The sequence below is a fragment of the Meles meles genome, chromosome 15, assembly GCF_922984935.1.
Source record: "Meles meles chromosome 15, mMelMel3.1 paternal haplotype, whole genome shotgun sequence".
Lineage (NCBI taxonomy): Eukaryota > Metazoa > Chordata > Mammalia > Carnivora > Mustelidae > Meles > Meles meles.
In genome coordinates, this window is record NC_060080.1 from 72,787,416 (window position 1) to 72,931,594 (window position 144,179).

Genomic DNA, 144,179 nt, shown 5'->3' on the forward strand with positions numbered 1-144,179 from the left:
GCCATGTACAGAAGTAGAAAGTTGGCAAGGTATTCATCTCTAACATAGACCAGGTAAGAGGAAAATCAGAACCACATGGAGCTAAATCTCAAAAACCTTCAAGGACACTGGGCCATGCTGCTGGCATGGCTGTCTGACACTATTCTTTACAATTAGTGATATCAAATGACGTCTGCCTTCAGTGCTGTTCAACTCAGTCTGCCACTGAGACTGGCTTTTCTTATCCGATTCCAATCAACATTAACTTTCTAATTTCAGCCATCACTGCCTACTATGTAGGATACTTTGTTTCTGCTTGTCTTAACCCTGCACTGGCTCCCATTCTTCACCTACTCTCCATCACTCAACTCGCAAAGACCCTAAAACTACCCACAAATTTCTGAGAACTCTAAGAGTTGGTCTTTGTTTTCCTAGCCTCTGGAAACTCACTAATAGAACTCTGATTCTGGATTTTGTTTCTATCCATAGAGTTCCTGAATTTTCTTGATTTCCTGGTATGGATTCTCCTGTGCAACCTGAGAGTCACTGTGTTGAGATACCCTAATCAGTCAATCTTGGATAGACTACAGCTATCATTAAGTTTGAGTATCTACAGAGATATAAACTGCCCACTTGAGGGAATACAGTGCCTTTAGAAAGATTGCTAAAAGTAGATAAGGAGCTCTGCCTACAAACAATAAAAACAGTAAAGAAATAGCTGATTGTTATCCCTTTATGGGGAGCCAAGAACCATGGACCAGAGAATACAACTGTAAGATTTTTGTGAAATTTCTAGAACCTTTGTAACTTTCCTGGTAATGCTATTTTTGCTATTACCATCTGTTTCCCCATAGTGATTAGCACTAACCTTCTTAAAATAAAAATGGTCTGTGTGCTTATCTTCAGGACATTAAGAAAGAAGAAAGCAGAAATACATCTTCTCATTCTGCAAGCAGGCTTGCAAGGATCAAGAATCAAAGAAGTGGAGGGGCATTAGCAATTTCCAGAGAGAAAAGAGGGTTGAGTTCTTGAAGCCAACAGAAAAGGAAGGGGGAAAAAAGTAATATCAAGTAGGGAACTCAGGACTAGATAGGAAAAAAGTTCTTTGTGTGATTTCCTCAAAATTTACAGGGAAAGGCAAAGAATCTATTTTAATAAAATTATCTCCAAAAAAGAAAGTTTTGAGGTCTTGTATCACCTGAGTTAGTAAAAAGGTCTAGTGATCAAAAGAGGTGAGAAAGAAAACATTAGCAAATCATCTATTTGATAAAAGATTTGTATCTAGAACAATTCTCAAATTTCAATAATGGGGGAAAAAATTCAACCAATCCTTCATCAAAAAGAAGATACGTAGTAAATAAACACATTAAAAAAAGTACTCAAGTCACCTAGGAAAGGTAAGTCAAAACAATGAAATACACCTATCAGAATGTCTTAAAAGACTGACTACCCAATGTTGATAAGGGTATGGAGAAAGTGGAATTCTCAAACACTACTGATGGTAATGTAAAATGACATGACTCCTTTGGAAAACAACTTGGTAGTTTAAGTGTGTACCTATGCTGCGTTTCAGATCTCTTCTGCTCCTGGGAGTTTATCCAAGTGAAATAAAAAGATGTTCATAAAAATACTTATATGCAAATGTTCATAGAAACTTTATTTGTAATAGGTAAAAACTGGAAACTAACCAAATATCCATTGACAGGTGAATGGTAAACAAACGTGGTATATCCATATAATGGAATACTGCTTAGGAACAAAAGGAATAAATTTTCATATATAAAAAAACGTGGATGGGTTTCTTAAAGTAATTATTATAAGGAATACCAAAAGGGTATACTTTATGGGTCATACTTTATGATGCCATGGTTCAATTTTCGTAAAAACTCAAAAAGGCACACTAATCACTAGTGACAGAAAGCAGATCGGTTTCCTGGGGAAGGTGGCAGGGCAGAGATTGTAAAGAAGAGCAGAGAACTATGGGTATGATGGATATATTCATTATCTAGCTTTTGATGATGGTTTCATCATTATTTGTCATAAGTTATATCCTACACTTTAAATATATAGTTTATTTATAGTTTACTTATAGAACTCTAAGTACAACTATAACTCAATAAAGTTATTAAAAAGTATCAGATGGGTTGCTTAGACTGAGAGAGACTATTAAAAATCCCCAGAAGCTTAACAGGCAGTCTTCTGGCTGCATGTTATTTTTGCCAAGTTATAGTGTTCAAATACTACTGTCCCTCTAACAAGTGGTTAGGATTTTAAGGAAAATAATTATGTCTAGTCTAAAACTTTAACCACAGGAGGAACTCAAAAAACCTTGCTATGTCCTCTTGGAATTCACTCCAACACAACAGAACTGGAAACAAATTCTACCGTCATTAAAACTCAGATATTCATAACCCCAAGCCACAAGTGACCCAACATTAGAGCCAACAGCCATATGGTGGCTCAGAACAAAACCCTTGGGGCCACACTGCCTAAATTCAAAATCTAGCACTGCCATTTTATAGCTACATAACTTGGGCAAATGACTTTGTGCTCAGTTTCCTTGTCTGCAAAATGGGAAGAATATTAGGTATATATTTATATATTAGGTATATAAGAAGATATATATGATGATATATCCCATGATATATATACATATATATGTGTGTGTGTGTGTGTGTGTGTGTGTGTATAATGGGAAGAATATTAGGATATATATATGTTATATATAGGCAGAATATGTATATATATAAGGAAGAATATTAGGATATAAATATATATACATATATATATATATATATGATTGTTTTTATTGAAATGAGTTTTATTTGCAGAGGGCTTAGGCCTGTACTAGCATACAGTAAACAGCACATAAGCTTTTGTTAAGCAAATAAAATAATGTAGAGAGATCTATTCTAAACAAAATGTGTAATGATGGGGTTAATAAAAACGAATTCTATGCAGGAAGGATGACTAGGGTGGTAAGGCTAAAAATACATGGGGCTTATCTGAAAGTCCCTATAGTAAGAATTAGACATTTACTTACCTCTTCCCCACTCTCACTCTTGTTGGGAGATGACTTGGTTTATTTTCTAGAAAAATTAAACCAGAGAGGCTCTGGAGGCAAAGATACTAGGTTTCAATTGGGCAAGGATGAGGAGATGGTAGAGTAAGAGGATCCTGAGCTCACCTTATCCTACAGACACACCAGAGCAATAACTATATCCATTGTTCTGAAAATGCCATGAAGATTGGCAGGATAGATCTTCTATGGCTAGCTGTAAGGAGAAGGCCACATGGGAAAAAAGAGGGGTAGCAACACAGTTGGAAACCCAACCCTCAGCACAACCAACTACAAACAAGAGGGACATCACAAGCATGGAGGAGCAAAGGGATCAGAACCCATACCAAAAAAAAAAAAATAAATAAAAAAAAAACCAACCCCATACCAAGCAACCCTGGCCTTGGGGATCTGCACTGGTAAAACAAGTCCCCATAGTGTCTGGATTTGTAAAACAGTGGTTTTAATTCTGGGAGCTTTAAAAATCAGCAGGTCTTGGGGTGTGTGGCTGGCTCAGTCAGTTAAGCACCTGCCTTTGGCTCAGGTCATGATCCCAGGACCCTGAGACTGAGCCCCACATCAGGCTCCCTACTCAGTGAGGAGCCTGCTCTCCCTCTCCATGCTGTTCTGTCTGCTCATGCTCTCTCTCTGTCAAATAAAATCTTTCAGAAAAATTAGTAGCAGGGTGCCTGAGTGGCTCAGTTGGTTAACCAAGAGACAGCCTTTGGCTCAGGTCATGATCCTGGAATCCCAGGATCAAGTTCTGTATTGGGATTCCTGATCAGCAGGCAGTCTGCTTCTCCCTCCAAACCTCCCGCCTCTCATGGTCTCTCTCTCTCAAATAAATAAAATCTTTAAATTAAAAAAAAAAATCAGTAGGGCTTAACTCCATGAGAACAGAAAGAAGACAGGAAAACAAATCCCTACACTTAAAGAGTCAACAGGCTAAATAACTCAACCTGAGACACAGCTTGGACACAGCAGTTTGAAAAGCACCTATGATATACTTGGACATTCCTTGACTAATTTTATGACATATGCCAGAGGGGCAGGGATCTGAAGATTCTCCAGGAATAAGAATGCTAATAAGCACTATTTTTCTTGCCTTGTCCCAGCAATGATAGCCAGATGCTTGATGGAGCCTGTTCTAACACTTTCCATTCACACTGCTATGACCACATGCTGCCTCACTCAACCCACCTGGCTTAGCAGTCACCCCTTCAAAGCAGCTTTTGTCCTACCATACCTGGCAGGCAGCCCTGTGGGGACTGGTGTCTTTCTGAAGTGACTCTTCCCATAGAGAGAGGGGGGTGATAACGGCACATACCAGTGTACCCACAGGTCCTGTAATGAGGCCTCTTAGGTAGCTGAACAGTGAGCAAATCCTGCCCTTCCATATGCCTGCAGTTGTCACAGAGGCTAATGACAGACAGCAGGCTGAGTGCTGGCCGCAACCACCAGCATGTCCATGGTGACTACAGCCAGGCCTCTCAACAACACCAGGAGCAAACCCTGCTCAGTGCAACTGCAGAACATGTACCAGGTCATTAAGCTAGCTCAGTCACCATAGGAGGATGCACACGGCCTTCACGAGGGATGTCTCTGGAGCACCTCAATCTAGTGAGGGTTGCCTTCCAGGGCACCACAGGATATCTTCCACATAGAGCCACTACTTTTAAGACCAGAAGCCAGAGATGACATAATACATAGAAAGAAACAGAATTAGACAAAATGAGGAGACAGAAGAATATGTCCAAAATGAAAGAACAAGACAAAATCTCAGAGAGTTCAAATTAATGGTCATAAAGATACTCACTGGTCTTGAGAAAAAAGTAGATGATTCAGTGAGAATTTCAACGAGGATAAAGAAAAAAAAAATCAGAGTAGAAGAATTCAGTAACTGAAATATAAAATGCACTACAGGAAATCAGCAGATTAGAGGATGTATAAGATCAATCTGTAAGATGAAGTAATATGAAAGCAATCAAGCTGAAGAACAACAAGAGTAATAAAATGATAACAGGTTAAGGGAGTCTGTGACATCATCATGCCTAATAACATTCATATTATGGGGAATCCTAGTAAAAGGGGCAGAAAAGTTATTTGAAGAAATGAGAGCAGAAAACTTCTCTAATGCAGGGAAGGAAATATACTTACAGGTCCAGGAAGTACAGAGAACCCCAAACTAAATGAAGACAATAATACTTAGACACGTAGAATTTTACTGGCAAAAATTAATGATAGAGAACCTTAAAAGCAACCAGAGAAAGGCAGAGAGAGGGAAACCCCATAAGGCCATCTGCTGTTTTTGTGTGTGTGTGTGTGTGTGTTTTGTTTTGTTTTTTTTTTTGTAGAAAATTTGTAGGCCACAGGGAGTGTCATGATATATTTAAAGAATGCTCTACCCAGCAAGGTGACCATTTAGAATGCAAGGGAAGTTAAAGAGTTTCTCAAACAAAAGTTAAAGGAGTTTATTACTACAAACGAACTTTATAAGAAATGTTAAAAGAACTTCTTTTACTGGAAAGGAAAGGCCACAAGAAGAAAATAATAAAAAGAAAAATTTCACTGGTAAAAGCAGACATGTAGTAAAGGTAGTAGATTAATCACTTAAAAGCCAGTATGGAGAGTAAAGCATACAAGTAGTAAAATCTATTGTATCTATGAAAGTAGTCAAAGGATACACAAAAGCTGAAAAATATGGTATATACATAAAATGTGGAGGAGGAAGTAAAATTTAGTGCTTTTACAATGTGTTCAGGCTCAGGTGAGTATCAACTACATATAAATTGCTATACACATAAGATTATGAACATGGTAATAACAAATGAAAAACCTATAATACATAAAAAATAAAGAGAAAGGAATCCAAGCACAACACTAAAGAAAACCATCAAACCACAAGGGCACCTAGCAAGAGAAAAAGAAAGGAACAGAAAAGAACACGAAAACAACCAGAAAATAGTAAATGGTCTAAATGCTCTAATCAAAAGATACTGGGACTTAATGGATAAAAAAACAATACCCATTTATATGCTGCCTATAGAGAGTCACTTAGCAATTGCACTACTGGGTATTTACCCTAAAGATACAAACATAGTGATCCGAAGGGGCACGTGTACCCGAATGTTTATAGCAGCAATGTCTACAATAGCCAGACTATGGAAAGAACCTAGATGTCCATCAACAGATGAATGGATAAAGAAGATGTGGTGTATATACACAATGGAATACTATGCAGCCATCAAAAGAAATGAAATCTTGCCATTTGCGACGACGTGGATGGAACTAGAGCGTATCATGCTTAGTGAAATAAGTCAATCGGAGAAAGACAACTATCATATGATCTCCCTGATATGAGGACATGGAGAAGCAACATGGGGGGGTAGGGGGATAGGAGAAGAATAAATGAAACAAGATGGGATTGGGAGGGAGACAAACCATAAATGACTCTTAATCTCACAAAACAAACTGGGGGTTGGGGGGAGGTGGGATTGGGAGAGGGGGAGCGGGCTATGGACATTGGGGAGGGGAGGCGAACCATAAGAGACTATGGACTCTGAAAAACAACCTGAGGGTTTTGAAGGGTCAGGGGTGGGAGGTTGGGGGAACAGGTGGTGGGTAATGGGGAGGGCACGTTTTGCATGGAGCACTGGGTGTTGTGCAAAAAGAATGAATACTGTTACGCTGAAAAAATAAAATGGAAAAAAAAAAGAACTAAAGACACATACAGAGTAAAAGTGAAAGGATGACAAAAGATATTCCATGCAAATGAAAGAAAAACAAAACAAAATCCAGGTCAGTAATACTTATATCAGACAAAATAGACTTAAAAAAAAAAAAAGACTGTAGCATGAAGCAGCAGAAATAGAAATCAGGAAAACGATCTCATTTGTAGTTGCACCAAAAATAGTAAGAGACCTGGGAATAAACCTAATCAAAGGAGTTAAAGAACTGTACTCAAGCTATGAAATGAAAGAAATTGGAGAAAACACAAAGAAACCGAAAGACATTCCATGCTTACAGATTGGAAGAACAAATATTATTCAAATCTCTATATTACCCAGGAAATCTACACATTAAATATAATGCAATCTCAATGAAAATACCAACATCATTTCTTACAGAGCTAGAACAAACAATCCGAAAGTTTGTGTGAAATGACAAAAGATAGACCCTGTATAATCAAAGCCATCTCAAGATAGAAGAAAAAAGCTAGAGGTACTGCCCTCCCAGATTTCAAAAAATATTACAAATCTACACTAATCAAAACAGTATAGTTCTGGCACAAAAACAGACACATAGATCAATGGCACAGGAAGAAAGCCCAGAAATGAGCCCATACTTATATGATCAATTAATCTATGAAAATGGAGGCAAGAACATACAATGGGAGAAAGACAGTCTCTTCAATATGTGATGTTGGGAAAATTAGACAACTACATGCAAAAGAATGAAACCACACACAAAAATAAACTCAAAATGAATTAAAGACTTAAAGAGGTAATCTGAAACCATAAAACTCCTAGGAAGAAAACAGGGGTGATCATCTCTTGGACATTGGCCTTAGCAGCATATGTATAGATATGTCTCCTCAGGCAAGGGAAACCAAAGCAAAAGTAACTGTTGGGACTACATTTTAAAAAAGCAAAAAATAAAAAGGTTTGCACAGCAGAGGAAACCATCAACAAAACAAAAAGTCAACCTATTGAGTGGGAGAAAATATTTGCAAGTGACATATCCAATAAGGGGTTAGTATCCAAAATATGTGAAAAACCCAACTGACTACCAAAAACCCCCCAAAACACAAAAAGCAAATTATTTGATTAAAAAAATGGGCAGACCTCCTGAATACACATTTGTTCCAAAGAAGATATACAGATAGCCAGAGACAAATGAAAAGATACTCAATGTCAATCATCAGGGAAATGCGAATCAAAACCAAAATGAGGTATCACCTCACACCTGTCCGAATGGCTAAAATCAACAACCCAAAAAACAGGTGTTGGGCAAAGATGTGGAGAAAAAGAAACCTTCTTGTACTATCGGTGGGAAAGTAAACTGTTGCAACCACTGTAGAAAACTGGATAAAGTTTCCTCAAAACATTAAAAATAGAGATACCCTATGATCCAGCAATTGTACTCCTAGGTATTTAACCAAAGAAAATAAAAGCACTAATTCAAAAAGATATATGGACTCCTATGCTTAATGAGGCATTATTTACAATAACTAAGATGTGGAAGCAACCCAAATATCCATCAACAGATGAATGGATAAAGACAACGTGGGGTGTATATATATATGTATATATATACACACAATAGACTATTACTCAACTATTTAAAGACCGAGATCTTGCTGTTTGCAAAAACATGGTTTGGCCTAGAGGATATTGCACTAAGTAAAATAAGTCCGATAGAGAAAGACAAATACTATATAGTTTCACCTATCTGTGGAATCTAAAACCAAGAAAACCAGAAACAGTCTCAAATACAGAGAATAAACTGCCGATTGCCAGAGGGAAGGGTAAAATGAATGAAAGGGACTCAGAGGGGCGAAGTTCCAGTTATAAAATAATTAAGTCATGCACGTGAAAAGTACTGCATAGGGAATATAGTCAATATTGTAAGAACATTGTATGGTGACAGATGGTGACTACACTTGCAGTGGTGAACACTGAGTAAGGTATAAAATTGTTCGTTGCATCACTATCTTATACACCTGAAGCTAATACAACTTTTCTTCAATAATAAAAATAAAAGTAAAGACAATGTAAGAATTTTCAAAGTAAACATGGGAACCCATTCAAGAAGCTACAGCAGCTTTTTTTTTTTTCAGATTGATAGATTGATTGATTGATTTTAGAGAAAGAGAGAGCGTGTGCATGAGTGAGAGAGGGGCAGAGTTAGAGGATCTTCAAGGAGACTCCCTGCAGAGCATAGAGCCTTTTTTGGGGGGTGGGGGCCTCAAGCTCCTGACCTATGAGATCATGACCTGAGCTAAAACCAAGTGGACTTAAGCCATCCAGGCATTCCTTGATAAGGTACTGCAGGTTTAGATACTCTTGTTATCGCCGTTCACCCACCTCCACACTTTTTTAGTCTTGGTTTCACTTTGGGTATTTTCTATTAGGTGACACACTGAATTAAAAAGGTTTTAAAAAATGGGCAAGAATGAGCCACTGGATTTCAACACAGGGACAGAGTGAAAGCTGCTCACTAAAAATATGACTGTAGGCCTTTCCCCACTACTCCAGAATACCTACCATACAACCAAGCATACATTACCTAGGCCAGAGAGAAGGGAATCATTCTCCAGAGAAAATGAACCATGTGAAAGATAAAATATTGGAGCATATCTAATGATAAATAAACGAGAGGCCATTAAGCTTTCTAACAAAGGATGTCCACCAGAGACAAGTCCACCATGGACACAGAACTTGCGAACTGATTTCTGGTGTCCCTACCTAAAAGAGTAATGGATAGATGAAACTTACCAGAGACCAATGCAAACAGATAAAGAAAATACAGAGGATACAGAAAACATGAAAATGCCACATTCATGTATCAAGAACAGGATACTATACACAGAAATAATCAAGGGGGGGATGCCTTTTGAATTTAAAGGCATAAGTACTATGTTATATGGGGTACCCCAAAACCAAGCTTGAGATGGGGAATCTGTTCAAATGAGACTGAGGGGAAGCTTTCAGGAGAGAGGAGAAAAGCAGGACAGGGAAGGGCACAAAAGCTACCTAAGACCCTGGTCTCAGTTGGATACTTCAGTCTGGTCCCACTATGGAAAAACCTAGAGTACACATTGCATCACCAAACCAATCCCACTTTGAAGTGAGGGTCCAGCCTCTTTACCCTCATGTCACTCAGTTAGTCTGAGGTCTGAGCCTGGAGAGGTTTGTGCATAGGCTTCAGAAGAGGCAGCTGCTACCCGGCCAGGACAAGTCTCTAGAGAACGGGTGCTGCGACTTACTAGCCTGCACCCCCAGCAACTACAGGATAACCACACTGGCTGTTTAGGAACATACTGCCCTAATGCACCCTCATTATTCATTTTCATTAGGCAGTGTAATCTGATCATTTCCTAATAACTTAGTATCACTCGTACTTTCTTTTTGTTCAAACATTGCAAATAACAAGGTTTTGAAATGATCTAAGGTTTTTTTTTCTGGCTATTCTGACTTTTAGCTTTTGAAAAATTTAAACAAATAACAGCAAGACTTACTTGCAATGAACTTTCAACAAATATATGCCAACTCTTAGGCTAACACCTGGCATCAGCCTCCTTTCACTTCTATTTTTGTAGTTTGTATTACATAACTGCGGAAGTTTCATTTAAATCTTCTTCTGCTTTCATTATATTAATAGAAGTTCTAGAAAAAATGGTGAGTGAAGAATTATCAAAGAAATTATACTAGAAAATTTTCCAAAGTGAAAGGCCTATAACTCCAGTTTAAAAGTACCCACTGAGTGCCCCATGAAATGAATGAAAAAAGGACCCACAGAAATCTTGGAACACCAGGGTTGAAGAAAAGATTCTAAAGGTTTTGAGACAGAAATTCAGGGCTATTTTTATAGTCCTTTTGATACTATCTGACTTCTTAAAACTACAAGTCATAAAGCTGTAACACAGTATCCATAATCTCAAGAAATCTTACATTCCACAAAACTGATCACTAAAAATAAGTGTTCATGGAGAAAAACATGATTGAGGAAGACTAATGAAACTGGTTAATCAAAGCACAAAAAACACCAATATAAATCCTAACAAAAATACACACATATTTTCAAAGTCAATGATAGGGTATAGGACAGCAGGGTGTGAAATGAGCAAAATGTCCAATGAAAAGCCAGAATCCAAGGTGTCTATCTGAGAAGTCATGGGCCATGCCAAACCACGGCAGAGGTAATGTGATGTTTCATCTTTCAATCTTTTCATTATGCAACATTTAAGCTCACAAAATTTTAGTGAAAAGAGATTCCTATAGATCTAGTCCAATTCACTAGTCTGGAAAGTACATCATGTCATGAAATGTAGAAATAGGTCCAATGAGTGACACACCCACTTAGAAGATCCAGTCCCTGTCATTTTCATACATCTAAAGTAATTCTTTTAAATGATTATGCTGAGCACAGAAATAACAAAAGAATAGAAGCCCAGGGGGGGCGCCTGGGTGGCTCAGGGGATTAAGCCGCTGCCTTAGGCTCAGGTCATGATCTCAGGGTCCTGGGATCAAGCCCCGCATCAGACTCTGCTCAGCGGGGAGCCTGCTTCCTCCTCTCTCTCTGCCTGCTTCTCTGCCTAGTTCTGATCTCTGCCTTTCAAATAAATAAATAAAATCTTTAAAAAAAAAAAAGAATAGAAGCCCAGGTTTGCTATAAACTAGCTATGTTCTCATTCTCTAGACAGCTGACCTCAACCCACGATAACTCCCCTCCCCTTCAAGGGAACATTTTTTATTGTTCCAACTAGTGAGGGGTGTCAGCAGGTAGGGGGGAAGGTGATACTGGAACCTAGTGGGAAAAGGTCAGGGATCCTACAGTGCAGCGCATATCCTCACAGACAAAGAATTACCCACCCAAAGCATCAGTACTGCAAGGATTGAGAAATCTTGCCCCCAGGATAACAAAACTTTGGTCCTATTTCCATAACCAGACCCCTAACCCAGGATGAGGGCTAAGAATTGCAGGGGAGCTCTTAATCAAAATTGAAGATATCTCTAAGTGGAATGCGATGCCTGCTGAACAGCAAGCATTCTTTCCCTGGAAATTTCCAAACAGAGGTCAAATGATGTTGTTCCAGGGCTGTTGGGAGGGGATCTCCACCTTGGAAAATATAAGAAGTAAAGTACTTAGTGTTCCTTGCAACATGGAACTCTCATCAAAGAAAGATGCGATGGGAAGCCCTGAAAGGCGAGTTGAAGTGAGTCATGTGCAAGAAAGTTCTAATACAACTCTCAGATCCATTAGCCACAGATTATTAGAAAACATTGCTCTAAGGGAAAACAATATATGCCCACAGGATGATGAGATATGTTTTATTCCTTTCCTTGGGACAGCATGATTACTGCCCCATCTTACATCAACTATGCGGTCTTCACTCTCCAGGATAAAGTATTTTTCCCACTCAGGGCCTTTAATTAAAGAAGTATAGAAAATAAAGAAATTGGATAAAAGGAATAAAACAAAAAGGAGAGGGGACTACAAATTCTAAAGTTCTTTTGATTAAGACTGTACTTGGTAATGATAGCCCCCTCTTTATATATAGTATATATAATATATTTAAATAGAAAGGGGCAGAGAGACATCTATGGTTCAGACAAGGGTTTCAACCTTACCAATGGCTTTGATTTTTTTACTTTTCCTTGTCTGCGAAAGACCTCTTTAGAAGGAAGCAAGGCCAAGACTGGGGACAGCAAGCATTTACAATTTTAAGCTGAGCAAATCTATGTTTTAGGGGCATTTTTATCTTAGTTTAAGAATGCAAATTGTCTTGTGTTAACTCATGTTTATTTCATTATGGATTTTTTTTTTCATATTTTGTTACCTTCCAATGTTCTGTCTTGGATAGCTGTGTAAGCTTTTAATATTGAATATTGCAGGGGCGTGTGTGTGTGTGTGTGTGTGTGTGCACGCACACACGTGCATGTGTGTGTTGCCTGACAGTGTTTGTTAAGAAATAATTTCATTGGAACCATTTCCCTAAGTGAACTTAGCTTTGCTAACAGATACCACCTGCTAGGTTCGGTGACAGCTTTTCCTGATACTTAATGACAATTTCTTTTAATTTAACATTTTTAATGAAAAATAATGTAGGAGTTAAAATTGAGGCAAGAGTACATTGGTACCATAACTGGCATCAAAACTACCAATTAAATATTTCATGAATTAAAGTTTTATGTGTTTTTAATTGTACTTTCAGTAAGTGAAGAGTACAGCTTGTCTATTAACTATACACTAAATTATTTAACCATTGGAATTAGTACTGAGTTTCATAGATTTTAATTACCCAGAGAAAGAGCAGAGAGGTGACAAAGGAGGGGCACAGAGAAGGTGTGATCAAGAAGATCCCATGTGCTTCTCAGGGTGAGAATACATCTAACCAATGGTAGCTCTTGTGTAATTATAAAGTAATTAAAGTTGCGATTAGCTCCAACCACAGCATAGACATTAACAAGCCTGATGGAAAAATAACTCAAGTTTCCAGTTCATGGGCTGGTATACAGAAAAAAATATCCAGCTGTCTACCAATTCAAAATACTTCCTCAGCAATGGCTCACATTGGACAGAAAACAAGAAAGTAGGTTGCCTAGTTCTCATATTGCTCAATAAAAAAATCCCTCTTTGGAATGCATCCTAAACCTGATGGTAATTTGCAAAGTAAAGACAAAATATGAGAAGAGACTGTTAACCAGCTGGCTCCCTCCCAAGACCTGAGAAGCACAAAGTACATTTGTCATCACTCCTCTGTCCAACCTGCCACCCACCTACAGAGCATCTCCTATACTAAGGCACTGTGCCAGGTACTGGCTCTGCATGGATGTGAGGAAGAGGTCAGCTGGGTTTGGTAACGATGGAGGCCAAGGTGCAATAAGTTTTACCCTAAGCAGATCCTCTTCTCACATTCCACTTCGCTCAAAGGGCATCTCAGGGCTCAGGAATTTCTATGGAAGAAAAACTAAAAGCGAATTTGGTTCCTGTAAGCTGTATCTAAGTAACCTTTATTTTTAAATCCTAGGTGTTATTTTTGATGTGATATTCATTTCACTGTGCTTGGAAAAGAGACCTTGTAATTCTTTAGACAAGCCTGGCAGCTGCAGCTTTATTATGAAACTACAGTGAAGCCCATATCCACTGTCATTAAAGCATACTGTGAAATGATTCAGTGGCAGGTCTTGAACGAGATGGGGAAAACACTGGCAGAAAGGGGATGATGGTGATTTGGGATTTGGTGATCCCCAAACTGTTAAACTAGATAACAAGAGTACTCTAATCCCCTTGATAAACTCAATTCTCTGGGTCTCCTGCTGGCTACATTCACTTTATCAGTTGGGAACATTCCTTAATGACATTTGTACAGCATAATATTCTGTGGACACCACACTGTGCCTACGGGATTGTCCACACCTCATGGGAATAGACAGAGCTTTCTGAAATTAGGAAACATGTCCACTGGGCCTGGTGCTGAAGAGGGGCACACATATATCAATAGAGGCCCATTCTGCCACAGAATTTCTCATTTTCTTATCTGCCTCTCAGGGCTAGGGGAATAGATTAGAGAGCAAGCAAGAAATCTGGAGTGGCTCCTCAAAGAAAAATCAGATCTTAATGAGGCTGAGGGGCTCCTGGTTCAAAGAAGTGACCTCAGTAGAATTAAGAGCCCAAATCCCGTTTCCCAGCCCTTTTATTGCAGTGAGTTTCCGTCACGACTTACTGTTACACCACTGGATCCTTCCCACCCTGATGTTTGATGCTTCTTTCAATGATCTGACCTCCTGCTCTGGCTTTTCTTCTTGGTTAGCCTTCTCAAAGAAGTGCGGTCTCACGTTTCATTTACAACTCATTTTCCTATATAATGCTACATATTCCTATCTGCATTTTAAAAAGTCACCAATCCATTATCTCCTTCCCACATGGTTTCGTTCCTTTCTTCCTTATGCTTCCACAGGATTGCAACAAAAGATATTAATCATTTGGAGGGTGTCCAGTATTGTGTTTCACACTATTTAGGGTCACTCTTTGGAAGTTTCCTCCTTCCTCTCCTACCCCTAGCATATATTACTGTGGCTCTTCTCTCTAAGTCAGGACTCAGGCAACTGTGCACACTAAATATGGGCCACCACCTCTTTTTATACATAAAGTTTTACTAGGACATAGCAAAGCTCATTTGTTTATGCTTTGCATTTGGCTGCTTTTATGCAGTGACTGAGTGTTTGCATAGAGATGGCATGACCCTTAGAAAAAGAATGTGGGCCTCTTTTCTAGAAAAAGGGCTTTTTTAGTGTTTATTTCCTTTCTTCTCTTGCCTATTCTTTTTACTTACACAATGATCCTAAGGTTAGAAAACTCAACCAGAAATGATACCAAACTAGAGATGCCAATTGATTTCACTTAACTTTACAGAAGGACGTCCTCCATTCTAAGATTATTAAGAATTCCTATTCTTTCTTAAATATAACAGCATATTGCTTCTACCTTTACCACATCCTAAAATTAAAATTTGTTTGTTTATTAAACTCAGCTCAAGTGGCCCTATTTCCATGAGGTCTTTCTGATTCCTTCTAATTGTTTAGACCATTTCCCCACTTCTGAGACACAATCTTCCCTCCATCTCCCTAGCTCACTTGTCTCTGCCTACTTTCTCCTGCCCTCCTCTTCCCTTAGCTTTCCTTCATCTTGTGATTTATGATTTAGCAATATCTTTTTTTTTATTGCTTGAGAATGCCTTGTAGGTTTCCTTTTACTCTAGGCAGCATTTTTTCAACAAGGCACACATAGTACATTACCTAAGGTGGATTCTAGAAAACTAAAATGTCTCCCTCTCCTTCTATGAGCAAATACCCTGTTCCAGTCTTTCTTAGTCTCCATGAGAATTTCTATTTTTATCATTGGTTCTGAAATAGCATCGCTAATCGATGCAAGATACAATCTTGAAGAGACAGTATAGAATGGGGAAATACATGGTATTTGAAAAAGTTCACAACATTTAAAAATTGTAAGCATTCAATTAATATCTGCATTCTCAGCCTGTCTAGGAAAGAAAACCTGGCACTACAGGAATTTCCACATGGCTTCAGTCAGCTGGAGCTCTCCACCAATGTCCCATTTAAAAGAGTCATATGCTTTCTGATTTCTAGTTCACCAAAGTTTCTGACGCCCCGGTTACCCTGCGCTGGGCCAGCTTCATCATTTGTGTTGCCTACTCATTCCTCTTAGGCATTTAATTTGTGATTTCTCCTCTAAACCCAATAGGAAAGGGACATGCAAATTTGGCTGGAAACTATATTCCAAATATGGTTATCACTAATTGCTTCATCTAACTGGAAGTAGAGGTAGTACAATGGGAGGAAATGGCAGATTCATGGAATAATATCCCAGAAATCTTAGAAGCAATACTAGAAAACTGCTGAAAGAGAGAAAGACAAAAACCCACCATGGAACTCTGACACTCTGTGTAGATAGCCACGACCAAGCTAGGCTCTAGGTTTGATAATAGCACTTTGGAATATATGGTAACATGGGTGTTATGGCCTAAACTGTGTTCTCCCAAAATTCACGTGCTGAAGCCCTAACCTTCCGTACTCCAGAAAGTGACCATATTCAGAGACAGGCCTTTAAAAAAAAAAGGTGATAAAGTTAAAATGAGGTGATTAGAATGGCCCTAATCAATCTGACTGATGTCTTATAGAAAGTGGAAATTGGGACACACAAAACTGGGGGCGTGTGTGTACAAAGGGATGACCATGTGAGTAGGCAACAGGAGTGAAGCCATCGAGAGAGGCCTCAGAAGAAACCAAACATGTTGACATCTTGCTCTGGAACTTCTAGCATCCAGAACTGTGAGAAAATAAATTTCTGTTGTTTAAGCCACCCAGTCTGTGGCATTTTGTTAGGGAGACCCTAGCAAACTAATATAGTGGAGCCCCTACAATAGTCTCCTCCTTAGCTTCTTATGAGATTTTTCTCTCACTCTCTTCTAACTGAAAAGTGGCATGTCCACGTGTCATTTCCCACTCTCATGAAGCTAGTCTCACAGCTGTTAATGCGTTCCCCACTGCTCATCTTCACCAAACCAACCTATTTGTATCTTTTTGCAAGGTGGTGATTGCCAAGATGCCACAGTTTACCTAATACGATCCATCTTTCAGAGACAAAGAATAGAGACTGAGGGACTATAAGAAGCATATATTTGTTTTTCCAAATTCAGCCTAGAAATACAGAGTAAAACAGTTGATCACTTCTCATTACTACCTTTGAGTTACCTTTTCTGTTGATGTTCCTAAAATAACACATATCCCTACCTTTGGAACACTCTGCTGTCCAGAAGATCGCCGATGATCCCTTTCTTGGCAATCAATAAATATCTCTATTTATTCCTGACTCAAAGAAAACTGGCCTGGAACTTTTCTCTCCATATTCACCCTTTCTTCTGCTCAAATGTGAAGGTGACTATGGCTTGTTGAAAAAGGGTCCCTTACAGCAGGTGAAAGAGGGCTTCCTGGATGAATTTTCTAGGTATGAACACTGCACAGTGGGGACAAATAGTCAACTTGGCCTTTCAACTTAATGAAATCGGAACACTACCTTTACAATTTTACACTTAAGCAGAGACCGTCACATACTTCTTTGCGTTGTTGGGAGATAACACAATGAGAGTACAAGCTCCCCAGAAACAGTGATTAGTTTTTTTCCTTTATGTGTATCTCTATGTTGCTGGAACTTGACATTTCACTGGACAATCATCTTTGGCAGTCGTGGGCTGTGCCCTAGTTGAAAAGAAATTCCTTTTAAGAATACCTCATCTAACCTTTGCAGTGATTAACACTATCCAACATGATAGTTAACTGCAGACAGTTCCTTGAAAGGAGATGTCTAATGGGGTTGGAGTTCATACAAAGAAGCTCCTTTTAGAGGGGGCATATCCAAGTGGATGCCAGAAGGGAGGGATCTGACTAGTTATCCAGGGGATAGTAGAAGAGAGACAATCAGGTTTAAGACGGAGAAATGCCACTGATAAGGAAAATGGGAGAGAATTCAGAAATACAACCATCCTGCTGAAGAAGGTGCCCTGTGTGTGAAAATCTAACCAGATATCTCAGATAGCTAGACACACAAACACACACACACACACACACACACACACATACAGGTTTTCTAGGCACTGGTATATTTGAGAATATCCTCAGATCTAATTGCTTTTTTTTTCTGACCAGACTCAGTACTATCATCTGCAGTTTTCTTGTTTAAAATAATGTATAAACATCTAAGCTTTACAAAACTTACAAAAAGATATATTATTCACTCTTTTTTTTTAAAGATTTTATTTATTTATTTGACAGACAGAGAACACAAGTAGGCAGAGAGGCAGACAGAGAGAGGGGGAAGCAGGCTCCCTTTCAAGCAGAGAGCCCAATGCGGGGCTCAATCTCAGAACCCTGGGATCATGACCTGAGCCGAAGGCAGAGGCTTTAACCCACTGAGCCACCCAGGTGCCCCTATTCACTCTTTTTTGAATAAATATTTGTTTCTTAAAGGATCTGCGATAAGTCTCCTTTTAAAAATACATTCAACTATTACAATTTCAGAAGTGTTTCCACGAGATTTCAAGTTTTTTCTGAAACCACAAATATGACAAATCCAAAGTGCATAAAATATGACACTTGAAATATGTATATATTTTATATAAGTCAACATACATGCACACACACATACACATGTATTTACACACATGCATAAATATATGCTAACCACTTCCCTTTAGATTTTAATTAAAGTGCCAACTCCAAAGATTAATGATTTCTGTGGATAGAGCTAGAGAGTATTATGCTAAGCAAAATAAGTCAGTCAAAGAAAGATAAATATCATATGATTTCACTCATATGTGGAATTTCAGAGACAAACAAACGAGTTAAGGGGAAAAGGAGAGAGAGAGAGAGGCAAATCAAGAAACAGGTTTTTAACCACAGAGAACTGATGGTTACCAGAGGGGAGGTCCATGGGGGGAATGGGTAAATTAGGTGATGGGGATTAAGGAGGGCACTTGCTGTGATGAGCTTGAATGTTGTATGGAAGTGTCAAATCACTAAATTTTACACCTGAAACTAATATTACACCGTATGTTAACTAACTGTAATTTAAATAAAAACTTAAAGAAAAAAGATTAGTGATTTCCATGAGTAGGTACTGAAACAAGCAGATAAAAGGGGCAGTGGCATTTTGAGAGCTGACAATGTGACTAGACTGCATGGTCCAGATTTTACTAGAATAAATCAATTTCATGCTCATTTTCACTTTTGACTCCATTTCTCCACTTGCTCCCAGATAGGTTTTGGGAAGAATGCTGATTTAGTCAGTGAGTTCAGTTACAAGGAACAGAGACCCATCTTCTCCAAAATCTTCCTTGAAATCCTATACACCACACTAAGAACTGGGGCACCTGGGTGGCTCAGTCGGTTGGGAGTCACAACTTTTGCTTCTTGCTCAAGTCATGATCTCTTGGGTCATGGAATCCATGTCAGGCTCACCACTCAGTGGGAGTCTGCTTGAGATTCTCTCCCACTGCCCCTAAATAAATAAATAAGTGCATAAAAAGAAAAAAAAGGCACTAAGAACCAAGAGTCTCATTAATAATTAAACATTTAATGAACTAGCTCCAAGTTTCAGTTTTCCTTTCTAGATCTCATCCTCACTGTGGGAAGCCAAGCCAAGGGAGTATGTTAAACCAGTGAGAACAGACTTCATCTGGGGAAAAAGACAAAGGGGAAGCATCCTTTGAAAAGCACTTTTCATTTTTAGATTTCAATTCTCCTTCCACTGCTAGCATTGTGACACAGAGTCTGGCTGCTTGCCAGGACCTTTTCTCATGTCTCTGATCCTCTCTCTCAGGGAAGATTAACCCTCTGATAAAACCAGCCACAACTTGGGAACCTTCATTTCCTGAACAGAGCCTCCTAGCCACACTAAATTCATCTGGGTAAAAGAAAACTAAGTGATTTGTAGCATTTTGTAGATTATGCCCCCCCAAAATGAATAACCCAGAATAAGGGGATTTATTTGGATGAAATGAGAAATGGCCTTAAACTGTCTTTCACTTTCACCAAATCCCAAACAAACCTGCCAAGTTTACAAACATTTATCCATTATTTTTTGTCAATCTTTCCTCTCATTTGGTGGAGGACTTTACCTCTACTTCCTCATCTGTGGTGATGTAAATGCATCAGCAGTTCCAAAAGAAACTGATTAGAGTTTTTTCTCACCATTTTGCTGATTAGGAAGCACAGATTGTGCACATGAATTTTCAATAAGCATCCAAACTTTATTGGCACCGAGTATTGATCTCTGAATTTAACCCACACGAATTATAATGAATCTCACATTTTGTACATTCAGGATCATGCAACATAATAGTCTGTACATTTATTACATGGAAATATCCTCATTCACCTTCCCCATATGTATGTATCCTAATGTTATCCTTTCTTACCAATCATTCAATTAAATCTTCTTCTTGCTCCCCTGCATGTATAGTACACATAATAAGATTTTGCCATCTTTCAAGACAAGTAAGCTTTTCCGACTCTTACCATTAAAAAAATTAAAACAGATAATAGATGTGTTAGCAGGCCTCATAGTCTTCCAATGAATACATACCAACCCTAAGCAAATATCTGGCACCAGCCTCCTCTCATTTATACTTTTTATAATCATGAGGTAGACAAAAGAGGAAATTTTGTGTAAATACTCTTAAACTCAGTAGAAACTACAACTATTCTGGACTGACTTTCATCAAATGTGAAGTGTTATGGTCAGTACCACCCTTATGTATTGGTGTAAATGACCCAAGATGTCCTGCATTACATCCAGTTCTAAAAATAAAGAAATAAATCATATTATAGTTATTATGTTGACTTCTTAAAATAGTCTTGAGACTCCTCCTAAATTCTTTTAAATTAACTTGAAACAATACTTTAAGACAATGGATACTGATAATATTATGAAAGGTATTATGATTCTCATGGCCTATGTACATTTCAATAGAAATATATGACCCAAGAACAGAGGATGAAATGAAATCAAGCTGTGTACGAAGCAGCAAATGTGCAAATAGAAAGCATGAAGAGCTGATCCTTGACTTGAAAGCTACTTGCTTTCTGAGATTTTTTCAGTATTGGTTCCTGTTTCAAGGGTCTCTGCTATGTAGTTCTATTTTTCTCTTTTATAAGGGCAAGAGTCACCGTGACATGTCACAATATCAGGCAGAGGGACACCTGGGTTGCTCAGTTGGTTAAACCACTGCCTTTAGCTCAGGTCATGATCCCAGGGTCCTGGATTGAGTCCCGAATCAGGCTCCTTGCTCATCAGAGAGCCTGCTTCTCTCTCTGTCTCTGCCTGCCTCTGTTTGTGCGCTCTCTCGCTCTCTTTCAGACAAATAAATAAATAAATAAAATCTTTTAAAAATATATCAGGCAGGGGCGCCTGGGTGGCTCAGTGGATTAAGCCACTGCCTTCGGCTCAGGTCATGATCTCAGGGTCCTGGGATCGAGCCCCGCATCGGGCTCTCTGCTCCGCAGGGAGCCTGCTTCCTCCTCTCTCTCTCTGCCTGCCTCTCTGCCTGCTTGTGATCTCTCTCTGTCAAATAAATAAATAAAATCTTTAAAAAAAAAAAAAATATATCAGGCAGAGTATCAGCTCATCATCAGAAAAAAAAATCACCTGACACTTTACTGAATTCCTGTACAAGTTCTAGCAGTTTTGGAGTGGAGTCTTTTGGGTTTTCCACATATAGTATCATATCATCTGCAAAGAGTGATAGTTTGACTTCTTCTTTACCAATTTGGATGCCTTTAATTTCTTTTTGTTGTCTGATTGCTGAGGCTAGGACTTCTAATACTATGTTGAATAGCAGTGGTGATAATGGACATCCCTGCCGTGTTCCTGACCTTAATGGAAAAGCTTTCAGTTTTTCTCCATTGAGAATGATATTTGCGGTGGGTTTTTCATAGATGGCTTTGATAATATTGAGGTATGTGCCCTCTATCCCTACACTTTGAAGAGTTTTGATCAGGAAGGGATGCTGTACTTTGTCAAATGCTTTTTCAGCATCTATTGAGAGTATCATATGGTTCTTGTTCTTTCTTTTATTAATGTGTTCTATCACATTGATTGATTTGCGGATGTTGAACCAACCCTGCAGCCCTGGAATAAATCCCACTTGATCGTGGTGAATAATCCTTTTAATGTACTGTTGAATCCTATTGGCTAGTATTTTGGCGAGAATTTTTGCATCTGTGTTCATCAAGGATATTGGTCTGTAGTTCTCTTTTTTGGTGGGATCCTTGTCTGGTTTTGGGATCAAGGTGATGCTGGCCTCATAGAATGAGTTTGGAAGTTTTCCTTCCATTTCTATTTTTTGGAACAATTTCAGGAGAATAGGAATGAGTTCTTCTTTAAATGTTTGGTAGAATTCCCCTGGGAAGCCGTCTGGCCCTGGGCTTTTGTTTGTTTGGAGATTTTTGATGACTGTTTCAATCTCCTTACTGGTTATGGGCCTGTTCAGGTTTTCTATTTCTTCCTGGTTCAGTTGTGGTAGTTTATATGTCTCTAGGAATGCATCCATTTCTTCCAGATTGGCCAATTTGTTGGCGTAGAGTTGCTCATAGTATGTTCTTATAATTGTCTGTATTTCTTTGGTGTTAGTTGTGATCTCTCCTCTTTCATTCATGATTTTATTGATTTGGGTCCTTTCTCTTTTCTTTTTGATGAGTCTGGCCAGGGGTGTATCAATCCTATTGATTCTTTCAAAGAACCAGCTCCTAGTTTCATTGATTTTTTCTATTGTTTTTTTGGTTTCTATTTCATTGATTTCTGCTCTGATCTTTATGATTTCTCTTCTCCTGCTGGGTTTAGGGTTTCTTTCTTGTTCTTTCTCCAGCTCCTTTACGCATAATCAGTTGCATTTCTGTACACCAACAACAAGACTGAAGAAAGAGAAATTAAGGAGTCAATCCCATTCACAATTGTACCCAAAACTATAAGATACCTAGGAATAAACCTAACCAAAGAGACTAAGAATCTATACACAGAAAATTATAAAGTATTCATGAAAGAAATTGAGGAAGACACAAAAAAATGGAAAAATGTTCCATGCTCCTGGATTGGAAGAATAAATATTGTGAAAATGTCCATGCTACCTAAAGCAATCTACACATTTAATGCAATCCCTATCAAAATACCATCCATTTTTTTCAAAGAAATGGAACAAATAATCCTAAAATTTATATGGAACCAGAAAAGACCTCGAATAGCCAAAGGAATATTGAAGAACAAAGCCAAAGTTGGTGGCATCACAATTCCGGACTTCAAGCTCTATTACAAAGCTGTCATCATCAAGACAGCATGGTACTGGCACAAAAACAGACACATAGATCAGTGGAACAGAATAGAGAGCCCAGAAATCGACCCTCAACTCTATGGTCAACTAATCTTCGACAAAGCAGGAAAGAATGTCCAATGGAAAAAAGACAGCCTCTTCAATAAATGGTGCTGGGAAAATTGGACAGCCACATGCAGAAAAATGAAATTGGACCACTTCCTTACACCACACACGAAAATAGACTCCAAATGGATGAAGGACCTCAATGTGAGAAAGGAATCCATCAAAATCCTTGAGGAGAACGCAGGCAGCAACCTCTTCGACCTCAGCCGCAGCAACATCTCCCTAGGAACAACGGCAAAGGCAAGGGAAGCAAGGGCAAAAATGAACTATTGGGATTTCATCAAGATCAAAAGCTTTTGCACAGCAAAGGAAACAGTTAACAAAACCAAAAGACAGCTGACAGAATGGGAGAAGATATTTGCAAACGACATATCAGATAAAGGGCTAGTATCCAAAATCTATAAGGAACTTAGCAAACTCAACACCCAAAGAACAAACAATCCAATCAAGAAATGGGCAGAGGACATGAACAGACATTTCTGCAAAGAAGACATCCAGATGGCCAACAGACACATGAAAAAGTGCTCCACGTCACTCGGCATCAGGGAAATACAAATCAAAACCACAATGAGATATCACCTCACACCAGTCAGAATGGCTAAAATGAACAAGTCAGGAAATGACAGATGCTGGAGAGGATGTGGAGAAAGGGGAACCCTCCTCCACTGTTGGTGGGAATGCAAGCTGGTCCAACCACTCTGGAAAACAGCATGGAGGTTCCTCAAAATGTTGAAAATAGAACTACCCTATGACCCAGCAATTGCACTACTGGGTATTTACCCTAAAGATACAAACATAGTGATCCGAAGGGGCCCATGTACCCGAATGTTTATAGCAGCAATGTCTACAATAGCCAGACTATGGAAAGAACCTAGATGTCCATCAACAGATGAATGGATCAAGAAGATGTGGTATATATACACAATGGAATACTATGCAGCCATCAAAAGAAATGAAATCTTGCCATTTGCGACGACGTGGATGGAACTAGAGCGTATCATGCTTAGTGAAATAAGTCAGTCGGAGAAAGACAACTATCATATGATCTCCCTGATATGAGGACATGGAGAAGCAACATGGGGGGGTAGGGGGATAGGAGAAGAATAAATGAAACAAGATGGGATTGGGAGGGAGACAAACCATAAATGACTCTTAATCTCACAAGACAAACTGGGGGTTGCTGGGGGGAGGTGGGATTGGGAGAGGGGGAGCGGGCTATGGACATTGGGGAGGGGAGGCGAACCATAAGAGACTATGGACTCTGAAAAACAACCTGAGGGTTTTGAAGGGTCAGGGGTGGGAGGTTGGGGGAACAGGTGGTGGGTGATGGGGAGGGCACGTTTTGCATGGAGCACTGGGTGTTGTGCAAAAAGAATGAATACTGTTACGCTGAAAAATAAATAAAAAGGGGGGAAAAAAAAAGAAAAAGAAAAAAAAATCACTAATACATGTGCTTTTGATATGAAGAACTTAATGATGAGACCACATCTATTCACTTTAATGTGACATTGTGCCATTCAACATGGGACGATGCTTACAGTTGGCTTCCAACTGTCTGTCCAAAGGCTAATTCATTGTATTTTTCCAGGTTATCTATCCCATGACATTCACTCCTCCAAGGGACCAAGTTGGACCCCTCTGAGCCTTAGAAAAGATAAAGCAGTGTTAAGAAGAATTTTACTTGACAAGGCTACAACATTAGAATATGTTGTTTCTAATGTTGTAATTTTCCCTTACTTTCCTCCCACTGTTCTGACACTAATTCTCACACTGAACAGGTTTCCAACTACTTCTTAGTAAGAGAGATTAACTTGAGGCAATGATTTCTGAACTTATCTGTTCATTGGGGATCACCTGAGGAGATTTTTTTTTAAAATGCAGATTCCTAAACTCAGAGATTCTGATATACTAGGACTCAAGTTTGGCAAGTTTTTATTCTTCCCTTCTTACTTTGAAACCTTGGTAATCTGAAAAGCTTTCAAGATCCAAAGAAAAGAATCCCTGATTGTGGACATTTTAGAGTTTGAGTTATGTGGTGGAAAATAGTTTTGTGTCATTTATCACTATGTATTCAATCTTATGCCTGATCCATGATCTGGCCAATGATATCTGAGTATTTAGGATTTTTCTGGTCCCCTTCTCTCTTGAGTGTATGTGTGTATGTGTGTGTATGTTTGTGTGAATCTTCTCTGTTGTGCTTCTTATATGTGGAAGGTGTTTGCATAGATGTTAAGGGCATCAGCTCTCATTTAAGACTTCCTACGTTCAAATACTGATTTTGCCACTTGCCATGTCTTTAACCCTCAGTAAAAATGGGTAACAGCAGTATCTACCCCCAAAGGATTGTTGAGAAGAGTCATTGATGTCATGGATTGACACAGTGTCTGATATATAAGAAGCAATCCATAAATGTAATTATGATTGTATTTTAAAGACTTATTGGAATCTTAAACTTCTGATTTTCCTTTTTGCAAATCTTTACCACCTCTGATTATTGAAATGTAGAAAAGGTGTTTCCCAAGTACCCCAACTTCTTTGAGTGCAGTGTTCACTTTCAATTTCAAACACGGAAATCTTTCTTAAGAAGACAAACTAACACTCTTCCTAGATGTCATTAGTACATTGCCAGGTCTTCTCTACCTCGTAGTAACTTTTGTGTGTACTAAGTGAGAATCCCATCTTAATGACTTCTGCTGTTAAGCTTGGCCCACTGCTCTAGTGAATTGTCCTCTCCTCCCAGGCTCTGGTTTCTCCTGGCTTCAATACCATTTAGTGGAGCCACCAACTTCTCTGATGACATCACTCTACTTCCCACTTCTTTCAGGCTAACAAATTATCACTGATTATGATACCTGCAAAACAATCATGATGATCCACCAAAACTATCAAATATTTTAGTAAATGATTCACATTTTGTCCTTTTCTAGCTTCTGCTGGAACAAAACCATCCAAGCTCTACTAGTGCTACTTAAAGTATGGTGACCAGGTTGTCAAAGTCCACAAACTATTAGTGATAGTGACCCATGAGCAGACAGGAAGCTTATACCAGAACATAAATAAGCTGTCACTAGGGATATAGTTTGGTTGACTCTGTTGTTGTTGCTGTTGTTAGAACACCCCTCTTGATGAAGGAAGCACTGTGATGATTCACATTTTGGCAAGCTGGTAACAGCTAATACACAGATCTGCTTCTCTGTGTAGCACCACGTTAGAACATGTGCTAGATCTTAGAGATGCAACACAGGAAAAGACAGAAGAGGTCTATTCTCTAATATAGCTCATGTCCTACCTGAGCTTGGAATTGAGAAAGAACCACTAAACAAGTTAACACATTAGTACAACTGCTAAGAAGAAAGTAAAATTAATGGGATGGAGAAAATCTAGAAGAAGGCTCTTATAGGATGTAACATTTGAACTGAGGATTGAGTGATATCAAGGAGCCAGCCATGCAAACATAGCGAGAAGGAAGAGCACTCCAGTTGGAAGAAAAATCTAATACAGAGGCTTCAAGTGGCAAGAACCTGGTGTGGCCCCAGACATAAAAGAACATCAGTGGCTGAATCTAAATAAACAAGGAAGAAAGCAATTCGAAGTAATGTCTGAACAGTAGACAGCAACTAAATCACACAAGGCTTTGAAAGTTGTGAGGTTTTACATTTTCATCTTGTTATAATGAGAAACCACTGAAAGCCTTAAGCAGAGGAGGCCATGATCTGACTTAGAGTTTCTGAAGGTAAGTTTTGTCTTCTGCCAAAGAATACCTCACATCCTAGTTACTATGCCTTTGGTCTTATTCTTTCTCTGATTTGATTCACCCTTCCATCCCTCTTCTTGTATGTGTCTTTCTTACTCTTCAGAACAAAGCCCAAGCCCATCTTTTCTCACTGGTGTTTCCTAATCACTCTAGACACCGCCCCCCCTTTTTTCCTGACTTCTGTAATACTTAACAATTTAAAACTTGCATACTTATATTTAACAAGAACACTTAATGCTAGTCTTCAGGTCAGACTATTCGCATGTGTTTGCTTACCTAAAACACCTACCTGAGTGTTTCATTGAGTGAGTGAGAAATGAATTCCTGGTTATTGTCCCTCCCTTTGCATTTGACACCATTGCCTGAGAAAACCAGTAGTATTCAGAGTAGAGATAAGAAGTGTAGAATAGAATATAAATAAGTGTTGCAGAGCGGGGTATGAGTATTCCTGACCGGAAAGCACATGAGCAAATGTGAGACCATTTAAAATGTACAGAAAAAAATGAAGAGTGCAATTCTTAGCACTTTACCACTCACTCCACTCATGGACAGGTTAGGTTCATTGGGGTTTTGACACTTACATTTCCCATAGTATGAGCCATGTGTTTCCAAAGCTGCTGTTTTTACACTTTTCTCCAAACCACTCCAATCTTCCCACTGTTCTTTCTTATATAAAAAGAACAAGAGTGCAATTATAAAATACTTCAGCCTCTTCTCTGATCCAAGTATCTTAATTTTTTATTCTGGATTATAATGTTCTAATTTTCTCCTCATCTGATCACTTGAATTGGTAACACAAAATACATTTGGGGCCACTGTATTTTGAATGCCTTCTCACATTTGTTATCTACGATTCTCTTTGCATTTCTAATGCCTTCCTTTATCTGTTCTACCATGTTCTTGTAATCTACCTACTGCTCAGCTCTTAATTAAAAAAAGTTACTCTTGTGAGGTTGAATGGCTGCTTTTGAAATCCAATCAGTAAGATTCTTTTCAGATTTCAGTACTTATCCTGATGAGTGCTTACTTAGTAGATGATTCAAGAATTGATGAGGTTAAAGAGCCCCTTTCGTTTCAGGGAAAACTGCTTGGGAGGGGAAAAAAGAGAAGATATTGATGTTGATATGGTCTTGTAAGTTTTTCTCCTTCATTTATTTTCATTAAAAAAGATAATTGCATGAAAACAAGATTGTTTTTTTCCTTGAGGGCACACCTGCTCTTTCTGACACATGACTTAAAGAGTTTCTTCTTCTCTGTGACATCTGTTATTTCCAGAAGAGCCTGGATAATGTTTTTTTTACAATTAATAAAAGGGGGGGGGCAAGATAGAGAACACTCTTCTAAGCTAAAAGGAACAATAATCCTAAAACCTGAGTTTTAAATTGTTATTCTTATGGTCAAAAATATTGCATTCATTTGCAAAAAGGATACTTTTTTTTTCCCATTTTATTTATTTTTTTAGCGTAACAGTATTCATTGTTTTTGCACAACACCAAAAAGGATACTTTTTAGGAAAATGGCTACTAAGTGGAGTGAAATCAGTTGATGCTACCACCAATGTAAATATAAAAATGGTATGATGGGGTGCCTGGGTGGCTCAGTCATTAGCCATCTGCCTTCAGCTCAGGTCATGATCCCAGGGTCCTGGGATGGAGCCTTGCATTGAGCTTCCTGCTGGGCAGGAAGCCTGCCTCTCCCTTTTCCACTCCCCCTGCTCGTGTTCCTTCTCTCACTGTATCGCTCTCTGTCAATAAATAAAATCTTTAAAAAAAAAAAAAAAGCCGGGGTATGATTAGGATTCAGGGAGTTCAGAGAGTTGATCGGCTCTCTGAACAAGACAAGATAAAGTTTTTGTCTTTATAAATATTTGAAGGTACCTGATTTTTCTTATGTCATTTTTCTTCCATATAAAGGGTAGGATATTAAAATACTCCAGTTGTTGGGGCGCCTGGGTAGCTCAGTCTGTTGAGCATCTGCCTTTAGCTCAGGTCATGATCCCAGGGTCCTGAGATTGAGCCTTGCATCAGGTTCTTTGCTCAGCAAAGAGCCTGTTTCTCCCTCTTCCCCTACTCATGTTCTCACTTAGTTTGGTAGTGATTATGAGGAAGGAGATTATTTGGACTAGGTCATTAGTTCAAAGTAACATTTCATACAATGGTCTACTATATCAAAAGATCCATGGTGTATATTTTTCAAAATACATAAATGATTTGATGCACTTTTGACAGTCCTTTAATATTTCGTACTGTTTAAGATGAATTTTACTTCCTATGGGAAATATAAGGTTATATGAATTCCTACTTTTCCCTACTAAAGTTTGTCTTATGATAGGTATGATGTAATTTGATGGTGGGAGAAAGGACTGCCATCTAAAAATTACCCTCTCTTCTTTGCCCCAAGAGCTCTCTTAATATCTCAGATTTCACTTTTAGAGATTAATTTCTTTTGGTCTTGAGGCTTTCCTGTGACAAGAGTTCTCTATTAAAATGCAAATGCCCCTGGGAGTGGAAACATCTTAAACCCATAATGAACAACCTGAGGCTCCAGTTGGCTCTAAGCTGTGCCCAAGATCTAATTCTGCCTTAAAAAGATTAAAAATGCTCTCTTGTTGCTATTTTCAAATACACCCAGATATTAACCTTTTAGTGGATAGAAAGAAGTATCATTTTTTCATTTACATTTTTCTAGTCAATAAAGTAAATTAAAGAAATTGCCAGGATATACATTTTAAGATTGGATCAAGATGAAGACTGGGTCAAAAAAAGTTTAACTACATAGTTATATCTGATTTTAAAAGTGTGAATTTGAGTTAACTTCTGATATGGAGTCTTCATGTCTTTACCAAGATTTTATTTCACCAAAAATAGGCTATATATATATAAAAAGGAGGTTACTGGCATTCAGTTCAATTTAACAATTAGTTCATTATGAAAAGTTGATACTCAGAATAACCATATGCTCTTAAATATGCCTGATTTGATAGGCATCTTATTCAAATTTGAATTTGAGTTTTTATATATGCTAAACAATTAGAACTACATTCAGTAAATTTAGTTCAACTAAAAAAAAAAAGAATGCGTTCATAACATATGGGAAAAAAACAAAAAAAAAAAAACAAAAAAACTAAGCTATTGTAAAAGTGTCCTGAAACACAAAAAGCAGATGGATTGAGTCTGATAGAACTCGGTAACCCAGAGCATGAAGTTTGAGCAGGTGAAAGTCATCCTGTAGATAAACAGAGAGAGAAATACCAAGCTAACCATAAGAGACTATGGACTCTGAAAAACAACCTGAGGGTTTTGAAGGGTCAGGGGTGGGAGGTTGGGGCAACCTGAGGGTTTTGAAGGGTCAGGGGTGGGAGGTTGGGGGAACAGGTGGTGGGTAATGGGGAGGGCACGTTTTGCATGGAGCACTGGGTGTTGTGCAAAAAGAATGAATACTGTTACACTGAAAAAATAAATAAAGGAAAAAAAAAGCAATAAAGGAGGAATTTTCTGTTGTTCGTAAAAAAAAAAAAAAAAAAAGAAATACCAAGCTAAAAGTAAATGCATACAACAAAACAAAATAAAACGAAATGGGTTCCTGGAGCAACCCAACAGAGCTCTTCATGAAAGAACTGTCAAGTAATTGTGCTAGTTGGTCTCTATGCAAATAAACACACACACACACACACACACACACACACACACACAGCTGCAGAAATTTTTTACCTTGGGCTAAAATCCAAAAAGTAAAGAAACTATGCTGAGCACCTGAGGAGGGCTCAAACTGGATCTGAGGGCTTATTCCAAGTTCCTCTGAGAGAGAGAAGACAGGGAAGAGAGAAGAAGAAAGAAGTAGTGAAAGGCAGCTCAACTGAGGATAGAAAAATAATAAAGTTCTCTGCTACCAGAATAAATCTCTCACTTGGCAGTGAAGAGATCAAAGTTAAGGAAACTCCGTGACGGTGCTCCTAAAACTACTATTTTTCTAAAAAAACTACTATTTTTCTAAGTAGTTGAAAGAAGAGGACTATACACCTAGAACCTACCTTGGCCCTTCCATTTAGGATAGAAGACTGAATGAAAAGAATGGAAGAACTATGGGGAAATCCCACAGCACCTGACTCCATTAAGCCAGTTAATGCATGAACATGAACAGATCACCAAAGACCACCACTCAAGTAGACCATCATGAAAAAATAAGGACTGAGTGAACACACAGAACGAATGGTCCTGGAGGAAATAGACTTAACAGATATTTGAGGAAGATCTAGAGACAATTCTATGAAGCCTCGGTGAGATTAGAAAAGGTAATACATGCAGAATATAAACTCAGCATTCTTTGATAAAAGGACAGAAAGCACAGAAGTCTTTGGAGAGAAAATATACATACATATTTGCAACTGAACCAACTCATTAGAATGATCACTGGTAAAGACAAAATGTGTAATCTAGAAGGAAATGTGGAGCCAAACACAGAAGATATGAAACATAAGAAAGAGAAATTCAGAAACCAGGAGAATGTAGTCAAGATTTATATAGTGTGTCTAATAGGAGTTCCAGATTGAGAGAACAGAGGCAATGATGATAAACTATGAAACCAACAATAGACCAAAATATTTTCAAACTGAAGTCAGGGATGCAATTTCAGTTTTAAAAGGGCCATTAGACCTTGAGTAAGATAAAGAAGACACACACACACACTCCCACGGCAAATCCTTTAAGGAAATCATGAGCAAAGGTTTTGCAGGAGTGAGAGTTTCAGGCAGACTTGAATGGCTATGATATAGGTAGGTAAAACGGAAGAGCAAAGTAGCTGAAGATGCATTTGGGGGTGGTGCAGAGAAAATCAGATGGAGAACTCAGATGCTAATATTCTTCTATTACCAAATTTTACATTTAAAAAATTCAGGAAATGAGAATTTATGCAAGTCAGTTAAAAGCCCCATATGTTTATAATGACTAGTCCTTGTTCACTTGAATTGGGAAAGAAATAATTTCTTTTTTTTTTTTTTCCTGACCTTATCACATACTTAGCACACTTCTATTTTTGGATGGACAAGGCAATTTTGAAAAATACATGAAAGGCCGCTTTGGGGATTGGAGTCCTAATGTTGGCCCAGTATATTCATCTTGTTTTGAATCATAGTATAATGAATAATTCTGGTGGTAATGACTGAACCTCCGTATTTATAGAAAACTGACATTTCTTAAACATGAAATTGTTCCTGTTTCTATGTAAATGAAGATCTGCATTTAGGTGCAGTGGCTTCTGTTCATTTTACTTGCTCTGTCTTATTTAAATCAAAAGATTGTATCACCAATTTTCACCCTGCACCACCCCCCACCCTCCAAACTGTCATGCATTCTCTGGAGGGTCTTTGCTCCTGCTCCAGCAATAGTTTCCTTCCCTTATGTCTCTCACTCAACATGCTTATTTTGTACTTACTGGATTACAAAATTATAAATATCTTATAATCAAGTAAAGTTGGAATATCAAACTAAAATAAAGTGGGATATATGTGTGTATTTTATCTTCCTCCTCTCCTACTCATACACAACACATGCATTTGGAATATTTCCCTTCTTGACATGGGTCTTGCCAGTGTTTTCTTTTTCTGGCAAGATACAAAATCTGACAGGGAAGAGGCCACCTCTCCTTTTAGGATAATTTCTGTCTGAATCAGCTTAGGCTAAACATAACAAAGTACCATACTCTGGGTGGCTTAAACAACAGAAATTTATTTTCTCACAGTTCTGGGGGCTGGAAAGTCCAAGGATCATGGTGTAGGCAGATTCAGTTTCTGGTGAGAGCTCTCTTCCTGGCTTGCAGGCTGAGAAAGAGAGCTCCTATCATATTCACATGACTCTATTCACATGGCTTTCCTTTGGTGCATGCATGTAGGGAGAGAGAGTTCTCTGCCCCACCCCCCCTTCTCATTTAACCTTAATTACCTTCTAAAAGTCACAGTGCGGGTTAGGGCTTCAACTGATACATTTTGGGGAGCTAACAATTCAGTCCATAGCTATTTCTACCTGTGGAACCCAGCATGATGCCTCACAACTACGGAGATTTTTTTTTAAAAATTGTTTTGAGCATTTTTATTTTATACAAGTGTATTGCAAAAGCAGATGTATGTGGAAGGGAGGCAGCAATTCAATCCAAATCCCTTCCTTTCTCTGAAGATTCTAAAAACTTCCCTCTGAACATTTTTTTTTTTTTTTTTTTAAAGATTTTATTTATTTATTTGACAGCAAAGATCACAAGTAGGCAGAGAGGCAGGCAGAGAGAGAGAGGAGGAAGCAGGCTGTCCGCAGAGCAGAGAGCCCGATGCGGGGCTCGATCCCAGAACCCTGGGATCATGACCTGAGCCGAAGGCAGAGGCTTTAACCCACTGAGCCACCCAGGCGCCCCCCTCTGAACATTTTTATTTTTACTATTTTGTTAGTGTTTTGACTATGTCCTCCCTTTTGTGACTTTATCTTCTGGATCATATATTACCCGTTTTCCTTCACTGAAAAGTTAATCAGCACTGCCTTATGACTACTGTACTGTAAACTGCTTTTTAATCTTTGATTCTTACTATTTTTTTTGTGCATTTCTTGGTTTTCAGTAGGGTTCTAAGCCATATATAGTCAACATGGAATCTTTATACTTTCCAGGCATAGTAATGATCGGCAGGAAAGTGTTTACTGTTTTCTTTCTTCCTTTCTTTCTTTCTGCTTGTTTTAATCTACATATACTTAATTAATGATCACACACTGTGATTGTTCTGCTGTGTGCTAATATAATCTCAGATCGTAACTGCTCAGTTAAAGAAATTTAAACAAGTTTCTTTATTGCAGAACTTCTCAGAACCTTTATAAAGCTAATGTACATTGTGATTCCCTAGAAAGGAACAAAAAAAGGTTCCAAGATGGCTTTAGATTTTAGTTTATGCCAGCTGGAAAAAACACTGATCCATTCCCATAAGTATTTTCTTTACAATAACAGAGTTCCATGTAAAGTCCTAGTCTTGGGGAGAACATATTTACAATTCAATATAGCAGAATGTACCACTTTCCAACAACACTAAGAGTGGTTTCAGAGTCACAGTAAGAAGCAAGGTATGGAGGGAGATATCACTCTTAGGATGGCTTCTGAGATGTGATTTGCTACTAACTAGCACTTTCAATTGAGTGTTTTAAGGCTGTCTGTTCTGAAAAGGCTTAAAGTACTAGTTTACCAAACTCACCAGTCATGTCTACCCAATGAACTGATACTGTCTGAAGAAATGGACTGAGAGGTGAACTATGTTTTTGGGAAGTCATCAAAAATATCTGAAAGGAAAGAGAAAAAGCCACCAATGTCTAGACTATCTTAAGGTCAGCATTATTCTATAAAAATGAGGTTCCCCCTGTGGTAGTAAATTTTAAGTGCTCAGAAGATCTTTTGGCTATACCTTGGTCTCTGGGAAGAAGAAAAGGTCTCTTGTTCCTATGAAAAATATTTAGGAAAGAATATGTCATTAAATCAAAGTCAAAACCTTGATTTAAGATGAAAGTTGGAAACAACAGAGTTGATCTGATTTCACTTCTCTGTTTATAGGTTCGTCTCACATACCAGCATATAGTTATAGTCCATAGGGTCTTCTCAAAAGAAAACATGAAGGCAGGTCACAGTGGATTTTCACTGATGGTTTACACTAAGGCATTACACCTTAGTAAAAACAACGACCTGTACTGGAAATAATACAAGCATTCTGATACAACTTGATTTCTTAATGCCTCTCACTTAACCCTGTAAATTTACATAAGGAACTGGCTGAATTTCAGCTTCTTCTTAAGTAAAATGGAGATCATTTGTGAGAATTAGAGTTATTTGTGAGAACTGGAGGCACTGTATGTGTTCAAGCTAGTTCTCAACCCCGCAACCAGTAGGTATTCAATAAACGGTAATAGTTATTACTGTAGTCAATACTAACACTGAGGTTACTATTTTTCCTGAAATTTCTATTTGATTATAACATCAGACAATTTAAGTAGATAGGGATTACCTAACTCTACTGGCTTCATTATGTATATTTAAATAATGTGAAGTGCTACAATGACAAACACAATTTCCTTTGGCAAAGATCTATCCATTTTGCTGAAATGACAAATAGCTTTCGCATACATGACGTCAGTGAAGCTTTCAACAAATTGCCCTCCTGTAATCACAAAGAGAACACCATCCCTAATGCTACAAGTATTTTTTTTTTGTAATTATTTGTAAGGGAAACAGTGTAATAGAAGTTCTTATGGTGCTTTCCATAAGTGCTAATTAAATTATATGGTGAATACATGTGCAATCGATTTAAATGCCTTAAATTCTTTTCAGCACTGTTATGAATAAATGTACATATGCTTACAGATCCTAATGTGGTACTTTATTCCATTATCTTGAGTGGTTTGCTTTCTATGTCTGTGATGAAAGACATACAAGGGAAAATGTGTGGCTGTCAAATGCCCAGTGCAATGAGAAATCAATTATTCCAGGAAGCATTGTAATAAGGTTACTAGCTTCCGGGAATATGAATATTATAGTCTCATCTGTCCCTATTTCTTCTGAAGATGGCATAGCTGCTTAGACAGAGAGGAGGAGGCAATGAGAAAGTGAGTTTGGGAAAGGTCTCAGGACACTGATGTCCCCAGAGACATCCATATACATAGTCTCCAATAGACATCCATATAAATAGTCTCAGGTGTACAGATCCCACTGGTCTCGACAATGTTTTGACTTTATTAGGACACGAAAAGGATGTTAGGTAGGTTTTTCTTAATGCTATTAAGAAAACTTTGTTCATCTCTTTCAAACTTTGGAAGGCTGGTGTTAAAATAGTCTTTCCTTTTTACAAAATGAGATTAAGAGTACATAGTAGTTTTCTGTTTGGTTTCATGTTACCACCCTTACTTGCTCAAATAAAGCACTGATGTCACTTTAGCAGTTACCAGGTTGGTCAAATGTTAAAAGTTCTCCTCGAAAAGAAAAGAGAGGCCTGCTAATTTACAGAACACGTGCTCCTGGCTCCTTTCCTTCACCGGCCATCCACTCTTCTAAATCCCTTGGAGGTAAAGCGTGAAAATGCACCAAAGCCTGACTCACCATTACTGTTACTAAATCATTTAAGAAATATTTATTTAATTTAACTTGCTATGTGCATGCTACGGAGGCTCCTTATGCCGAAGTAAGATGTCAATGTGGATGAGGTGACCTTGCTTCCCCAGTCCGACCACCAGGAGTCGGGAGTCATAGAATTCCAAGTCTCTGGACGTGACAGCATTGTAAGCAGAAGCAAGCTCCATTTTGTCAGATTATTTCCTGAGAAATTAACGATAGTGCTACTGGAGATAATTGACACGTGGGTAGGACTCTAAAGTTTAGAGTCCTCTATGCCTCTTTTCAAAAGAACAAACATCCAGCTTTTAAGTGCCTTGAATGCAGATTTTTCTACCCAAATTCTAGCACTCCTTCCTAGAGCCCAGGTAGGGTGGATCCTGCACTCGAATGACTCCTCTGCCCACAAGGTAAGTTTAAAGAGTCTGGTCCTCTTCCCTTTCCCCCTCAAGGGTGATATGCTTTGGAACCGTGAATCTAGTCCCAGCTCGAATCAGCCTTTGTGTCTGGTATTACCTGTGCTGCTCTGCCCTTTCCTATCAGCCACGGTGCCCTGGGCTCACCAGCTCCCCCAGATTTCTCCTTTGTGCCTGCGGTTTGATCTGTGACCCTGAGACGCACAGCCCTGGGGCTCCTTCCCCCTCTACTGTCCCATTATCACTAGAGGACAGCAGAGCAGTTACCTACCAAGCAGTTACCTACCGAGCACTTCGGGGAAGACAACTGGATCACAAAGCGCTTTAGGGAATGCATCTGTCAGGCCTTTGGAGTTACAGCAGCGCTGGCTAACTTCATCCAGGCTCATAGTCCAAGCTGCCCGGTCTGTTTCCTCCCCTGGCTCATGTCAGCTTGGTTCCCTCAAAACTAAGGATGGTACTGTGGGAGACACAGCAGCAACGAGATGATAAGACCCATGATGCCAAATTTCCCTTTCTGGTTCCCACATATTTGGACCATACACAGATCACTTCAAAGAGCAGTCCTGGGCATTCTGCAACTTCCTGAGATAAACATACAAAATAAAATACTGTCCTTGGATTTTATTCTTAAGAGAAGATTAATATCAGGCCAACTCTAGTGCACAGGACTTCAAGAGAGACAGGAAAGCTGAATGATTTGAAGTGTCATTTTTCACTGTTTTGTTTTGTGTTTTGTTTTTAAGGGCCAGGGCTCAGATGTTTCTGCAAGCATGTTTTTGCCTTTTTGCACAGTCCTAAGCAGCTCAAAACTGAATTAGAGCAGATTTTTGCAAACCATCAGGAAGAATATGTATTTACTAGTTTTAAGAGCTTCCTGAAAGATTTAAGAGGGCAGGAATATTTCAGTCACAATCCATTAACCCTATTTATCATCCACTGAAAATGTCTAAGTGTGAAACTGTTTTCAATCTCCACTAATGTGCCTAGAACTGATATGATGTATCGTACTTAATTTCCACACTGCATTATGTAGTTGCGTGTTGTATTTGTGCATTCAAAGTGACAGATCTCACAAATTCGGGATTTCATCCCTGCACAGCCAGCCAGCATGATGAGGCTTGAGCTTCCCATCCTTTGACAGAGCAGAAATCAGAGGTATGTGAATTGGTTCCTCTTCGCCCCCTGCTCCGTATACCATATAGCCTCCTTATCCCAGAAAATGTGACGTGGGGCTTAAAATATGTAATGAGTTTGATTTAGAAATAGAACTTCAGCTGCCAAGGATATTTTGGTGTGAGCTCTTAGTTCGACTCCTCTGGCTCTTTTCCCTGTTGACTTCACACAATGTTTATTGAACATCTATTATATGTGACTGGGTGGCAACGGGTACACAAAGAAACATTTATTGAAAGTTTACTAAGTTTTAGTCACTGTGCTAAATGGCTGGTGGGCACTGTTTCATTAACTACTCACAACAGCCCCGTGACTTAAGCCATGAGGGTATTATCATTATAAAAATCTCACATATAAGGGATCGAAGATGCCAAGAGTTTAAGGATCTTGACCAAGGACATACAGTTATTAAATGTAATGCAAACCCAGTCCTGTCTGACTGTGAAACCCAGCTCTTATTCTATAAAGCAGAGAAGCAAAGAAGTGCCAAAGACTCAAGGAATAACACCCATAAACACCTATCATGTAAATTAGCAACTTGTATGCCATTCCATATCAGAGTATATGAAAGCAGAAAAGCAGGTAAAACATTAAGGCCAATCCAGGAGAGAAATAGAAGGAGGTGAGTCCAGTGTCTGGGTTGCAAATAAGAAAAGTAGTTTGGGGGCCAAGAGGTCTGCAGGGGAAAACAGAGCAAAAATATGTGAGAAAGAATATAGTAGAAGCAGGAATGAAGCAAGGAACGGGGCAAAAGAAGGGGCCAGAATTCGGATGAGGCATGGAGCAACAGACGGTCAGAGCTTCCATCAAAATGGGACATCTGCAAGTCATGCATCCGAAGTTTGGCAACTTTCCTAGAAAGGCACATGCCAATTATCAGGGGTGAGTATGGACCAAGTGAGGGCATTTCTCAGGAGTACAGGTTAAGGAGTGCTAACTGCAGGTAATTGAAAAGTCCTGCCATTGCTGTTCCAATCTGGGCAGGAGATTAATAGAGAGGGTTGCACTGAACAACTTTGTGGGGCGTAAGACCAGAGAATGGGGCTCTTTTGCCAGTGCACGCTGTGTGGCCCTAACCACCCAGCAAAAATGAATGAGCCTTTTCTTACTCTGATTCACACCTAGCTTCAGGCAAAATCAGTCAGGCTCTCCTTTGTGATCTGAAAGCACTGGGTAAATATCTCTGCATGGCAATGTCTATGTTAAGGTAGTGTGTGTCTCACTCACCAGCTGCAAATACTCTGGGGGCATGTCCACTGAATTATTGCTATTTAAAACAATACTTATAAGTAAGTCTACCTTTAATAAACACACTCAGCAGTCTTCCCCTTAGTGACATTTTTCAAACTTTTCATGGCTATTTTGGCTTTGCTTTTGTTTCTGGTATTTCCCATGTAGTATTTCTTGGGGAGATGAAGAAGGAGGTGACCAGGGCAAGTGATAGGAGAGAAAGGAAGTGATACTAAGGAAGGGAGTGCGCACACAGTGCATCTTTGAAACACAAGAAGAGCCCACATCACCTGAAGATGGCTTCGCATCCATATGTGTGGATGGATTGTCTCCTCTATGTTGTGTTACCGACCAACTCAACTTGTTTACCTGCTTGGAGCCCTCCAGAAGCAGGACTACCCTCTTGGCTCTAGGAGGACAAGGAGCCATCCTTAGCTGGAACACTATTCTGTATCCTTGGACTTTCATCTCCGTAGCATAGAAGTATCCTGCTGCCCTGGTCATTCTTCCCAGAAAGTAATGGTAATGGAAGCCCCTCTTGCTGATGGCTTGGGGGAGAGCTTACCTTAGCAGCCCTGTTAAAAAAGGCAGGTTGGGAAGCAACCCAGTGTTCCTCCATGTGCCCCTGTGCTTTGTTTGTGTTTTCTTGTGTCTCTGTGCTTTACCGTGCATCCTGAAGCTGCCCTTTCATTCTGACTTCAATCGCATGAGAGAATGGATAACACAGTTCACTTCACTGGACTCACAGAGGCTCAGGTAGATTACTAGTTCCAATCTTGAAACTACTATATTTGCCAAAGTCAGCTGAGATTATGAACTTTGCTTTCAGAGAAAGTGGTCAGACCTAAACAGTCCATTCCCAGAGGGTGTTCTCTATGGGAAGAGTCCATGTGAATGTGCTGATTGTCTAGGTCTGGACTTGGTAAAGAAAAGCTTTGCTGTTCCTCTGAGTGACATGTGGAAGGAGAGGACCTAAATTAGAGGAGGACATTCTTCAGCTGGACTTCTCGCTCTATCTTCTCTCCACTTAGGAGAATCTTCATTTTGTGGTTGAGAGCTTGAGTTCTGGAATCATGCAAACATGAGCTTCAATGCCACTTCCTCCACGTTGTATAGTCTACTTCACCTTTTTTTTTTTTTTTTTGACAGTAACACTAGTTCCAACTTAGGTTGGATCAAACTTTTTTTTTTTAAAGATTTTATTTATTTATTTGACAGAGATCACAAGTGGGCAGAGAGGCAGGCAGAGAGAGAGGGGGAAGCAGGCTCCCCTCCAAGCAGAGAGCCCGATGTGGGGCTGGATCCCAGGATCCTGAGATCATGACCTGAGCTGAAGGCAGAGGCTTTAACCCACTGAGCCACCCAGGGGCCCCAGCTACTTCACTTTTTAAGACTCAAAAATTTCCTTATCAAGAATGCAAGCAGTTCTTGGGGCGCCTGGATGGCTCAGTGGATTAAAGCCTCTGCCTTCAGCTCAGGTCATGATCCCAAGATTCTGGGATCGAGCCCCGCATCCGGTTCTCTGCTCAGCAGGAAGCCTGCTTCCTCCTCTCTCTCTCTCTGCCTGCCTCTCTGCCTACTTGTGATCTCTGTCTGTCAAATAAATAAATAAATAAATAATCTTAAAAAAAAAAAAAAAAGAATGCAACTAGTTCTTGTAGTTAATGCCTAATACAGAAAGTATCAAATGGATTTCTGCAGTTATGAGCTTAGGTGTTCAAAATCATATGCAATTCTATCCCCCACTGGCTATTTTCTTTCTAGAGCTACCATGTCTTAAAGTCTATACCAGAGCATGTGAAAATGGAATATGACCCTTGGATCCTCAGACGTGTTATTTTTCCCATTTTCATGGTTAGAAAATGAGTTGAATTATTTCAAAAATTAACAGAAGCTTTCATTTAAATATCCTAATTTCTAGCTTCTTTTGAAAATTCAGAAGCTCTAGCAATGCTGGCCATCACCATTCCCACATAATAACAATTACCACTAGCTCAGTAGCTAGTGCCCTCCTGAGACAAGCGGACTTTCCAGTTTGACACAGACTCCATCACCACGTTTTCTCCCAGAAAATGAGACCTACTGCCCATTGTTATTTTTCACTGGACTCTTGAACTGTGTCTGTATGTTTGTCTTTCTTAAAGAACAGAAGACTTCTTTTTATTTCCTTATTTATGCAGATTAACTCATTTTTGTTTTGTTTTTTTAAACAGCTCCATTAAAAAAAAACAAACAATTTGGATACTGACTGGAACTGCATTGATTAGGTAGGTGCATTTGAGAATAATCAGTAAGGAGATTTTTATTTTTAACTTAACTTTCCAATTGTTTGTTCATTTATATACATTGATCTCTTTATCCTGTGACACCACCAAATTACATCTTAGTAATTTGGGTAGATTCTTTAATATTTTCTGTATGAAAAAAATCAGTCTCCTCTCTAAATTTTTACAACTCTTCTTGCGTAGGAGCTTCAAAAACAATACTGAAAAAAATGACAAGGGCGGCCATCATTGACCTTTTCCCATTCTAAGAAAAAAGCATTCACACTATCCTTAGGTGCCCTTTATTAAATGGACAAAGTTATCTTTTAATTTGCTGAGAATTTTTATCATAAGTTTTCTCAAATGTTTTTCCTGCTCCAAGACAATTTTATAATTGTTTCTCCTCTGTTCTGTTAATGTAGTTTATTACCTTAGTTTACAAATATTGAAATTCTTATGTTACTAGAAAACCCCACTTGATTCATCATGACATATTACCTATTTGTATAAAATTGGATTCATTTTTTAATTTTTTAAAATGTATTTTATTATGTTTATGAGAAATATTTGTTCCTTATGTTGTAATGTTTTTGCCAGTTTTATGGTGTAATAAAAAATACAGGCAAATATTCCTCCTTTTATCTGAAAGGATTTGTGTAAGATTTCTATGATTTCTTCTTTACATGACTGCTGAAATTTACTAACAAAATCACGTGTTTTGAAATGTTTAATTTCAATGAGAAAATGTTTAATTATGGATTTAATTTTATTCCTATATATAATATTCAAACCTATTTCATCTTTATATGTGTTGGCAAGAAATGTTTTTGAGTAATTTTTCCATTCCATCTTATGTTATTGAATTTATTGACATAAAGTTATTCATAATATTTTTATTAGCTGTTTTATTACACATTAGGGTTTATGGCCCTAAAATGTACAATGACATTCTTTCCTTCATCTAAGTAATTTGTATTTTTACTCTTTTCTTCCTGCTCTGATTTGAGATTTATCAGTGTCATTAATTTTTTCAAAGCACAAAATTTTATCTTTGTTCATTTTGACTGTTTATTTTTCTACTTGATAAAATTTATTTTGATTACATTTATTTTGATTTTATTTTGATTACATTGATTTGAATTTCCTTTTCTTTTTAAGATTCCTGATATAAAAACCTAGATTCCTAATTTTAACTTTATTTTCTTTAGAATTTGCATTTCTAACTGTAAGTATAGCTCTAAGAACTGCTTGAGCTGCATCCTCCAAATTGTGATAGCTTATGTTTGCATTATTGAGACCGAAATTTCTTCTAAGTTCCAAGTGTTTTTTTGTTTGACCCATGAATTATTAGAAATGAATTATGAATAAACATGTTATCATATCTAATTATTTGAGATTTTACAAGTCTCTTACTACCATCAATTTTTAATTTAGTTACATTAGTGTTAAAAACAGATTTTATAAGATTTAAGTATCTTCAGCTGAATTGAGACTGACTTTAAAAATTTTTTTATTAATTGTTGAGTTTAGTATTCTATACTAAATATAATTAATATGATCATATATAATTTATATATAATATATAACTAATGTAAATATAAATTAGACCCACTTGTCTTCAGATCCTTTATGTTCTTGTGTATGCTTTTGTCAACTTGTCTAACAATGTCGGAGAACAAAATACTAAAATCTCCAACTTTGATTATGGATTTCTTTCTTTAATTCTGTCAATGTTTGCTTTATAAATTTTGAAGCTCTATTTTTAGTTACATTTAAATAATCTGCATTTAGTTACAGTTATATTTAGTTATATTATTTAGCTAGTTTACAAACTTAGAATTGTCTTTCCACTGAAGAGACCGTCTTTATGTGAAACACTCCTTTTCTTTCTTATGCTATTAGCATGGCATATCATTCCCCAAACTCCTTCTTTCAAACCATCTGCATCTTTGTATTTAAGGCAATTCACCTTTATATGTTTGGGCCCTGCTCTTTTATCCAGTCTGACAATATCTAACTTAAATTTGAGTGTTTAGTTTATTACATTTATGTGCCAATTTGCTGCTGTTTTTCTATCCATTCCACACATTTTAATTCTTTTTTTTTTTACAGTTTTCCCCCTCTTTTCCTGTTATCTTTAGGTTAATTAAACACATTTTAAAATTCTATTTTACTCTCCATATTGGCTTTTTAACTATACCACTTTTTATTATTTTTTAGTGATTCTACCTTCCATTTATCACAGTCTAGATATGATCGATATTGAACCAGATCATATTTCATTCCTTTCAACTCATCTCCACCATCAACACATGGAGGTACCTCACAATACTAGAATTCCATTTATGCCTCCTCCCAGCTTTTTGCTACTGTTGTCTACAATTTAGTTTTACTTTAAGTACAAATCTAAACTTACAAGGATGCTACTACTGCTTTACACAGTCATTTCATTTTTAAGATACATTTCATGGGTCTTCACATATCTGAAATTTGTTTATTTTATACTGGCTATAGTGCACAATACATTGTCAGGAGGCTAGATTATGTTGTCTTCCTTTAAAGAGTATTGAGTTTGTTTGTTTTGGCAGGAAGTTAATATTTTGATAATTCTCCCTGAACCTGTGGAGGTTTGATTTTAGGCTTCATTACAATTGCCCTTAGGGAGGGTGTGGTCCTTAATGCAAAGGGTTGGTCTTAGATAAAAGCCTGGGTGTTCATAGGATCTCTCTATTCTGGCTGGGCTGGAGCACCTCTTTCTTCCATCACTTGGGGATTCCTAGGTTTTTTGTTTTTTTTTTAAGATTTTATTTATTTATTTGACAGAGAGAAATCACAATTAGGCAGAGAGGCAGGCAGAGAGAGAGGAGGAAGCAGGCTCCCTGCTGAGCAGAGAGCCCAATGCGGGACTCGATCCCAGGACTCTGAGATCATGACCTGAGCCGAAGGCAGCAGCTTAACCCACTGAGCCTAGGTTTTTTTTGTCTGTTCGTTTTGTTTTCCTACCTTCTCCTCCAGGGCAGCTGTTCTCAGCCAGGAGGCAAGGAGTCTCACCCTGTATAGCCCAGACCTCAGTAAGGTCCCCAGAAAACTCCACACAGATTTTTACACCCACCCCCTTCCCGGCAAGCAATATATAGAATTCCCTAATTTGTAACCTGCCTTACAAGTTCTTTGGGCTTCAGAAGCCCCAAAATCCAATCTTTGCCTCAACAATATCACCATGCTTTTGCTTAGGCTTCACCTCTATGTCAGAATCTGGAAACTGTCATAGATCCAAGAGGAAGGTGAGACCCACACTTAAAAGACTGCAGTCCCAAACACTGTCAGTGCCTGAAGACCATTGCCAAACACAATTTGTCTGGCTCTAGAGTTCACAGCAAGATGTCAACTCTAGAACCACCCACGTGATGGTCAGAAACACCATACTTTTTTTTTTTCTTTTTTGGTGCCTGTCAAGAAATACGAATTTTTCTGAACGTCTGTATTTGTAGGGAACAAACTTGTAGCAATGTTGAACTCACACATTTTATGTATCACAAATAACTAATGCTACTACTACTACTACTAGTATAAAAGAAAAAAAAATAGAATTGTCTCTTTATTCTCCTAATACAAAGTAATATAAATTCATTATCAAATGAAGAGACGGTCAAAAAGTAGGTAGCCAGAATAGGCAGGGAAAATATAAAGACTTTACAGAGGTATTTTAGGCAGTTAATTAATAAAATATTTTGTTATTTTTCGGAATTTGTGAGTTTTTGCTATCAGTGTTAAAAACTTGTACTTTTCTTTATCAAGGGTTTACAAGATAGTATAGGTTTCTTGCCCCCACGAAATGTACATTTTAGAACTCTGAAATATCCCATAATGATATTTAAGTAGATCCATGGAGATCAAAAAAAAGAAAAAAACAATAGAGTATGAAAGTTTAACTTGCTCAAAGAAGCATGAAATGATTTTTCAGGGAGGGTAGAGACATGGGTAGGTGATAAGAAGAGAGCAATCTATTGTATCCATTCTATTCTGTCATCCACATCTCCTTTTCTTTGGAGAACATAAGTGCTAGGAAAAAGATTTTCTTTGAAAGCTCAACCGGAATCACTGGATTTACCATGTGCTATCAATGTGTGCGTGTCAGGGGCGGGGAAGGATGTACCAAAAGACTGCATGGAAAAGCAAATATCTGAAGTTCAAATTCCCAGAGACATATGATATACACATGTGTGTGCATACATAGATATTTTCACCTCCCATTTTTAAACAATATAAATAAATAAGTAGATTTGGAGTATCAGAACAGACACACAGATTCCCAGTAGCAAAGATGATTTCTTCCCATCTTCCCCAAATCCCAGCATGTTTGGAGAAGGGGGTGAGGGGAGCAACAATGCTTCCATTATCTGTTAGGCTCAATTAAGAGAACAGCTGCGCTCCAAAATAAACAAGAGAAGAGGCTATTTTGCATTAGAATGCATTAGGGGGACCAGCACTGGGGAAGCACAGATGGCTCTAATTAGGGACATTGGAAAATTACCATTCTCTTCACTTTTCCAAAGTCTGTGTGACTTTCAGGTCTCAGGAACCATATCCTTACTCCCTATCATAGCCAATTAGGAATAGGAATTTTTAACACTGGCTGTGATGACTACATTTTTTTTTTTCTCAAGCTAATCTTATAAGGATGGGTGCCCATTTCTTTTTTGGCAATTTATAGCATGCATGCTTGTTATGTATTGGAGAAAGGGGAAAAAAATTGGAGCCAGGTTCTAAAAAGATAGTTGGCAACATAGGTGTCTATGAATAAAGCTCTTTGGGCATTTAAAATGGAAATGAAAATGACACTATATGGTGTGTCAAGGCCCAAAGCTAACTGGCAAATTGAGAATGAGAAATCCCTGGTTCCATTCCTTGTTCAACTATTAATTCACTTTATAAACTCTGTCCTTTTTCTCTGTGTTATTAAAATGTCTGTAATCAAAACTGTCCACTGCTTAGTATCTCTTATTTCTTTATCAACTTTCTGATGAGAGGATAAGACCCTCTAGGCTCTCCAAAATAGAGCTGAGTACATTCCAAGGAATAAAAATGAACGCAGACAAGTAAGAAGTAACATAAAAAGTGTGCTCGTCTGGGTGCTAACACTTGCCTTGAAATACTCCTGCTTGGTTGAGGGGATAAAATCTCTTGAAGCTCTGAGTGCTGTGTGTGGCTGTTGGGAGCTGGTGGACACTTACTAAATTTTATCCATGCAGAAGACTCACCGTACTCAAGGGGAAGCACGGTCTTGTGCATTTTTACAGCACTATCGTGTACACTGGCAATTGTGTGCAGTGAACATCCCTATTCAGATAAAACATATGCTCTTTGTTAGGGGCGCCTGGGTGGCTCAGTGGGTCAAAGCCTCTGCCTTCGGCTCTGCTCATGATCCCAGGGTCCTGGGATCAAGCCCCACATCGGGCTCTCTGCTCCATGGGGAGCCTGCTTCCTCCTCTCTCTCTGCCTGCCTCTCTGCCTAGTTGTGATTTCTCTCTTTGTCAAATAAAAAAAAAAAAAACAAAAAAAAAAACAAAAAACCAACATATGCTCTTTGTTAGAATGGCCCTTTGTGGGGAAGTTCCGGGCTACACAATGAGGTTCATGTTCAATATACAATGTTCAGGGGAAATGTAATCATGGTTATTTTTAATATTTAAAAAAAATACTTTAATATCCCAGCCAGAAATTACCTGCTTCCTAATTATAGTCTAAAAAGAAATATGCTTTATTAGTTTAAAACCCAATCTGAAAACATCAGAAGAAAATTGACAAGTTTTGAGATATTTCATTTTTAAAATTTTACTGTCTTGTTTTCAATATTTAAATTTTAAGTATTTAAGAAATTTGATTAGAAAATCAGTTACTATTTTGGGTCATGCTTAACCTACCACTGTCTATAGTGGATCTACTCCAAATCCAATAGAAATCTCCCCAAACCCCAAGCTCACCCCAAGCACCGGCCAACATGCCTGGTTTTAACTGAACACTTCCATCCTCAAGGACACTACTAATCCAGCTCTCTCAAATTGTGACCTTAGGCAACCCTCCTGACTCTCCACCACTACTTCTCACCATCTTAAGAAAATTTCTGCTTCTTTGATTTCTAGGCTTTACAGTAATTATCACTCTCTTCCTTCCTCAATACTATCATCTGTCACATTCTTGATTGTGCCCCCTTATTATCTATAGACTTTGACAATTGGCCCATAACCCTTTCTCATTACAAGTCCTACTATAAATCTGGGCACTTCATCATCCCCATGGATTCCCGATCCAATATCTTGGCTATTATTCATCTTCTTGACCCCTTCCTCTTCCAGAGACCTACACTACCACTCCATCTTTTGTGAACACCCCCTGGTGTTGCTGTACCCTCTAACTATACTGCTTTCAGAAAAGTATTTCTCTCTCCCAGCACACTATTACCATCCTTATCATCCCATTTACTTTTAAACAGGATCAAGTATCTCCCACGTAAAGAATAAACAAAAACCTCTCTTGACCTGCCATTTCTCTCCTGATTCATCTAATACTCTGTCTCTCTATCCCCCTTCAAAGTCAAACTTTAAGAGAACTTCTATGTATCCAGTATCCACACGCCATTCTAATCAGGTTTCTTCTCTTCATTGCTTACCAAATGCTTCCATGTCACTAAATTCAGTGGGTATTTCTGAATTCTTGTTCTACTGGATGCTGCTGACCACTTCCCCTTCTTAAATCACTCTGTTCTTTTGCTTCTGAGACATCTTACCATTCTACTTCTCTTCCTCTTCCATATCCCCTATCTTGTCTTTTCAGACATCTCACCCTCCAATCTCCAGGTTTTAAACTCTGTAGTGACTGCTTTCCAAGACCCTATACTTCACTTCCTCAGTATTCTCTCCCTACCAGAATTTATCCATGCATGCCCTCATCTTCAATTGCCACCAATGCAATTTACACATCAGTCTTTATCTCCAGGTAGATTTTGCTCTGCAGTCTACATCAATATATCTATCTGCTTACTTGCATCTCCACTTTGATGTTTAGTGATCTTTCATTCATAAAACGGCAAAAAAACAAACTAATGATTTTCCTGTATCAACGCCCTTTTCCTTGCCCCCCAAATAACTGCATAGGAGGAAGTGGTTCTCTTCCAGGTTTTGGTCAACCCCCAAGTTGATTCTTACAACCTCCATCTTCATCTTACAACCTCCATATTCATTTCCAAGTTCTAGCTAGGCTACCTTCTAATCATCTCTCCAATGTATCTTCTCATGCTGGTAGCCACCATCCTCACCCTAACCCAATCTACCATTATCTCTTACCTGGACAGCTCCACTGCAAGAGCCTCCTAATGAATCTCCCTTTACAAACACTTTCTTCCTTTCAATCAGTCACCCAAGTTATCACTTCTAAAACTAAACATGTTCCCCTAATGCCCGAGATACTTAATGGCTCCCCATTGCACTGAATAGAGAGACCTGATCCCTTCTCCTCCGGTAGCCAGTTAAATTAAACTCCTTTAGATCTCCTCCAGATGTAGCCCTTCTGGGAAACCTTCTCTGGCTTCTTTTATGTCCCTCCCCTCCTGCAGCGCTTTGTGAACCAGGATTCAGCAAGTTCTGAGTTGAGTTTGAGTAAGATTGATCAGTTAGCAATAAGAGAAGTCAGAAGTCTGACATTCTTCACACAAAATCTGAAAATGCTCCTGGTAGAATTCTCCAGCAGAAAAAGCCTCTGTCTCTCTCAAACACCATCATGCCTCCCCACCAAGAAGAATCATTTGTAATTTCCAGCTTCAACGGATTGTTTTTTCCATGCCTGGTAAATATGGTCTTTTTACCCATTCACAATTTAGCTGAGAGCAGTCAGCAAAAACAGAATGAAGAGGTCCTTTTGCCTTCCGAAAAGTGAAAGCAAATTTTAAATAGCATTTAGTGTTCACCGTTTCAATCAGCTCATTAGAGGTCCCTAGTCTAACTTCTATAGAATTATAAGACTATAATAGAAACATTTACCAAAAGTGCTAAACCATTTTTCAGAATGATTTGGTGTCTCCAATACTGAAGAGAATCATTTTGGAACACATTTTCACAGATCACCTTAATTCAACTTGAACTAAATTCATTTATGAGAGCTGCTGGGCTGTACATCTCAACTTATCTCTGCCTTGAATTTGCCTACGATGGATATTGCTTGAGCTGCACGGATCATTGAGCAGAGAAGAACACTTCTGCCCTTCCTTGCCCTTCTCGATAATCGGAGGGAACTTGTAACTTGTTATGTGTTTCCATAATGAAGAGTTCAGAAATGGCCACTGCATATGGCCTGGCACGGGGCAGTTTGAAATGGTCTTCTGAGTCCTCTAGGGTTATTGTTGTTTCTGTTAAGGGCTGTGGAGGATGTGGACAACAGAATGGAAGCACATTCAGAAAGGCTGCTAGCTGGGGCTGCACGCTGGGGAAGGGACACTACTGCTGAACCAACCCCTAATCCAGGACTGGATAACATGCTGCTCTCACCCATGCCCTGTTGCCTTTAACACACTTATGAACTTTAGGGTTTTTAGGGTTCTTCAATGTCCTTTACAAAATGAAATCCCTCTCAGGTCTTTGTCCAAGGATCCCATTCTGTACTCTTTCATCACTTCCATCTTTTTCTAGGTGGTAATGATTCCCAAATATCATAGTTCTTGATCAGCTCTCACTCATGGACACAGATACAATGGTCTCCCTACCTACTGGACAAAAGCACTTGGATATCACGTAGGTACATCAAACCTGATATATTTAAGTCTAAACTAATATATTGGCCCCATCTATCTGTTCCTTTTTCTAGATTCCCTACATTTATAGTCTTCCAAGTAGCACAAAACAGCCAGTATCTGTCAGCCATCACCATAATAAAACAGTTTAATAAACCACCTCAAAACTCCATGGCTTACCGTTACAAATATTTATTCTCATGCCTGTAGATCTAAAAGTTAACCATCATTGAGTGATCTTGTGTAAGGCTGGCTGGGCAGCTCTGCTTCCTGCTGCAGATCAACTAGCTTGTCTCAAGCTACAGGTTGGGTCCAGGTATAAACCACATGTATAGATTCTGGGGCCCAGGCTGAAAAGGCAAATAGCTATCTTGAGTATGTCCTTCAGATACCACATTATCAGAGTGCAAGAGCCAGCCAAAATGCCCCAAGGATTTCTAAGGCTCTTATTCTCATTGCTGTAATAGTCTATAGCCAAAGTGAATTACATGGCCAAATCCAACATCAGTGGGGATGGAAATAAATATTTACAGATAACTCAAGCTATCAGACCTAGGCATTAGTATTAACTATTCCCTCCTTTTTTCAATACCCTAACACCAATTCTACTGCCATCACTTCCAATCAATTACTAAGCCCTATTCATTATATTTTCTAAAAAGTTCTAGAATCAGTCATATAGATGACCGTCATGTCCTTGTCTGGATTTCTGTAAGAGCTTCCATCTGACTTTCCTGGTTGTAGCCCTGCCACCAATCCTATCTCCACACTGAAGCTAGAATGACCACTCTAAAAATCTTTCATTTTTTTCATTTAGCAGGTATGCATGTTTTACCTTCTCCTGTGTGCCAGGCATTATTCTAAAGTGCTGAGGATATAAAAATAAACTAAAATCCCTGCCCTCATGGAGGTCACATTTTAGTGGGGGTGGGTGAGGGATAGGTAAGTAGATGATATAGGTAAATTACAGAGTATTGGATATTGGCAAATACTATGAAAGGGGGAGGGAGCTGGATGAAGGGGTAGGGAATCTTAGGAAGGATTGATCACTCTGCAGTGATCACCTCTTTATTGCCTGAATTCCCTGTTTTTCACCAGATATTGTCTTACCATATATGTGATCCATCTTAAACCATGTATACTACAGACTGGGTGCTCAGTATATAAAGCATAAATAAATGAACAGAAATAGGATTCTAATAACACGAGTACTGCACTCAACTTTGTTGTAAGAGAATTGTAAAGATTATCATAGTTGTTAACAACATTAATAAAAGAGCACAGAAATCTGGCTTTTGAACAGTTCAAGGCTGAGATTTAGCAACAATATACTATCTGCATGTTTATACCCTATCACCTTTTTCCTGGCCTGGTGCCTATCACCTTTTCATAAGGGCAGATAGCCTAGTATCTGTTGGGTGATTCCCAAAGAATTAGCAGAAAAAGTTTAAGAGTTATGCCTCCCATTAGTATTTATATTTAAACAATCAGCTTTTCCCAATAAAAATTTCAAAACTTAAAAGATTCACACATTAATGGTGGGATTTCAAGCACTTAAAAAAGACTAGGATGAGAGATACTTAGAGAAATCAAGATATTGCAAGATTTCAAATTACACCAAGTAAGCGGTCACTTTATCAGTATACAAATAAAAATCAATCCCTAAAATTCTTCCTGCTTTATGTTTTACATAGCATTCATATAATCTAGCTCCTTGAACTTTACAGCAGGAATAATGGACCAATTCTATAGATGAAGAAAGCAAAAGGCTTAGGAACCAAGTATAAAAGGAGAAACAACAGGTACAATGAATCAAAAATTCACTCTGGAATTCAAAGCCTCTACTCTTTCAAAAACAAAAAGAAGAAAGAGAGAGAGAAAAAAATTGAATAATGTTGGTGCTAAATTAACTATCTGGGAGGTGTGAATCTGTAGCCTGCCATTTTAGTTCCTGTATACACCTTTCAAGTGTGAACATTTTGTTTTGCTAAGTGTAACTCCAGTTTTAAAAATGGCAATATTTCCTATACTGTCACTCCTAAGCACCAGCTGACCACTCTGGGAAGTGCTATAAGAGTGATTAAGAGCACAGACTTGAGTGTGACTGCCTGGGTGTAAATGCTGGCTCTGAATCTTACTATTTATGACCTTGGGCAAGTTATTTAACCTCGCTGGGCCTCAATTTCCTTGTCTAGAAAATAAACACACTAACACATGTGTCTCAGAGGGCTGTTGTGAATATTAAATGAGTTAATATCTTCAAACTGCCTAAAATAAATAATAAATAAGTGCCTAAACACTAAGTACCTACGTAAGGATTAACTGTTATTGTCTCCTGCTCAATTGAACAAATAGCTGTTTGTTCCAACATTGAAGAAGAAACTCATGTTGGAAATATTGAAAGAAGGTATTTTGATGCCACCTGCAGCACATAATTTATTGCATGCTGTATGTTATGGGTGTGAGCCTTTCGTCACTAAAACTGAGGAAGTGCACATGGTATTTTCACATTATACTTAGGTAAAGAGACATGCTTAAAAAAAAAATCACACCTTATGAGTTTTGGTTTGTGTTTGGAGGGTCCTAGAATTGAAGGCCAAATCAGATTTTGAGCATTGAACTTGGGGTGAAAGCTTATTCTAGAAATATATTGATTGGCATCTGAATGGTGAAATAATTTGTTTGTAATCATAAGAATAAATATACTTTTATAACCAGTGCCATTTAATAATATTTTAGGGTCTCAAACAAGGTGAAAATGACTCAGTTAAAGAGACTAGGAAGTTCCCAAATACCAAAGACCAGTTCATAAATGGAAAGTCTTACTTCTAAGAACTCAAGAGTTAATTTAGGCTTCATTTTCCGAGGAACAGAAGGTTCTTAATAAAGTTGCCTAGACAACAGCAGCTCAGTCCCAGGGCAACCACCCCTTTGATTTCTCATCATCCGGCACCAGCTCACACCAACCCCATAAACAACTTCAAGGCCATTCAGGGCCCCTCGAAATGGCTGTTGGCTGCTGTTAGTAGACCCATGTGGCAGCAAACAGAAGGATCAACGTATCTAATTCATCTGATCCAAGGTGTGGGCAGGATGTAGGTCACAATGTAGCAGCTGGTGCTTATGAGGAATCTCCTATGCAGGGTCAGCTACAGATTCAGTTCCTCCCACTAAGGAAAAAGGAGGACTGCCTCCATGGATAAAGGGGATTCGAAATGGCACAAGGTCATCTCAAGTAATTTTTCCTTCCCTTCCCCACCAAACCTTTTTGAGTTTTTCATTTGTTTTTCTACAATGAGCATTTTGTTCTTCTAAATGTCTACAATAAATGTAAATATGTTTTATAGTCAGGAATCAATTAAAATTGTCCTGTATACAGGACAGATGCTGACGGCGACTGTAAGATATTTTGAAACTCAAAATTTTAAGTCCTATATGTTTCCTTCATGGTGTTTCATCACAATTGTATTCAATTGTTGGATTATTCATTTACCCTCTCTTTTCCCTTCTAAACTGCAAGCAAATCATGAAGGTGAAGACTACATTTATCTCTTACACTAGTATACCCTCTATCCCTGGCTGCATGTCTTGCACAGAGATGGTGCTCAAAAAGTGATTATTGAACAAATGAACGGCCATTTTTAAAATTACAAACAGTTTAAAACCATAGGTTTTTATATAAATGTTATAATTTATTTTGAAGAAAGTCTTTTACTTATGGAGGGAATCATTTCCACAGGCCCTTTAGGTAAGGTAGATGAAAGGCAATCACAAGAAAAATGAAAATAGAAATAATACAAAGGGTAATGTTTTAGATTTACATTGTAAGTATTCTGTTTAAAACAAGACAGTGGGTTTATCTTTCAGTGGCTCTAAAGCCATCCATGTCATGTGTTAATAAAGATAGCATAAATAATAGATCACATTTACATGTGTATTTATATTTATATATGTTATCTAATATTATACAACAAAGTATCCCCAAACTTAGCAGATTTAAGCAACAATTATTATCTTACAGTATATGTTGGTCACAAATCTGGGGGTACCTTAGCTGGGTGGTTCTAGCTCAAGTTCTCTTACAAGGTCGCAGACAAGCAATGTCTAGGGCTACAGTTATCACAAGGCTTCTTGACTAGAGCTGAAATATCCACTTTCACATGTCTTTAATCATGTATCCACCACCACAATCAAAATGCAGTGTATTTCCATTACCTCGCCAGATTTCTCCATGTCCTCTTGAAGTCAGTTCCTTCCCTAACTCTCAGCCACTGACAACCACTGACACGTTCACTGTTCAGTCTCTGTAGTTCTGCCTTCTCTAGAAGGTCATATAATTGAAATCCTACAATATCATACAGTCTTTGCCTCAGATTTCTTTCACTCTCTACTGGGTTTGTTTGTTCATTTTTTTTGGTTTGTTTTTTGTAATTTTGTGTTTTTTTGCTGAGCAGTATTCCACTGCAGGTATGTACCAGGATTTTTTTTTTAATCCATTCACAAGTCGATAGGCAGTTGGGATGGTTTTGTTTTGTTAGTTTATTTGTTTTGTCAATTATGACTAAAACTTCTATAGACATCCATGTAGAGGTTTTTGTGCAAAACATCAGTTCTCTCAGGCAATACTTAGGAAGCGGAACGCTGCTGTGTTATAGGGGAAGAGTAGATTTGACTTTATAAGAAACTGTCAAGCCATTTTCCGAAGTGTGCCATTTTGTATTCTCACCAGTTACATGTTAGAGATCCAGTGTCCCACAACCTGGCCAGCACTTGACATTGTCAGGTGATGCTACTGTGAGTTTTTGAATCTTATCCGTTCTAGCAGGTATGCAGTAATACTCGCTGTGGTTTTCATTCACACTTTTTTAACGACCAAAGTTTTGTACTCATTTGTCATCTTTATCTTTGATAAAGTTGTGCTTTTGCTCATTTTTTATTTGGTTATTTGTCTTGATCGGGGCAAAGAAGAAACTAGAGCAAGAAAAAAGTGAAAGGCTGATCCTCTCCTTAACTATCCAGGATAAAGACTCAGAAAGGACTCGATACACCTGGCCAATCACAATATGGACTGCCTAACTCATGTTCCACACAGTATTAGGTATATCTGAATAGCTTAAACTGAGAAATATAAACTCCCCAAAGTCACCTGAATCTCAAAGAGATATCTGCACTCCCATACTCACTGCAGCATTATTCACATTAACCAGGACATGAAACAACCTAAGTATCCACTGACAAATAGATGGATAAAGAAAATGCAGTGTACACACACACACACACACACACACACACACATATACAGGGGGATATTATTCAGCTGTATATAAAAAAAAGAAGATCCTGTAATCTGTGACAATATGGCTGGATCTGGAAGACATTATGCTAAGAGAAATAAGCCAGTCACAGAAGGACAAATACTGCAGGATCTCACTTATGTGTAAAATCTAAAGTAGTCAAATTCTTTAGAAGCAGAGACAGTGGTGGTTGCTGTGGGCTAGGAGGAGGGGGAAAGGGAAGATATTGATCAAAGAATGCAACTTTTCTGTTATTCGAAATAATTAAGTTCCAGAGATCTACTCTACAACATCAAGTCTATGATTAATAATACTGTATTGTATATCTAAAATTTTGCTAAGAGGGTAGATCTTATAGTAAGTGGTCTACTACAAAAAGAAAACAAAAATAAAAACAAAAATAAAACCATTGCAGTGGGAGGAAACTTTTGGAGGTGATGGATAAGCTTATGACATTGACTATAGTGATGATTTCACACATATATCCTAATCTCCAAGCACATGAAGTTGTATATATTAAATATCTGTAGGTTTCATTTGTCAATTATACCTTAATAGGTTTTTTTTTAAGTAAGGAAAAAATGATAAGAAAGCTACGTGTCCTAGAAGGACAGTATAAAGAAAATCGAGGATAGGAAATCAACAAATAAATTTAAAAAAATTAACAGAATCAAAGGTCATAAATCTCCAGATTAAAAAAGGCCACGGACCACCAATTAGTTCACTTTTTGGCTCAACAGTGAAAAGTTACCTGCTGAATGACAATAAGGTAAACAGTGAAATTTACTGTTGGGTAAATAGGGAGGGAGAAAGAATGGGGTCTTGGTAAGTGTGCTAAGTTCTCATCTTTACAACTGGCAACTTAGCGATGATGACTCTGCACTACCATGTCCTAGAGTTAAGCTAGATCACCTAGTAACAGTAGGAAGGATTTATAATAATGTGCAATTAGCCGGTAATGTATACCTTGTCATTTCTGAAGGAGTAGTCTTCCCCCTACTGTGCTGTGGATTAATATGTGGTCCTATTGTACTTGACTAGGTATGCAGATCACATCACCCACAGATGTGCTGGAGCTCTTGTGTGGGCTCAAGAGAGCTGACTGATTTCTATATTTGACATTACATTGGTAGCTTGAAATCAGACATGTATAAATACAAGATTTATAATAATAAATACAATGTAATATAATAATAATATTATATTTTTTATATATTATATATTATATTATATATAATATATAATAATAAATATAATAATAAATGCAAGAGTATTTATAACCAGAAATCAGCAAACACTCCAGATAGAAGGTTTTTTATTGGTGGTGTTACCTTCTTTTTTTCTTGAAAGCCAGTTTACCTGTGCATCACCACAAATAATTCATCAAGTGTAAGTCTAAAACACAGAATGATCGATGCCTTGTTCATGAGATGAGACCACTGATGAATCATTAAATGTTGCTGCAATATCAAATATCTATAAAAGTTCCTAAACTCTTTCTCTCAATATTTCTTTTACCTACCTAGTCTCAGACAGGTAATAGCTTGCAGACTGACATTTACTCCTGGACTGCACATTGAGCAGTGTTGCTGTAGAGCATATAAATTCTCTTCTCCACCCTCAACTCTGTGTCAGTGATCTTAAAATTTATCTTTATTAGTTCCCCTGTTACCAAACTTAATAAAACTTTAACAAGTGCCCAAGGTCAATTTGCCTAACAAGTTTTACTTTAAAAATAATGCATAAAGTTAAGAAAATTCAGTGAAATAGAAAAGCTGAAATGCTTAGGGGAAGTCCTTACCATACACGGTAAGTATTTTTTTTTTTTTTTTAAGATTTTATCTATCTATTTGACAGACAGAGATCACACCCAGAGAGGCAGGCAGAGAGAGAGGAGGAAGCAGGCTCCCTGCTGAGCAGAGAGCCCAATGCGGGGCTCGATCCCAGGACTCCGGGATCATGACCTGAGCCGAAGGCAGAGGCTTAACCCACTGAGCCACTCAGGCGCCCCACGGTAAGTATTTAACAAATATCAGGAGTAAACCCCATTACTAGATCATGAGCTTTTTGATGCAAGGACCATGGTTTTGTTTAGTTTTGTGTGGCTGTGTGTTTTTTTTTTTTTTACTATTTATCCCATGTTGACTGTGTGTTTTTTTAATGAGCATTTCCTCTGATCCAAGCAAACTGCCTATTTCCTGAAATTAGCCATATGATTTGACTAATGTGAGCAATGAGTGAATTTGTATTAAACTCAAATCTGAGCTCATAAGTAATGTTATTTGATCCTTTGGTTATTCCCAAAGGAGGATGAGGTACTCACTGAAAACTTGGGCTTCAGTCATCTCATCTGCCAAGTGAGAGAACGGGAGATTTTCCTTGCATCTTTTAGTTCTACCATTAACAATTAACTGCTCTGTGCAGTGAAGAGGTGGATAATATCAGAGTTTCTATGAATTAAGGAAAGAGATTAGCTTTTCTGTTTTCCAAGTGTTGTCAGGAAAGACTTCATGTAGATAAGTCTTGTTTGATTTACAGTTTGTGTATACCTGAGCATCTGCTGTTGTTCCATCTTCTGCCTTCTTTGCCCGCCATCTGTCATCATCGGGAAATAAGGTGCCAAACATCATGAGACACAAGAAGTAGGACAGAGTTGTAGGAAATGTGTGGGACCAGACATTTCAGTGGCAACTGATGAACCATGAAATATCTGTATCTCCCTCTCAAGGTTTTGTTGTATCTAACTGACACAGTATCCTAACAGAACCTCTTAGGAAGAGCGTCATTCATCAGATTCAGGAGAGCCAAGAGTTTGGCTTACAATTCCTATTTTAAAGTCATGGTTCTTTTTTTTTTTTTTTTTTTTTAAGAGGTTTGTCTTTTTTTTTCCTTTAAATTTATTTATTTTTTTCAGCGTAACAGTATTCATTATTTTTTTTATTTTTTTTTCCATCTTATTTATTTTTTTCAGCGTGACAGTATTCATTGTTTTTGCACAACACCCAGTGCTCCATGCAATACGTGCCCTTCCTATTACCCACCACCTGTTCCCCCAACCTCCCACCCCCGACCCTTCAAAAACAGATGAATGGATAAAGAAGAGGTGGTATATATACACAATGGAATACTATGCAGCCATCAAAAGAAATGAAATCTTGACATTTGCGACGACGTGGATGGAACTAGAGGGTATCATGCTTAGTGAAATAAGTCAATCGGAGAAAGACAACTATCATATGATCTCCCTGATATGAGGACATAGAGAATCAACAGGGGGGTTTGGGGGATAGGAGAAGAATAAATGAAACAAGATGAGATTGGGAGGGAGACAAACCATAAATGACTCTTAATCTCACAAAACAAACTGGGGGTTGCTGGGGGAAGGTGGGGTTGGGAGAGGGGGAGGGGGTTATGGACATTGGGGAGGGTAAGTGCTATCGTGAGTGCTGTGAAGTGTGTAAACCTGGCGATTCACAGACCTGTACCCCTGGGGATAAAAATACATTATATGTTTATTAAAAAAAAATTTGAAGGGGAGGCAAACCATAAGAGACTGTGGACTCTGAAAAACAACCTGAGGGTTTTAAAGTCATGGTTCTTAATCTCTGGTGAAAGCTGTGCACTCTTTATGCAGAAGGCACTTAGGCACAAACTTCTGCATAAAATTTGAGAAGGTTTATAACCCCAAAACCTAAATAAATAATCCAGGTTAAGAACTTCATATTTGAGAAAGGAGAGTCTGGGATGATATCTATGATGACCCTTGCTTGGATGAGGAGTTTGACAGAGTTAAGCAGGAGGGGCTTCTGGCATCCACAAAGAAAGGGGTGGGATGGAGAATAAGTATAGTCTCCTGTAGGATGGAAAGAGACAGCCTCAGAGACAATGTGGTTTGTGCAAGAGAACCTATCTACAAGAGGGTGAAGAGCCCTGGAATATAGTTCTGCTTTGCCTCCAAATGTCTACGTGATATCATACTATTTTCTTTGTGTCTTAGCTGTCTCATCTAAGCAAGGATAGACATGAATTAGATGATTCTTTTAATCTTAAAATTATATCATTTGGAGATACAAGATATGCACAGAGTATAGTAAAGACTTGTGTAATGGAGAGAAATTTTATGCCAAGGATATGAACCTTTGCAAAAGTTTGCCTGAGGGCTAAAATTCATATTCAACACCACTGTGCTACTGGGTTGTAATGAGTCCTCAAGACTTCTTCCTTTTTTTTCCTGGAAGAACATCACTTCTATCTCTCCCAGCAATCATTATAATCTCAATTTGGGGAAGGAAGCAGTAGCAACCTAAAAAAGGTAGAATTCAAACTGCCTTGGATGAGATTGAAGAGGGAAAAAGGAATATAAAGTTACCAGTTTAAGAAGCGTGCTTTAAAATCCAGAGCCAACACACTCACCAGCTCAGACAGAGCCAAAGTGGCTTGTTTGAAATGCAGCGCACATAAGGATGACCACTAATTTGTGCTTTTCTAACCCAGCTCTTTGATTTAAAATTCCAGATTTAGAACTAGGTCCGCTTTTCTGCCTTCAGGCTTACAGCTCCAGCCTCAACCTCCAAATCAAAATTTCTCATCGATTTTCCAGAGGTATGATGTGAAGGAAAATTCTTAGGTAGGTTTCAAGCACTCAGAAAGAAAACTTTATACTAGTTCCTCTAGCAGAATAATCAAATGTTTTTGACCTTACCCACAGCTACATGAGAAATCAGGCAAACAACAACTTGGATGGCACAAAAGAACCAGGGTTAAAAACAAGAATGTACTTATATAAGTGACTTAAGATTCTATCCAGTTGTGGGTTTGTATAGACCTCACTGCTATAAACAGGCGTGGATTGACATTTCTTTTTCTTCTAAGAAACTCAAACCCTCTCTTCCCTCATATATTCATTTTGGGACTTTAGTGAACTCTGTGGTTCAGAAAAGAGTTTAAATAAACATGCCTCAAGTCCATGGAAATACGTATATCAGTTAAACTTGTCTATCAGGCAACCAGACTCATGATCCATCCTGACCCTTCCTCAGCCCCTCTGGGACATGGCAGCTGGAATTGGCCCTGCTTCATTACTAAATACCCAGTGTAACCCCTTCCCAAAGGTATTTTCTTTGGCATCGATCCATCTTTGAAAACCAGAATATTGGGTGGGGAGGAAGTTACCATTCATCTAAATATTTACCAAGCACTGCCAGACAACATCACCTCATTTCATCTTCACAGCTCCCTAAACTAAGTCCCACAGAGACTAAGTTACTTGTCCAAATTCCTCTATTTATTAAATAAGAACGAACAAGTATCCAAACCCACATATCCTAACTCCAAGTGTACAAGTTTTCCTTCTGGATCCAAAATCTCCCTGTATATGGATGTATATGTATATCTTTCATTTGCAAGGAAAAGAGACCCAAGACATCTTTAAAATATGAGAGACTTTAATTAAGGAATTAGAATTTTGAATCCCAAACAGCTTTGGATATTTGTGGATCTCTCTCACAGAAGCCATGTTTTCCCTTACTTGTATCTTCTTCTCCATGATGCTTCCTCCTAAAAATTTTCTAAAATTTTCCTTTTGAAATTCTATAGACACCTGACCTAACTAGTAATAACACGAACTATCACTCTTAAAATTCTTTTAATGACTTTTGCAACAGAACACCTATTGACTCACTGATTAGCCTATGAGTGGAGTCAACTTTTGGGGAAGTACCCACTCTTCTGATCAGTGGCATTCCCTGAGCCAAGTTTCCTTTCTTGAACAGGGGTTGTGGGTGATCTTTTTTTTTTTTTTTTTTTTTTTTGCTAAAAACACATATTGGACCCAGAGAGCAATTATTGTCATGCCTGTATACACTTAAGCTCTATCAGAGACATTATCAGCTGGAGAAAAAGAGGGCATCCAAGAACCCTGTGTCCCGTGACGTCACATAGTACAGCTGAACATCTCTGTTCATCTCTGTGAATGCTTCCAGGCAGACTGTTTATATGAGTAGGTTAATGGATGACCTCATACCCTTTGCCTTTGCTACACTATGTGTTTTCCTCACCCTGGAAACCTTTAAATCATCTATTCACTTAAAGCACATTAACCGTATCCAGAACATATAGATATGATTTGTATATGAGTTAATCAAGCATAATACATAAGAGTTAATCCTAAAAAATACTTTCATTGATTTCTCTGTTACCATAGGGTGTCATTGTTGTTTTACACTAATATACTCGCATAGTCTTTGCCTGAATGCGGTCTTTAACTCATTCTGCTCCTTATAAGAAGTAAGCCCCCTCATAATCTAATGAGTATCATAAACTAAAATACTAATGATTGGATCTTTATCTTGATAAACCATAGTATTTTGAGAGATTTGGACAGTTGATCTTTCCAAATGCTTACAAATGACTCATTTTTCTCTGAAATGATACTATTCTGACTTTAAAAAAGGTTTCCCCCTTAAAAGTGGTATTCCAGCATATGACGTATGTACGGTGTTCTAACAGATCTCATGGTGTGTGGGCAAGTAGGTGTGCTTATGTAAGTGCCACATGGCCACTGTAAACCCCCACATCTTTCTCCCTATCATATTCCAGATTCAGCTGGAGTCAGATTTGCTTCTATACAGTCCTCTGTGGTTCTTTCTGTGTTGGGGGGGGGGTGCCTCTGTTGACCTTTGCATATGGTATCTGCTATGATTCACTCCATATTCCAGCCACCCCATATAAACACAAACATATTGTCTATGCCATACTTCCCTCTATACACATACCTCTCCCATAAAGAAGGAGTGTTGAGTACCACAGCGATCCTTACACATCAGTACTCATGAAGTCCTGGTGGCATCCTGGAGAAAGGGCTCATTGCAGTGGAATTGTTTACAAACTGCGATATTGGACTCTTAGTTTGATAGCACTGCCCCAGAGTCTTAAATGGGAAGAATCCCTAGCAGAAAGGATTCCATTTCTTGCCTACCCCCATTTCATATGAGGGTCAAAAATTTTTAATAGGAATTTATCTTAGGATGGTTTCCTAGAACCAGAGTCTGAAATGGAGGTTCATCTAAAGAAAGCAAGTGGTCTGCTCCAGGTTGATGCAAGGCCTTCAAAAAGAGCACAGGTATGGGTTGTTAGAAAAAGAGCCCTTGGGCAAGGGAGGGGTGCATAAATGGTGAAAGGTACCCAAGGACTACAGGCACAGCAGCAATAATGTCTGCTATTTGCTTCCGTACTGCTAAAGCCCCAGATATGTCCAGTTCTCATTTCACTTTATTTTTCAGAGATATTCGCACTAGCTACTCCCTCCTTGAAATAGTCTTTTACTTTGGTTTCTGTGACATTCTTGTTTCTTGATCTTTTCAGCTGCTGTTGCTCAACCTAACTGTACTCTGACAATGCATTTTAGGGTTTATTCTAGGCTCTTTCTTCTCTATACTTGTTCTCTATTTGATCTCATCCCATGGACTTAGTTACCCCTCATAAGCAGATGTTCTAAATGTTGGTATCTCCAAACCAGTCCTTCACTCTGATATCCAGATATGTGATGAATACTATTGTCTTCTTTTAGTATGACACCACAAGGCAAATATGCCCCCAAACCATGGCCATCCCCTGAGAATATGTCCTTCCTATCTTCCCAGTAACACCATCATTTATTAGTCTGTGCAAGTCTAAACTGATGCTAATTCCAAACATTCAACAAATCTGCTCACTTACCCCCCAAATAAATCTAAAACTGTCCTCTGCCACTTCTATAATACTACCACTCTCATATCCAAATGTCTGTTATCTCTTGCAGTATTATTTATCAGCCTACTAATTGGTCTAACCTTTTCTACTGCCACTCACCAATTCAGTTTATCTTTCCCACTATTCTATAATCCCTATGAAGCCAGTAACCATGGATGAATTTTTTTCTTAAAAAAAAAAAGAAATTAAAAAACCTTATATTTTATGACAGCTTTAGATTTATAGAAAATTGCAAAAATAGGACAAAGAGCTCCCATAAACTGCACCCAGTTTCCACTATTATTAATATCCTACATTAAAACGGCACATTTGTTACAATTAATGAACCAACACTGATACATTATTAACTAAAGTTTATTCTTATTTCTCTTTTTTATTAACATTGCTTTTTTTTTTCATTCCGGTATATCTTCCAGGATATTATATTTACTTATCATGTCACCTTAGACTCTTTGGCTGTGACAATTTCCCACACTTTCCTTATTTTTAATAAGTTGTGAGGAGTACCAGTCAGGTATTTTTGTAAAATATCCTTTAACTGAGATTTGTTTGCTGTTTCTAACATGATTTCCCTTGGTCTATGGGTTTGGAGGGGAGAAAAACCACAAAGGTGGAGCCATTTCCATTCCATCAAATCAAGGGTACACACTATCACTATGATTTATTGTAGTTGATGTTGACCTTGATCACACTGACTGAGGAGTCTCTGTCAAATTTCTGAACTGTAGTTATTCTTTTCTCTTGTTTCCATGTTGTACTCTTTGGAAAGCAGTCACAGTAGATAGCCCACTTAAGGAGCAAAATGTAAACTCTCTCTTTGAGGGTAGAGTAGTTACATAAATGATTTGGAATCCTGCTCAGGAGAAAAGTCACTTCTCCCTCATTTATTCACTTATTTCAATTTGTATGGACTCATAGACATTTATTTTATGCTTTGGGTCACAGCCCAACACTCCGTTACTGTTGTTCAAATGTTTCTATCTTAGACTTTTGGAAACCCTTTCAAGTTGGCTCCTGTGTCTCTTTGCCATTGTGGGTTTTCTCTTTGAGCACTTCTGCATTTTCTGGCACTATAAGACATAGTATTTTTTGTACCTTTTATGCCCCAGTCCTAAAAGTAGCCATTACTCCAAGGAGCCCTGGTTTCTTTCACTGGAGAATATTAGAACCCAAGATCTGGGAGCTAGATATGCTCATTGTGACTGGAATGTCCCTATTTCTCAGCTTCCTCCATTGGCAGAGCAAGAAATACATGCATGAGTACTAACATGTATATTTATAAAGATTTCTCTATACAACCATCTCTGTCTATAGTAAGCTAAACATGAGTTTGCATTGGTGTCTTCAACTTTCCTCTATTATCACATGGATCACTACAGTGTCCCCTTCTTGCTCATCTGCAACAGTGAAAAACCTGGCGCCCACCACCATGGTGGTGGAGCATCCATGTACTTAATTGTTCAAGTCCAGTATACTTGTACAGAAGTATCAGAATTGTTAACCCATAGACCCATGGCATACAATTTTATCAGCTAGAGTATAGTACTTATAGTACTTAACGTTGTTTCTTTTGCCTTTAGTTTTACACTTTCCACCCATTTCTGAAGTTACATAGGTCAGCACCTTCCATGATTAAGTTATCATCATCCTCTCTATAGACTAACACCATCCTGACATAGAGTAAGTGGCCAACAGGTAATTTTTGTACCGTTGAAAGAATAGAAGTATTTAATTTGAAAAGTTTCAATTGCTTACAAGAGAAGAAGAAAGAAATGGAGAAATAGAGAAAGAGGAAGAAGACAGATCTTGAATTTATGTTCTACTACTAATTGTGATTTGTGCTAAGTTATTTAACTTCTCTGAAACTCAGTTTCTACAAAGGTAGCATAGCGATATTGACAACCACAAGGGATTATTGTGAGCAAAATATAAGAAAAATATTCATAAATTGCTTGGGAAAATATCAACAACATAGTCAGTATATTCTAAACATTAGTTCTTTTCCATTCTCGGAGATTTCTAGACTCATCAAAGTTCATTCCCAGGATTCCAAGAAGTACCTGATCACCACAATTACTTCCCTATCCAGCTGATGAGCCCTGAAATTCCTTCTAGAGGGTCTAAGCTTTGTATTAATGGCAACAATTTAGGACTAAATACACACATTTGGGGAGGATGACACTGATACATTTATGGAAGTAATTAACAGCATTAATATTAACTGCTAACAAATTGTTGGGCTTCAGGCACTCTACTGAGCCCTTTAAATGCAAACCTCACAACGATCTTCCCTGGATGACACCGTTTTTAACGCTCATTCACGAATGAAGCAACTCACCCATATTTCAATCACTGTCATAATGTTAGAAGCCAAAACAGAGGCTAGCCTGCTCCATGGTGGCAGATCAACAAGCTTAAAAATTGGGAGCACAAAACATAAATTCCATAATTATTTTTCACTATTTAGATTATTTTTAACATCTGAGCAACATAACAAATTCAGCTCCTCTTACATCTGCCACTCTGTGACTTCAGGCCAGATATTTTATGATGCTTTAACTTGGATTTTTGGTTTCTTTAACGTTTAAAATCCAATGTTCTGAGTAGTCTTTGAGAATGTCTTCTTGAGATGGATTTGACTGTCCTCTACTTATTTTCTAATGCATAACCAAACTCTCTCTCCTGTCCCCTGCCCCTAAATTTGCAGAAGCTTCGTTCACTTTCTCTACCCTGAAAATGGTCTCAAATCATACCTTCCCTACTGATTCTCTTGTTGCATATTCCTTCATGATTAAAATGGAATGTTATTTCCCACAGTCAACTCTGGTTTGGAATGCCAATGCAATAAATCTAAAAGCCAAGTGCGAGTTCTCATTCTGTGCCAGGCACAGTGCTGAGTGCATTAAAGGCACTACACTATCTTAATTTTTCTACTAGCCCTGTGATAGAGTTATGGATATTATTCTTTTTTAGACAAAAACAAAACAAAAAAACCTCCACAATCATGCATATATACACATATATACAAACTAGCTTCAGAGATCTTAAGCAAATTGCCCAGCACTTGACAGGGCAGAATTCTGAATACATGACTCCAAAGCCCATGCTTTTGGCCACTAAATCCTGTCCCTTGAGATAAGTTATGTCTTGTATCAAAAGTATTAATAATAAGAGGGACATGGAACCAAGGTTATAGACCTGGTGTATAATGAGGCAAAAACGTACAGTAACTACACAGTAGCTATCGGACACTATGATATTACACAGGATAAGAGAAGTTACTGTTAGTATTTCTTTTTTTTCTTTTTTTTTTAAAGACATTATTTATTTATTTGGCAGAGAGAGATCACAAGTTGGCAGAGAGGCAGGCAGAGAGAGAGAGAGAGAGAGAGGGAAGCAGACTCCCTGCTGAGCAGAGAGCCTGATGCAGGGCTCGATCCCAGGACCCTGAGATCATGACCCGAGCCGAAGGCAGCGGCTTAACCCACTGAGCCACCCAGGCGCCCACTGTTAGTATTTCTGTTATTCAAAGGAGGAAGATGACACTTTCAAATCTAATAAAACTTTCAAATGTAAGTCTGACTCCTACCCAGGCAGCTTCCTACTGCTAAGATGCCAACTTCAGAATTATCTAGACAAATTTATTTTAAAAAATTTTTAAAAAGCCAGTTGTAAATTCAGTAGGCCTAAATCACCATGGACCTAGAGAGCTATATTTTTAAAAGTTCCCCAAGTGATGCATTTCCAAGTATATAAGCATCATACAAATATAGATTTGCCTGATAGAGGGGGTCAGCCTCATTTACAGTAGTAGAAAACCAGGTCAGGGCTGTTTCCTCAACTTAATAGCCTATTAAAAATACTATCTATGAGCTATCTCTCTATCACCACCCCCAGAGCAAGCATGAACACATTCTGAAACCCATTTGTACCTTGGATGACAGGAATATTCTCTTTCCAAATGAGATCCTAGCACCTTATTTACTCTGGGCCTGGTCCTCAGACTCTGGGTATCAGGGTCATGTCTGTAGGATACTTACAAACTGTTTGTTTGTTTGTTTGTTTGTTTTTAAATCTAGGGCTCTTGTACAGGTGACAAGGCTTGATTTGGTCATGATTTCTTTACCCCATAACTTTAAGATGCCCACCTGCCATGCTTTTTTCATTTCATCAGCCCTGCCCTCAAGAAAGCCACTTGAAGCAGTCATTTTTCTCTGTAGTCAAAATACTCCCTTAGAGATATTTACATCTTACCTTTTCCTTATTCTTGTCTTTCCACCATCCATTTAGTCAGCATATTAATTTTTTTAAAAAAGGATTTTAGTACCTGTTATATTTCAGGTGCCATTTTAGGCATTGAGGAGATAAACAAAACCCTGTAGTGTTAGGGTGCTTATGCATTCTGTCTCTGTCTCTCTTGGTTACACACACACACACACACACACACACACACACACACACACACACACACGCTTTGGCTATGGCTTCGCAGTAGGAAGCCCTGTATAAGTAGAGTCCCTTCCTCTGGACCTTTCCCAAATTCTCCCTTTCCTCCTATATTGAGCTAGGCATTCATTACTGATTGTGTAGTTTTAAGTCACTACTTACATTTGATCATTAATTCCTTCCATTCAAATTCTCTGCCCTATAATAAAATACAGGATACATTTGGCATCCAGGGGAGACTTCAACTTCCCTCAAACTACCATAACATGAAGCCAGCTCCTTCATTCCCCAAATCGATGAAAAGTTAGTATCCACAAGGATCCAATTCCTCTTGACCCAGAAATCACAAAGTTGATTGCTCTGACTTGTTGCACAGAGTTTCACCTAGTATACATTTCAGTGTGAATTTGGAGATATTTTAATGTGCCTTTTCTGCAATTCTCCCCTTAGTTTTCCGCTGTACTTCTGCTTAGGTAACTAATCTATGCACCCAGGTGTGCATATGTAAAATAAAAATTGCAGAAGAGTTTTATTCTTCTTGACTCTGTAATGGGATACAAAAGCAGGGCGCTGACCTAATTCAGAGATAGAATGTTTTTTAAAGCAATGGGAATGCCCCCTGCCCAACATTCCAGAGATAATAACCCTCTTCCTCACTGTATGTTTTTCACATCTATTCCCAAGAATGGGACCCTTTAGGAAATCAGAAGTTTAAAATGCGGACCACCTGAGAGGAAATGGGAAAGGGAATGCCACCAATAAGGGAGAAGAGAGGTGCAAGCTGCTAGCAAGCAATCCAGGCTGGCTGTAGTAGGCTGTTATTGCACTAGCAGAGGGAAGGCCAGCATGGCCTGTAAGTGTGCATGCCATCTGCCCACCCCTCCTGTTACCCTCTGCCTCATCTCTGCCAAGCTCCCCCTCACTCACTCAGCTGCTGCCAGAGTCCACCTCTCCGTCCATCCAGGGCAGCAGGGATGCACTTTGCTGCTCTTGCTGTCTGATACATTCTTTACCAATTCCAGCTACATCCCAGCCTAGCACTCTCTCTCCTCATCCTTGCTTTCTTAGTTCCTGTTACACAGGTCTCTGGGTCTCCTTCTAACTTACTGTGTACTTATAGATTATTTGTGTTTTTTGGTTTTTTTGTTTGTTTGTTTGTTTTTTGTTTTTTTTTAGGATATGAGGCCCAGCGATAGGGGAGCTGGGCTGGCAAGGCTGCCCAGAGCCTCACGCTGTGACCCCCATTTATTGCACTGCTTTGTCACTCACAGGGGAAGCAAATTCCTCCAAGTTCCACTCTGGCCCCAGCGGGCATCTCATCCCTAGTTTGCCAGGAAGCCTTGCCCACCCTAACACTCAGTAGCCAGTTTTTATCTAAACCCATAGTATGTGATTCCATGAGGGATGGGATTTTTCTATTTTGTTTACCACATTTCCACCAGCAATTAGATCAGAGCCCAGCAAGAAGCACACACTCAATGAGAACTTGTTGAGTACATAAACCGGCTTGCAATGAGCTGGCCCTGCAACCATGATTATGTCAAACAAAAAGAAAAAGAAAAAAAATGTAACCTAGTGTTTTCCTGTTCTGGTGTCAAGAGATAATGAACTTTTGAGTGCTACATGCACAGGGTATTGGCCAACATTGGACCATTGTATGAAATCTGTTCCCTTTCTGTTTCTTCCGATTATATCAAACCCCAAAATCTTTGGGCTAAAATATCATAAACCCTTGCTAATTTTCTTTTTGACAAGATTAAGATGAAGAGGAGGAGGGGGAGGAGAAGAAAGGAAGAGGAAGAGAAGAGGAAAGACAAGAAGAAAGAAGAAGAAGGAGGAGAAGAAGGAGAGAAGAAGGTGGTGACAATGAAGGAGGAGGAAGGGGACAAGGAGAAGGAGAAGAACAAGAAGAAGGTGGTCAACTCTCAGGCTGTCCTTGGTTGGCAGCTAACATTTTTTTTTCATTTTTTTTTAATTTATTTATTTATTTTTTTTTAGGAGGGTTAAAGAATTTATTTATTTTTTTCCCCATTTTATTTATTTTTTTCAACATAACAGTATTCATTGTTTTTGCACAACACCCAGTGCTCCATGCAAAACGTGCCCTCCCCATCACCCACCACCTGTTCCCCCAACCTCCCACCCCTGACCCTTCAAAACCCTCAGGTTGATTTTCAGAGTCCATAGTCTCTTGTGGGTTTTTTTTTCATTTTTTAAATTTAATTTTTGTCAAGTAATGCAGTGACATAAAATTTCTTTAAAAATCCATTTATAAAAAGAAAAGTAAGAAGAAGAAAATGGTAATAGGTAACCTGGTAATAGGTTCCCCCAACCTCCCACCCCTGACTCTTCAAAACCCTCAGGTTGATTTTCAGAGTCCATAGTCTCTTGTGGTTTTTTTTCATTTTTTAAATTTAATTTTTGTCAAGTAATGCAGTGACATAAAATTTCTTTAAAAATCCATTTATAAAAAGAAAAGTAAGAAGAAAAAAATGGAAGAAAGGGAGGGAGACTAAGAGGGTGGAAAGGAAAGAGGGAATGAAAGAAAGATTAAGGTAACAGTTCATTTGGTACACAGGCTTAGCAAACAGTGGTAAAGATGTAGCAATGGCATGGTAAGGATTAACGCTTTGGAACATCAACCCTGTGAATACACAGATCTCTAACCCTAGGAGAACACAGAAGGCATATCCTTTGGATACTCTGCAAGTGGTAGCAGCCTGGGATCCCAGTCAAACAGAAAGTGTGGGGTGCATTCTCGTAAAAATATATGCTGCAGGAAAGCCCATGAGTGCCAACCAGGTGCTGGGAAGATTACATGAAAAGAGAAGAAATTTTTAAAGGAGACACAATTCTTAACCCTTACCAGTCTCTTATTAGGTTAAGATCAGTGCATCGTGGAGACTGTTTCTAGGAGAGCCCCAAAGGATGACGTGTCATTTCATCATGACAGTGACATTGTACAGTTCAGTGCCAGTCAAGTTGTATGCTTTATCCCCTACAAAATCTGCAGAAAAACACTAATGTGCCCCTGCCCCTTCTTGACCTCATCCTACCCTCGGAATGCAGCTCAGCAACTTTGCTGACAGCTGAGGCTCTTGGGGGGCATAGACCGACTACATCTTAGACCATGAGCACTTGTCATTCTGAAAAAAGAGCCACAAACATATTTGAACTATAAAGAAATAACAACAAAAACAAGCCACATCCTTATCTTTCAATGTGCACTTGAATGCAATTTATTTTCATTTTTACATTTTAAGGGGAAACTGGTGGAGACCTGATGGTTAGAATAGAAATGAAGTATAGAGCATATTGCTTTTTTTTTTTTTCTTTTCCTTTCCCACAGAGCTGGTGGGATAGATGTCTTTGCCTTCAGCTCTGAAATTTGTATTCGCTACTGTCTTGAAAGAAAATACAGGATAATGTCCATTCTTCTGCTTTTATCTCATTTTGTTTATTCTCACAAGGTAGAATTTTAAAGAAAAATGAAACACATTAATCTTTATCTAGTAATTTATTGCTCCCCCACTAAATCCTTTAAAAGGCCTATCATTTTAAGAACCTTGTATTTCTTTCAAAAATCTGCATCCTCAGTCCTTTCAAAACTGACTAGGTTACTGAGCTTAATTCATTCTCATGAGATTGCTTCTCATTCTTCTTTCCAGCTGTGCTCCAAAGAACAGCCCTGCATCCCTTAGAGAATCTCCATGTGGGGAGGGCACAATGAGTTTGAAAGCCATAGATCAACCTAAGACTTACCTTTCCCCTGGGAAATCTTGATGAGGGTTTCTCATACAACCTGCAGCAATTCCTTCCATCATTGAATTTGTAGGATGAAGATATGTTTATGAAGGAAGTGTGTGGTTTTCCTTACAACCACTATCTCGACCTCAAATTGAACCAGATGCATTCCTTGTCAGTTTTGAAAATCCAACAATATTAACAGTGACTTAGCAGTTTTAAAAGGAAGAGAAGGCCATTGATTAAAAACTAGAAGAAGGCAAGAAGCAATGTATGATATGAGTGAGGGGAGATGACTGATATGGCCACCCCTTTAGTCTCTTCTGACACCTTGACTCTGTGTCCAACCTGAGCTCTAACCCAACAAAATCCTAACAGTTCCCTTAATGAATGAATACTGCTCCAGGGCTCAAGAGACATATACATATTACATATGTATACATATACATATTTTTTAGATTTAATGATATGTGTTTCCTAAATGCTGTTGTAAACTCTATTTTTATTGAATTTGGTATTTGATATGCGGAAAAATGCAATTTATTTTTATACACTGACTCTGTGTGTAGCAGACATACAGAAGGATATTTCACCAAATTTACATAGGTAGTAAATTGCAAGGCTGGGAAACAAACCAATATTCACAGAATTCTAGACACCATGCCCGCAACCATCCCCCAAAAGCCTTCCTAAACCATTATCAAAAATACTCATTCCCTTACTCATATTCTCCACCAGATAGAGTAATACCTTAATCGCTCTACTATATTTTTTCCCTTATCTGCCATGCCATAACATTCCTTTTAGAAATAATTATTTATATGTTTCCTCCTTCTTTCTTACTATGTAGAGGTTCTACCTAACTTCTTCAGCAATCTATCCATCCCACACAGAGCCCACATGCCACAGAGCAGCAGTACTGACATTTTGAACTGGGTGATTTTGTTGTAGGAGGCTATCCTGGGCATTGAAACATCTTTAGCAGCATCTCTGGTCTCTACCCACTAGATGCCAATAGCAACTGATCCCTGTTGTGATAACCAAAAAAAAAAAAAAAAAGAAAAAAGAAAGAAAAAAAGGAAAAAAAAAAGTGTCCAGACATTGACAATTGTCCCTCTGGAGGCAACACTGCCTTTAGCTGATAACCACTGCCTTAGGGTAAAGCCAACCCAGCTTCCAAGAATAACCCCCATCATCTTGCCAGTGATTGTTTCAGGAAAGAACATTTGACCAAATTTTGGCCCATGAGACTGGAGTTCAGCTTCACCCTGATTTTTTCTGAAAAAGTTCTTTCTTCTAAGAGAGGCTACAAAGACTCTCTCTCTCTCTCTCTCTCTTTCTGAACATCACTGGGTACACCTAGACTGGAGCTAGAGCAGCCATCTTGCTACCAGCCTGAGGATGAATATAATGCAGAGATGACTATACGCAGCAGATCACCCCCAAGAAACTCCTGGAGAAAAGCAGACAAAACTACTGGATTAAGTCTTTCAGGTATGTGAGACAAGAAATTCCCAATGGTTTCAATTAGCTTGTGATGAGATTTCTTCTCTTCCTTCCTTCCTTCTCCCCTACTTTCCTCTTTCCACTTAAGACTTTAAGTTTATAAAACCAAATTGATTATGCTCTCAAGATAAAACTAAAATTCTCTCCCAACTTTCAAATGCAGCGACCCCTCAATTCCTATCATTTTTCTCAATCTTCTCCCTGCTTAGGTACTCATTCCGGTGTTTTGAATATGTATCTGTCAAAAACTTTTGTACAGATTTATGCAGATATGCACCTGAAGTTAAAATTGGTGTCATATGTGTGTGTGTTTTGGTTTCCCTGAAGGGTATTAGGCTATAAATTTCATTCTATTTCCAGCTGCCTTCCACGATGGTGTGTATGTGTGTATGTGTGTGTATTTCTTTAACTATGTGGCATTCCACCACATGTGATATTACCTATTTCTTATCCTGTTATATGTAAAGGATGGCTTACTTTCTATTACCCTGATTGTTACTTTAAACCATTCCAAAATGGGCATTATTATTTATGTGGCCCTGAAGATGTAAGTGGAGGGGTTGTTAGGGCATTCCCATACTTACCCTTTCTGAATACTGAACTACTTTTTTCCAGAATAGACGTCTCAACCAAACTCCCATGGTGGTACATGAGTATCCTTATTCCCTCATATCCCTGACAATGCTTGATGTTTTTGAAGTTTCTTTTATTTTCTAATATGACCCTTATGAAATGGTATCTAAATGGGTTTCAGTTGTATTTCTGAAATACATACAAATAATCAAGATGGATACTTGTTTGCATATTTAAGTACTTGCTTCACAGGATTTTCATGACTGTTTTAAAAGTTAATATACGAACTGAGGGTTGCTGGGGGGAGGAGGCGAGGGAGAGGGTGGTGGGGTTATAGACATTGGGGAAGGTATGTGCTATGGTGAGTGTTGTGAAGTGTGTAAACCTGGTGATTCACAGACCTGTACCTCTGGGGCTAATAATACATTACATGTTATTTTTAAAAATTTTTTTAAAATAAAAGTTAATATACGTAACAATTCTTGGGATCATTGTATTAGATATTTCTAATATTACTATTATTATCAATATTATCATTACTATTATATATTAGTCATTTGATCTCTCTGTGAATTGCTTGTTTGTTTTCCCCCAGATTTCTCTTTCTCATTTACTTATTTCAAATAATTCTTTTATATTATAGATATCAATCCCTTGTCTGAATAAACGATGCAAATATTATCTTCAAATCTTGTCACAATGCTGGTAACTTCATCTATGGAGTAATTTAGTGACATGGACTGTACAATTTGGACAGGGGCTACTTCATCAATTTTTCTTATAATTATCTTTCTTTTGGGATGTTACTTAAGAATCTCTTCATCATCCCAAATGCCAAATATATTTCTACGCTTTTCTTATATTGGCTTTATAGTTGTACATTTGGGCCTCTAATCCATTTGGAGTTTGGGAGATAGTAAAATTTCATTTTTATGGTTTACAATACAGTGAACCTACTTTTCCAATAACACTTTTTAAAAAGTCCATTCTTTGCCCTACTAAAGTGTGATGCCTTCTATTCATAGATGGCTCTGATTCTAGGCTTTCTATTTTATTCCATTGCCTATTGATTGGTTCTTGAGTTAGTGGCACACAGTTTCTTTAACTATGACTTCATAATAGATTTTTAAACCTCATTTCTTCAAAACTGGCTTTTTTCTCTCTCACTCACTCCTAAAAGTGGACTGCTCAAATTTCTGTGGAGATTTTCTCATTTTTAGTGGCTACTTTTCATGCTTTGTTTCTTAGGCTCACAGCTGTACTAATAAAAAAATTGCAAATGCATCAAAGGAAAAAATGTCTTTTATTGGTCCTCAAGTGGCATCTTTTTTTTTTAAGATTTTATTTATTTATTTGATAGAGAGAGATCACAAGTAGATAGCGAGGCAGGCAGAGAGAGAGAGGGAAGCAGGCTCCCTGCCGAGCAGAGAGCCCGATGCGGGACTCGATCCCAGGACCCCGGGACCATGACCTGAGCCGAAGGCAGCGGCTTAACCCACTGAGCCACCCAGGCGCCCCTCAAGTGGCATCTTTTTGGTAATTCTTTCAAACATATGTTCTCTGTATTTTATCCAGACTTTTTACTTGTTATTGGTGAGAAACTTGATCTGTAAGTTGTTAGTCTAGCATAGACAGAAAATTTATTTTTAAAAAAAATGGAACTTCTGATCAATAACCTTTCTGAATTAATATTAATTCCAGTATGTTTCCTGTATCAGTGATATCTTTTTAAAAAAGATTTTATCTACCAATCTATCTATCTGAGGGAGAGAAAGAGAGAACACAAGTAGGGAAAGGAGCAGAGAGAGGAGGATGAAAAGAATCTCAAACAGACTCCGTACTGAGCATGGAGCCCAACGCAGGGCTTGATCTCAACACCCTGAGATCATGATCTGAGCCAAAACTTAAGTGCCAAACACTTAACTGAGTCACCCTGACGCACCTCAGTGGTATCTTTGTTTCCTTGTGTCACAGACTGGATTCACCTGTAGGAAATAGGGGTAGGTGTTCAAGGTGTTTACTGGGCAACCAGTACTTAAGAAAGACAAGGAGATAAACAGCACAGAGGAAAGAAAGAAGTTAAGCTGCTATGCAGACCAAAGACTCAGCTGTTAGTACAGGGAGTTCTGAGTACCACTGATCAGACTTGTCCCCTACTGGATCACACTGAGTCAAAACAGCCAAGCTGTCACACACCACCTTGTCATCAGATAACAGGAAGGCACGACCTCTCTGATAGGGCAGAAGGTTCTCTGCAACTGAGCTGGGCCATGAAGGAGCAGACAGACCCCTGAAGGCTCAGCTGACTGCTTTCCTTAAGCTGGTTTAAGTCCTTGTTTGATGCGAAATAGTAACAATATGTGTCTATGTTTACCGCACCTTCTAAGTTAAATACAACCCTTCACTCCTTTGGGAGAAGCTCCAGATCTGTGAGATCCCGTCCTATTGTGTGTTGCATGCAAGGACCGGGGATTTTGACCAGACCATGTCTGCTTCTCCTACCCATCTGGATGCGATCCCTTTATCTCTTGTTGTGGAGGGAGGGAGGTGTTCAGCTAGTTTTCAGTTCTTTTTCAGCAGGAATTATTCCAGGCGCAGCTATAGATTTGGTGTGTGCATGGGAAGAGGTGAGTTCAGAGACTTCCTATGCTATCATCTTGAATGACATACAGCTGTGTTTTGCTTACATTTGTAAAAAATTCTTGCTGGATATAAGATTGTTGCTTCTAATTATTTTCTTTCAGTACTTGAATACGTCATCTACACTCTGGGCCCTCTTGCTTCTGATGAGAAGTTAGCTCTTCAGCTAATTGAGGTTTCCTTGTTTGTAAGTAATCATTTTCCTTTTGTTGCTTTTAATTTTTTCTCTTTGTCCTTGACTTTCAGCATGTTTGTAATCATATGTCTAGGTATTAATCTCTAACTTGGAGCTCATTTTGTTTCATCTCACTCTGGAATTATCTCTGAGCCACAGCTCTGGAACTGAGGGTGGGTACAGTGGCTTGCTTTTCTCGAGTGGCCTTCCTGCTTTTCTAGGGGTGGGGGTCCCAGTCTCTGATTGCTTCATTTTACCTCTCCCAGTGTGGAACCTCTGCCCTACAAGCAGCCTGGGCAAGGTTAAATGGGATCCCAGCATTCTTGGCCTGACATATCAGGCGTACACGTAGAAACTGAGTGGAGGAAGGAAGCTCCTGACCTTTCAGCTACATGTGCCAGGAATTCAGTTTCTGCAATTCAGGGCTAGGTGTGATTAAGACATGCTCAGGGCCTACACTTCTCAATGAGATACTATACCCTTGACTAGGAGCTGAAGAGAGAGGGAGCCATGCCTTGTAGGCCACACCTAACCTGAGTAGAGCTTCTATCATACTAAAAGGGAAGGGAAGAAGTGGGTTGTGACTACAGCAACATACTCTGGCTGTCCTTACTGAGATTTAGTACATTTCTTGAATGAATGCTTCTTCATTTGCTGTCTGTAGTTAGAACCATTTCCAGAGACGTTAAGTGGTTTCTCTGGATGGATGGATGGACAGACAGACAGATAGATAGAAGAATCAATATATTGATACCGATCTCTGTATATATGCATGTAATATATAAATACTACTATTTACATATTATGTAAAATATTTGCCAGCTATGGTCATTTCTCTGAGGAACAGGTTCTCAGAGACACTAGAAGCCCTATACTGGTAGTGGTTTCTGATCTATCTTGTCTTGATGTCCTTTGAGATAGTTTCTCAACCCTATCTTTCAGTACATTAACTTAGATTATATCTGAAATTTTTTTTTAGGTCTCTCTTACCTTGCCTATAGGCATCTCCTAACTTCGGGGACTCGCCTAATACCTCAATCCCAGGTAATACTTTTTCTAGGGTCCCCTGGTTGTAGATGGAGGGGCTAGGAAGCCAAGAGAAGGATTCTCTGGGACAGATCAGCCTATGGTTCTTGATCTAGCATCTCTCCCTGTCTGTTCAATTTCCATGGTGATAAACTTACTGGCTATGTCTGGTATCAGACTCAACTGGGCTAATACTGGACTGCTATTTCTCTCTCCCATGGTAGCTATTGTACAGGTCATGATTTATTCAAAGCAATATAATAGAAAGGAAAAGACATGTTTAGAAAACTACTTCTAACAACCTCCAATGTTTCTTTAGCCCTCTTGTGTTGCAGTCTACTTTTTATTTCCTTTTCCTTCTTGGTCTTCAGCCACACCCCAGCCTCCCTCCCAAAAACACATGACCAGAGACCAGATAACCTTGTTCACCCAAATCACCCTAAATCAAAGTGTTTCACAATGCTTTTATGTTATTTGGTCAACTTGTTCTGAAATCCTTCCATCTCCTATACTTTTTTTCTGGGAATTCTAAGATTCTAGTTAAGGAAATAAGTCTTATTCTCTAACTGGTCTAAAACAAGATGCCAACTTTCTATTACTTATATTTTAAGCCATCTTTATTTGCTATTAACTGATCACATCTTCCTTTTCCTGTAGTATGTGAGGTCATAAATCATTTCTTCTCCCTCTTTGTGTCCCCAGTGCCTGGACAGTATTAGACAGGCATACTGAGGACCTGATTATGAGTTCAGTGTTGTGGCTCTTTTCAGCTAATAATCTGAAATCTAAGTGGTCATAAGGTGAAGAAGGAGAGATACATGGATTGGTCTTTTTAATGTATTTTCAATGCTGCAGTTAAATGAATCCCATTTATCAAGGGTTAAACACATCAATTATACCCATAGTTTCAAAATGCCAGTAAATGGAAGAATGATCTATTACTTTCCAACATTGTTGCATGGATAACTTATGCAAAGCTAGCTTTTCAGCTGTGTATCAACACTTTTCTTCTGCCAGGTATTACTGTACTTAAGTGCCTCCCCAAGCAATTGCATTTTTGTTTCTGCTTTTAATACCAGACCATTAATCCCAATGTTCTGTTTGGAGTAATGTGATATGTGTGAACCCAGACTTAGGAATTATGATAGTTAAAAGCCACATTTAAAGAGGCTGATGCAAAATGGGATTTCATTTCTTTCTGGTATTAGGCTTTTAAGTGCCAGAAAAATAACAGTCTACAGAGAGGAATTTTTCAATAAGAGCTGCAGCTCTGATATTTTAGTCACAATTCTCTCCAAATCAGCTGCAGATATGAATCTTGTTGGAGTAATGGTAGTTCAAGAAAGTGATTGTGTAAAATTGATTTAAATCCCCTGACAGTATGTCTACATTCTATAGTCAATAAAAAAAGAGTTTCATGGGCCAAGACAGTGATTGCTACAAAGCAGATATGCCTCTTCCTCAAAAATCATAATGCAGGACCTTATTCTTTAATGTTTTGACTGTTCCTTCCCCAGCAAGCTTTGCAGCCCACTTGAATCAGGCCCATTTACTTGATATGTATGATAGAAAAAGTAAAGGTGATTGAGAGGCATGCATTTGGGACTGATTGTCATTGAAATGGAAATATTTTTGCATTTACATGGAGAATGAGAACTTTTCCACCAGAGTTTCTCAGATTCCTTTGTATTTTCCAGAATTAGGAAGGACTTCTACATGGTAACACAGCCCGAAGTCTCTTTTCTTGAGACAGGTAAATGTGACATTAAATTTCTTTGTGGCCTAGGCCCTACAGATGACATACACATTAATTCTCTTAACAAGAGAGGTAGGCATCATCTCTTTGTTACAGGCAAGGGCAGGAGGCTCAAGGAAGCAAAGTCACCCAGGGTATCAATCAGTGTCACTGCTGAGATCTGCACCCTACCCCCCACCATGCTTTTTCCACTCATTGCTAATCCCTAAGTAATTCATGATTGAGGGAACACTCTGCTTTCAGCAAATCAATGTATTAAAATCCATAGTCACTAAATAACAGACCAGAAGGTAATTCTTCATAGTGTCAAAGGATTTCCTAGCAGGTCCATTTAAATAGCCAGCACTTTGAAAATACTAACATTCAATATATGAGTATTAAAAATATCATTCACCTTAATTTGTATTCACTATTCAAATAATAGTTTCCATTTATAGAACATTTATGCATTATATATATTTAATGTAATATATACGTACACATATACGTATATCTATACATGTATGCATATATGCAAATGTGCACATTTACATGTATACGTAATATGTACACATATATATTCAATCATACATTAATTCTGTACAATTCTCCTGAAAGGTCCTATTTTAGCCCCATTTTATAACTGAGGGAATTGGAGTACAGAAAATAAGGTCATACACCTAGAAGGCAGTGAAGGCAGGATTTGAATCCCAGTTGTCTGAATCCCGAGCCCATGTTCCAAGGCAATACACCATATTTCTACTGGGTAGAATATTTTCTCAACCTGTGGTATATTATCATGACATAGAGGAAGTTTAATGTATTTGAGGAAATCTCTTACATTCTATCAATGAACACCTGTCTATTGAGTGTCAGTGCTGTTTTTTTACTATTTTAAAAATAATTTTATTTGAAATATTACCTTGCAGTAGTTTATACATTCTTCCAAGCTATCTTATGTTAGAAATCTGTTTTTGCAGCTGTATCTTTTAACTCTTATGGTTTAGGCTTTGTTTTGTTTCCTTCATGTTTTAACATTTGGAAGGTCCACTTCACTCCTGTTCAATTTCTCACCTTTTCAGAACTTTTGTTCTCATTGTATGAGAACTCCAAATTAACTTTAAAATCATGTTGTATTCTCCCCAAATGCTCAGAATTAAGTAAGTTGAATTGGGAAGAAATGGCACCTGTAGTACTTGTTAAATCTTTCTATCTAGGTATATCCTTCTATGTCCATTCATTCAAGTTTATTTTTAAAATTAATCAATAGTATTGATGTTTTCTTCCATAAAGTCTCTCATTAAATTTCACTGATGAATTAATTTAAGTTTGAGAATGGAAATTCTTATTAATTAGAATATTTGCTGTTTTTGAAATAAATGCTAACTTTGTATTGGGCAAATGTTCTCAATTTTTATTAATCTCTCCATTTCAGCTTCTGTTTCCTTTTTATTATTATAAATATCTTTTTATAAGTGTTTTTAAACACTCTTTCAAATGCATGTACAGTGTTGCTTTTTTAATATTTTTAATATTTTACTGATTTATTTGATGGAGAGAGAGAGAGCACAAGCAGATTCCCCACTAAGCAGGGAGAGAACCCTACATACAGAGAGCTGGATCCCAGGACCCTGGGATCATGACCTGTGCCAAAGGTAGAGGCTTAACCACCTGAGCCACCCAGGCATCCCTACAGTGTTGTTTTTAAACCACAAAGGAACTGGCCCTCTACAGCTCAGCCATGCTGACCATTTCTGGATACCCCAGCCTAGTTCAGTGACTGAAAAAAGGGCCATCAGAATGGAGAGTCTATAATACATTTATTTCCCCTTTCCTCTCATTATTTCACTAGGGGGAAAAAAAAGAAAGAAAAATACTTGTTAAAATATTTTTTTATCATATTTGGGTAGAACTTGAAATTTAGAGAGAGAATGGAGCATGAGAGAGAAACATTGCCTCAGAGGCTTCTGGAGGCTTAGAACTTTCTGCCAGTCTTCTCTCTACAGGCCTGCAGTACGGTCCCAGTGGATTTGTACCACATGCTTGGTCCTGGGCTGCTACACTACTTTTCCTAAACATCAGGCAGTAGAGCATTCCCAGCCAAACTTCCCATGCTGCAGATTGCTTTAGATTGCAGATTGCCTGTGGCTGCCCCTCTCTCCAGGGAAGCCCATGAGTGGGTGCAGGGAGTTCTGCTTCATTTTCCTGAAAGAACTTGGTATTCAAATAAAACATGTAATGTGATGTTGAAATGCTGATCTAAAATTCAAAGTACTTTGAAGTTGCAGGGCATTAAGAATACCTGCAGGCCCTGAGTGCACCCTACTCTTGCTCCCACCAGTTTTCATCATTTCATGCTTGGATTACTGGGATAGGATTTGGGTTGTTCTTCCTTTTTCCCATAATGCCTTCCTCCAATTCTTCTCAGGGATCTCAATCAGATAAATTACTTTCAAACTACAATTTTCAGCCTGACAAGCTTTAGCACAAATGTTTTCAGTGGTTCCCTATTACAGGTAGAATAAAATCCCAGCTCCTTGTCATGGCATGCAATTTGCTTGAGTTCCCTCTCTGAAATTTTACTCCAGCACAGTGGTTTTCAACTGGGGACAATTTTCCTCCCCCAGGGCACATTTGGTTGCCATAACTCCAGGAGGAAGGGACTTACTGGCACCTAGTTGGTAGAGAAAAGAGATGCTGCTAAATACCTTACAATACACAAGACAGCCCTCACAAACAAAGAATTACATAGTCTAAAATATCAACATTGCTCATGTTTAGAAACCCCTCCCCAGACAAAGGGGGCTAGGGGTTATTTCTGCAATGTTCCGTGCACATATTACCTACTACGCATTCTTCAGCTTTCCATCTCTGATTCCTAAGTATAATTTCTATCTTGACACCTGCCAACTCTGCAGAGCCTTGCTGCACGAAATACTCTCTCCTTCTGGAGTTTTCTTGCATGTATAAGTCTCATTCCTGTGTTATTTTCTTAACTGTTTTATTTCCCCAATTGTATTATACATTCTTGAAGTAAAAATACAGAATCTATCTTCTCTGACATATCTATCGTCTCTCTCTCCCACAGTACTTATTATAGGGCTACATGTATAATAGGTACTAAAAAATATTTGTTGCTCTGCTGGACACAAGGAAAACAGTTCATTTTGATGGTGGCCTCCCTTTATAGCCATGTGGCTCCACTTACAATATAATTTGATTACTGCAACTGTAGTCACTGAATTCCTAATATGTGGACTCAAGCACAGTTCCTTTGTTTTAAGACAGTGACAGTTTTACCAGGTCTACAGCTCAAAGAACATAATGGAATATTGGTAATCAGGTATGGCCTATCTCCCATTGTCACGCCTCTTGGTCTGCTATTATCCTAAATGAGTGGCCATGTGGAACAAATCGTTAACGTGAAGGACAAGACAAAATTGCTAGGAAAGAAAGCATGAAATGGTAAATGTTTTATTTAATCTAGGATGATATGGAAATGTTTCATCTGATGCCAGCCTGCTGTTTTAAACAACCTCAGCTTCATTATTCAAAACCACTAACGTTAATGTATCTTTGTGGTCAAAAGCTAGCTAAGTAGGCCAAAAGAACACATTAGGGGCACCATGTCTGTCGTGGTCACTGCCTCTCATACAGATAAATGGTGCAATTTAATTTAATTTACCAAACATAGATGGAGCATCTACTACATAAAATGTACATACATGTAATACCTGGCATTAGGTATGGTATAAAAATGCCCTCAGAGAACTTACCCTCTGGTGGAGAAACAAGACAAAATAAGATGAATGGTAGTAAAATGGAGCTCTGTGGGTGCTTCAGGGATAGAGTAACCAGGTTTAGGGGAAGGAGGTGGCTGTCACTTTTAAGACCTTGGAAAAAGGAGAAATTCACCACAAATTTAGTGGCTGCAAACAACACAAATGTATCATTTTATAGTTCTGTAGACCAGAAATCTGACTGGGCCAAATTAAGGTGTCACAAGATTATGTTCCTTTCTTGAAGCCCTAACGCAAAATCTGTTCCCTTGTCTTCTCCAGATTCTAAACTGCTCACACTCCTTTGTTCCTGGCTTCTTTCCTCTATTTTCAAAGCCAGGAATAATGGGTGGAGTCTTTCTTATGCTTCATCTCTCTAACCCACCCTTCTTTCATCCTCTTCTAAGGACTCATGTCATTAGATCAGGCCATCTCAGAGAGTCCATGATAATCTCCTGGTTTCAATATCCTTAATCTGAATTACCTCTGCAAAATCTTAATTACCTTTGCCAAGAAAGGTTATATATTTGCAGATTCCAGTGACTGGGTTATGGATATCTTGGGGGATGGTTAGGCTATTATCCTCCTTACCACATAATATAAAACTTGCAGTTGGGGTGCCTGGGTGGCTCAGGGGGTTAAAGCCTCTGCCTTCGGCTCAGGTCATGATCCCAGGGTCCTGGGATCGAGCCCCGCATCGGGCTCTCTGCTTGGCTGGGAGCCTGCTTCCTCCTCTCTCTCTCTCTGCCTGCCGCTCTGCCTACTTGTAATCTCTATCTGTCAAAAAAATTTAAAAAAATCTTAAAAAAAAAAAACTTGCAGTCAATTGTACAAATGTTAAGTATACAACTTGAATATTTGTGTGTATACATCCATGTAATTAACACTAAGAAAAGTAGAACACTTCTAACACTCTTATTTCCTGGAACGTTCGGTAGCCTACTTTGCTTATACATTTATCCAAAGATAACCACTCTTGGACCTCTATCATCATTGATTAATTTTACCCTTTTTAAAACTTCAGATAAATGGAATCCAACAATATGTGCTACTTTTCTGTTAAGCTTCTTTTTCTCAGTTGTTTATCTGTGAGATTAAACCATGCTCACACAACTACAGCAACAATCATCATTTGCATTGCTATGTATTATTCCGTAATGTGTTTATATCACAATTTATTTACCCATTCTATGATAGACATTTAGATTGTTTACAATTTGGGGCTACGGTGAAAAAAGTCATCATGAACTTTCTTTTGTATAGTCACTGGTCCCTATGTATACACATGTTCAGTTTAATAGATGGTATTGAAGGGTTTTCAGAGTAGTTATACTAATTTATACTCCAACCAGCAGTAATAAGAGGCTCAGAGGATCCACATCCTGACCAACACTTGGTATTCTCAGTTCTCTTGATTTGGGGCTTCAAGTGGGGTTTATAATAAATGGCATTCACTGCGGTTCTAATTTGCATTTTCTTGATGACTAATGATATTGGGCATCTCTTCTTATGCTTATTGGCTATTTGCATATCACCTTCAATTTTTTTGCCTATTTTACTTTTAGTTACCTTTTTAAAGAAGATTTGTAGATGTTCTATATATATAGAAAGAGAACTATACACACACACACACACACACACACACACACACACACACATATATAAATATTTAAGATTTATTTATTTAATTTAGAAAGAGAGAAAGTGAACATGAGTAAGGGGAAAGGGAGAGGATCTTAGACTCCCCACCAAGAGTGGAGCCCATTGCAGGGCTTAATCCCATGACCCTGGAGATTATGACCTGAGATGAAACCAAGGGTCAGATGTTCTACTGACTGAGCCACCTAAGTGCCTCTGGTGTTGTATATATTTTGAAAAGAGCTCTCTATCAGATATACACAGTGCAACATTCTTCCCACCTTGAATACTTTTCCTTTTGTTAATGATCACTTTTTCTGGACAAAGTTAATTTTAACAAAGACCATTTTTGCAATCTCTTTATGATTAATGTTTTTGAGTTACATTTCAAAAATTGTTCCCTACCACCAGAACATGAAGGTACTCTCTTGGGTCATCTTCAAGATGATATATTGCTTTGCCTTTTACACTTAGATCTATACTTCATCTCAAATCACTTCTGTGTGTGCTATATGGTAAGGGTCAGATTACATTTCTTTCTCATACGAATATCCATGTATTTCGGCACCAGTTATTGTAAATACAATCCTAGCAACTGCAGGGAAGATATTAGAGTAGGAGGATCCTGAGCTCACCTCCTCCCATGGATATAGCAAGGCAACAAATACACGTATTCCAGTGAACACTGAAAACAACCTGGAGATCTTCTCTTTGTTGTAGAGAGGAGGCCACATTAAAAAGAGTAGAAGGGGTGAAGACACCCTTGGGAACAACACCCCCCCTGAGTAACAACCCCACTGGGAAAAACATCATAAGCATGAAGGAGGGGGGAATCAGACCCCATACCAGGCACCTCCAGCCCTGAGGCCTGTTCTAGGAAGATGATTTCCCATTCTGGGTTTGAAAATCAGCAAGGTGTAACTCCAGGGAGCTTTAAATATTGGTGAGGGGATAACTCCAAGAAAGCCAGAGAGCTTTAGAAAACGTAGTCCCCACCCTTAAAGAACTGACACACTGAATAATATGACCCAAGACACAGTACATAAGCAGAAGTTTGAAAAGCACCTGCAGTATAAGTGAAGTTAATTTCCTAATTTTAGGATGTATACCAGAGAGGCAGGAATCTGAAGATTTCTACAAGAACAAAAGTATTGGTGGATACCCCATTTTTTTTTCTGCTTTCCAAGCCTTGATAACCAGATGTTAATAGGAGCCAGTTCTAATAATCTTTACCTCGCTAGCAACACAAGCCCTGCCCTGGTGTCCCACCCAACCAGCCTGCCTTAGCAGGCACCCCACCAAAGTGGCTCCTGCCCCACCCCACCTATATGTAGCCCTAGCCAGGACCAACACCCTTCTGAAGTGACTTCTGTTCTGGGGAGTGTGGGACGACAGGGGAGATAATTTCATACACCAGCACACTTGCAGTTCCTGCAGCTAGATCTCTTAGCTGGCTATGAAGGAAGCAAGCCCTGCTTTTCAGTGTGCTTGCAGCTGTCATAGCAGCTAATTGCCAACAGCAAGACTGAGGACAGACCCTACTCATGAGCAAGCTCATTGGTGGCTGTAGTCGGACTCTCAACAGCATCAAGAATAAATCCAGCCCTGTGTGGATTTACAGGCAAAGCAGGCCTTGCACTCAGCTGGGCTCAGGACCAGCCCTATCCACCAGCATGCCTAAAGCCTTTGTGGCCACAACAGGGGGGTGCATGTAGTCTACATAGGAAACAACTTTAGATTGCCTGGTTCTGGTGACCAGGGGGGATTGCACTACAAGGTACCATGCAGCTCTTCTAACACAAGGCCACCACTTTCAATGCCAGGAGACATAGCTGACGTACCTAATACAATAAACAAATACAAAGAAGTAGACATAATGAGAAGACAGTGGAATATGTCCCAAATGAAAGAACAAGAAAAAATAATCACAGAAAAAGAGCTAAACAAAACAGGTAAGTGATATCCTGATAAACAGTTAAAAGTAAAGGTCATAAAGATATTCACTGGACTTAAGAGAAGATGTATGAACCCAGCGAGAACTTCAACAAAGAGACAGAAAATACAACCAGTCAGAGCTGAAGAATACAATAATTGAAATGAAAAATAAACTAGAGGGAATCAATAAAAGATTAGAGAATACAGAAGGAGAGATCAATGAACTGTAAGACAAAAATAATGGAAAATGACCAAACTAAACAGCAGAAAAGAAAATAATAATAAAAAATGAGGATAGGTTAAAAGGAGCTCAGCAACATCAAAAACAGTAATATTTACATTACAGGAGTTCCAGAAGAGTAAGGAGAGAAAAGGGCAGAAAAAATAGCTAATAGCTAAAAGTAGCTAAAAACTACCATAATCATGTGAAGGCAACAGACATCCAGGTATACAAAAAGCAGAGAGCCTGAAAAAAGATGACTCCAAGGAGGTCCACATTGTAACACATAATAATTAAAGGCAAAGTTAATGATAAAGAATCTTAAGAGCAGCAAGACAAAAGCAAACAAGGAAAAGCCCATACGGCCCATAAAGCTATCAGCTGATTTTTCAACAGAAACTCTGCAGACCTCAATAGAGTGGCATGATATATTCAAAAGACTAAAAGGAAAAAAACCTACAATAAAGAGTACTCTACCCCAGCAAGATTATCACTCAGAATCAAAGGAAAGATAAAAACTTTTCCAGAGAAACGAAAGTTAAAAGGACATCATCACCACTAAGGGAGACTTACAAGAAATGTTAAAGGGAATTCCTCAAGTGGAATGAGATAGAAACATGAATAGTAAGAAAGGAAAAAATTTTACTGGTAAAAGCAAATATATAGTAAACATAGTTGATTAATCACTTATTAAGCCAGAATGGAGGTTAAGTAACAAAAGTAGTAAAATCAATCATATCTACAAAAATTAGTCTATAGATACATAAAATAAAAATATGTAAAATATAATATACATAAAACATGGAGGGGGTTATAAAAATTTTATTCCTTTTAGAATGTGTTCACACCTAAGCAAGAAGTATAGACTGCTATACACATAGAATATTATATATGAACCCCATGGTAACCACAGATCAGAAACCTGCAATACATACACAAAAAATAGAGAAAAGAATCCAAGCATAATATTAGAGAAAGCATCAAACCACAAAAGAAGAAAGCAATGAAGAATTACAAAAATGACCAGAAAACAATTAACAAAATTTCAGTAAGTATATACCTACCAATAACTACTTTAAATCTAAAACAGACTAAATTTTTCAGTCAAAAGACCTACGGTAATTGAATGGATTTAAAAAACAGTAAGACCCATCTATATACTGCCTACAAGGGACTCACGACAAGATACCTAAAGACACAAACAGAATGAAAGTAAAAAAATATTCCATGCAAATGAGGGGAAAAAGCTGGGGTAGAAATATTTATATCCGACAAAATCAACTTTAAAATAAAGACTGTAGCATGAAACAAGAAGATTTTGTAATGATAAAGGGATGAATCCAACAAGAGGATGAAACAATTGTAAATATCTATGCACCCATTAGAGAAGCACCTAATTATATAACACTAGTTTCAACAGATATAAATGGAGAAATTAACAGTAGCACAATAATAGTAGGGAACTTAAATGTCACACTTATAACAATGGATAGATCATTCAGACAAAAAATCAACAATAGTGGTTTTGAATTATATATTAGACCAGATGGACTTAACAGACATGTAGAGAACTTTCCATCCAAAAACAGTAGAATACACATTTTTAAAATTCACAGAGAACATTCTCCAGGATAGGTCACATGTTAGGCCACAAACAAAGTCTCAACAAATTCTAAAATATTGAAATCCTATCAAGCATCTTTTCCAACCACAATGGCATGAAACTAGAAATCAATTACAAGAAAAAAACTGGAAAAAACACTAACAAATGAAGGCTAAGGAACATGCTATTAAACAACTAATGGGTAAACAGAAAAATCAAAGAGAGAATAAAAAAAAATACACGGAGATGAATGAAAATAGAAACATAATGGTCTTTGGGATATAGCAAAAGTTGTTTTCAGAAGACGGTTTCTAGGAATAAAGACCTAGTTCAAGAAACAAAAAACTCAATCTACTGTTAGACCTTTAAAAAAATGAAAAAAGGAACAACATTTCTCAAAGTTAATAGAAGGGAGGAAATAAGACAGATCAAAGCAGAAATAAATGAAATAGAGACTGAAAAAGAAAAAGAAAAAAGAAAACAAGCAGAAAAGATCGATGATACCAAGAGCAAGTTCTATGAGAAAATAAACAAAAGTGATAAACCTTCACGGACTAATAAAGAATAAAAAGAGGACTCAAATAAATGAATAAATAAAATCAGAAATGAAAAGAGCAGAAATAGCAACTAATATCACAGAAAGACAAAGGATTATAAGAAAATATTATAAAAAGTTGTATGTCAAAAAACTGGAGAATTTAGAAAATATTGTATAAATTTCTGGAAACATACAATCTTCCAAGATGGAACCAGGAAGAAATAGAAATTTTGAACAGACTTATTACTAGTACCAAAATTGAATCAATAATTAAGAACTACCAAAACCCAAAAGTCCACTACCAAATGGCTTCACAGGTGATTCCTAACAAATAACTGAAGAAAGGTAAATGCCTACTTCTTTCAAAGTACTGCAAAAAAATAGAATAGGAAGTAAAACTTCCAAATTCATCCTATGAGGCCTGCATTACCCTGCTACTAAAACCAAAGATATTACAAAAAATAAAACTACAGACCAATATCTCTGATGAACAAAGATGCAAAAATTCTCAACAAAATATCAGCAAACCAAATTGAACAATACATTAAAAGGATCATTCACCATGATTAAGTGGGATTTATTCCAGAGATGCAAGGATGGTTCAATATTTGCAAATCAATCAACATGATAGGTCACATTAAAAAAAGGAGATATAATAGCCACACAACCATCCCAAGAAACACAGAAAAAGGATTTGACAAAATATAACATCCATTCATGATTAAAAACTCTCAACAAAGTTGGTTTAGAGGGACTCTACCTCCACATAATAAAGGGCTTATATAACAAACCCACAGCTAACATCATCCTCAGTTGTGAAAAACTGAAAGCTTTTCCTCTAGGATCAGCAAAAAGACAAAAATGTTCACTATCACTGCTTTTATAAAAGTACTGGAAATCTTAGCTGCAGGAATCACACAAGAAATAAAAGGCTTTGAAATTGATAAGAAAAAGTAAAACTGTCACTATTTACAGATGAGATGATACTATATACAGAAGATCCTGAAGACTCTACCAAAAGACTATTATAAGTAATAAATGAATTTAGCAAAGTTGTAGGACACAAAACTAATACACAAAAATTGGTAGCATTTCTAAACACTAATAAAGAAATAGCAGGAAGAGAAATTAAGAAAATAATTCCACTTACAATTGCATCAAAAAGATAACAAACTCAACCAGGGAGCTAAAAGATCTATACTAAAAGTTTAAGGCCTTGAAGAAAATGAAGATGAAAAAACAAATGTAGAATTATACTATGCTTATGGATTGGAAGAGTTAATATTGTTAAAATGTCCATACTTCCCAAAGGCATCAACAGATTCAGTACAATCCCTATCAAAATACCAATAACATTTTTCACATAACTAGAATAAATAATCCTAAAATTTGTATAGAACCACAAAACCTCCCAAATGGATCAAGCAAACTTGAAAATGAAGAAAAAAGCTGGAGTTGCATAATCCCAGGTTTCAAGATACACTACAAAGCTATAGTGATCAAGACAGTAGGGTACTGGGGTGCCTGGGTGGCTCAGGTGGTTAAGCATCAGCCTTTGGCTCAGGTCATGATCTCCAGGTCCTGGGATGGAGCCCCAAGTCAGGCTCCCAGGTCAGCAGGGAGTCTGCTCTTCCTTTTCCCTTTCCCTCTCCCTCAGCTCATGCCCTTTCTCTGTATCTCTGCCTCAGATGAATATATAAAATCTTTAAAAACAAAAACAAAAACAAATAAACAAAAAACCAGTAGAGTATTGGCTTAAAAATAGACACACAGATCAAAGGAACTGGACAGAGCACCCAGTATGGTCAAATAAACTAGGACAGTGCGGAAAAGACAGTCTTTCCAATAAGTGGTGCTGGGAAAACTGGACGGCTACATGCACAAAATGAAACTGGATCACTTTCTTACACCATTCACAAAAACAAACTCAAAATGGATTAAAGACTTAAATGTGACACCTGAAACCATGAAACTCCTTAAAGAAAACATAGGCAGTAATTTCTTGGACATTGGCCTTAGCAACATACATATGGGTATATATCCTAAAACAAGGTAAACAAAAGCAAAAATTAACTGTTCAGACTCACAAAAATAAGAAGTTTTTGCACAGCAAAGGAAACTATCAACAAAATGAAAACACGGCCAACTGAAGGGGAGAAGATATTTGTAAATAGTATCTCTAATAAGGGGTTAATATCCAAAATACATAAAGAACTTAAACAACTCAACATCAAAACAAATAACCCAATTAGAACTGGGCAGAAAACCTGAAGACATTTTTCCGCAGACATACAGATGGCAAACAGACACATGAAAAGATGCTCAACCTCACTACTCATCAGGTAAATGTAACTCAAGACCAGAATAAGGTATCACTTCACACCTATCAGAATGGCTAGTATCAAAAAGACAAGAAATAACAATAACATATCCAAGGATATGGAGAAAAGTGAACCCTTGTGCATTGTTGGTAGGAATGTAAAAGGTATAAAAACACTAAGGGAGTTACTTTAAAAGTTAAAAATAGGGACAGACCAAGATGGCAGAGGAGTGGGGGACTCCTTTTCAACCAGTCCCCTGAATTTAGCTAGAAATATACCAAGCCACTCTGAACACACATGAAATCAGCCTGAGATGTAAGATTACACATGTACGGATCTCTACAGGGGCAGAGGATCATCAGATGAGAGGGTGCACCTTGCCTGGATTGTGGTTGATATTTTTGACTGTACATCCCCTCAACCATAACTCAATAGAATGACTAGGAGGAGGAACTCCCAACAAAGAAAAGAGAGAGACAATGGCCTCTCCTGCAGATCTGATAGATATGGATCTAAGCAAGAGGTCAAAAATAGACTTCAGGGTAGCAGTTGTGAAGACAATAGTCAGGCTAGAGAACTATTAATGGCAACATAGATTTGTTATGAGAGAGGATCTGGCAGAACTTAAAAATGCTGTCAATGAGATACAATCTAATCTAGATACACTAACAGGGTAAATGAGACAGAAGAACAAATTAGTGATCTTGAAGACAAACTGACAGAAAAGGGGGAGAAGGAGGAGGCCTGCAACAAACAGCTTAAAATCCATGAAAACAGAATTAGAGAAATAAATGATGCCATGAAACATTCCAATGTCAGAATTACTGGGATCCCTGAGGGTGTGGAGAGAGAGGGAGGACTAGAAGATATATTTTACCAAATCGTAGCCAAGAACTTCCCTAATCTGGGGGATGAAATAAACATTTGTGTCTAGAGGCAGAGAGACCACCCCCCAAGATTAAGGAGAACAGATGAACACCCAGGCATGTAATAGAAAACTCACAAATCTTAGAACCAAGGAAACCATTTTAAGAGCAGTTAAGGGGAAGAGATTTTTTATGTACAGAGAGAGGAACATCAGAATAATGTCAGACCTGTCTACAGAGACCTGTCAAGCCAGAAAGGGCTGGCAAGACATATTCAGGGTACTAAATGAGAAGAATATGCAGCCAAGAATTCTTCATCCAGTAAGGCTGTCATTCAGAATGAATGGAGAGATAAGGAGCTTCCAGGACCAGCAGAGACTGAAAGAATATGTGACCACTAAGCCGGCCCTGCAAGAAATAGTAAGTGTGGTTCTATAAAAGAAGAAAGGCCCTACAAGTGATATAGAACAGAAATATACAGAGACAATCTATAGAAATAAGGACTTCACAGGGTACATGATGACAATAAAATCTTATCTTTCAGTAATCACTCTCAACGTGAATGGCCTAAATGTTGCCATAAAATGGCATAGGGTTGCAGACTGGATAAAAAGATAGGACCCAACCATATGCTGTCTACAAGAGACTCATTCTGAACCTAAAGAGACATCCAGACTGAAAGTGAAGTGATGGAGAATTATTTTTCATGCCAACAGACCTCAAAAAAAGAAAGAAAAAAGCTGGGATAGCAATTCTCCTATCAGACAAATTATATTTTAAGCTAAAGACAGTAGTTGGAGTTACAAAAGGACACCATATCATTCTTAGAGTGTCTATCCAACAAGAGGATCTAACAATTATAAATATCTATGCCCCCAACATAGGAGGAGCCTACTACATAAACCAACTGTCAACCAAAATAAAGAGACATACTGATAATAATACATTAATTGTAGACCTCAAGACTCCACTCTCAGCAATAGACAGATCATCTAAGCAGAAAATCAACAAAGAAACAAGAGCTATGAATGATACACTGGACCAGATGGACCTCATAAATATATAGAGAACATTCCACCCTACAACAACAGAATACTCATTCTTCTTGAGCACTCCTGGAACTTGCTCCAGAAGAGACCACATACTGGGTCACAAATCAAGTCTCAACCAATACCAAAAGATTGAGATTATTCCCTGAATATTCTCAGACCACAATGCTTTGAAACTGGAATTCAACCACAAGAAAAAGTTCAGAAGAAATTCAAACACTTGGAAGCTAAAGACCATCCTACTCGAGAGTGTTTAGTCAATCAGGAAATCACAGAACTTAAACAATCCACGGGAACCAACGACAATGAAGACACATTGATCCAAAACCTATGGAATATGGCAAAGGCAGTCCTAAGGGGGAAATACATAGCCATCCAAGCCTCACTCAAAAAAAAAAAAAAAATGCACAAACTATCTTTACACCTTAAAGATCTGGAAAACCACCAACAAATTAAACCTAACCCATGCATGAGAAGGGAAATAATTAAGATTAGAGTAGAGGTCAATGAATTAGAAACCAGAAATACAGTAGAACATATTAATAAAACTAGAAGATGATTTTTTGAAAGAATTAATAAGATCAATAAACCACTGGCCAGACTTACCCCAGAGAAAAGAGAAAGGACCCAAATTACTAAAATTAGGAATGAAAGGGGAGAGATCATGACGACCACCAAGGAAATACATACAATTATCAGAAATTATTATCCATAGCTATATGCCAATAAATTAAGCAACCTCAAAGAAATGGATGCCTTCCTGGAAACCTAAACACTACCAGAAAGAAACTGACAACCTGAATAGACTAATAACCAGTAATGAGATTGAAGCAGTGATCAAAAACCTCCCAAAAAACAAGAGCCCAGGGCCTGATGGATTCCTGGGGAATTCTACCAAACATTCTAAGAAGAAATAATATGGATTCTCCTGAAGCTGTTTCAAAAAATAGACACAATTGTGTTGTTGTTGTTTCTTGTTTGTTTTGTTTTAATTTGGCTATTTTGGCTAATGGAAGGGGAAAAAAAAATCATGTGAATTCGTAAATCACCTCATTTCAAGTGGGATTCTGATCCAAAAGCTGCCACCTTTAGTTTTAAAATATATTCTATATTTTAACCAAAAAAAAAAAAAAAAATAGACACAAAAGGAAAACTTCCAGACTCTTTCTATAAGGCCAGCATTACCTTGTTCCTAAAACCAGGCAACAACTCCATTAAAAAGGAGAATTTCAGACCAAGATCCCTGATAAATATCCATGCCAAAATTCTCAACAAGATCCTAGCTAACAGAGTCCAACAGTACATTAAAACAATTATCCACCACAACCAGGTGGGATTTATCCCTGGGATGCAAACATGGCTGAACATTCACAAATCAATCAATGTGATAGAACACATAAATGAGAGAAGAGACAAGAACCACATCACCCTCTCAATCGATGCAGAAAAAGCATTTGACAAAATACAGCATCCATTCCTGATTAAAACCCTTCAGAGTATATGGATAGAGGGAACATTCCTCAACTTCGTAAAATCCACGTATGAAAACCCCACAAGTAATATCATTCTCAATGGGGAAAAGCTGAGAGCATTTCCACTGAGATCAGGAACATGACAAGGATGCCCATTCTCACCGCTATTGTTCAACATAGTACTAGAAGTCCTAGCAAAAGCAATCAGACAACAAAAATAAATAAAAGGTATTCAAATTGGAAAAGAAAAAGTAAACACTCTCTCTTCACAGATGACATGATACTTTGTATGGAAAATTCAAAAGACTCCATCCCCAAATTACTAGAATTTATACAGCAACTCAGTAATTTGCCAAGATACAAAATTAATGCACAGAAATCAGTTGCTTTCTTATACACTAACAATGTAACTGTAGAAAGAGAAATTAGAGATTTGATTCCATTTACAGTAGCAGCAAAAACCATAAGATACCTTGGAGTAAACCTAACTAAAGAGGTAAAGGATCTATACTCTAAGAACTACAAAACGCTCATGAAAGAAATTGAGGAAGACACAAAAAAAATGGAAAAACATTCCATGCTCACGGATCGGAAGAATAAACATTGTTAAAATGTCTATGCTGCTCAGAGCAATCTATACTTTCAATGCCATCCCGATCAAAATACCAAGAGCATTTTTCAAAATGCTGGAACAAACAATCCTAAAATTTGTATGGAACCAGAAGAGACCCCAAATCGCCAAGGAAATGTTGAAAAGGAAAAACAAAACCGGGGGCATCCTGTTGCCTGATTTCAAGCTATATTACAAAGCTGTGATCACCAAGACAGCATGGTACTGGCACAAAAACAGACACATAGATCAATGGAACAGAACAGAGAGCCCAAATATGGACTCTAAACACTATACTCAACTAATCTTCAACAAAGCAGGAAAAAATATCCAATGAAAAAAAACAGTCTCTTCAATAAATGGTGCTTGGAGAATTGGACAGCTATATACAGAAGAAATGAAACTTGGCCATTCACTTACACCATACACAGAAATATACTCAAAATGGATGAAAGACCTCAATGTGAGATCGGAATCTATCAAAATCCTAGAGAACATAGGCAGTAACCTCTTGGACATCGGCCACAGTCTTCTTTCAAGACATGTTTCCAAAGGCAAGGGAAACAAAAGTGAAAATGAACTTTGGGACTTCATCAAGCTCATAAGCTTCTGCACACAAAGGAAACAGTCAACAAAACAAAGAAGCAACCCATGGAATGGGAGAAGGTATTTGCAAATGACACTACAGATAAAGGGCTGATATCCAAGTTCTATAAAGAACTTAAACACAACACCCAAAATATGAATAATCAAGTCAAAAAATGGACAGAAGACATGAACAGACACTTCTCAAAATAAGACATACAAATGGCTAACAGAACCATGAAAAAATTAGCTATCAGGGAAATTCAAATCAAAACCACACTGAAATACCACCTTATACAGTTAGAACGGCCAAAATTGACAAGGGAAGAAACAACAAATGTTGGAGAGGTTGTGGAAAGGGGAACCCTGTTACACTGTTAGTGGGAATCCAATTTGGTGCAGCCACTTGGGAAAACAGTGTCAAGATTCCTCAAAAATTAAAAATAGAGCTTCCCTATGGCCCTGCAATTGCACTACTGGGTATTTACCCCAAAGATAGAGATATAGTGAAAAGAAGGGCCACGTGCACCCCAATGCTCATAGCAGAATAGCAGCAAGGTCCACAATAGCCAAACTGTGTAAAGAGCAGAGATGTCCTTCAACAGATGAATGGATAAGGAAGATGTGGTCCATATACACAATGGAATATTACTCAACCATCAGAAAGGATGAATAATCAACTTAGTAAATACCAACTCTGTGCTAGGCACTATGTATATACATGATTTCATGTAACCCTCATAACAAGTCTTCTAAGGGCAACTATTATTATTTCCCTAATACAAATATTGAAACTGAGATTCAAAGTGATTCAATAATTATCACAAGTTCATAATGTCAGAAAGAGATACAGAAATATTCAAACTGGTTACATCCAACACCCCAGCCTCATTCCTATAGTACTACACTATTCTGAGTCTCAGAGTGAACTGAGGAACAGTAATCATTTTAGCAATCTAGATCACTGCTCTCCATACAAAAACCCCTGGTCACATGTGGTTATTGAGCACTAGAAACATGACTAGTCCACACTGAAATATGCTGTAAGTGTAAAATGCACACCAGATGTTAAAGATTTAGTATAAACATAATAATTTGGATATATTGGATAAAATAAATTATCAAAATTCATCCCACCTGTTCCTTTTTACTTTGCTAATATATCTAGTAGAGAATTTTACATTACATGTGTGACTCTTGTTTGAAGCTTATGTTATATTTCTACTGGGCACTGAGATCACCAAAGACTTTTTGGTGGTTACTGGCAACCGTACTTGGGTACAAGCATAGTACAAGCACACTAGTTTTCAACCAGCAGCACTTTTCTCCACCTCTTCTAAGGAAGTTCTAACATCAAGAGACATTTTTGCTTGTCATGACTGGGGGGCAAGGTGCTACTGGAATCCAGTAGGAAGAGGCTAGAGGTGCTGCTAAGCATTCTACAATGCCCAGCACAGCTCCCTACAAGAGTTATTAGGCCCAAAATATTAATAGTGCAGAGGTTGAGAAACCCTGGATTGTAGGAGGAGGAAAATTAGTATAAACAGGCAATGTTCTCTATTCTGTGAAGAATCAGGAACCAAGCTGGGAGTAAGCAGGGACTTCCACATAGGTTATGAGAAATTCAACATTGGACCAAGGTACCAAGACTAGATCTCAGAAACAAATAACGTGAGTCTATTCAGAAACACTGCGCATATCCCAGAGGCCCAACCCTCACCCCACCAGCACATCCAGATCAGGTGGGAGTTACTTAGATCCAGGGATGAGAGAAGGGCATGCAAAGACTTGGAGCCAACCAAGGTCTGACATACCTAATAAATGAGATCAATTGCACAATTTTTCCCACATATTTTTCCACGCCATCTCTAAACTAAGTGTCAGCCTCAACACTCGTTATGTCAGGGCTCAGAGAACAGTCTCTTCAACCAAATAATACAAATTGAATTTATGAAAAAGAGAATTGGCTATGTGGGTTAAACCAGCATTTTCCCGAAATGCTTTATTGGCTTTAATAGACCTTTATTATACGTTTTAGAACACATTTCAAGACAAAGAGACAGCTAGGTTTTAGTTGAAGACTGAATTTTAGCAGCAAAATTTGAAATCTGTGATGTGTGCATATTAAGCCATAGAGACCTTCACTTCAGAGGATGAAATGATTAAATTCTGCCTCCGTTCCTGAGATACCGCAGTGTGAGGGAGGGTGAGTGTACTGTAAACAGTTTATTTTTAGCCTCAGCTTGAGACAGAATATTCTTTTCCACTGTGCTTGACAACAGATATCTCTCTGTCTCTTTAGGTATGTGTCTATATCAGACTGATCTGTCTCTGATTATATATGTTAAGAAATAGGGTCATGGCAGGGCGCCTGGGTGGCTCAGTGGGTTAAAGCCTCTGCCTTCAGCTCAGGTCATGATCCCAGGGTCCTGGGATCGAGCCCCACATCAGGCTCTCTGCTCAGCGGGGAGCCTGCTTCCTTCTTTCTGTCTCTGCCTGCCTCTCCGCCTATTTGTGATCTCTCTCTGTCAAATAAATAAAATCTTAAAAAAAAAAAAAGAAATAGGGTTATGGCATAGGATACATGGACACAGATGACCTTATCACTGCATTCCTTTGGGCCTTTCTACTGTATCATTACACACCTTGCACCCAAGAGTAAACTGGGAAACATACTTATAGTCAGGGCAGTCTGTTACCTTCTCAGGGGAATCTGCTTTTTCTGCCTATTTATTTATTTATTAAGATCAACCAAGAAGAAGGCAGAGATTAAAGAGGAATGACCCAAAAATGGGAATGGGATTGGGAAGGTCCGAGTTTGGGTTGGGCTCCCTTGTCATTCTCACAGCTGAGTCATCTTGAACATGTGATGGAACTTTCCCTGCCTCTCCTCCAAAATCATAAAGTAAGAGCCATGCGATTGGCAACTTCTTGGGCTTATGTGAGATCAACAAAGAATGCCATGTGTTCAGAGCAGGAACTTGAGCTGCAGGATCCAGGCTCAAATCCTGGCTTTGTCACTTGCTCACTGTGTAAACTTGCACCAATTACTTATGTCTGATTCTCCATGAAGTGGGGAAAACAATAGCCCATGCCTACTAGGGTCAAATGAGGACTAACTGGTTATGACAGGTCCATCACAGATAGTTCTCTGGTCCTATGTTACCGTGTCATTTACCACTGTGCAAGTCACAGAAAGCATAGATGGGGTTGGGACAGGGCTCAGTGGTATAGGAAAGAGCATCTGGAATTATTTACTTCCTTGCTACTTTACTTTTGGTTTATTATTTTATGTATATTTTTATTAAATAATTGCTCCTCTCCAGTGTTCCCACTCATGTCACAGTCGTGCCACTCCAGAATCAGATGCATGCAGCAGCTGTGAGGATCTCAGAAGACCAGGTCCATGTACTCTTTTCATCTTATAAAATCTCTAATGAAGAAACTTTGCTTATTTCAGAGAGGAAGGATTCCAAATGAAAATTGAGTTTTAGGAGTGCCTGGGTGGCTCAGTCATTAAGCGTCTACCTTCTGCTCAGGTCATGACCCCAAGGTCCTGGGATTGAGCCTTGCATCAGGCTCCATGCTCGGTGGGAAGCCTGTTTCTCCCTCTCCCACTCAACCTGCTTGTGTTCCCTCTCTCACTGTCTCTCTCTGTCTCTCTCTCTGTCAAATAAATGTGTAAAATCTTTAAAAACAATTGAGTTTTAATTTCTTTCCCTCTGTCCAGGTGGGATGCGGTTCCAATATGGATTTAATCTGATTGAAAGGAAATAAATACAGCAATTCTTGTGCACCCCCAAAATTAGGTGGTTTCATTTCTATCTCAGAAGCATGGAGTAGTCATAGTACTCTCTGTCAAAATGTCTTCTATGTCAGTTCCTAGTGAACTTATCCAGGTTCCTAGAGGACAAGAATGATCTGTAACGAATATGTCAATTAAAGAGTAATAGCATTAATAGCACTGGGAGGATGAAAGGTGGAGGACTGAAGGAAGCTGGGGAAGACCTTCCTCCAAATTCATGAGAGTCATGCCTTAGGAACAAGGAGGATATAAGCCATAAGCAAAGCAGATGACATAACAAAATGACAGGAGCAGCACTGACCCTAGGTGGGCTGATGTCATGGCTACTGGATTAACCTGGATAACCTGTGGAGGCTCTGTTCTAGGTGAGTAGGAGACAGGCATGCTGATGACCGCACTGTTTGAGCATCAGGAACCAATGTATCCTCCCCTGCCCCCCAGACTGGTTTGACCCAGGAAGAGTGGTTTACAGGTATATCATCTTTTGGGGTGACTTTTACACTGACCATAACCAAAATTAGGATGATGAGTGTCCAGAAGCTTTCTAAATTTAAAGCATGGAAATAGAAAGTCCTATAAGTTTAGAAGTTTGGATGAAACCTAGTTTTCACCTCTCTTCCTATCCTAACTTTCTGCTTTGACAATGTAGGTAATGACAAGAGTACCCTGTAAAGATAAGGTGGTTTATTTACATGCAGACACTGACTAGAAATAACCTATTGTCAAGAGGGACAGACCTAGAAAGAAAAATTCCCTAAATAGCAAAGTAAGGCTTTAGTGCCTCCCCACTTCTTTTTCTTTCTTTTTAAAAAGATTTTATTTATTTATTTGAGAGAGAGACAGTGAGAGAGAGTAGGAAAGGTCAGAGGGAGAAGCAGACTCTCCATGGAGCTGGTAGTCCAATGTGAGACTCAGTCCCTGGACTCTGGGAACATGACCTGAGCCTGAAGGCAGTTGCTTAACCAACTGAGCCACCCAGGTGCCCAGTGCCTCTGCACTTCTGCAATAGCAAGGTTCCCTTTCCACTGACATTTGCCCATGTTTTTCTATCTTCTCTTCATCTCATCAAAATCATTAATATTTTCACTTTGAGCACACCTGGGACACTTCCAGAGTCATGGAGTTACTGAGCATCTAAGTGGGCAGGAACTTTGAGATCACATGATCAGTCTTCACTTCCCAGGTGAATAAACTAGGGCCAAGATACGTTACCCAGAGAGGTGTATCAAAAGACATAACAAGAGGTGGAACTAGAAACCAGAAAGTTTTTATAATAAAAAGAGTATAGAATTAATTACAAAATGATCTGAGTTAGAGCCCCACTTATGCTAATTAATAGCTGTACAGACTTGGGAAGAACTTTATACTCCCCATACTCTACCTTCTAATGGGCAAAATGAAAATAATAACTGTCACATTGTATGGTTGTAAGGATTTAATTAAATAAACAGTTTTGGAGAGAATCAAGTAGCAAGGCTCTGCAGTGGGAATGTGCTGGCAGGTTTAAGGAACAGCATAGAAGCATTGCAGCTTGAAAAGAGTGGGCAAAGATGGTAGAGAGAAAAATCATCATGGAGATCACATGATTTAGAGTTTTTGAGTCATGATCATGAGTTTTGGCTTTTGATGAGTGTGATAAAATATACTCATGGAGTGTTCTAAACAAAAAAAAAATGTGACATGAGTTGACATGTCTGAAAAGTATCTGACTACTATGGGAAGAACAGACTATAGGAGAGGGAGAAAAGCTGGCTGGGAAGGAGAATATTGCAATAAGCCTGGCAATGGATGATGGTGGCTTAGACCAGAGCTTGGTGGTAGAGAGATTGAAAAGTGGTTAGAATCCAGAAATATTTTTAAGTTAGAACTCAAACAAGATTTGCTAATGTAATGGGTGTGATATGTAAGGGAAAGAAAAGAGTTAAGGATTACTTCAATATTTTTGGTTTGTTCAACTGAAAGAGGATATTTGGTAGGAGGAAAGCATAAATTCAGTTTTGGGGAGAGTGACTTTTGTGTAGAAGTAGAAATGTTGAGTAAGCAGTTGGGTATGAGTCTCACATTCATAGGAGAGGACCTGCCTGGAGAAAAAAAATGTAGTAGAAGATGGGTTAGAAGACGGGTTTTATTTAAAGTCCTGTCTTGAGATGAGATCATCTAGAAAATGAGTATGGACAGGTTGGAGATGTCAGAAGACAAAGCCATGGGACATATGCAGCCCAAAGCAATGAGAAAGAATGTGCAAGAACTTTAACAAGGAAGAATCAGTGAAGTAGAGATAAAGGAGAAGGTTATCTCTGGACAGAGCATGTAAAGTAGGGGGAATATTCAACTATGTCAAATGTTACTGACTGATCTAGTTAGATGAAGACTGAGAACTGACCATTGGTCTTAGCAACAAAGAGTTCACTGGAAATCTTGATAAAAGCAATGTGGAAATCTTGATAAAATCAATTTGGATAAATCTTGATAAAAGCTAATTGGAATAGGTTTATTAGAGAAAGTGAATAGGAAATTGACCTATCTGCCTACATATGAAAATATATTATAAAAATTCAAAAATTAAGATAGGTTTTATTGGCACATGAACAGAAAGATAGGCCAAAGACAGAATTTCCAGAAATCCAATATATATGAGAATTTGATATATGATAAAGGTAACATTTCAAGAATAAGTGGTGTTGAAATAAACTATGTACCATCTGGAAAAAGATAAAGTTTGGTCCAACTTTTTCAAGTTTTCCAATGAAATGCTTTGATCAAGAAAAAAAGTTCTGAAAGAAAACATGGGTAAATTCCCTTATAAACTGGTAATGGTAAAAATTATGCTAATCATGACTCAAATTCCAGTGACCACATGAATTTTAATGAATTAAACATTTAGTAAATTGGTATTTCCAAAAATAAATGATAAATTGGAAAAGATATTTGCAATACACATCGCAAAACACAGATTTGTAATGACAAATTGGAACAAAAATTACAGTAACTGAAAAAAATAACACAATATAGAAATAAAAGAGATATTAATAGCCCTTTAAAAATGTATGACAAGATACTTACTCATGAAAAGGAAAATAGAAATTACACCTACACCGAATGTCATTTATCACCTATCAGAAGGGCAGCAACCCAGAAACTAACAATATCCTCTATCAGTGATTCTAAAGGATAGCAATCTTTGCCATATTTTGTTGGTGAGGGCACACAGTAAATGTCCATGGAGGATAACCCAGGAATATTTATCAAAATTACAAATGCACTGTATTAGTTTTCTAGAACTTCCATTACAAAGAACCACAGACTGAGTAGCTACACTTTTTTTTTTTTTTTTTTTTTTTTTAGGGGGGGTACATAGTTCTGAAGACTATATGCCTGAAATCAAGGTGTTGGCAAGCCGTGAGGTAGGCTCTGGGAAAAAAATACACTCTTGCCTCTCATTAGCTTCCAGTACTTGCTGGCAGTCTCTGGTGTACCTGGATTTTTAGATGCACTACTCGCCAATCTTTGCCACCATGTTCAGACAGCTTTCTTTCCAGTATGTTTCTGTCTAAAATTCCCTCTGATAAGAACAACATTCACTGGATTAATTTGGGTTCTCATTTTAATTTACTCTCAATTTAACTGAAGTATGACCTCATCTTAACATTGTCACATCTGGAAAGATCCTTTTTCCAGATAAGGTCACATTTACAGGTTCAAAAGTTTAGGACTTGAACATATTTTTCTAGGTGACGATTTTCAACCCACAACATAGATGTTCCCTTTCACTCAGCAAATTTTCTGGGGGAATTTATCTTTCACATTTGTATCTATATGAAATTATATGTGTATGAAGTTATTCACTTCATTATTATTTGTAACAACAAATGACTGAAAATAAGTCAGGTGACTACCAATAAGGGCCAGTTAAACAAACTATGATATATTTGCACAATGGAATATGTGTAACTGTACACATGTTTGAGAAAACTCTGTGAACTAATACATGCCAATCTGTAGTATCTATTACTAGATAGAAAAAAAGCAAGATGAAAAGAGATGCATTTTTTACATTTTGGGGGTAATAAAAGAATAAAATAAGAACACATGTCTATTTTGGCTCATATTTATAGAAAGATTGATTGGAAAGATATCTAAGAATTAAATAAAATAGGTTACCTGTTTCAGGGGGACGAGAAACAGAGAAAGAAGCAAGACTTTCCAATGCAAACTCTTCAACTGCTTCATTTTTGAACCATGTAAATATATTAATTATTAAAAATATTTTGTTCAGATTTCTGTGAAAACAGGAGAAGATTGCAGAATGTGAACAGTCTGCAAGTCTGAGTCTGATTCTGGTGATCTTCTATCAGAAAACATTAATGTAAGATTTTCAAACCAGAACCAGGATTTATAATTTTTCTTCAGATTATCCTTAAAGCATTTCTTTTTTATTTTTATTTTTTTTAAGATTGTATTTATTTATTTGACAGAGAGCAAGAGAGCACAAGATGGGGGAGCAGCAGGGTGAGAGGGAGGAGCAGGCCCCCTGATGAGCATGGAGCCAAATGTGGGATTCGATCCTAGGACCCTGGCATCATGACCTGAGCCAAAGGCAGACGCTTAACCATCTGAGCCACCCAGGTGCCCCCCCTTAAAGTGTTTCTTGACTGAAAACTAGAAGAATTGCTTTTCAGTTGAGTCATACTCCCAGGAGTGCAACCATGTTCTAACATCCCAACTGCCATCTTGATGACAGAGACTGACATGGACTGTAAACTGCATCTTGATTTCAGAGATGTTAAAATGTGAAAAACTATGAGTGTTACAATAGGTTTAATATGATGACATAATTACAGAGCTGCGCCAAGATCTCATTTGAAGTTTAAGATGGTGGAGTCAAAGTAGAACTGGTTAGCCAGATTATGTGTTTCTCGCCACCCGTGTTCAGTGACTAAGAGTAGGTGGACAGTTGTATGTGCCCAGAACTGGAGTATTACCAGGGGATAACGGCTGAAAGGAGAAGGAAGTAAAGGAGCTGAAGGGGATGCAGGTAGAGAGGATGGTGGTAATGGAATCTAAGCCAGAGGGGAGGGAAGTGAGGGCCCGTGACATGTCAGGGACAGTTTTTTCTTTGCATGTAGCATATGAGCACTTCTTGCATGTATTTACGTATTCACTTTCCAAGCACTTATTGACTGTTTCCAAATGTGCCATGCACCATTTTAAGCACCGAGAATAAGATATTGAGCAAAAAAGAAAAAAAAAAAACTCATTTCATTGAGTTACATTGTAGTCAGGGGAAAACAGATCACACACTACAAAGGGATGAAAAACAAATAACAAAGACAAGAATACTGCTCATAGCTAGGCAAACACATTAAAATTTGGTACTGTGAGAGAGATTAATTGGATAGCTAGTGCATTTAGGATAGTGAAGAAAAGCTCCTGTAATGAGGTGGCACATAATCTGAGATTTCAATGTCAAGAATGACCCAACTGCATTAACAGCAGAGACAATATGGTCCTGGGCATGGGGAAGGCTGTATGTAGAGTTCCTAATATGGAACCCACTGAGTTTGTTAGAAACACAGAAAGGAGACCAGTGAGGCTGGAGCATGGTGGCTGGGGGACACAGTGAGGAAAAGAGATGGGAGAGGTAAATGGGGAACAGATCATATAAAGCTTTGTAAACCAGGGTGAAATGTTTAGATTTTATTCTATATATACATGCCATGATAGGATCTGTTTTGTGTTCATAAATTCTCAATCTAGAGGCTGTAGAATGAATTACAGAACTGGTGACAATAGAATCAGGGAGAGCAGTTAGGAAGTTACTGTAGTAACACAGGTGAGAAATCATGGTGGTTTGGTTATGGAGACTGAGAAAACCAGATGGATTTTAGATGAGTATTCAATGTTTACACTCTGAGAGTGGTCAGCGCTTTATCCCTAAAATGAATCATATATGATAGGTCAGGAAAAGCATTCAAGGAGATGAGTGACTACCTGACTCCAACATTTGAATATTGTCCCTTATTATATTCACCCTCTGTAGCTACAGGCCCCAGGGGCAACTTCAGGCATATTCATTTCTAACAAATGGTTCCATTCTACCAGAAGCTTACCAAACCGCCAACAGGAAATTCACTCATTTGTAGGGAGGGAAGGAGAGTGGAAGAGGAAAGAAGAAAAGAAAGAAAGGAAGAGAGGGGGGGGGGGAAACAAGGAAAGAAGGGACATAGAAAAGATGTCAAGATCTCCACGAATGTAACAATTTTAGGGGAAAGGATACAGTGGATATGTAGCTAAGGTTTCATTTGGTAATTAGATTCTATATTTTTAACATTCACCATGTCCTTCATGTACTTCTCAGAGGCATATTTGAAAAGGTAGGATTTCTGTTTCTCTGGGAAATGATTAGGCATGTACTTGTCCTGATTTTCTCAGCCTGCCTGTGTTAGTGAGCAAACCGGTCCCTGCTGTCCTCTCTAAACGATGCAGGTATCAATGCTCATGAAAATCTCTGCACTGCCTTTGAGATTATGGGATTTTTTCCATCCACATTAACCTTTAAGATGAAGAATAACATTTGCCTTTCCATGAGGTCGGAGAAGGGGAAAGAAAAAGCCCCAAAGATATAAGGGGCACCAGCAAGCTGTCACTGACATAAATAGTGACTGTGTCTTGGTCTGGAATGACACTGAAGCAAAAACTTTTGTCATAATGGAGTGAAAGGAAAAAAAAAAGGGTTAGGTTGAAAACGACAAGTATGTTCAAAGGAGTGAAGACATAGATCAGCTCAGTGAATTCCAGAGGAAGTAACAGCAATACTCCAGGTAGGGAAATATGCCTTTCAACAAGTCCCAGCAGGACAGCCAACTCAGGAATATTGGTCCCAATACCAACCCACATCATTTCAAAGAGAGATCTGGGAGGAAACAGAGATATTTGAACCTGGGGACTAATCTTTATGTAATTTAAATGTGCTGCGGACAGCTACACCTGTGCAATTGGCAATTGCTATTCACAGCTCCATTTTTAGTGATTAGAATTAACTCTAACCTCAGCAAGATGTGGCTGGTATACAGCAATTTTATTTCCCATGTCTTTAGCATGGGTTTGAAAAATTCCTACATTTTGGCTTCAATTACTCACAAGTTACAGAAAGAGTGATACTCACACCTTTATAAAAAGTATCAAATTTGAAGAAGGATGCCCTGAAACTTAGATGTTTCTCATTTGCAAAAAGGATGTTAGGGAAGTTCCTAAGAATGGATCATGGTGGTTATCATGGACATTTTCTAAAGAGGATATATTTTGATGACAAATTAGAAATAGAAGTTAATCATTAAGCAAAATTGAAATGCCAGTGAATTAATTAAATCTCTATGCATGAAATTTATTTTAGAAACTTAACACCTGTCAAAGACCCCCAAAATGATGACCAGAGTTGTGATGTTTTACCTAGCGCTGAATCATGTGACTTGGTACGAAATGTAGCATTCATTTTAGAGATGATGATGCCAAGTATCAAAAAACATGAGCTGAGAAATGTTACTGGAACATGCTGTGATGAGATTAAAGCATGCAGGACTGAGGGGTATTCTAGAACCAAATTAAAAAAGCACTAGCGGGGGCGCCTGGGTGGCTCAGTGGGTTAAAGCCTCTGTCTTCGGCTCAGGTCATGATCCCAGGGTTCTGGGATTGAGCCCCGCATGGGGCTCTCTGCTCAGCAGGGAGCCTGCTTCCCTTCCTCTCTCTCTGCCTGCCTCTCTGCCTACCTGTGATCTCTGTCTGTCAAATAAATAAATAAAATCTTAAAAAAAAAAGCACTAGCGGAGGCAGGTCTATGCTTGAGAAAAGCAGAACATTCTTCCTTTTCAGTGCAAGAAGTACTTTCTTGTACTTTCCCTGTACAGAGGGAAAACAAAATCTAGCATGTTTGGGCTACAACATAGTAAAAACCATTTGCCCAAGGAAAGGACAGAGTATGGAAAGAGCAATTTTCAAATGGTTGACCATTACTTAATTTTCTTCTTGATATTCCAGAAGGTCCAGCATGTATCCAGTGTTGGATACATGGGTACACATTTAGCCATCCATGCTGGGTGCCTGATTCAAAAATTATGGTCTCAAGTTTGCCAAAGCAGACACTTTTGTGTCTTTTTCTGTCCTTTTGTAAATATACTACCAACATTCTGCATGAAGGATAGGGTTTACCTTGTTGGTTTTCTACAATTTTTTAAAAGAAAATGTTAATTTTTTGAGGGGGTGGGGAAGAGGGGCAGATGGAGAGAGAGAATCTTAAGCAGAACATGCCTGAATGCAGAGCCTCTCGCAGGGCTCAATCTCACAACACTGAGATCATGACCTGAGCCAAAATCAAGATGTGGACACCTAACCAACTGAGCCACCCCAGTGCCCCTAGACTTTTTTTAAATGATGGAGAAAACAGTAATAATGTTCATTAAATTTAGGTGCATTATTCTGTAGTTGTCACATTATATATGTCTCACAAAAAGTTGAGCAAATATTTTTCTGGTAGTCAAAAACCATTAATGGACTACAAATGTCCTTATGTCCTGGATGAATGAAGAAATTTCTGACATATATCTTCCTTGTGTTACTATCAAATTTCTCTCTAATGTAAGGTAAATTTCAACCAGTATTCGTGCTAAAATTACCTTTGTTCATCAATTGCAACTATAGGTTGTCTCCAGATAAAATATTTTTTTAAAAAATCAACAAAATATTCTGTGAGAATCAATTGGCTTTATGGAATTTACAGTAAAGAATCTGGTTATCTTACTATAACTTCTAAACTGTGTGCAACACATCCTTTTATCAGTAAAATTCGTAATAACTGTGTGCACCCCAGGAGAACGAATTGTTAGACTCCTTTCCACTGAAGATAGGGCAGATAATACCCAAAGTGAAAATACCCAAAGACAAAGAAAATGAGGCCTGAATTGACCAAATTTCCGTATTTAAAATGTAAAAGTACAGATGGAAATCTGGGTTGCAGGAAATCTAAAAATGAAAAGATTAACAGATGCTGGTCAAAACAGGAAGAACTGACCAGTCTTCTACATTTTTGAGAACACCTGTAGCCTTTGCTTACACTTTTTTGTCTTCAAAGAAACTAGTAACTAATTAACTAATGTTAGGTAATTACCATATATCAGATGCTATACTAAACATATTACATGGAACATCCATTTAAGGACCACAAGACCCCAAGAAATCAATCTGGTCGTTCTCGTTTACTCAGATGGGAAAAGAGCATCAGTGTGATGTGAGACACTTGCTGGTAGTACAGGTAGTTGCTCTGGGAAAGTTTTTTTAGACTAGAAAGAAGTGCTTACCATTTCCACCTGAAATAAATAAATATATATATAAATTAAATTACTCCATTTGAGTAAATCTTTCAGAATTTCAATCTACCTTTCCAGCCCTAATCCACCACAACTGAACTACCATACTAATAGTTCAACAAACTATTTTTCTGTCCAGCTCACCTAATCTCTCACATATATATGTTACGTTTTCAACTTGTTCGACTTCTTTTCAATTAACCTTGTTTCAAATAACTTTTCCTCACAAATCCCAATTCCAAAATCTATCTACCCTATAGGGTTCAATATAAATGTAGTCTCCTCTATGGATTCCTTAATCTTCCCAGGTTAGAAAAAAATCCTTTACTCTTCTCACTCAAGTTGCTTTAACTGTGTCCCCATAATACTTAGCCACTTTCCACATTGAACTAGGAAGTCTTTCTCAAGACAGATTCTGTAAAAACTCTACTCAATTGGTTCTACCATCGTCAATACCTATTAGCATATCAAAGGCTTTGAGAAGTCCTTGCACTACAAAAACATGCTGTAACTTTATTTTTTCCAACATTACCCCATTTATTTTACCCTGGAATCCTCTTTTCCACATGGCTCCAGTGTTCCAAAGGGATCGCAATTTAGGGAATACTAAAATATATCAACACTCCTACTAAATGAAGGACAGAGAGTTGGATGGCCATGGAAGAAGGGTCACAAAACCAGATTTTATCTCTTTATCACTCAGAGGGACGTACCATTGCTTTGCATATAGGAACTAAAAAAAAAAAAAAAGGTTGAATGAATGAGTAAATGAACTGGAATCACTAGTTTTATACTTGAATAAGGAGGACCTAACAAGTATCTAACTGGATACTATCCCTATGACAAAGTTATTCCAAAAAACAGTCTAAATAGCAACCGACAGAGGCGATCACCAGGCATATGGCTGACAGCTCCTCAGTTTACTGCACAAGTAGGGAAAAATAGCAGCAAAGATTTGGGAAGTATCAATATGGCCTATCATTATCCCAAATGTGTCTCCCACACTGGCATGCCGGAAGACTGTTTATGGAAGTTCTTTCCTTAGGTTCAGACCTCCTGCCTATCCCTCTCTACTTTGCAATCTTTCTGGTAGGAGTCTCTGATGTAGAACTAGCAGTTTTATCATATGATCCTCTTTTTCCAGACTGGAGAGAGAGGACACAGGAGAAAATAGGTACTTTCCAAGGAGAGACTTCTGATGGGGGGGGGGGTTATAAAAGGCTACCAAAGGACTAACTTAGTAAACTAACAAGTTTCCCAATTGTGTATGTAGATATGCATATCTGTGTGGACCTAGATGTAAAAGGGTTTCCTCCTTTTGAAAACTACTTTTCCAGCTGCAAACAACCATAGAAACACTGAAAAACTAGAACAAAGTTTTTAATATCAAGATTATTTTCCTTTTACCTTTACCCAGAGCTGCCAGGAGAAAAGCTCAGTGGAAAAGCATGAAGACTGTAGACAGAGTGAACCGAAGTTCAGTACAGTCTAGCAAACATGATGGCAAGATGTGTCTTTACTACCTATTACAAGCTGCCTGCTCTGCTCTCTGAAAATGATCAAAGCTGTTACCTCCTGAAAGCCAGTCACTGATAGATGCTCCTCCCCTGTCCACTTACTTGGAGCTGCCTCTCTCCTGCCTAGGGTCCTCACACAATCTTCCACGCCATGATTTATGGTTAGAAAGATAAGGATTGCCGGACGAGTTGTACACTAGAGCAGAAGGGAACCTAGACAAACCAATAAAGAGAAGAAAGCAAGGGGAGGGAGTGGACAGGAGAAAAAAAAAATAGAATGACTATTAAATAATTCAGGACAATTGCCCAAAGGAAAACACACACTGAATGGGAATGGAGGAAATAAATAGATCAAGGTATACAGCAGAAGGAAAAAATACAGAGGAAAGAAGGAGGAGATAAAAGAGCTCACCCAAGGGAGAAAAGCAAGAGGGCATTGCTGGGTCTCGGCAGGAATATTAATAACCAGATAAAGAATTGATAAAAACAGCTCATAATCTCTTGATACCCTCTGTGGAGGCCTAGGCAGTGGCTTCTGATGATTCAAACAGGTTTATAATGCCCTCGGAAAGCCTATTTCTCTGGCCCAGGTTTAGAGGCCCTTTGCAGTAGCATCATATTCGTAGGGGTCAGACAGGGACTTCAGAAGGAGTGACCTGAGGATAGTGGCTCAGGGTGGAAAGAAAGGAATTTTAATTTCATCCTAGAACTGAGATACACACATTCTGAATTTAACAGTGAACATTTTCGTCCGGCCAAATGATTTATCCTATGCTGTGGATATTTATTGTTCCATTGGGCTTTTCTGTCTTCCAGTGGTCAGTGACAATTGTCCCTGAGTGACAAATGCAATGAATATGGGAGTCAGGGGGAATGCAAAACTTACCTGACAAAAAGTTACCTCTACAGAAAAGACGTCCTGTGGCTGTACCAAAAATGGGAAATTATGAGAGCAATCACTATTCCGCGGACACTTACTGAGCCTGGGACCCTCACTGGAGGAAAAGGGAGAACTAGTTACCCTGTGTCAGATGAAGAGACACAAAAAAAGGCATCCTGGGATATAGAGTCACCCTATTTGAAAAGGCAGTAGGATATCTGTGCTTGCTCAACTCGTTCCATGCAACTTTTTGCTCTTAATGTTAAGTTAAACTTCCTTAAGAGTCTGTGCTTAACAAACCTCCCAGGTGAATGCCAAACACCCTGAATCAGACACTGGACTTGACCTCTCAGAGCCCCACTTTAGTCATTAGTGAAATGGTTCTAATAACCTGCCTTATGGATAACCCCTTGTGTAAAGGAGGCACTTTAAAATGTTTGTTATCTATGTAAGTCTCTAAGTGCTGTCAGAATTATAAACACCACACTCTAAAGATTAAATTATTAGATTTTTTAGAAGTCCAATGAAGACATAAATGTGGACAGGGCTGACAAATCCCACTCCCAAAGCTGGGGTCATCCTCCACACTGCCCAGTACAAGGCAGGTGGAATGGCGGTTGGAGATATCCACCATAGGCACTGGTATTTTGATTGATAGGTATCTACATCCTCCATTAGACTGTGAGTTCCTCAAAGGCAGAGACCATGTCATCCAAAGTTATTCTTCTATACTCAGCTACACAGTAAGCACTCAATTTGTGTTCGAATAAATGATCACATAGGTTAAAAAAGTTACTGGATTGTCTTGACACATCAGAAAACAGAGAGGAGAGCTCTGACAATGAGATAACGCCTCTTGCCATGTACCAGCCCACAGGATTTGTCACCAGCCCAGAGCAAATTGTTCCAGTTCCTTGCTTAGATTTCTGTATCTTTTAAAACAAAGGCATAATGCATGAGGCTAAAGATGGAGTCTCAGCAGTACATCTTTTCTGGATATTGCTATTTCAAGTTTCCTTCTGCTGGGCACATAGCTCCACTATATATACACCTCATCGGAAACAAACTTTGTCCGGGTTTGGTCAGACTGAGAGTCATCATTCCTCAGTCAGGTCAGTGGAGAGGTGGGAAAGTAAATGTTTCCCTATGACTCACTGGGTAAATTACCCCTCACTTTACAATGAATACACAGAGACTCCAAGAATGCATTAGTTGGTCCAAAGCAACACTGTACTTGAGCGTGAACTCTGGTTTATAAGAGAGAAAACTTTGACTAATCCATCTCCTCTCTCTACATTACACTGCAAGTGTGAACACAGGTAGGGCTGTGGTCAGCTAAAAAGGCCATATGCATTCCATCTATGTGGTCGGCCTCGTGACAAGAACCTTCATTCAACTAGTTTTGACCCACAGAGTTTCTCAGCTGCCCCAAATCTTCCCTCAACATGTACATTCGTTTTTGTCCTGAAATACCTCCTCTGACCCGGCTTTCAGCTCCTCATTATTTAATGAGCAATGCCCCACATAAGTTGAGGAAATACTTAAGTTCGGTACTAGACCCTGCTTGGCTCCTGCTTGGTTCCAACCATCCGTTTGGCTCCTCTACCCAAATGATACTGGCTGTGTTTCTCTTGCTCTTCTTGGGCTCCTTAAATTCCTACCCACCCACCCCTAGTATTTTTATGGTTTGAAGAATTCATAATCACTCAGAATCTGCTCCCAACCTGATTTGTCAAAAATCACACTCCCAGTGGTGCACAAGCCGGTTTGTTTTCTGCTGTCCCCTCTGCTTCTAGTCGACAGTATATTCCTGGGAATATTTACTGAGAGCCTTGTGTTGTTCAAGATACCATTCCCAGGCTCTAACATGCACTAACCAACGTTACTGATGATATTAATATCATCAAATCCAACAACTATTGTCTCTCATTATTTTCATCGACCTCTCAATAGCATTTGACACAGTTCACCCCACCTTATCTCCAAAAATTATGTTTTATTTTCCTTTGACCATGCCTTTCTGGTTTTCTTCCTTTCTCACTGCCCTTTGCTAACTTTTTCTCCTCTATTTGATATCTGAATAATGGGGCATTCCAGAGCTCTACTTCTCTCCTCTTCTCTATCTCAGAGCTTGTATTCAGGATTTTAGAGTAGAAACAATTCTAGTAACATCGGGATCTAGATAGATCTGAGTAAGGATGTCACTATGATTGACTAGATTAAGAAACCAAGAATTCAAGGCTTGAGAACAGTTTTCCACACAGAACTGGAAATCATCCCCAAAATAGCAAACACTTGGGTAAGATAGCAATGAGCCATGTTTGAGATCGTGTAATGAATTTGAAGGCAAGACTGGAAGCATGGATGAGAGAGCCTAATATAGGAATGAAAAAGGGCCTGGAGAGCTGAGAGTGGCCTTAAGACCTGAAGAGTGTAACAATTTCACTTCTCAATTTCTAATAACATCAGTCATGACTGACCTTTCTCCTCTGGACCACTCCTAGCAACTTACTGAATAGACATTTATGACATTTGATTTTATCTACATTTTTAATAAATATGTATAACAGATATGTTATACTATGTTATACTATTCTTTGTCTTTGGCCATATTGTAACTTTAGATCCCAGGAGATAAGGAACTGGATCACATATCCTTTGCCATTGTTGATCCTCAGACAACTTCCCACAAATAGAAAAATGACACCCATCACAGATTTGAACAAGAAGTATTAATATAGCTTGCAGAAACAGTATTCTTTTCTCTCAAGATTATAACATATTTGGGGTCTGTGAGGTTCACTGTATCTTCTTGTCCCATGAATGACACTCATCCCATCTAGACAGATCTAGTACAGCCATACACCCAAGCTGGAAGGGGGAAATGAGGGCCCACGAATGCTGCCTTCCCCCTTTATTGTGGGTCTGGTCTTAGTATCTTGTGCACAGAGAAATCTGAGGGAGGAGGATGCTCAGATGTTTGTCTCTATGCTCAAGAAGGTGGTAAGAGTCATCCTATTCTTGGCAGGGGAATAGTGTGTGAAAAGGAGGAGGGCATCATGCTCATCCTCCCAGTCACTGGAACACCCAGGCCTAACACCATTGACTCAGTATTTTGGTTGAATTAACAAATTAGATCAATCCAAGAAAAACCTGAAACCGTCTTTCCAGCCCTCATCTCCTTCTACCATGTTTTTCTTTGCTTCATCGTATTGAATAATTTCTTTGAAATCCCCTCACTCACTTATTCAAAAGAACATCCTGTGTCCCTAACATGTGCCAGATATTCTGCTAGGCAAAGAGATAACACAGACGAATAAAACTCAGGAGTGTCCTGTCTTTAAGAAGTTCATCATTTAGTGTCTGGGTGTGGCGGTGGGGAAAGGGGAGTGAAGTCAGCAGCCTAAGACAGTGAAACAAGTACTAAAATTGGTGAACATACAAGGATCTGTGGGAGTCCAAGGAAAGGACCCTATCCCAGAGAGGAACGCAGTAAAACCATCCCAGGTGCCAGGTTCCTCGGGCTGAATGTTGTAGAACTTGTATGCAGTAACCCGCATACCTAGAGTTCCAAGCAGAGCTTGTGCAGAGGCCCCGGGGTGAGAGAGCATGATGCACTGTGGAGAATACCTCAGATGGCATATTTTCCCACTCTCACTTATATCTGAATGTTCCAGACATGAACATTATAAATTCAACTTCGTTAGTGTCGACTCAGGCTTTTTTAAGATGGCCTGGGACAGGATTTCAGTGAATGAATTAAGAATCATGGCTAGAAAAGACTGCTGAAATAAATTTAACAATTAAAAAATTAAAAGCACTTTAGAAAGGCAATGGAGTTTTTAAAGATCTGAAATTCATCAGGACTCAAATAAAGTGCTGGTAGAAAAAACAAAGAGAAAATCCCCTCTTCTTTCTACTTCTGGCCACATTAGAGAGGAAGGGAAGTTAAATGGTACTTTTCTTTTCTATGGTGATTCATTTGGTCTGTGTCTATTGAATAAATTCGCAGAGGAAAAGTCACAGCAGGGGCGCCTGGGGGGCTCAGTGGGTTAAAGCCTCTGCCTTCGGCTCCGGTCATGATCCCGGGGTCCTGGGATCGAGCCCCGCATCGGACTCTCTGCTCCGCAGGGAGCCTGCTTCCTCCTCTCTCTCTGCCTGCTTCTCTGCCTAGTTGTGATTTCTCTCTGTCAGATAAATAAAATATTTAAAAAAAAAAAAAAAGTCAGAGCAGCCCATACCAGACATTAAAAGATCTAGTCAGTTCAGCAAACATATGTATGGGCCTTCTTTGTCCCAGGCACAGTTCTAAACACTGCAGATACAGAGGCAAACAAGACATGATATGAGCCTCTGGGTCATCTGACTTCTCTTTGAAGTTCACAGTCATGGCCATAACCACCATCACTAAGAATAGCTGCCCGAGACTGCAGGCTGGGAAAACCAGGTTATCATAGTCATATCAAAGGTAGGTATACTCCCTGGGCATGCCAAGCGCTGAAGCTTCATAATTCACCCATATGAATACTACTAATTGTTGCAGACCCAAGAAACTGAATGGAATTAGTCCTAAAATTCCCTGACATTGGTGGACGTCGGTAAATACTTGTTATATTGTTATCTCTTTTCACTGGGAAGCATGGATGGGACTACATCTAAGTGACATGAACAAATCTCCCGTCACCCCCAACTCCCATCTAGCACCTTTCTGCATTTTGAATTTATGGCTTTATTTCTATTAATTCCCAGTAGTACTCACTTAGATTAAACCCGCATAAGAAATTGGATTTTTTTTCCCTACTTTTGCCCCTGAAAAGTATTATAAAAAATAACCCAATAAATCTAGAAAATTAGCAACATGATATCAAACTTTAGGGCCTATGTGCATCTGTGCTATTGGGGAAGAAAGGTAAAATTACTGACAGCTGAATCAATGAGATTACATATTACTATTTACCAGAAGGAAGGATAAAGGACATTTCTTCTATCTAAACTGAACCAAATTCACCACAAGAAACAAAACTCTCAGGGGTGGAGAATATAATTGTTTTATTTCGTATGCAGCTACCATAATCTTTTATGAAATAAAAACATTTTAAAAGATTGTTTAAGTTTTTATTGTTGTTATTTTTGTTATTGTTATTGCTATTGTTGTTGTTTTTCTCACTCCAAAGAGTGGAAACTTGGACAGATATGGGTTTTAGGCCATTTACCCTCATAGACTCATTGACTGTGGTATTGAGCTAGAGTTGAAGAAATCACCTTGTCCTGATTTATGGTCCCCAGATTATAATAAAAGACATATTAATTCTAAGTTCATGAGGAAAAGGAAAAGCAAGGATGATACTCACTGAAAAGTTTAGGACCATTTAGACTGCCAAGATTTACTTTATTTGAAAGAAGAACTGAAAAGCCCTGGCCATAATGTGGCTTCTTGTTTGGAAGCTATAATCAATAAGTTATGAGTAATCAGCATCCCTGTCTTCATCACCCATCTCTCCCTAAAACAATTCTTTTTTCAGAGAGTGGCTCATAACATCTGTCTACAATGACTGCCAGACATTTAAAAAGCAAAGCAAAGCAAAACAAATAAGACACATTGTTCCATAAATCTTCCTTATCAAAATATACAGCCTCAAGAAGAGGGGCTAAGTGTGAACATCCTCATGGCTTTGTTTGGAAATTCACCCTTGCACACAGCATTCATTCAGCATGGGCCACGTGCTCCAAGGATCCAGACCCTTTGCTGGACCTTCAGTAGTAAAAGGCATGGTCTGTGCTCTACAGAAGTCACCAACAGATGTTCCCCAATGGGAAGAAGCTTTGCAAATACTCCACTTTATACCTTCAATGCATTCTTTTACCTTATTTCCATTTATCTGAAGCCTAAGTTTTCATAAAAGCTCTTATCTCGGAAGTTACAAAACAGGGGTTCATCACAATGAATGTTAGGGAAGACAATGTGAACCCCTTCCAAGGGGTATGCCCCGAGCAAGGAACAAGTTGACAGAGATGAACTGGCATTTCCATTGTTATGTGGATAATCTGATCAACATATATAGCTGAGCAAAATCACTGGAATGCTTATGAACTTCCAGACTTAGCGAAGAACTTGGGCCAGGCAGGGACACAGGAAAAACAACTTCCCCATTTCATCTTCAGGCTCCGGAATGAGAGAGAGCAGAGTAGGAATAATATGACTTTGGCTGTAAAAGGCCAACACGTTATTATACCTTTTTGAGGATAGGGAGGCTGTGTGCATAGGGTAATGAAGAAAAAAAATCAAATGGAAACTTATGAGAAGTGCTCAGTAATACATAGTTGAAGATCAATAGTAATGGGTTTATGGACACACATACTCTTTCTCCATTTCCCAAATTTGATAGGAATTGGTACTTACAACTTCTAAAAACTTAACTTATAAGAGTTACAAAAATATAAATAACTGCCTATAGTTGATACATAAATATTTGGAAGATTTTACACTTTTGGCTATCTCCAAATGGCAAGACGTAGAATTCTCTGCATAATGGAGCAAAGATCAAACCTTAACCATTATTTCCAGAACAGGAAAAACCTCTATTTTAAAAGATGTAAGTCATTTGTGTTTCCAGGGTTTGGCTCTGGGGCAAGGGGTCTCTCTGTTCTAGGAGAGAATGCTTTGCAAAGCCCATTAGATTGCACAGAGGTAAAGCTTCTTAGGGGCAGCGACAACTCTTTTTCTGGATCAGAGAATTTCTGCTGAGTCTGGATTCTTGAATGGAGAGAATTCTGGAGATTTTCAGTAACAGGTGGAAAATGAGGATTATATAAGCTTGTTCGTGTCACGTGGTGAACATCGGGGAGCCAGACAGGGAACCTGCCCACCAAGGAACTCTGAAACTCTGAAATCTGATTTGGATAGATGGTCTTTAGGAATGACCTCTTTTTGGTAGCAGTTAGAGGACCTGGCGATGAGTTCTAAGAAGTAATTCAGGAAAAAGCCATGTTCTTTCTGTGGGCCAGAACGGAGGTAACTGGCAAGATCTACTTCCCTAGAGATGGGGGTGCAGAAGGAAAGGTGAACCTAAAGGAAGTCAGACTTAAAAAGGCAAGCTGGGACAGGTTGGAGCCACAGTCAGGAGCCAGAGGCTGGCTGGGACAGGAAGAGAATGTCAAGCTGATTTGTGGAGCAACTATAAGCTGACTTTGGGGAAAAACAATGGGGAAAAAGAGTGGACTTCTTGAACTTCCGGAACTATTGTAGACAGTAATTTGGGTATCTATAATAATTTGGGTATCAATGTGATTATGTTATTATTTTATAGGCTTACATTATTCAGGCCTGTGACATGTGAATTATATCTGTAATTAGGGTATTAGCCCTAATATCAGTATATTCCTACCTTTACCCACTAATATAAGATACAGAAGATATACCTACAAGAATTATATAAAAGGTGAGAACAGAGACATTTCTCTGGGTCACAGAGATGAGAGTTTCACCAGTACTGCCTTATAAAAGAGAGATTAGTACTGTAACACAGTGTAAAATAATCTAGCTGATTATGTTATAATTAGCCTAATTTTTTTAGCTAATAAGATGTACTTTACCCCATAGCACAGAATCAGTAGAAGAACCCTCGCTGGTTAACTTACAGTGGTTTTACTAAACTGACAAGTTCCTAAGGTGTTTGGAAAACCAACACAAAAAATGTCCAACCAAAATCGCTACCTCTTCTTTACATATTGCATACCACTAAAGAGCGTACCTCTCTAAGAACAATGTAGTGGGGTCATATGATGTCTCCTTATTTTAATCACATACCAATACTTGGGAGGCTCAACAGCCACATGCCCAAATCAAGGGCCAAGAAGAGATACAGAAATCTGACAAGTTCAAGATAGACAAGGTGCCTATGTTAAGGATCTCTCATTGGTCATAACTGGATCCTTTCCCTTACAACACTTTTATTTTTTCACAGTGACACTGACTTTTAGAAGTAGGGCAGAATTTGAACTATCTCCTGATTTTGAGAGCTGGACCAGTAAATGGATAGATGCCCTCCAGGCATCCTTAGGAAAGAACTGAAAATAAAATCAAGAGAATTGCGTAAGTCCAGAGAGCTAGTTCAGGCCCCTTTTTCTCTGGCCAAGGGCAGCATGATACAGGATTCGGAGTCAACATGCAAGTTTTGAGCCTGTTACTTTAACATACGCATATGACCTTTAACAAACAATTTAACCTCCCTGAGCCTTAACTTCTCCAACTTTAAAATGAAAATATTTATGATAAGCAGCACTTACATTTGTTGTGAATATTGAATGAATGTGTATTTGAAAAGCACTTTGTAAACTATATTTACTATTCATAACAAATTATAATCTTAAAGAGTTTGATTTGGAGAGTCAACAGTAGACACCAGAATAAAACTATCATGTTTTGATGGGTGTGGACAAGAGAGGAATGGTGAGGTATTTTGTCAGAGGGAAGATGACTAAGCGGCCTGGGAAAAATATGAGTCTGAAAAAAGTGCCTCTATGTCCAACCCCTCCACTTGTGGTGAGGACGGTGCAGAGCTTAGCAGTCCAACCACCGCACACCTGGCCATTTCTCAGGACTTCAGGATCCAACCTGTCCCACATCTTGTAGCCTGTCAAGGGCCAGAAACATTGGATGGATGAAGAATTAAGCTCTTGGGAAATCTATTCAACCAAATGTAAGTTTGAAAAGAGGCAAAGGAAAAAAAAAGTCTTATATAAAAACTCTTTATCGGCGACAGAGGGCATAAGCTGTAGAGGTGAGATGTTTTATTTTGCAGTACACTGTCTGTAAAGCAATTTCTTCTCTTAGAAAATGATGTTTCTATTGGACTCTGAGCTATTTGTCATTCTGGGTCCCAAACAAAATATTTTTCATAAGAATATCAGAAATGCCATGCTGGATCAAACAAGTGGTCCCTCTAGCCTTGTGTTTTGCCATTCAAAGTGGAACCAAGAGAGGGTTCACAAGAGGACATAGATACTCTATTTAGCAGCTTTAAAAACATTTTTGACTGAGTTTAGGACTAGAGCTTAAAAATTGTAATACAGTACTCACACACAGATACAAAAAACACACCTATCCATATTTATGTATGTTATGTATAGCTGATACATTGCATTCTATTCCATTTCCTTTTATTTAAACCCCTGGCCCCAGCCCACTAAACTGATTTCATGATCCACTAATAGGTCACGACCTACTCTTGAGAAAACTTTGCCGTTTGTGCTGTCAGCCTCAAAGGCTAGGGACATATCTCTAACACTTCTAGTTTTCTTGAACCCAGTGAGGATCTATTACTCATGAATTTACTGAAAGCCACCTTTTGGAGAAAAGTGTTCTACAAGAATAAATACAATATGAAGTGGAACTTCCTCTCACTTGTGGATTATGTCGTCCATTAGATAAGATAAATGGGATCAAAAGATCTAGACGAGGATAACAGGTTGGGTTTCCCTTTCCTTCCTTAGAGATTCCACGTCCATGGCAGAGATACCATAAAAAGCGGCTTACGATGAATTAAACCTTATCGCAGTAAGAGTCATTGAGCATTTCTGGAGGTTTATTTGATTTTTATGACCAGATCCCGTGGACACAGATTTATCAAATATATATTAATTATGTCATAGGTTGTATTTCCAAAAGATGGCTGCAAAAACATGCTTCACCTCCAAACTTTGCTTCTGTGCAATCTTGTTGCATCTCATTATGAGATGGTGTCCATTTCTCCACCCCATCAAATCTGGCTGGACTCCGTGTCTGCTTTGACCACTGAATTATCAAGGAGGTGACCAGTGACAATTCTAGGAATAGTATTTGACTGGCCTGGGAGCATCCCCTTCCTGTCTCTTGGGGGCAGTCATCAGGCAGTTAGTTCAACTCTTCAGAGAAGATCAAGCAAGAAGTACAGATGAAGAAGCCCAGGAGGATGAGAGCACGGAGAGAGAGAGAGAGGCCAAAGAGTACCAAAGTGCCCATGTAGAAAGCAACTGTAGGAACTAACCATCCAGTAAAATCCTTCCTGAGTTCTGAACCCACAAAATTTTGAATGACATAATTGGTTTTCATTTTAAGCCTCTAGGTTTTAGAATAGCTTGTAATGCAGGAATTGATAACCAAAACAAGCATCCATCTCATGTAAATGTGAGGTTCTTCTATGGACTAATGATAAAGAGTAGACTAGACTTGGGGATTTTCTTCTGAATTTAAATTTATATTTTCTAGTGACAAAATAAATATGGATAATGTAACTGCATATATTAAATATGAATTACATGTCCAAAAATACATATGTAATTTTTAATGTAGTTGTTCCTTTTTAAAATAAATATCTGTATTCTACTAGTGTCTATCCATTATTTCCACATTTTTTCCCCTAGTAGGTGCTTAGTATGTGTTAAGAATTCTTCTGGGCTCTGAGGAATAAAGGGGCTGAGAAATCATCCTTAACCTTGAGTGAGAAATGTTAGAAAAAACCTTTAGAAAAAACAGGTAAATGGATTATTTCACATCGGTATCAGCAGAGTCACTTAGGAAGACTTCACAGAGGTAAATTTTAAGCTGGATCTTTAAAAATGAGTAAGTCTGGAAGACCTGAAAATGATATATGATCAAGAGAACAACATAATGGCATTCCAAGCAAAGAAGGCAGAATATTCAAAAGCAAGAAGAAATGAAGGTGTGGTAGACTGAGGTGATTGTAGGGATGAGTGATCAGTGGACAGAAAGGTACAATAAGGTTTAGCATGATTGGGGCCATATCATGAAGGACTTTGGATGCCATGGTAAGAAATCTTGACTCAAATGAGAAAGTGGTAAGGAACCAAAGGAATATTTTTGAGTAGAGGTATATACTAAGCACCCTCATACGGTAGAGGAATACAAGAATGTACAATGTGAGCATGAGCCCAGGTGTCCTGGTTCTCCTCCCCCAGAAACTTGGGACTAACCTACAATAGATAAAATCACATACCAATGGGAATCACTTCCTTTACTCATTTCCTTTAGGACAGTCAAGTGAGGGCAGCTATTTCTTACTATCACTGTTGACCTATGACTGTCACATAGTAACAGGAAACAGATTTTTCAGGAATAAAAGAAAAGAAACAGTTAACCAAGATCTCAGCAACTCAGAGTGGGGAAATTTTACACTGGGGATATATATTTCTAACACTAGGATATTACACTTTATCCTTATATCTAGGACCATATTTCTATCACAGTTTACAAAGCAGAAAACATAAATCACCAGTAGAGATATAACTTTCTGAGGTGCACTTAGGGTTTTTTTTTTCCTCCTTACACCACAGGATTTAGCCTCAGAATTTACACTTCCCTAACATTTAGAGAATAAGTTTAAGCAAAGACAGGGGTCAAGATGTTTGGGTTTTGAAGCTAATCTTATTATTACTTCAGTGGAGCATCTAAGCAAAGAAAAAAGTAACCAGACCAGACTGCCTATGGCTAAATACCGTAACACAAATGGACATCATAGCCCAAGGAATTTTGCAGCTAGAAACAAAGAGACAGGAAAGAATCTTAACTTCCTCTTCGCATGCAAACCTCAGGGGAGTAACACGGGAAAATAAAAAAAATTCTCCTTGGTGGAGTATAATGCTTTATTATGATGGCCCAGTCTCCAGGGCTATTTAAAATTCTGAACTCAGATTCCCTGAGTTCTGATTCCCTTCTCATCAAAATCGCTATCCCAATCTTAACTGCACTTCCCTGAGGGCAGAAAACATCAACTCACCATATTTATAGCCGGTGCGTAATTACTCTATGCAATATTTATCCGGCTACTCATCTGTTTGCGTGTCTTCTGTCTAGCTGGTGAAAGTGTCAATAGACAAGTTTCTCAGCATCTTGTACAGGAGTCCATAATTCACGGGATATTTTACCCACTTGGCCCGCTTAGCTTGTTTTTCAGGTTTCTTTTTTAAAAGGGTGATCTACCTTTAGCCTTTTTTAGAAGTTTCTCTTGCTCCTTAGTGAGATTTAGAACCCCCTCCTCCCACTAGATTTGTTTCTAATTATCCTCATCATTAATGTACACCAAAGCCCCAAGTGTCTTTTCAATCATTCTGTTACGTCACTTACTCAGAGCCCCTTACCTCCTACAATCACAGTGCTATTTCAAGCCACTTGGAGTTGATAAATGGGGTGAGTATTTTAGTAACCTTTAAAACATACCGTTAAACTCTATGTATTTCAGCACTTAAACCGTAAGAGTGCCATCTCCCTACTTCACAGAGATTCTCATCCCTGTGTGTATGGTGAGGAACCAGACAAGATTTCTCTAGATTCCACCCATCTTCTACACTGAGCTAAGCAGAACATCTATTTGGTGAGAACAACTTGAAGTGGTTCAGCATGGCCATTAACCTCCATTCTGTCACCTCTTTGGTACTGATAAATAAGATTCCAACTAAGCATTAGAGCAAGTATTTGGCCTAAAACTGGGAAGCTGGTATGACTGCTAAAGCCAGCATTATGACACCATTACCATACCAGAGTATGAACAATTTTCTTCAGCTTTATTTTCCAAAGCATTTGACCACAGAACATTCTGACATCCTAGATTGATACTGGCTCAGAACTCATCTACATAAACAAAAGAGGCTGTAGTTTCCAGGACCATTTGGCCTTGTCCAAAGTATGACTTTCCACCTACCACTATTCTGGCTTTAACTCTTTCTTCCCCAATAGAAAAGACCTATGGGATTAGAGAAACAAACTTTGTTTTGACATTCAAATTTTCCTTCATCTATTATAAATTTCCAAGGAAGAAATTTTGACTTTCACTCCCCCCCTCCCCCACTGTACCTAGCAGAATGCTGGTAAAATGCTAGATGGCCAATCCATGAATTTTTTTTTGTTAAAATATGTACCATTAGAATTTATTGACTTATTTTTCTCCTTCAACATAGACTTGGATTCTATCCCTCCATCTCCATGCCTCTCTACGTATCCCTCTATCTCTATTTCTGCAGTTTCCTCTACTGTTACTCCTTTTCCTCTTTTATTTCTTAAGAATCTCAGCCTTCTTTACATTATCCCATCTAATAAAACCTGAGCAATATGGGATTGGTGTCTAAGCATCATGGTTATTGAAGGTAGAGGATAGAAATGGAATAGGAGGTACACTTAATAAGAGGTACACTTATGGGGCACCTGGGTGGCTCAGTGGTTTAAGCCTCTGCCTTCGGCTCAGGTCATGATCTCAGGGTCCAGGGATCGAGCCCCACGTCGAGCTCTCTGCTCAGTGGGGAGCCTGTTTCTCCCTCTCTCTCTGCCTGTTTCTCTGCCTACTTGTGACCTCTCTCTCTCTCTGTCAAATAAATAAATAAATAATATTTTAAAAAAAAGAGGTATGCTTATCTGAATGGGGGAAACCCTTTCTTTTGAGCCAGCCAGTTCTTTGGGATCCCGCTCTCCCACTCTGCTTCCTCTGCTGTGGATGCTATGGCAATGGGGCCCTGCCATGCAGAGATTGCCTCTAACTTTTGGTATCCATCTGCTGAAGCTGTCGGCAATGACCTCTTCCCTGATTCATCTACCCCCTTCATTATTAGTGAAAAGGACAAAATCCCTAGCTCTTTCTTCGCTACTGTTTACAATCATTTTAAGAGCCATCGTTGTCCTAGCTGTCCTGAGAAGAATAAATACTAAGAACTGGGGGTGGCCCAGATGCCAGTTAATGACCCAAAGTTTCTTTTTTTTTTTTAAAGATTTTATTTATTTATCAGAGAGAGATCACAAGTAGGCAGAGAGGCAGGCAGAGAGAATGAGAGGGAAACAGGCTCCCTTCAGAGCAGAGAGCCCGACGCGGGACTCGATCCCAGGACCTTGAGATCATGACCTGAGCCGAAGACAGCGGCCTAAACCACTAAGCCACCCAGGCGCCCCTGACCCAAAATTTCTTTGGGAAATGTCCACTTTTCCTGAGACTGGTCAAACTTCCATTATAATATACCAAAAGGTAGGGATTGGCAAGTCTTCACCTCTCTCCTATCACTGATATCCAGGGAAAAAAAAAAGTCTAGTGTTCTTTAAATTATGATTGTAAACTTGATTTGCTAAGTGGTGAGTAGACAGGTGGAAATGGGCACTTCAGAGCACTCTTGCTATTTATAGCCCACGTCAGGGTTTTATATATTACTACTGCCTCTTATCAGAGCCACTTAAATAACCTATAAATTGCCAATGGTGTCCATGGGAATAAATTGGTAAAATGGACAGTGCATTTGGAAAAAAAAAAAAAAGAGAGAGAGAGCAAGAATACAAAGGACATAACGGACCTTGTCAAAGAATAAAAACCAGTTTCCTTTATAAAATCATACCCATGTCACTTGGGTGTGACATGGTGTGATTTCAAAAGACAGATATCAGAGCCACTTTTCTCTCCAACACATACATGACACTTTATTCAAGCAAGGTGGGCAAGGCTGGCCAAGAGGAAGTAGGGCAGGAACTGCAGGCAAACCCCCAAGATCTGGACCTTTTGTCCTGAGTATCTTCTCTTTCCGTCTTCTCTGCCCATTCCCCACCCTTCCTACATCTTTTAGGTTCTGTCTTACTCCCACTCTGGCATCCAGTGTCCACATTCTTCCCAAAGAGAAATTTCTTGATGATCTACTTTTGAGTAAAGTTTAAGTGACTGACCATTGTTCAGGAATGTTGAGAAAGGATGCCCTAACAAAGAATGAAACTCAGCTCTTTGAGCTTGTTTTATTCTGGCAACCTTTGATCCTGTTAGCAATCACACTAATGTATAAAGGATTCAATGTACCTTCTGTCCTAATATTCCTGTCATTTTAGAAATCTTTAGAGGCCAATACTTTTTAAAAAAAAAATCATTCAAATAGCACTATGCCCTGAGTCCTTTATGTCCAAATGTCTGCTAAGCCCAAAGGACATACCAAGAGAAGAAACGTGCTATAAAACCAGTTGAGGAGGGGGGAGGGAAATTCGTTCGTTTACCCCTTACAATATGTCTTTCTTGAGCTCCTTCATGTCATGCAAGGGCAGGTGGCTGGGGGACAGAAGAGTGGCAGTACATAAAAGATAAATATAAATAAGAGATATTTTTATCATCACAGGGTTAAAACATATATAATTAGAGTAATAATAGCAAAATTTATGGAGCATTTTTCATGTATCAGATGCTCTTTAAGTGCTTTGCAAAATAAACTCGTTTCATAGCCACAACCTGTGCCTCTTCTCAGACCCACTTTAAAAAGCTGTAAATTTTCAGTGGTTTCTATGGGAACAAACTGGCAAAGTGGACAGTACTCTTAAAAAAAAATAAAGAGATGCAGAGAACAAAAAAGATCTTGTCAAAAATAAAACCAGCTTCATCTCTAGAATTGCATACAATTCATAGTCAATGTAGTTATGTTTGCAAAGATAGAAACCAGGATGAATTTTCCCTCCAACATGTATATTCATCTCTTCTCCAGGGCAAGTGGCCAAAACTGGTCAAGGGAAGGTCAACTCTGAAAATTTCATCTTGGGTGTCCTTTGCTTCTACATCCCCTGTACCTCCCTCCTTTTTTTATGAGCTCTCTCTTACACTCCAGCAGATAAGTGTGATTAGTCCCATTTTAGAAAGGAGGAACCTGGGACACATATAGATTAAGGATCTGGCCCAAGGTGACACAGCTGGGAAATGGCAAAGTTACAGCTGGGCTCCTGGAGCCTGGCACAGAGTCCCTTCGTTAAAAAATCAATCAATCAATCAATCACAATCACCCCATGCCATGGGAACATACACACAAGAGCAAGTTCTTTTGTCTGCACAGTTGAAAATGGTAGTAAAGATTTAAGTTGAGCTTACAAGGTGGGGAGAAGTTCACCAAGGAGGAGGGAACACTTCACAGGGGACCAACAGCTCGCACATCATAAAGTAGCATGACATGTCAGACAAATGCCAGCTGTTCCAGTGTGCGTGCATGTCTACCCATGCGTGTTTGGGGCAGTGGTAAAGCTGGGAAATTTAGCAGTGGTGAACTTGGAAAAGAACTTTTACTGTAACATCCCTCTCACATTTGTTTAGATTTAAGTAAACCCTTTAAGATTCCACTTAAGTATAATTTCCTTGAGGAAGTCTTCACTGTTCCCAAGAGTTCCGTAGGAGCTCTGTCGTGGAATACTCCGTGCATTCCTGTATATTAAGAGCATATGGTGCTGCAATTGGTAGTTTACTCATCTCTCTCCCTTACTGCTCTGTGCTGTCCTTGAAGGCAGAACATGAATTTTCATGCTGAATACCTATAGTTCCTTGAACAATGCCTGCCATATAATGGATGCTCAATAAAACCATAACCTCTTTTCTGCTCAAGGACCTCATCCCTGCAAGTATTCCATCTTTCTCCTGCATTATCATTTTCCTTTCATTCTTTCCTTTCATTCCTTTCCCCAACCTAGAAATGGGCCCTTGTTTCTTCCTTATTAAAAAAAAAATGCTTTTGGCCCCCATGTCTCACCAAGCTACTATACAATTTTTTTTTTATAAATTTATTTATTTTTTCAGCGTAACAGTATTCATTGTTTGCACAACACCCAGTGCTCCATGCAAAACGTGCCCTCCCTATTACCCACCACCTGTTCCCCCAACCTCCCACCCCTGACCCTTCAGAGGGGTCAGTTCTTGCCCTCTTGACATCCTCACTTCCTGTCCCTTTGACTCACTTCAAACAAGCTTATATCCCTACCACCCTCTCCACCAAACCTGCTCTTGCCACAATTATAATCTTCATCTTGAGTAATTCAAAAGTCATTTCTCTGTCGTTACCTTGCTTGATTAATTTCTCCTTCTCGAAACACTCTTTTCTCTTTCTTTCTATGACACCACATTCTCCAGAGTGTCCTGAGATTTGGTCCCAGTCTCCACTGCCATATTTCTGTATAAACTCCAAAAAGGAATTCATGGTTTCTCCCTTCAAAACTGTTCCTTCCACGTTCTTCTGCATCTTGGTGCCCCACCAGCTGTCCAGTTAATTAATCTAAAAATTGAGATGCTATTTTTCACACCTTCCTTTTGGGGGGCGTAAGACTCAGTCTTACCACGTACATTCCGCTAATGAGTCTCATTAGCTCTACCTCCAAATTCTAACTGGAATCCATCCACTTAGCTCTATTTCCCTGGCCATCATTCTGGTGCATACCACCACCCTCTGTCACAGAGTATGGGAAATTCCTCCTATCTCCCCATTTCCATTCCGAACTCTTCAAATCCATTTGCCATATAGCAAGCAGAGTGATTACTTCCCTCACATTCTTTAGACCTTTTTGTCTTGAAATAAAACACATATACTGAAAGTGTATAAAATATAAATGTTTAGGTCAATGAATTTTAAGGCAAATATCCATGGAACCACTCCCAGTTCAAGGTCTAGGCTCTTACCAGCACACAATGTTGAAAAAGCTCTTTCCAAACCTTAACCATCTCCTCCCCTCCTACAAATATAAGCATAGAAATAAATTACTTTTATTTACAATTTTACCACTTAATTACACATCTGTCAGCTAAAACAGAACTACACATTATGTATTTTTTTAGCCCTTGCTTCTTTCATTTAATGTTATATTTGTGAAAATCATGAATATTATTGTCTATAAATATAGTTAATTTATTTCCATTGCTGTATAGCATTCTACTATGTGATTATCTCATAAATTATCCATCCTATTGCTAATAGAAATTTAAGTGTTCCTAATTTTGGATCATTGCAAACAATAGTACGCTGAACATTCTACTCTGAACATGTCTTCAGTAGGCAGGCACACATTTTTCCTGGATACGTACCTAGCAGTGAACTTGTGATATAGATTATGTATATTTTCAAACCTCATAGATTTTGTTCTAAACTGATTATTCCACATTGCAAGAATAGCACAACAAACACTTGTCTCTTCACCTAGATTCACTGATTATTACTACCCTAAATGTTACACTCTCCCTCACAGTAATAACATATATTCATGTATTATTTGTCACTATGTATGTTTACTTATCATTGGTCATTTTAAAGAAGCACTTCGAATTAATTACAAATGTCATGACTCTTTAACCCTAAGTACTTCACCACATATCTTAAGAGAACAACATTTCCTGAAATATCATATTGCCTTATATACCATCAAATTCAGGAAATTTAACATAAATAAGATACAGTTAATATAGTGCTTCTCAAAGTTTAGTGTGCATACAAATCATGTGGATATCTTGTTAAAATGTGAATCGAATTCATTAGGTCTGAGATGGTGCTTATGATTATGCATTTTTAGTAAGCTCACAGACGAGGCTAATGCCTCAGATCATACTTAGTTAAGTATCTACCGGACATATTCAAATATTTCTGATGGTGTCAATAATATCATTCAGAGCATTATCTTTTCTAATGTAGAAACAATCCGAGATCAACTGTTGTATTTAGCTGTCATGATCAACTTCATTTTCAAAGAACACTTCACTGGCTAAAACTAAAGTTGCCGAATGTACTGAATGTACTGTTTCATTGCCCTTTACTAAATTTTTTTAAGTAGGCGCCACACTGAATGCAGAGCCCGATGCGGAACTTGAACTCACTTGAACCTCCAGATCGAGACCTGAGCCGAGGTCAAGAGTCAGATGTTCAAATAACTGAGCTACCCAGGCATCTGTGACCTCTTTTAACTTTAAAAGCTATAATACTTTTGAGAAATTAGCTTTTAATTTCAATATACTCTTCTCATCTTCCACTTTTTAAATTTTTTTAAAATTTTATCTTTTCAGAGTTCCCAGATTTTTAAGATGATTTGTTTTCTGTGATTCTACTGTCATTTGTTTAGGTATTGATTAGTTTTAACTTATTTTGCTATAGTTTTATTGGATTTCTTGAATCCATGATTCATCAGTTTTAGAATATTGTTAGTCATTAACACTTCAAATGTGATTGCCCTGTTGTCCTCTCTCCATGGCAAGGATATATTAGATTTTGCTGTGTCATCATTCTCTTGCCCATTCCCCAACATCTCCTATTCTTTTGTTTCTCTGTTCTTTTTTATAGATACATAATTTTCTCATCTATATTTAATATGGTATTTAACAAATCCAATGAGTTTGTAATTCTTTTTATTATACTTGTAGTCTGAGAATTTATATTGTTTCCTTTCCTATTGTCACTTTTTTTTAAAAGATTTTTTATGATTAATTATTTGACACAGAGAGAGAGCACAGTAGGGGAAAAAGCAGGCAAAGGGAGAGGGAGAATTGGGCTCGCCGTGAGTAGGGAGCCTGATGCAGGGCTTGATCCCAGGACCCTGGGACCTGAGCTGAAGGCAGATGCTTAATTGACTGAGCCACCCTGGGGCTTTTTAGAATGTCATGTTTTCTACCAACACTTTGTATCTTGTCTTTTGTCTCTTTGAAGAAAAAAAGTAAAATTTTAAATTTCATTTACAGTATCTAGAGCCTTTTGGGAGCCTGTTTTCTATTTTTGATGTTTCTATTATTTCTCATTCACCTTTTTTTTTTAATCTGCACACATCTGGTTCTTTGTTTCTGTGCCAGACATTGTATTTTTTTTTATTATGTTCACTTAGGCACCGTATAGTACATCATTAGTTTTTGATCTAGTGTTCAATGATCCATTAGTTACATATAATACCAAGTGTTCATCACAACACATGTGTATTTTAAAAAAATATTTATGGGATTAATCGGGGCCTAGAATGATGTTCATTTCCTTGACAGGAGACTTCACTTGGTTTCACTTGGTGCCTGTGGGACCTATAATCAGGAATTATATTAGTAAAATTATAGGACTTGAGAATTCCCAAGTCACTGAGAGGATTCAAATTTCTGCAGCACAATCACAATAGCCAGGTTGCAAGTTTGTCCTTCCACCAAGGGTGCTGCTCTTTAGGGTTTTCAGGGAAACTCCTATACTTCCGCTGGCCCTTCTAAGCCGTCAAAAGGGCTGCTCCTCTTACAAGATGTCTTTTCTGATCAGCAAATAAATGTCTCTTCAGTAAAAGTGGTCCCCAAAAGCTAGGATCTCCAAGATGCTGTTATAATAATACCTCACAGATATTTTAGTTCTCCAAGGCCTTCCAGCAGATTGAAACACAAAAATTGGTTTGTTTTTGTCCCCAGTGGTATTACTAGTCTCAGCTACTAGTTTACCAGTTCCAAAGGTTGGATTCTAAGTAATATTTTTCACATATGCATAATGGAATTTAAACTTGAAGCATTCAACCATAGATATCCTTTTAAAAAAGTGATTAAACAAAGAGGCAGATTTTTCAATGTAGGCGTAACTGGTCAGAGAGTCAGTTAGATAACTGGCCTACAAGAAAGACAAAAATGTGTTGACAGGAATGCAATGCGGATTTTCTCAAGCCCAGATAAAGGATTTATGAAACTAGTCTGAGAGTCTTAGAAACACTCTCTGCAGTTGGAAAACGTGGAAGAACAATGCTGACTCCTGTAAAAGAATCCAAGGAGGAGAAGACTGTTAAAGCATCTTCTAGTGGCAGAGTGAAATGCTTTATCTTGGGATTAGCCACTGTTAGTGATGATCAAAGACGCATGACTGCTATGACCAGATATGGAACCAATAGTAAAAATATGAATTTAGGATCATGTTTAAAATGATCCTGCATCAAAAGTGCTTTCAGGGCCAGTGAAATTCCAGTAGAGATTCTCCGTGATGTGGACAGCCAGAAACCCAGAAGATGAGGGGCATAAGAAACAGCAAGTCAAAGAAGAGGTAATTCCCAAATGAAAGGAGTTATAGTCTGTGGGCCCAGACAGGGAGTCTTTGAAGACCCCACAAAAGCCATAGTAAGTCACTTCATGTATCTTTCAGGTGTCAGGAAGACAAAACTCTCTTCTAATAATATTCGCCAAATAAGAACCCTCTGTTCTACTATTCCTCCTCTTTCATGCACTATAATCCTGGAAAGCTCAATAAGAGCATCTAGGAAGCAGGGAAACCGTGAGCAAGCCAGAAGGATGAATCTGATTTCATTCTGCTCCCTGAAGATGGGATAAGTCTTTCCTTTCAATGAAGGTTGAAAGGTTGAAGGTTGAAGTCTTGCTTAATCTACCAGAATAGACATCCAGCTTTTTTTCTTTGATTTTATTTTTTCAGCATTCCAAGATTCATTGTTTATGCATCGCTCTCAGTGCCCCATTGCAATATGTGCCCTCCTTAGTACCCGCCTTTCTTTGAGTTTATATTTGTGGCTTAAGGAAACCACAGGGCTTTCTGTTACCTATGAGTCCCTGGAAAATTCATGCGGGAGGGGGAGAGAATTTTCAGTGAATGAATTTTAAAGGGTCAGTGGGAGATGGAAAAAAATAAGTTGAGTTTTTAAGGAGATCCCACTTTTCTAAGAAAAAAAAATGACATCAAAGTTTTAGTAAGCTGACTGCAGAAGGAGGATATACAATACAGACAGGATGGAGAAGAGGTTGAAGTCAAGAAGACCAGCAAAGCCCCTATTATAATAACCCTATGTGAGATAGGTTTTCGGGCTCTGGGGCACCTGGAGGTAAGAGATATTTCTGTCACCCCCTTAACTATGGGGATATAAAAAGAAAAAAAAAGAGTCAAACCCTCTATTTCACTTTTAGTTTATTTTAGTATTGCCTTCAACTAGTTGTTAACTTGGCTCATCTTCATTGACCTCATCTGTAAAATGGGAAAAATAATACTTGAGGAATGTGATAAAATATGATAAAATGTGATAAAATACATAACGACACATGGCTCACCATAAGTTAGTGAATGAGAATGAGTTATCTAAAAGAATGCATCAATGAATGCCCAAATCTGGTGTTAAAAGCACAAAAGATAAGCTCTGCAGCTCAAAAGCGCAAACCAGATGTTACATTAGAGCTGAACCTCCCCATGTAAACATTGTGTGTGCGTGTGTTCTTTTAATAATCAAAGCCATGTTTAAATATTAAAAAGATGGTTTTCCTGCCTCAAGGACCAGTCCGGAGAATCTAACTAGAGTGGCACAAACCGGTTGGGGTAAATGATACTGCTTGCTATTCAGGTTAGTGTTTACCAGCGAGCATGCAGTCAGAGCCTGGTGCTAACAGCTGCTGGCAAATCTTCCCGTGACGGCTGAGCTGAAATGCCTACCAGTCAGGTGCTGGCTTTCATTAGATTCTCTTTGAGTCAAATATTAAAATAAGGCCACCTGATAGAGTCATCTTGGATTCCTGCAGGAAGGGACTGGCGGTGCTAGGAGCAAAATGAGGTGCAGGTGGGAGAGCATACTAAGTTCTGCAATTTACAAGTGTTACTATGAAAAATCAGAATGTGAACCTCATTGGAAAGGATCTATAGGCTATTTATCTACTCAAAGTGACCTTGTAATCTATCAGTCATTAAAGTGATAGCAAAGAACATGAATGCCACCCTGTGGCTACCAGCAGAAATTAGACTTAATATAAAATAATTTTACATAATTAGAGGGTAAAGGGAATGTGATTAAAAGAAAGCATGCAGATGCCAGAGAAAAGAGAAGAGCCAGGATAAACAGTTTTCACTACTAATATATGACTCAAGGAACCATTACCCAAAATACTAAGGAAAAATCTCCCCGGTCTCTAAATAATGAAAGCAAAAATAAATAAATAATAAATTCTGATTGTAGACTCACAAAGCATTAGACAAAGATACAAATAAATTACTAGCAATAGAGAAGAGACCAGAGAAGGAAAGGTGGCTCTTCTGGCATCCTTATCACTCAAGTTCAATCACACTAAGATTATGTGAGATCCTCACATATACACAAACATGATTATTCCTTCATGTCCATGTGCATCTTCCTACACAGAGATGTGCATATTCCAATACACAGACACATACATGTATTCTTCTGTGAGTTTTCCCTGCATTTGACTACTGCAAAGGCAATTGCTAACTTCACTCATTCATTCACCAGATTTTCACAGAGACAGAAACTGTCTTAAGTTCTGGGGCTACAACAGTACAGGAGTCTGCCCTCACTGAGGTTACATTCTATGTGGACCAAACCACAACGAAACAAGTGAACACATTTCAGGTGGTAAACAAATCCAAGGAGAAAAAAGAAACAATGTAAATGGAATAGTGAGTGCTGGAGGATAAAGGGGAGGCGGGAGAGGAGAAAGATTCTTTAAGACATTTAAAAGCCTGAAGCATGTAATGAAGGAGGAAGTAATGTGTATGAGGCAGGGAAATATTCCAGCAAAGGAGAGTACAGTGCAAAGGCTCTGAGGTCCAGTTTGCTTAGTGTGTTTGTGGAACAATGAGGAAGTCCATGTGCACAGAGCAAGTGGAGGAGGAGAGTTTGAGGATGAGGAAGGAGAAGTTATAACAATGGGAGGGCAGCTAAGCACACAGGGCTTTTTGGACAATTTTGAGCACTTTGGCTTTTACTCAAAATTAGGGTTTTCTGACATGCTATGATTTTTATTTTTAAGGAATTAGTCTGACTTCAGGGTAGAAAAGGAATTATAAGAACAAAAGCAAAGTAGTTATTTGAATAGTCCAGCGAGTGATGGCTGTGACTTGATACAAGATAGTAACAAGGATGTGGTAGTCAGATTTTGGGCAGAAAATAAATATAACATAAAAATCATTTACAACTGGATTCAATATAGGTATGCAAAAAAGAGAGAGAGAGAGAGAGAGAGAGAGAGAGATTGAAGGTTTTGGCCTGAATCATCAGAAGAAGTAGTCATTCACTGATTTGAAAAAGACTGAGGGAAGAAGCACGTTTAGGTGAGGAAATAGGGAGTATTGCTCGGGACATAAGCCTGGGGCATTTTTTTAGCTGTCTAAATACAAGCATTGGTTTGAGGAGTAGGATTACCAGATTTAGCAAGTAAAACACAGATAACCAGTTTAAATCTGAATTTCAGAAAAAAAAAAAGTTTAATACACTATGTCCGAATATTGTATTTACTTATGCTAAAATGTTACTTACTGTTCATCTGAAATTCAAATTTACTGGATGTCCTGTATCTTATCTGAAATTCTGGTCAAGAAGGCATTAGACTTTCAAATATGGAGTTTCAGGAAGTTATTGATGGGGATATAGATATAGGAATCATCATTTGGAGAGACAGTATTTAAAAACTAAGATCTCTAGAACAGAGATGAAAGTTAAGAATATGCTTTGGGCCGCATTCATAAATGAACAGCACAGTGCGGTTATCAGACTTTAAACCACTTCAGTCTTCATGAGGCTTTGGACCTAAGCCACAGAATTATCCACATCTGAACCTCTCAAAAGCAGACAGAGGCCAGTGAGAAAGCTGCATTTCTTTCAAGGTGTCTCTAATAACCCTTCTTCCCATACATTATCCTTTCTATCACATCATGAGCTTCTGTAAGAGACAGTGACAAACAGGCAGACTTCTCAGTGTCAAGATCTGATGGGAAGAATCTCACACACTCCATCCTAGGTCACCATAGTAACAAAGGTTCTGAAATCATTTAATCTACTTTCAGATTCCATCTCCAAGGTGAGCAAAACCAATGTAAGAGAAGAAATATTAGGCCAGTAAGGCCAGGGGAATATTTAAGTTTTGATGCCAGTGTTTTGAACTTTAAGACAAAGAGCATGAAGGTTTGTGTAGCTCTCCATCTTATTTCACTTAGAAATACTTTGGGTTTCTAAATGGAAGAACAGAGGGTCACCTGGAAATTAATGGGCAGTCAATGTGGAATAAATGAGGCAGATTAGCTGGTAACCTGGCTACAGGAATGCAGAGCTTTACCCCTATAGAGAGAGGCCAAGTGTACCTGGCTGTTTCACCAGCCTTTCACACCCTTCCTCTCATTCCTCCTTCAGAAGTCATGCCTCCTCTTGTCCTTGCATAAGCTCATCGGAGTGGCAGAGCACAGAGCTCACAGAGGAACCTGCCTTTGCTTCTGGAAAAATCAGTGTATGTGTTTTGGTTCTGCTCTTCCTAATTGTGGAACAGCTGGCATATAAGAATTTTGTATGGATTAAGTGAGATAAGCATGTTGATCGTCTAGCAGAGAAACTGCCACATGAAGAATGCTCAATAAGGGGCACCTGGGGGGCTCAGTGGGTTAAGTCTCTGCCTTCAGCTCTGGTCATGATCTCAGGGTCCTGGGATCAAGCCCGGCATTGGGCTCTCTGCTCAGCAGGGGGCCTGCTTCCCCCGCCCCCTCGGCCTGCTGCTCTGCCTATCTCTCGCTCTCTGTGTGTCAAATAAATAAAATCTTTTTAAAAAATGCTCAATAAATGTTCACGATCATTCTTACAATCATTAATGCTATAGAGGCAGTAAACACTCATATCTGTGAGTGAAAAACAGCACAATAGTATTGGAAGCATGACAAAATGGAAAAAGAAGAAACAACAAGAAAGTATCACCCAAGTCCTCTACATTTCATTTTCCCCCGAGTTGCCTGCTTTGAACTAAGTGAATTCCTCTTTAATGGAGTGACTGTGGTGGTAAACCACTGCTGCCACTCGGGGCCTAGGCCATGGCTTCAGGAATGTTCCACTATTCTTCTCATGGCTTCACTGAACATAGTCCCCAGGCATTGTAACACTAACATGAATTTGGGAAATTCATTTACAGAAAGAAATACAGTTAATGGGGGGAAAAAGGTATATAAACCTTAAGCAGGGAGATTTCAAGTCACCATTAAAACCATCACCAAATCCTGCTTTCATCATGAGAAGATAGCATTTGGGGGGAAATTGGGGCTTGGAGGCAAAGACTCTGTACTCTAGAGTTCAGGCTTCCCTATCTCAGTGGGTATCTTCTCCACAGTCAGAAGCTCCTCTCTAAAACAAAGGGATTGCTTAAAGAAAAGGTTTGGGGACTTTCCCACACCGCTTCTTGCACTGTTACCTGGCCTGGGCCACAGTGTCACTCCTGCCTCCCACCCCCTGTCCTTTCCTCTTTACCGCCTGCAACTGTCTACACAGCCTCTCACCTCGCCACACACTGAAATGCTGCAAACCTGCCCACCTGCAAAATGGCGATACTGTATTTCTTCCTGACGATATCACCTGGGTCAAGTTCATGAGCTGCCTCATCTGAGGAATAATCACTCTAGACTGCAGAAGAAGAAGGAAACCAAATTCCTTCATACTATCTATCGATAGGAGCACATGATGATATTTCTTTTTAGGGAAGCATGATAGATATGAATTAGTCCACATGACAAAAGTTAAACATGTATGCAGAAAAATAATCATTTGAGATACTAGGTTGAACTATATGAAATTGCTGCTATTTGACTATTTTCCCCTACAAATACAGCAATCTCACACAGTTCAACCTAATAGACACATTACATTATTTTATTGCCTCTGGAGGAAAGAAAGTGGAACACTGAACCAGTATTTACCATCACAAAAAGACACCGAAGGCAATCAGTGTGATTCAGAGGAGCTCAAAAGTTCTCCAAACATTTTCTCAATATTCAGAATGAAGAGACCTGAGCAAACACCACATCCCCATTTTGCAGGTGTGACGTTTAAAGGACCACTATTAATAAATTGACCGAACATAATGTAAATCGACAGCCAACATGTTTCTCATTGTTTAGTGCGAGTTCTTGGCACAAAAATATAGAAGATAAAAAGAGGGACCCTGTTGCAGAGAAAGAAATGTTGTGAAAGAAAAGGTAAGGTGCCCAAGTACTCAGAGGACAGAAGAAGGGGTGCTGACTCAGTGAACACACACAGAGAAGTCAGTAATTGCAATCACTGACTCAAACAAGGGCTCACTCTAAGTTTAGAAATCAGCCAATTCATCTCAGTTCTCTCACCAGATTCAAAGTATGTGTTCCTAAGGCACCACTTCTGAATGGCTGTCACTTTCTCTCTCTTCAGAAACTGTTCTTGCTGGGTAGATCTCAGCCCTGTTACAGAAGAAAAGACTCCCGAGGACTGCTTTGAGGCAGGAAGAAAAGAAAATCAAGGAGTCGCCATGGAACAGAAAACCAGGAGGCTCAGTTCAAAGAGACAACCTAAAGAGTCCTTTTCCTTACTCATGAGGATGGCCAAGACGCTTACGTACCTACCACCTGTGGGCCAGTCATTACATGATTGACACTCATTCAAAATCTCAAGATTCGACCAGTATATTTCTATAAAATATTTCAGTTTTTAAAAACACAGTCCCAACCATTATCCTGTCACCCCATGAAACAGGAAGGAAAAGTAATGTCCTCCCTATGACTAGGTAAGAAAGGTGGAAATTTTTTTTGTTGATAAGGAAACTGAGGCTCATGTGCTTACCCAAGACCTCACAGGCATTCCAAGAACCATGACCAGAATCTAGGCCTTCTGACAGTTCCACTTCAGAAATAACGTGCTTTGGATCAAGAGACTAGCATCTGAGTGCTAGGTCTAGAACCAATTTCTCTGTTTTCATTTGAGGCTGTGAAATGTGAACAACGGGGTCTATTTCATGGGGTCAGGGGCTGTGCTTGATTACTGTTGGTTCTGTTTCCCCTGCCTCCCCAAGAGGGAGGAGGCTATGACGGAGATGTAGAGCGAAGCAGCGAAGAAAAGAATTTGCTGGTCCATGTCCGAAATTACAAGAACGCCTTTTAAAGCTCTGGACCTCCTTCACAGTGTTGTTACCCAAATCACTTAGAACAGTGGTTTCAATCGGAAGCTGACATCCTTCAGGTTGTCCATTTTCTCCATTAAACATGAGTAATATGCTTTAACCTAGGGATTACATATATTCTAAAACCTAATTAAAAATGAAGATTATAACCCACTCTCCTTATCCAACGAAAACAAAATACAAAAGTTGCCCTAGAGGTTAATACAAAAAAAGAACTTATTATTCTTGATTCTTTTACTTTTCTAAAACATTTCAGTTCAAACCTAAATTGAATACTGGATTAGCTTTAATGAGGGATGGTAATTTCTCGAAAAATATAATGTTGCCATATCTGAATTATCTTATTTATAGAGGCAATCAAAAGAACAAAACCCCCGAAACAGCAGATTACCTCAAAGAATTTTCTTGCCAGGAAGACTGGAATATGGGTGAGGTCATATGATTTTAGAAAATACAAACTACTACTTCATGAACATACACAGCTTCGAGGATGGTAAACACAGCAAGCTATCGATGTGGTACAAATTAACTCACCAGCTAGTTGTCACCTACATTCTAAGTGGGACATTAAGAAAGTGGGACTTGGAAATAATAATCCTGACAATAAATAACAATTTTTATGTGACAACACTGAATTCAAAGGAAAAACTCATTTCTCAGTTCTTTGGGGCAGGATGAAATTCTGAGGGAAAGGAAGAAAGATCACCAGCACGAACATATCCCCATTGCCTTTCGCATGGATTGGACACTGTGTTAAAATGTGCAGGATGGTAACTGCTTTTTAAAATTTTATAAAATATATCTATTTATTTTTTCATTCAATAAATATTTTGAGCACCAACTATTTGCCATGCACAATGCAAAAGCTTAGGAAGGAAAATAAGCTAATTCCAAGCTACCATTCCCAAGTAGTTTAAAATACAGTGATATATAAACTTGCTTCAAAATAAGTTTCTATTCTCTGAACCACAGACAGGAGAGGCCTTAAGGAGTCACCAAATGAGCATTAAAAATTAATTGTAAGCACCTCAAACCATCAGGCATTAGTTGAATGGGATATAGTACATGTCTTAATGGAATATGATGAAATGATTTTAAAATAACATTCTTGAGTTTTAAGAACATAAGAAATCATTCACAACATATTAAATGAAACAGCAGGTTTAAGATACAGTATCTCTTACACCCCATCACTTAGGGGCTTAAAATAACTAAATGGTATATTTCATAATCATTTGATTGGCTAAGGAGGCCTTCTGTTGCAGTCTTCTGAGATCACTGATGGAGGAATGCCATGAAATGGAGCTACAGGCTCATCTGGGACCTGGTTTATATGGGACATTTAGGTGACTGGACTTCCCTATAAATGTGGTCTTATATCCTCATGAAGGTTAGACCAGGTGACTCTCAAGCCTTCCACTTGCATCAGGCTTCTTGGTGTCCCACTGGTTGATAAAAGTCACTGGGCTAATCCCAAAGTCAATATGGGAGGGATAGGCATACATAGAGGGATGACTCCTCAGCAACCATATACAATCCACCACAAATTACACGCCATTATGATCACATTCTAACACACATACATTTCATACACACAGTCTGAAGGAGTTCAAATAAAATTTTCTGTGGATATAGCCCCATCCAACAACATAGAATTGGCTCAACCATTAAAATATCTGAATGATGCACATTTCATAGCAAAAATATACTTAGAGACAATGTCGTCCTTCTCTCCCTCAATCTTTTGAAAGAAATTTGTAACACCCCCATGGCTCTTTTCTCACAACTTTGCTAAATATCACCCATCCATTTAGTTTTGAAAGTTTGAAAATTACATGAGTCATGTGTTATTCATCAAAGATTATAGTAATATTAGCATGCCTTCAGGCAGTGATTTAAATATACACACATATTTGTAGCCAAATCAAGTTATACTTAAGAGGGTCACCTCATTCTTCAGTAACACTCCCACTACTAAAGCTATTGTGCTTTTTGTCTTTTGATTGTCCTCACCCTTTTTGTGGTCAGTCACTTCCTTTGTTCCAAAGCCTCACCTCACTAGGCCAGCACAGGCTTATATCTTTTTTTGCAGCTTGTTCAGTCACCTGGTTTGTATGGTTCTTCAGTGGCTTATCTTGTGTACGTGAAGGCCCTGCGTGACCACTGTGATTACTTGAATATTTGAAACCTCTCAGAAACTCTCAGCTCTGTATGTAGTACTTGAACACAAGCTTTGATTATCTAAGTGCCTTGAAATTTCAATTAGTTGAGCCTTTGGATTTTCAGAGGTAAGGAGCAATCCCTCTGTCTTTTCCTGAGCGGAGCAGGAGAGACGGGTCTATGCAGATCTCCTGCTTATGAGCAGTCCTCATTTTTCCTGCACAGTGACACCATTTTTCGGTAAGGGAACTTCCTTACAAGTAGAAGTTTTAGCAGGTGCACCTCACTTTGGAAATTTGTGAAGGCCATTTGGCGAGAAGGCATTTTAGTAAATGAAGAAACATCTCTGCAGTGGTAGATTTTACTGATCACAAATAGAACAAACTCATTTGGAAGACCCCTTCTCCTTCCCTTCTATCCCCTTCCTGAGTGTCCTTTCTATCATCTGGAGAGGAAAGAGGGTGGATTTGTTGGAGATAAGACTTACACAGTAACATCTCCTGGAGCCAGAAGGGAGGCAGGCAGCTCTGGGTACATTATGGAGATGTAAGGAAATGGAGTTGTTTCAAAAGCAGTAAAAGTTTCCTTTATATAGTCTCCTCTTTTTTACAACAGTTGTTTAAGTCTGAGTATTTCCTAGCTTTTTGCAGATGATAAAATGGATGGAATATTTATCTACTGAAGTGCATGCTATTAAATAAGCAATTTTATTTTGAAAAAAAGGTGCATCACTTTCTTCCACCAGCATCCAAAGTAGGATTGACAAGCCTCTTCTTTTTTCATTCTCTCTTTTGCTGTCTTTTTTTTTTTTTTTCCATCTCTGCCACTACTTCAGGGTTCAGTGTCCATGTTTGTGCCCTGACATGCCAGAGGGGCATGGTGGTGATCTCATCATCATGGTGCTGGTCTCATCATCATGGTGGTGATCTCATCATCGTGGTGCTGATCTCATCATCATGGTGGTGATCATCATCATCATCATCATCATCATCATCATCATCGTGGTGCTGATCTCATCATTGTGGTGCTGATCTCATCATCATGGTGGTGATCTCGTCATCATGGTGCTGATCTCATCATCATGGTGGTGATCTCATCATCGTGGTGTTGATCTCGTCACCATGGTGGTGATCTCATCTTCATGGTGCTGATCTCATCATCATGGTGGCGATCTCGTCATCGTGGTGCTGATCTCATCATCATGGTGGTGATTTCATCATCGTGGTGCTGATCTCATCATCATGGTGGTGATCTCGTCATGGTGGTGGTGATCTCGTCATGGTGGTGTTGATCTCATCATCGTGGTGCTGATCTCATCATCATGGTGGTGCTCCCCAGTTGTTTGCCTTCCTTATCATGATCCTCTTCCTACAGGTCTCGAATGGAGAGGAGACTGCATTCAAAGCCTGGCTCCACCACTTCTTAGATGGGCAAACTTCAGCAAGTTATTTGACTTGTGTGCTTGGATTTGTTTCAATCTATGACCAAACCTACCTCGTAAGTTTGTTGTGAGATTAAATGAGTTGAAACATGAAAAGCACTTTGAATGCCATTTATCACATTACAAGCACTCAGTGAATGTCATCATTATATCTGTATTCATTTCTTAAACCATTTGAGAGTGGCGTCCATGTCTAACGTCTCCGCTACAGTATCTGACTGAAAGGAGCTTACTGCCTCCATGACTAAGGATGCTTGGACCAACCTAAGAAATGAAAAAATAGATCTATAAAAGGAACTAAAGATGCCTTAAAGAACTTAATGCTGCCAAATTTTATAGAATCCTGGAAACTAAAAGGGAATTAGAGATGGTCCAACCTAATGTCTATCAAAGCTGGAAATATCAATCAGAATAACCTGGAGAGATTAAATTTGCCTTCTGTCCCCACTAACACACTTACGTACATACACCATCAACTCTTCCATGCCCCCCTACCTGGCATCCACCAAGCCTCAACCCCAGATTCTGTTAAGATTCATTGAAAGCCTATGTGTAGTTTGAAAAAAGCAACGAGATGATCAGAGATATTTCCACCCACTCCTTGCCCACTGGAGTCTATACGTCCTAACTCTCTCGGTTTGTGGAGGAAAAAAATACCAGAAGAGGAACAATGACTTTACCAAAAACACGCTGCTAGTCATCGTGGGCTAGTACTTCCCTGGCTCTTTCCCCACAGCTTCTGGCGTAGGGTACCCGGCTTCTTGTGATCAACACTTGCCCCTAAGTAAAAATAATTTCTGGCAGTCCTTAGGGGATATCCTATGCATGCTCAAAATCAAACTGTCCTAACAGCTACTGAGTGGTGACTCTGTTCCCCTATTCCACTCTTGGTCAGCTCTTTGAATTACTAATTCATGTTCCAAGTAACGCTGGGCCCATGGCACCTCCAGGTCCTTTGGCACGTTTCAGTCCCCACTGCTGCTTCTGCTGAGCATGCATGCTGCCACTCCCATCAGTACTGCTCTCTTCCACTTGGCACCACTGCCTATCCCTGGGCACTGTACCCCCACCAATGCCTGGGACATTTATACGGCACCAGAAGTATGTGCTGTGTAGTAGGCTTGTCACACAGAAGACCAAGGTAGTGCAACTTGTGTCGCAGTCTGCCCCAGATTGCAGAATAACTCTTCCTGTCCCATTCTTGTTTATGGCTCCTGTTTTCCACCCTTATGTCTCTTGCCCGAATTGTGTGTGAAAATGAATAGATAAAAAATATAGTAGCGAATACAGGTAACTAAGAATCAGAGGTCCTAACCACCCTACTTTACTGCCAATGACAAGATAGTTTGCAAGCTGACTAAAATTTAACGTACAAATGTTGCACGTACGTGAATTTTTCTTTCTGGTTAGAAGTATGAGAACCTGAAAGGGCCAAAGGAGGCCATAACTTTAAGTTGGGGTTTCCTTTACAAAGCCCTACAGTCTCTTATGAAAACAGACACTTACTACATCTACCCCTCTGGGTCACCACACCTGCCAACACGTCTGAATCTCAGTAACGGACGCAGCACTCAGGCTTCCGCTCTATCAGCTGTAAGTACCACAATAAGGACCATGTGTTTAGCTGTGCTGAGCTGATTGAAGCAACAATATCATGTGCCTCTCATTTTCCAAACTGAAGTCTTTCTGGATAATGGAAGACCCTATGAAATTGGGGGGCTGGAGCTATGTAAACTGAAAGAATCCAATCCTTGGGAATGTCAAGAAAGGCCATAAGCCCAGTTTGGTGGAAGCCACCTCTCTGGAGCTGACAACAAGAGCATCACTCCCCACCTGTGTCTGCTCAGGCAGCCCCGAGGGGTGGTT